Below are 144,179 nucleotides of genomic sequence, written 5' to 3'. Positions count from 1 at the left end.
AACTAAATGTGGCTTGGTTTTATGTGGCATATGATATGCAAATAAGAAGTTTGGGGGTGCACTTTTATTAAGCATTGGAAGTTACCTGGTACAGATCAGATGACAAGGATGGAAAGAGGAATTCATAAAGTTCTGGTTAGGGAATGCAGTGCATATAACACCACCAGGTGGTCTGGTGGCTGTTTCAACCTTTAAAACTACGGTTATAATTAGAGCCTATGTAAAAGGGTCTGGGATCCCTAAAGACAAGGGGTTGTACCAGCTGTAGCTAGGATAGACTTTGTCAGGGTTTCTTGAAGTGTGGTCATGGACTGACTAAATGAGACGTTCAGGGAATGGGGTCCAGGAATCCACTTTTTTAACAAACTCCCCAGGATGTTTTTATATGCACACTGGGAATGTGGCAATTTGGAATTGATATGTTTGTTAAATTGTGTATTCTGTAAACGTCATGATTCTTCTGTATACCCATAATTTATTTACATGTGCAGTTTTACCAGAGATTCTTCCCATTGAAGCATTACTCAAGCCTTCACAACTCCCACCAAATCTCCAATTCAAGGGCCTTAAATTTCTTCTTTTTGGTGTACTAGAAGATCTTCTGAGACACTGCAAGCTCATCTCAGCTGCTTGCAGCTTGGCTCTCGGTCACAGCTGCCTCACTGCAGTCACTGCCCAGAACTACTGAATGGAGCCCCTCAGCAGGAGGCTACTCACCACCCACAGGTTTCCAGCTCAGCCTTGCCTTTCCTACCCCATCCTTTATTCTCAACAACCATTAATAAGATTGCATGTGCAGATCACACTTTACCAAAAGGTTGGGGTAATCAAAGAGGAAAGAACCCCAAAAGTTAAAGCCATCATTGGAGGGGCTTTCATGTTTATGCCCTCTTCATAACCCTGGCTGTCCTGCCCTCATGTTCTTCTGTCTTAGATACTTCCACTTTCATCTTCCTACCCATAGGAATTGGCCTCAGCCTTGTGTCTCTGCCTTCTGCATTATGTTAATGAGTTATCATCACAATAATGCTACATAACAAATTACCTCCCCCACGCCCCCAAACTTATGACTTAGCAATAATTATTAAGTCTATTGTATTCTAAACTGAGGCTTTGCTCAAAATTGAGGTGGATCCAGGTCTTCTCCATGGATCTCTCATCCTCCATGGGGGAAAGAACCACCTAAGCAAGTTCTTCTGATGGCAATAATAGCAATGCAAGAGGGCAAATCCCATCAGATCCACATATTTCAAGTTTCCATTTTCATATATCTGCTAACATCTCTGTGGCCAAAGTCACATGGTCAAATCTAAAGTGAAAAGACAGGGAAGCACACTCCACCCACTAAGAAACCCTAGGGAGAGAAGAATTGTGACCAATCATTTAGTCAGTCTCACCCCTGAGGAGTATTTTTCCCCTAATCTGAGTGATTAAGTCTAAAGCAATGCCTCAGAGGTTTTACCAGGATAATACCTGATAATTATTGGTTCCTGAATTTACACAGTTTGGTCCTGTATGGATATGGATGACCCATTCTGGTCCTCTCAGAGATCTCTCCAAAAGGGGGATTTAAAGGTATGTATGCATAAATACAGAAATAAAAGCCAGCACCCAAGCCACTCTGTGCATATAGACATGTGTGTGTTTGCATGTGTATAGGTCCAATCACATGCCTTTCCTCAAAGAATAAAAGTTTAGTCTCAGAGATGTTCATAGACTAAACTCTTAAGTAGAAAGAGAAGCAGTTTTCCAATTGCTTTATATATTGCAAGGAATCCTGTTGTATAATGATTTCAGCACTTTGCATTGTGCTGAGAAAGAACAGTGCCTTTTCTTCAACCCCTTCCTTTTTCATAATCAAACCTCACTGGGCCTACCAAGAACAAGAAAAGAGTTGGTCCTAAAAGAGGGATGCAAAATGAGACGAAATAGTTTCAGTGGCTGAGAGATTCCAAATGGAGTCGAGAGGTCACTCTGGTGGACATTCTTATGCACTATATAGATAACACCTCTTAGGCTTTAATGTATTGGAATAGCTAGAAGTAAATACCTGAAACTACCAAACTCCAACCCAGCAGTCTGGACTCCTGAAGACAATTATATAATAATGTAGATTACAAGGGGTGACAGTGTGATTGTGAAGACCTTATGGATCACATCCCCTTTCTCTAGTGTATGGATGAGTAGAAAAATGGGGATAAAAACTAAAGGACAAATGGGGTGGGATGGGGGGATGATTTGGGTGTTCTTTTTTCACTTTTATTTTTTATTCTTGTTCTGGTTCTTTCTGATGTAAGGAAAATGTTCAGAGATCGATTGTGGTGATGAACGCATGACTATGTTATCATGCTGTGGACAGTGGATTGTATACCATGGATGATTGTATGGTGTGTGAATGTATTTCAATAAAACTGAATTTAATAAAAAAAAAAAAACAACAAAGTAACTTTATGTCAATTAACTTCAAATTAAATTATTTCCATCTCAAAAAAAAAAAAAAGCCAATCACATAAAAAAAGTATGTTACTAATGTAAGATGTTAATAATAGGGGAAATTGGGTGTGGGATATATGGAAACTCTCTGTATTATCTTCTCAATTTTTTGGTAAATCTCAAACTGTTCTTAAAATAAAAGTCTATTGGCGGACTATTAAAAAAAAAAAAAGAAAAGAGTTGGTCTTACACCTCTAAAATACACTCCCCTAAATACACAAAGACCCTTGCAAAGCTCTGAGAATACCATTGGAATATTCTTATCCAAGGTTTGCATCACTTCCATTTTCTGTTTTGGGGAAACAGAGAGGGTAACTTTATTTTTCCAGTTGTATGAAATTCTTCCAATTCAGGAGGAAGTGGAAGCAAAGGGGAACATAGCCCTAAACTTGGAACTGACATCTAACTTGCGCCGTGCTCCTGGACAATGTGCTCTAAGTCTCAGAGTGCCCTCTGTGGCCATCGGCAGCAGGGGCTCTCCAAGGACACTTATCAGAGCAGCACTGTAGCATCATTGAATTGTCTACTGGACATCTGTATCCAGCTTTGAGATAAATAACTGCATCCAGACCAAATATCCCACTGGAATGACTGTAAATGCCAGATTAAAGGGAAAAAATCTATTTGAAGGTATCAGAAAACAATCAAGAAATCCAGGATTTGAAGGGCTAAGAACCATAAAGAAAGAAAATGCAATGAAATCAGGTAATATTCTCCACCACTTTCCCCCTTGAGACATCTGCTGGATTATAAGCAAGCAGTGCAAGGCTTAGAGCCAAGCAGAGAAGGGCAGCTTAGAGTCTCACAGGGCTGAGGAAAGAAGACGTGGCAGTCAGGGCTAGCAGGGAAGCCAGGACTTGAAGGGCTAAGACACCAGGAAATAGAGAACTGCAGAAAAGTGAGGCAGATATCCACACTACTTTCCCATCAGGGCATTTGTTGATTCCTAAGCCTGTCATGCAAGAGATCAAAAACCCAGTCAGAAAGAGGCAAGGAAGTGTAGCAGCCTCACTGTGCTGGGGACTCCACAACTGGGTGTCAGGGCCCAGCAAGGTGACAGAACCCTAAAGAATACCTCTAGCCTTTCAGGTGAGACACTTGAAGGATTGCAGATAGGAGTAAAGACAAACTAGAAATATATTAGCCTCAAAAAAACTGAAACCCAACCTCAAAGTATCATATCCCCTAACTGGATTAGGGCAATCGGTACCTACCCTGTCAGAAGAAAATTAAATTATCTCTGGAGAAAGAAAACATCATGTAGAGCTGCTACAATTTTTCATGCACAATGTCAAGCATTTGTAGCTGAGCAAAAATATGTAAAGCATGACAATAAGTAGAACCAACTGCTCAAAATCAAGAAAAAAATAAAATAGAAATGGAACAGACCCTCAAGAGATTGAGATAGATTATTTCTAGACACAAGTTGTGGAATAATTATAATTAATATCCTAAAAATAGATGACAAGATGGAAAATTTTGTCAAAGAACTAGAATCTATAAAAAACAACTGAAGTGTTTCAGACCTTAAAAATAAATTAATTAACATACAAATGGCCAATATGCACATGTAAATAGGGTCAACATCATAAAGCAAAACTACAGTAAGATACCACTTCACACCCACTAGGATGGCAGAAATCAAAAAGACAGAAAATAACAAGTTTTGGCTAGGATTTAGAAAAATTGAACCCCTCACACATGGCTGGTGAAATTGTAAAATAGTGGAACTAGTTTGCAAAACAGTTTGGCAGTTCGGCAAACAGTTAAACACAGAGTTTCCATATGACACAACAATTCCACTCCCAGGTATATACCCAAGAGAAATGAAAATGTGTCCACATATGTACATAAACACACCCATACAAATTTTCATAGCAGCTGTATTCATAATAGCCAAAAAGTAGAAACAAACCAAATGTCTATCAGTTGATGAATGGAAAAACAATACATTGTATCTATATAATGGAATGTTATTTGATAATAAAAAGGAATGTAGCACTAATACATGCTATAACATGGAAGAACCTTGAAAACATTACTAAGTGAAAGAAGCCAGTCAAAAAGGAAACAGAGAGACAAAGTAACTTAGTGGTTGTCAGGGCCGGAGAGAGGGTAGAATGGAGAGTGACTGTTGATAGGTATGGGGTTTCTTTTGGAGAGGATGAATGTTCTGAAATTAGATAGAAGTGATGGTTGCAAAATGTTATAATATACTAAAACCCACTTTAAATGGGTATGTGAATTATAACTGATATTTTAAAAGATATTTAAAAATAAATTAATTGAAATAAAGAATTTAGTAGATAAATTTAACAGCAGAGAGAATCCGTGAACTGGAAGACTTGTCAGAAGAAAATATCCAAATTGAATCACAAGGGAAAAAAAGAGTGGGAATTGCAGAAAAGAGCCTAAGATAATTAAGGGCCACTGTGAAAAAGGCCTACATACATGTAACTGGAGTCTTCTAGAGGGAGAGAAATGGCAGAAGCAATATTTGAAAAAATACTGAGTGAAAACTTACAAAACTTGGTGAAAAACATCAAGCCATAGATCCAAGGATTTCTATGAACCTCAAGCAGTTAAATACAAAAAGAAAAGCACAACTAGGCCCATCATGGTACTGCTGAAAATGAAACATAAAAGAGACAATCTTAAAAGAAACCGTAGGAAAAAATTGCCTTCAAAGGAGCCACAGTAAAATTGACAGATAACTTTCCAAAAGATAAAGAAATGACATTTTCAAAGTGTTGAGAGAAATGAACAGTCAACTGCTAATACAATACTCACTGAAAATGTCTTTCAAAAATGAAAGCAGAGGGGAGAACCTAAGATGGTGACTAGGTGAGTCTGGGCAAAACAACACCTCCATGAAAAATACTAGATAAAAACCAGAAAGTGACCCAGAATACCAGTTTCAGTGATGCACCAGCTGGATGAGGTCTGCTAGTACCATGGGGGCTGTATCCTTGCTGAAACCGGGAGTTTGCATTCTGAAACGAGTGAGTAAGCTGGCTGGAAGACCCGCAGCCACGCTGAAGTGTGGAGAAGCCAAGGGGTTGGCGTTTGGAGACCAATTGGTTCTTTTTTTTTTTTAAAAAAAAAGGGAAAAACCCAGGAGTGGCTGCAGTTGTGACAGTGGGAACCACACAGTAAAACATGGCAGGAGAGGACTGAGCCGGCCTCTTGGTGTCTGGCCTGGAGGATAGCCCACTGCAGATACCCTCAGGGCCAGGGGAGCAGAGGGGAGAGCCGGAAGCAGAAAGAAACCCTGTGGCTAGTAGCTGGCTCCCCAGAGGGCTGGATAAACTCCTGCCCGGGGCCGTGCCCACAGCCCAGAGCTCCACCAGTTGTCCTGGAGCTGGGAAGGAGGAACTGTGCGAGGAGGGGGTGTTGAGACACCCCGTTCGGCCATCTTTGCATCATACTGAGAGCACCCCTGCACGGCCCGGTGGCCTGGGGCTTCCCTTGAGTGACGGCATGCACTGGTGATGTAGCACAGCCTTCCCTCAGCAGAGGTCCTGGAAGATCACAGCTGAGAAAGGGGGCCCGCTCAGAAAACCCAGGGATGCTATGCCAAGTCCAGTGGTTTGTGGGTCAGCGAGAGAGAGGGTCTTGGGCTGAAATGAAATGAAGGCTTAGACTCTTCCAGTGGCCTTGAATCTCCGGGAACACCTGAGGGGTTTGAATATTAAAGCTGCCCTTCCTCCCGGCACACGCCCCACATTCAGGGCTGATGTCTCCAGCAACACATCCAAACTGAGTTCACCAGCTGAACCCCACAAGAATCATTTCCCCACACACCACAAGGATGAAGTTGAGGAGAACTGACTTGAGGGGTATAGGTGACTCGCAGATGCCATCTGCTGGTTAGTTAGAGAAAGTGTACATCACCAACTTGTGTTTCTGAAAAATTAGATTGGTATCCTTTTTTACAAATTGAAAGAACCCTATCAAGCAAAACAAATGCCAAGAGGCCAAAAACAACAGAAAATCTTAATGCATATGATAAAACCAGACGATATGGAGAACCCAATTCCAAACACCCAAATCAAAATATCACAAGAGACACAGTACTTGGCAGAATTAATCAAAGAACTACAATCGAGGAACAAAAACATGGCAAAGGATTTAAAGGACATGAAGACCATGGCCCGGGATATAAGTGACATAAAGAAGACCCTAGAAGAGCATAAAGAAGACATTGCAAGAGTAAATAAAAAAATAGAAGATCTTATGGAAATAAAAGAAACTGTTGGCCAAATTAAAAAGGCTCTGGATACTCACAATACAAGATTAGAGGAAGCTGAACAACGTCTCAGTGTCCTAGAAGTCCACAGAACAGAAAATGAAAGAACAAAAGAAAGAATGGAGAAAAAAATTGAAAAAATCAGAATGGATCTCAGGGATATGATAGATAAAATAAAAAGTCCAAACTTAAGACTCATTGGTGTCCCAGAAGGGGAAGAGAAGGGTAAAGGTCTAGAAAGAGTATTCAAAGAAATTGTTGGGGAAAACTTCCCAAACCTTCTACAGAATAGAAATACACAAAGCATAAATGCCCAGCAAACTCCAAATAGAATAAATCCAAATAAACCCACTCCAAGACATATTCTGATCAGACTGTCAAATACTGAAGAGAAGGAGCAACTTCTGAAAGCAGCAAGAGAAAAGCAATTCACCACATACAAAGGAAACAACATAAGACTAAGTAGTGACTACTCAGCAGCCACCATGGAGGCGAGAAGGCAGTGGCATGACATATTTAAAATTCTGAGAGAGAAAAATTTCCAACCAAGAATACTTTATCCAGCAAAACTCTCCTTCAAATTTGAGGGAGAGATTAAATTTTTCACAGACAAACACATACTGAGAGACTTTGCCAATAAAAGACCTGCTCTACTTCAGATACTAAAGGGAGCCCTACTGACAGAGAAACAAAGAAAGGAGAGAGAGAGAGAGAGAATTTTAACAGACATATATAGAACCTTACATCCCAAATCACCAGGACACTCATTTTTCTCTAGTGATCATGGATCTTTCTCCAGAACGGACCATAAGCTGGGACATAAAACAAGCCTCAATAAATTAAAAAAAATTTTGAATATATTCAAAGCACATTCTCTGACCACAATGGAATACAAATAGAAGTCAATAATTTTTGAATTGTAACTCCACTATTTACTTCCTACATGATATAAAATACACAAACTCTAATGACAAATCAGTGGTTTTGAACTCAATGTAAAATATGTAATTTTTGACAACTATATAAAGGTGGGGGAATGGAGGAGTATAGGAACATAGTTTATGTGTCCTATTGAAGTGAAGGTGGTATCAAAGAAAAACAAGAGTGTTATGGATTTAAGAGGTTAATTTTAAGTCCCACAGTAAACACAAAGAAATTAGCAGAGAATAGGACCATAGAGATGAAAAGTAGAGTATAGGTTAAGAGAAATGGGGGAAGGGGCAATGGGGAGTTAAGAAATGAGTGTAGGGTTGCTGTTTGAGGTGAAGGGAAATTTCTAGTAGTGGATGGTGGGAAAGAGCATTACAACATTCTAAATGTGATTAATCCCAGTAATGGATTGCTAGGGAGGGGGTGGAATGGGAAGATTGAGGCTGTATATTTGTTTCCACAAAAAAAATTAAAAAGGCAGTCTAAATAGATGACAATTGAATGCCAAGGATGAAACTAGATGGGATGGGAGGATGGAGGACAGGAGGCTCAAAGGGACACAATTGAGACATAAGGAAAAGGAAATACAGAATGTAAGCTTTGTGTCTTTGTTGAATCTCTTGTACTTCTTGGCTGTGCTTAATGGGATTGCATAAAAGAATGTTCTTGTTCATGGGAATTGTATATGTGAATTATAGTGTTTGTTCAAGGATGTGTGCAGCTAGCTCTCATATGTTCAGAAGACAGAGCAATAGATGATGGATGATAGATAGGGAGGGAGGGAGAGAGGGAAAGAAATAGCAATGTGACAGCATGTTAAAGCTGGTGGATTGGGGTATCGGGGGAGGGGGGTCAGGGAATGCTGGAGTTCTGCGTATGGGATTTGTATTGTTTTTGCAACTGTTCCTATAACTTTGAATTTATTTCAAAATAAAAAAAAAGTGAAAGCAAAACAAGGAAATGTTTAAAAAGGAAAAACTAAGTGAATTTGTTGCCAGCAGCTTTACACTTAAATAAATACTAAATGGAGTTCTTCAGACAGAGGGAAAATGATCCAAGATGGAAATTTGGAAATGGAGGGCAACAAAAGCTTATCAAAAGGGTAAATTTGGGGGTAAATCTAAATGAAAACGTATTATTTTGTAGAACAATACTAATGTCCTTTGAGGTTTTAAATATGTGTAGTATTAAATATATCATATAAAAATGCATAACAATAAATGTGGGAGTAGGTGAATGCAGTTATGTGTTCAGAGATCCTTGTATTGTGTGGAATAGAAAGTGCTAATTTATATTGTACTTTAATAGGGTCAAGGATGCATGTTAAAAGCCTAAGGCAATCATTTTAATAATAATAAAGAATGTGTAATGATCATGCTAATAGAAGGAAGAAATGGAAAAATAAAAATATGTGATTTTTTCAAAGTGGCAAAAGAACAAAGAACAGATGGGTCATGTAGAATAAAAGGATAGTAAGTGGTAGATTTAAATCCTCATATATCAATAATTACATTAAATATATCTGGGAAAATTATTCCTCTTACAGACAAAGTTTGTCGGGGTAAAGAACAAAACACTACTGTTTGTGGTTATAAGACACTATTAAGTGTAAGGTGTACGTGCAGAGAGATGTATGTATGCAAACAATAGCCAAAAGAAAGCTGGTGTAACTATAACAATATCTGGCAAACTTGATTTTAAGGCAAGAAAAACTACCAGAAATAAAGAGGATATTTCATAATGATAAGTGGGTCAATCTACCAGGATGATTTAACAGTGCTAGGACTGAGGAGTTTTCAGGAGTTTTGAGGGGTTTTAAAACAGGGAACATGCCAGGAAGGTTGGGACTGGTTGGTCGACCCATCTGTGGCCAGGAGACCAGGATCCTGTGTATCACAGGTAAGCCACAGGTCTCCTTCTTGCCTCTGACCTGCGGTGTTTCCCACCCTTGCTCCACCCCTGCCTCCACTCTCGCAGTTCTGGCACCTGCGGGGATCTCCTTTCTGTGACTGCATGGGCTGGTGCATCCACTGTCCTGGGAAGCATCCCTCTCTCTCTCTAAGGGATAGTCCTAGGCTTTTCTATTAAGAAGAGAAAGAAAGGGGAAAAAAATACATATATACCTCTAGAAGAAGAAAACAGGTACCAGGGTTGCCTCTGGGAAACGTGGCTGAGATACAAGGGTGGGAGGATAGGAGGCAGGATTTTTCTTTGTTCAGCAGCTTTTTGAGATATAATTCACATACCACACAAGTCACCCATTTAAATGTACACTTCTGTGGCTTTTAATATATTCATAGAGTTATGGAACTAGAGGGAGACTTAAATGCATATCCTTTTGTATCTTTCAATTAGAAATGATGATAATGTATCAACTATTACAGCTTTTTTTTAAGAATAAATAAAATTATCCACAAAATAAGTTTCTTTTGCCCTATGGTCTTTGTCATACAATACAGACTTGTAGACTATATTGTATGATAAAGACTTACAGACATGAGCAATAACTAGTAGACTGACTCAGTGTCTTGTACTTGTTTCATACATTTGTTCAACTCACCCACAAATATTTTAAAGCCCAAGCTGTGCCAGATCATGCCAGGTACTGAGAACTCTCTACTCAGGCAGAAGGTATCCTTGTCTGGGGGTGCTTACAGTGTTCAACATCTTGTATGTTTCTGGAGAAGTTGGTAGCTCTTTGGAGGAAAACCTGATCTATGTTTCCTTTTGCATTCTGCATCCTTCGGATAGTTTGGAACACGTATTTGGTGCTTATGGGATGAAGATGTAATGAAAAATAAATAAAATAGGGCCCAAGGCAAATGCCAAACAGAAGGATCCTCAAGATTTTCACTGGTTGGGTAACTTTTGTCAGCAACAATCATGGGATGGAGTAAGCTCATCTAAGACCACAGCCTGAAGATCCATCTCCCCGTCGTACTTCACCAGAGACCCTGCCACTTTGCAGAGCACAGATTCCAGCACAGTGTGTGCTCTGTCAACATTTTCAAGCATGCCCACCACTAGTCACCAAACATGGTATCCCAGGATAGGACTATGTAAAAGGGAGTGATTACACATTTAGTCTCATAACTCCTTCCAACTTGGCACAAGTCAGGGCATTTGTTTTTTTAAAGGCATTTGCATTTATCTTCAGTGTCCCTTCTTAATTCACTCTAATTTTCTACATTGAACCTGTATCAACTATGTATTTTTTAAGTTAAAAATACAATATAGCTATCATGTTCCCTCCTACAAGAAGCCTTCCTTGACCCCTGTCCTCTCTTCCCCATCATATCTTTGCTTGTTTTCTCTTAGTTACCATAAATTCCATGCTCACCTCTAGCAGTGCTATTACCACATGGAATTTCCTTTTAATTTTTATTATTTAAAAAAATTACTGTCATAATGTACATATAACACAACACTTGCCAATTTAATGATTTTTAAGTGTACAATTCAGCGGCATTAATTATGCTTACAATGTTGTACAACCATCACCACCTTTTTTGGTTTTTTATTAGAGAAGTGTGATGGTTAGGTTCAGTGTCAACTTGGCCAGGCAATGGTATCCAGGTGTCTGGTCAAGCAAGCACTGGCCTGTTACTGCAAGAACATTTGTGTCTGGTTAATGAACCAGAAGGCTGGTTTATCAAATCATCAGTCAATGACTGCACGTGTGATTGATTACATCAACAAAGGGCATGTCTTCAGCGATGAGAGAATTGAATGAGCTGGATTTATACAATCAGTTGAAGACTTTTAAGGGAGAAAGAGAGAGGACCTTCACTTCTTCAGCTAGCCAGTGAGGTGTTTCCTGAGGAGTTCACTGAACACCTTCATTGGAGTTGCCAGTTCCCTGCCTGCCGTATGGAATTTGGACTCATGCTTCCCCATGGTTGCATGAGACACTTTTATAAAATCTTATATTTACATATATCCCTTGTTGGTTCTGTTTCCTTAGAGAACCCTAATTAATACAGAAGGCTGGTTTATTAAATCATTAGTCAATTGACTGCATCTATTACTGATTACATGTCTTCCATGAGAGAATTCAATCAGCTAGATTTAATAAATCAGTTGAGGACTTTTAAAGGAGAAAGAGAGAGGACTTTCACTTCTTCAGCTAGCCAGTGAGGTGTTTCCTGAGGAGTTCATTGAACACCTTCATTGGAGTTGCCAGTTTGCTGCCTGCCCTATGGAATTTGGACTCGTGCATCCCCACAGTTGCATGAGACACTTTTATAAAATCTTATATTTACAGATATCTCTTGTTGGTTCTGTTTCCCTAGAGAACCATAACTAATACAAGAAGGTATAGGTTGACAGAAAAATCATGTAGAAAATACAGTTCCCCATATACTCCTTCCTCTCCCCACCTTTATTAATACCTTGCATCAGTGTAGAAACTTTGTTAACAGTTGATGCAAGTATATTATCACAAATGTACTATTAACTATAGTCCATGGTTTACATTAGGGTTCACTGTGTTGTACAGTTCTATGTTGTTTATTTTTACCTTTTTAATCTAGTAACATAGAAACAACCTAATGTTTTCCCTTTTAACCACATTAAAATACATAATTCAGCACTGTTGATTACATTCTCAATGTTGTGGTTCCATCACCACCATCCATTATCAAAGCTTTTTCACCACCCCAAACAGAAACTCTGTACCCATAAGCTGTTTTAAGCACCCCTTTAACTAACTGGCTCTCCCTTAGACTATGATTCCCTTAATGCAGGTTTTGCGCCTTCATTACTGGCTCCCTAGGGCCAAACAGAGGACCTAGTGCACAGTAGGAGCTTTTATCTTTCCATCTCCCCTATATTTTCTGTCTATTGACACCCAACTCAGTTGGCAACTAACCCCTCAAAATCTCTTCTCTGAGACCCAAAGAAGGCTTCTTCCCTTCAGTCAACCAAGTACTAAACCCCAAGTACCAAACACAGTCAATGAATTATGAGAAAACGATGGCTTCAGAGCCGCTTGATCTGCATATCCATCTCAAGAATACTGGAAGCCAAGGCAGGTCCTCAGGAATATTATTTATGTGGGGCTACATTTTCTGGGATGAAAGGTAAAGTGGGAGGAGGGAAAGATGGTTAGGATTGAAGCTAGATATTGTGACCAAAATATAAACTGGAAGGTGGGAAGGAAGTGAAGGCATGAATCTGCTTTGGAAGAAAATTGATGGAAGAGGGACAGAGCACTGAACTTACTCCAATTCAACTAGATTTACTTGGCAGAATGGAAGTGAGGAAGAGGGAAAGAAACAAAGTGGGAGTGGGGTGGAGAAAGGAGACATAAGAGAAATAATTTAAATAGTACAGGTTTGTACATTTTTAAAACGTACAGGTGACTCTACCAAATATTCCACTCAGTAACACCCCTGATGAGCTTGAGACATGAGAAGTGATGCCTGTTACCCCTCACTGTGGTGGTCTTCAACCTTGGCTGCCCTCGGATGACTCAGGGAGTTTTAGACAAATACTGATGCCTGGACCCCAGCCCCAGATGTGCACCCTGGGCATCAGGATGGTTAAAAACTCCCCAAGTGGGAGAATGGGCAAGACAGCAGCATAGAGAGGTGTGGAATTTGGTTAGTCCCCTGGAACAGGTAATAAACAACCAGGAACAACTAGTAAATAATTTGGAACAACCTCTGGGGGACAACCATGACTGTCCACACATCACGCACCAACCTTGATTGGGTGGAATGGCTGAGATCATAGCATAAAATCTGTAAGCAAAGACTGTGGAACCTGAGCTGGGAGCACCCTATCCCCATGGCAGGCTGAGCTGCAAGACCTTGCTATGGCAGAAAGCAGCAGCCCTGGAGCAACCAAATATAGCTTAGCCTAGCTCCAACTGGGGTTTTAATTAACAAATGTGGACTGCTGAATACAAGCTACAAACATAGACAAACCCTTAAGAAGCAGTGAATTACCCTGAGGTTGCTCCCAATGGAGAGGAGGTGGGACTGATGGAAAATAAAATTAATTTAAAAAAAGAAGGAAAAATACAGAGGCTTTTTAAGACAATTGAATTTAGAGAGCCAGAAAATGCCTCTTCAAAGCAATCTAGGCCTTTTTCTATCAAGATCCTCACAATTCTTCCAGAATCTTCCCCTTATCCATTTAAAAAGCCATTCCAACATGTTTGGTATTTGCAAACTCAGCAGCATCCCCCTTACCTGGTAACAAAATCTGTTCTGGTTTGCTAAAGCTGCTGGAATGCAAAACACCAGAAATGGATTGGCTTTCACAATGGGGGTGAAAAATGGGGTTTATTAGTTCACAAATTTACAGTTTAAGACCGTGAAAATGTCCCAATTAAGGCATCCAGAGGTAGATACCTTCTCTGAGAAAAAGGCTGATAGCATCTGGAATACCTCCGTCAGCTGGGAAGGCAAGTGGCAGACATCTGCTAGTCCTTCACTGCCAGGTTGCATTGCTTTCAGCTTCTGATTCCAGTGGTCTTCTCTTTAAGCATCTGTGATTCTCACTTAGCAAACTCTGGGCTTCACCTCTTAGCTTAGCATCTCCAAATGTCTTTCTGTCTGCATCTCCAAGCATATGGGTCTGTGTTGGCTCTGAGCTGTCTTCAAAATGTCTCTGCCTTTTATCCTCTCATAGAGGATGCCAGTAAGTGAACTAAGACCCACCTCTAATGGGTGGGGTCACATCTCCATGGAAATAATCTAATGAAAGTGTCCCACCCAAAATAGGTCTGCCCCTATAAGAGTGGATTAAAAGAACAAGTCTTTTATGGGGTACATAACAGATTCAAACCCGCACCTTCTAAAGAGTCAGTGAACCTGGGGTGGTCCCGAGGACCTCAGAAACAGCACCTTATTTGGATCTGGATTCAAACAAACAAACAAAAAACCGTGGACAGAAAAGATTATTAGACAATAGGGGAAATTTGAACATTGACTCAATATTAATAATACCAAGGAATTATTGGTAATTGTTTAGGTGTGATAATAGTGTGCCAGTTTGAATGTATTATGTCCACCAAAACTCCATTATCTTTGATGTAATCTTGTGTGGGCAGATTATCAGTGTTGATTAGATTATAATTCTAACACTCTAATTCTTTGAGTGTTTCCATGGAGATGTGACTCACCCAACTGTGGGTGATAACTCTAATTGCACAGTTTCCATGGAGGTGTGGCCTCACCCATTCAGCGTGGGCCCTGATTAGTTTACTGGAGCACTATATAAGCTCATACAGAAGGAGTGAGCTTGCTATAGCCAAGAGGGACACTTTGAAGAATGCACAGAAGCTGAGAGAGGAGCTGCAGATGAGAGACAGTTTGAAGACAGCTGTTGAAAGCAGACTCTTGCTCCAGAGAAGCCAAGAGAGGACAAACACCCCAAAAGCAACTGAGAGTGACATTTTTGAGGAACTGCAGCCTGGAGAGGAACACCCTGGGAAAAAGCCATTTTGAAACCAGAACTCTTGAGCAGAAGCCAGCCACACGCCAACCCAGCTGCCAGAGGTTTTCCAGATGCCATTGGCCATCCTCCAGTGGATGTACCCAATTGTTGATGCATTACCTTGGACACTTTATGGCCTTAAGGCTGTAACCGCATAGCCAAATAAACCCCCTTTTATAAAAGCCAATCCATTTCTGGTGTTTTGCATTCTGGCAGCATTAGCAAACTAGAACAAATAGTATTATGGTTGTATTTAAAATCAAAAGCCTTTATCTTTTAGAGTTACATACACTGAAATAATTGTAAATGGGATTATATGATGTCAAAATAATCTAGAAGGAAGGGGTTGGAGGTGGGTAAGGATATAAGCATTTAGCCATGAGTTAAAAGCTGTTGAGCAGGGAGGTGAGTCTATGGGGCCTCATTGTACTCTTTTGTCTACCTTTGGGTAAGTTTGAAAATTTCCAAAATAAAATGTCTTTTTCTTTTAAAAGAATATATCTTGGAGATTTTTTAATTTCAGCTCATAGAAAGCTTCTTCACGGCTACAGGATATTCCAGTGAATGGGTGATGTGCCAGTCTGGATATATTATGGCCCCCAAAATGCCATTATCTTTGATGCAGTCTTGTGGAGGCAGCTGTATTAGTGTTGATTAAGTTGGACCTTTGGATTAGGTTGTTTCCATGGAGATGTGACCCACCCAACTGTAGGTTATAACTCTGATTGAATATTTCCATGGAGATATGGCCCCACCCATTAAGTGTGGGCCTTGATTAGTTCACTGGAACCCTATAAAAGCTCAGACAGAAGGAGCTCACTGCTTGCTGCAGTTTAGAGATACATTTTGAAGAGGGCCATTGAAAGCTGACATTTTGGAGAATGCCATTTTGAAACAAAACCTGGGAGCAGATGCCAGCCATGTGCCTTCCCAGCTAACAGAGGTTTTCTGGATGCCAATGGCCTTGCACCAGTGAAGGTACCCTGTTGTTGATGTCTTACCTTGAACACTTTATGGCCTTAATACTGTAACTTTGTAACCAAATAAACTCCCTTTATAAAAGCCAGTCCATTTCTGGTGTTTTGCAAAATGGCAACATTAGCAAACCGGAACAGATTTTGGTAAATCCAATGGACGTGTGTCCACGTGGGTTCGAACCCCACTCCTGGTACCAAAGTCTGTTCCAGTCTGCCTCCACAAGATTGTATCAAAGATAATGGCATTTTGGGGGCCATGATAATCCAAACCAGCACAGGTGGTTTCAGTACTGTATGGTTTTGCCTTACACACTGTATTTGGGACCTGACCCTCACAGTCATGTGTAACTCCACTTGAGTTGCTTCTCAGCTGAGCTCCTGGAGCCTTGTTCCAACTTCCCAAAAGAAATAACTATGAAACTAACAGAGCTGTCACATCAGCCAATCTCGTACAGTTGAAAAATGCAGTTATTCCTGGAGGATATCCTATTTGAGGAGAAAAGAATTGAGACATATAGTGGAGTAGAGAGAGTTTGATGTTAGCACAGAGGACCCAGGAGTTACAGCTGTCCAGAAGTATCAGAAGCTGGAGAAAATGAATGTGAGAAAGCAACACTATCCAGCCAGGGTCTCCAGGGTCTGAGAAATTGGAGGAGGTAGACTGCACGGCCAGGGGATGGCAGGTCTGCATTTCCAGAGTCATCCAATTTCACAGCATGTGGTTATTGCACTATCTTAAATAACTGACCCTTTGGTAAGATGTCAGTCAGGATTTTTTTGTGGCAAACCACAAAAACCAGCTCTAAACTTTTTAAGAGAAATAAAAAACATGTATGTTGTTGTCAAAAAGATAAGGGATACCTCACAGAATTAAAAGAAAGTCCTTATGAGTAGAGGAACCAGGGAAGCTCTGGAGAATTCTAGGAAGCAGGACCCAATGGACAGGCTCTTCTGAAAAAAATCACGGAGAGTAAATCATCCCTGTCACTGTCTGTCCTGGAGTCACAATGTCACAGTTCACATTTCCTGACACAGGGTTGGTCAACCTGCCTTGGATTACAGGTCCATCCATAGCTAGGTGAGGGCCAGGCATCTTGATCAACAGTTCCCTTATGACTGCACCATGGTGGGGTGGATGGGGGTGGCTCCTACAGGGAAATCAGTGTTTCACTATCAGCTGAGGAGGGAAGGGATGCTGGAGAGACAAAAACAACAGATGTCCAGTACGGAGCGGAGGACAGAGTCTGGGGCGGGGCCTTAGCATGGCCAGCTGTGCAGCTGGAGTTCCAGGAGGGCTGGGTCAGCCTTAGATAAACCTCCTGGGCTACACCTTCTAGGGCTACACAAGAGAACTAGAGGAACTATCACTGTCCTACCTTTTCCTATTGAACACAGGTTTTGAAACTCCCTGGAGATTAAAATGTATTTTAAACTAATAAAGGAGAAGCAATAACCCATAAGATTTCCAGGTAGGAAGATGCACAGCGACTTACAGTAGTTCCAGGCAGGAGCTCCGCTACCTGCTCATGACAAAAGAGGGACCACGTGTTGGCCTAGCTACAAAGGGGTGTGTTGTTCTGTCCCTCTCAAGTCACCTGCAGCATCACCTCCCATAAATCCTACTGTTTAAGAGGCTCATGTTGCCTATTCAGACATGTTGCACTGTGATGCTGAATTGTGAAAATGTAGAAGAGTGGCATCCCTGATAATAAAAAAGGACATTATATAAATGCAGGAGGGCAAATATAGGTGAGATTTAAGGAAATTATTAAACACTGAAGTGATTTACCCAGGAAGTAATATAATTTCCTTTCCTTCCTTGGCTATATTTAAATACATGAGCGAATATTTTACAGTTAAATAACCAGATGATTTTTCTGCATGCCTCTAATCCTAAGGCTTTTCTATTCTCCCAAGAACTAAGTGGTCAAAATAAAAAATATAATGTGTCCTTCAATTATAACTTTCATGCCACTTTGGGTATATTTCATAATTCCAGGCTTTCACATTCTGAAACTTGATTGCTGTTATTATTACTCATCAATCTTCAGAAAGACCTAAAATCTTTGGCACAGTCATTAAGAGAAGCCCAGGAAACAGCCTTATTAAATTTCAACCTTGCTTTACCCACAAACATACTGAGTCATGCTGCAAGCTCCCGACTTCTTTCTTTAGCTCCATTTCTTTCCCTTTTCTACCTTGCACATTTATTTTGATAAGACCTTGGCACCAATGGTAACAGGGACAGTAGTCTAATTCTCAATTAGCTTTGAATGTGCACACTAGGAAAAATAAACACATTCACCCTTCCACCACCACCACCATTCCATGGTTGAAGATCAATTCCCATTTCGTCATCTAAAAAATGAATGCAGCTGGTCATAGAGAAAGCAGGTGAAGAGTGTGAACCAGTGCTGATCAAGAACTAGAAAAATAATTCAAAGCCTGCACCATACTGATTGTGAGTCAGCAGTGTCATTTTCCTGTGTGTAACAGAAATAATGCTGGACTGGATGTCAGAAAACAAAAATCGAGAGAGAATCTTGAAAGCCTCTTCAACTCAAAGATCAAATGGTTCTCCTTGGTCATCCATTTGTGCTTTGAACCCCTGCACATTGGTTCCTTGCTGTCCAGTGGTGCCGGTTAATATCACCAATATTCTGGAAGCCCGTGGGTCAGGCACTGCACCCGGTTGGGTGATGTTGCGCGTTCTGTTCAAGGAAGATAAAGGACAGCACAACATGGTGATCCTGGGCCACCTCTGTTCAACTGCTGTTTGCTCAGCACCCACGCCTGGCACATGGTAAGCACTTGATAAATATTTGTTAAATGGCAAATGAACAAACGAATGACTAGAATGAGTGGTGTTTGCTTGGACTTGTTCTGGGACTGAGGATACAGGGGCCTCCACCCTTCTCTTGGCACTGTGTTTAGAGGCTCAGGAAAAGTTGGAGGTTAGAAAGGTCGGCGCTGTCCCGCTCGTTAGCTCTGTTCTTTACCAACCACAATCAAAGGAAAGTTGCCCATGTGTTGTGACTTTAGGAACACGGGCCTCCTCTCTTGATGCTGTGCGTCTGTATTTGAGGTAAGAAGATGTTTCCATACTAACCTTTTTGAGCAATCTGCAGCTCCTGAAGTAGTTTCTGAGATCCAACTTTTACTTTGAAAGCAGCCCTTGCAGCTGCTGAATTTCAAAAGCAGGAAGCCTGTGCTCATAATGAGCTCTTCCTGTAGGGGACTGGTAAATATGTTCTCTGCAGGATGACAGTCACCCAACCCTGAGGCCCGGTTTCACTCAGTGATAGCGACTCTGAAACCGGTAGGGCGGAGGTGGCCGTGGCCTGACTCCTCACAGGTGGGGCTGGAAGACCGTTGCTTTTGCTGCTTTGGGAGAGTTGGCAGAAGCTGGAAAAATGAGGTCAGAGAGAGGCTGCGTAGACGACTCCCCCCCACCTCCCTTGCCTCCAAAGACCACCTCCCTGACGGCCACATCCCTCTCTGCTAAACTGGGCAAATACTCTGCTGTTTAATAGGAAAATCTTGATCTTAGCTCTGAAAAGAAGGCAGAAAGAAGGGCAGTTTCTCTATACAGCTCTGGCTTCCCACATTCCTCAGAATTGCTTTTTTTAAGTCCAAAAGTAAAACACATTATCCAATTGAATGTGCCCCGTGTAGTCTTGAGCGCCTCAGCAGAGACAAGCCCCAACCGAGGGTTTCTGGAGGATGGGAGAGAATTCTCTCTGAAAAGAAACTCTGCAGGTGTAGCAGCATAACAGATCCGAATGGAGGAGCACATGGTACGTACAAACAGCTCCTTAGCTGAGCCAGCCCTGGCCACATCAGACATTTCTCAGCATATGGAGATACCAGAGACTTTTTGTTTGTTTGTTTTCTTTGGTGGCTAAAGGAAGAATCTATAATTGGTCCCCTGCCAAAGCATACAACCAAACCACATGAATAACCAAAACCATGAAGAGGGAAGCTTTTGCTTTAGAAAGAGTCCTTTGGCTATAAACCCCAGGTCCCGTGACTAGATATTGGTTCAGATAAAGTTTCTCAGAGCCTGGAAGAGCATTACAAAGTCCTTTAGCTCTACTATTTTCTTTCGCAAATCCAGAGATCCTTTGTGCACATGTGACAGAACAGGACTTTGGATATAAACCATCAAATGTCATAACAAAGCCAATTAAGCCTTCTTCGGTGAACAGAAGATGCGCAAGGACTCACTGGGTTCCAGGAGTGGTGAATTTGGCATGCAGAAGTGCATTGCTGAGCAGAAACTGTGGGAGATACAGCTGTAGAAGAGGGTGTAGGTTTCAAAGGGCCTCCAGTGATAGGCTAAGGGGTTTGTTCTGCAACCAAAAGGAAAAGAAAGGTTTGGAGCTGGGGAGTCAGAGGAAAACGTCTTTAAAGAAATGCTTCTTCAAAAGGGACCCCTTGGACAAATAAGTTTCAGAAACCCAGCCTACTCTAGCCCTGGAATCTCTTGTAGATCATAAGGCTCATTTGTTTTAAAGTCTGTGAGTAGTAGCGACCTTGCTCACACCAGAGAAATAAAAGACGTTCAACGGAAGAAGATTTTAGTTCTTTTTTTTCTAAAATAGATATTAAGCTGCTGTTGTAAGGTTTTAATGTTTGCAGCTCTTTAGACTATCTAAATACTTTTAAAAATTTATGAATATTTATACAAAAAAGAAATTCTGTTAAAGTGATTGCTCTTCATCACTTTAGAAAAGGGCATAATTTAATGAAAGAACAAACAGCATTTTTTGGTAGTGCCTGCCCATATCTGTTGTCAGTTTTTGCCTTGTACATTTTTAAATTCACTTTGGAGTGATGGTTTTGTCTTAGCGCTTGGATGAGAAGCACTTTAAAACAAAGTGGTTTGGTGTTTTTAAGTTAATCAGATGATTAACATATATGTGGTTTCTGCATTCAAACTCATCATGTAATACATTGTATTTTTTTACTTCTGTTTATATTCTGTCTAATCTTTATCAAGTGCTAATAGTATTCTTTATTGCTTTGATTTTGTGTGTATATTTGGGTCTCATGGTAAATACACAAATGAGATATACTTTTGACCTTAGATTGGTGTGATCTATTTTGCTTTAAATTTATCTTGTAGGTTTATGTGGGATTCTTTTTTAGTGTTATTATTTGATGTTTACTTTATTAAAATAAATCTGTTGTTATAGGCTTTGTTAAGTTTAAAAGAGACAAACTAGAAATAGTCTATATGCATTAATATGCATCTGGATGGGGAATAAATCTCCCTGGCAATGTGGAATATGACTCCTGGGGAGGAATCTAGACCAGGCATCATTGGATGCAGAACATCTTCCTGACCAAAAGGGGGATGTGAAAGGAAATGAAATAAGCTTCAGTGGCAGAGAGATTCCAAAAGGAGCCGAGAGGTCACTCTGGTGGGCACTCTTACGCATAATATAGACAACCCTTTTTAGGTTCTAATGAATTGGAGTAGCTAGCAGTGAATACCTGAACCGATCAAACTACAACTCAGAACCCTTGAATCTTGAAGACGATTGTATAAAAATGTAGCTTATGAGGGGTGACAATGTGATTGGGAAAGTCGTATAGACCATCTTCCCCTTTGTTGAGTGTTATGGCTGGATGAGGAGAAAAATGGGGGCAAAAAAACAAGGCACCCAATGTTCTTTTTTACTTTAGTTGTTCTTTTTCACTTTAATTTTTATTCTTATTATTTTTGTGTCTGTGGTAATGAAAATGTTCAAAAATTAATTTTGGTGATGAACGCACTACTATATACTGTGAACAATTGAATGTACGCTTTGTATGACAGCATGGCATGTGAATATATCTCAATAAAATTGAATAAAAAAATATGCATCTGGATAAACTGTATGCTACTTAAAATGTTTATAATTTTAAATAGCACACAGGTCATTAGACTACATTAAGTGGAATCTTTTTCTGCTTATATGTTTATTCATATGTCTAATTTTAAAAAAGTTTGATAATGTAAGTTTTCATGTTGTTACTCAGGTTTTTACTTTCTCTTTATTGTAAGCACTTGCACAGTGATAAGACTATAAAGGTCAAAGTGCTACTGACAGGGAGTTTTCTGGTATTTAGTTGTTTTTAAGTGATAAGCTTATAATGAAAACATTATAACAGGCTTTTTTGAACTCTCAGAAAATAATCAAATCAATTTTCTATTTGTTCATGTACAAATTTCTGTAAATATTTAAAAAAATAAATGCAATCATTTCTGGTTCGTATGTTTTCCCCCTCTTGAAACAGTTGCTTTGAACGGGTTTTCTATATTCCTAAATATGACTTTTTTTGTAACTTGGAGCCACTTTTTTTCTCTTTGTGAACCAAAATCATTTGTGAAATTATTTTTTGATGGAAAATAAATGTATCTTGAATTGCAAAAATAAATAAATAAATAAATAAATAATAATAATAATAAATTAAGTCTGTGAGAAGTCCTGAGAAACTTACCAGGGAGAGAGGAAAAAGGTGAATATATTGCTGAGAACTTGACTCAATTTTTCTAGCCAATCTCACAACACAATAATTACCCCTCTTCAATAATATAGGTACCTTTGAAGTGAATTTATAGGTAGCTTCTTTACCTGCGCAATTACCCCTCTTCAATAATATAGGCACCTTTAAAATGAATTTATAGGTAGCTTCTTTACCTGCGCCAGCATATTGTCCAATCAATTTAACATCAGGCAAATATAACTAGCACATCCCAACCCCACTAGCATGTGACTTCAAAATAAAGTCCCATGTATAGTAATATTGCAACACTCAAATATCAGAGCTTCCAAACTTCTAAGCCTTGTGTTTTTAAGGGTTCTCCTCTGCAAATATTCCTGGGATGCTCCCAGGTATAGTACCAACACCCCCAGGCTTGGCCAGCTCACCCTTCTAGTTAAGTTCCCTTTTCTCTCTTCTTTGCGTAAGAGAGTGTCAGTTCTTTCCCACGCTCAGACCTGCACCCCAGCTCACACATCCAGCTCCAAAGGTTTCCTCTGCGCCTCACTCCTCACTGCCCACTCCCTGCAGGTCCTCACTCAAGTCTCCCGTGCTTTTCTCTTCTCTGGCCACCAGGGAAACTCATCTCATAGCCATCACTCGCGGTACAGCTGCAGGGCCACTGGGTCACGTCTTTCCCTTCTAGGCCAGAACAGAAAACAGACTGGCAAGCCAGGTGTGGGTGATGAGGGAGAGCTGGATCTGGGGCTGGGAGGTCACCTCCCCAGATGTGGGGTGGAGTTGGGCCCACTAGCCAGGCTTCCAGGTGACTTCCCTGTGAGGCTGCTTGTCCCTCTCTGCAATCTGACTTCCACGGAGCACAGGCCCTAACTAAATCCTCAACTAGGCATGGCCAAGGCAGTGGGTAATGTGGATGGAGCCCTTCCCTTAAACCCAACAAAAGAGCCTCATCTGCATGAAATTGTGCAGTTCGGTCCCTAAAGCCCCATCTCCAAAGAGTTTCTTCATTTTTCAAAGACTACAAGCTTGAAGTTGAATTGTGAAAAACTAAATAGAAATGCCAACACAGCAGTGGCAGTGTCTGCCAGTCAGTAGCAGAACAGCAACCGCACAAAGACTGAATTCCAAGCCCACGTATAATAGGAAAAGGTGGGGGGTGCAAAAGACAAGGGTAACCTGGTCTAGGGATCTGGATGGGCACAAGGAGCATTTCTAACCATCAGTGATTTCATTAGCCCTACTTAGGCTCTCAAACTCAGATTTGTGGACTATTTTTTTTTCTTTTTTTGGTCTTTTAAGGTTCATTTACTAAATATTCTCCAAATTTCACTTCTTTCTCTTCTTTCCTATTCTGAAATCCTACTCTTTCCCCCTTTTTTTTTTTTTCTTCAGTCTTTCTTCTTCAGAGTTGCCAATGCTAGATCCCATTTGAAGCCAGGCTTTTGCAACAAAACAGTACCTGGTGACCAGTCACTCAAATTGATTTTTTTTTAAATGTAATTTTATTGAGATATATTCATATACCATACAGTCTATCCAAAGTATACAATCAATGGTTCATAGTACCATCACATAGTTGTACATTCATCAAACTGATTTTGATACTGCTTTTTCATTTTACAGCATAACAGAGCTCAGGCATCTTAGCCCATTGTGAAATGTTAACTTTTCCATTCTAATTTTGGCTACTAACAATGCATATAGAGGGGATTAGAGAAGTGGGGCCACTTAAATCTTAAACCACTTGATCAAAAATGGTGTCATTACACAGAGTGATGTAAATGGCAGAAAGGAGGATGGGACGTGCACTTTGGGAATGGAACAACACTGTTCTCCTGTGTGGTTGCTCCTTCCAGGCTTTGTGGAACCAACTGTACTCAAAGCCAGCAAATATTTTTTGAGCATCTACCTGGGACAAGATACTGTATTAAGATACATATCCTATAACAGATAACCAATTCAACAAACATTTCTTGAATACTATTATGTTTAAAAAAATTTTTTTGTTATTAGTAGGCCTTAGAAGGCAATGGCCATACTGTCACAGGGTCCCATGACATGGAGCCCAAGAGTGTTATCATAACAAAAATTTGTTCTGATCCAAAATGTCTTAATTGTGCAGTGCATGTTCTCATGAGTGTGACCAGTCTGAAAGCATTGACTGACTATGAAACACAGAACATTCTTAATATCAAATTCATTTCTGTGGATCTTTAATAGACATATGTAACATGCTAAGTATTAAGCTAAATATCCAAGGGAAAGGGCAGCCTATTTGCAACTCCTTGTCCTGGAATTTATTTCTCACGATAATTGGGAAATTTTAATTTTCAGCAATTTCCTTTCTGATTTTCACATCTGTCCAACTAAATAGCAAACACTTGCAACAGCTAACATGAGTCTGGGAATGCTCGTGGCTCTTAGCAGGCTAAGGAAGGGAGTGCTGGCATCCAATCTCAGTGAGGTGAGACCAGTGCAAATGCTTAGCACAAAGCCCAAGAGTTTCTGGGAACTGGTTTCCTAGGTAAGTAGTTCTCTAATTTTGCTGCATATTAGGTTTAAAATGTCCTGGTGACCAGATGATACCCCAGATTAATTATAGCAGAATCTGGAGATTGGAAGTAGGCACTGTTAGTGTTTAAATCTCTACAGGCAAAAAGAAAGAAAAAGACAAAAATAACAAAAATAATAAAAAAATAAATCTCCATAGGCAACTCCAATGTGAAGCCAAGTTTGAGAACCAGTGCATATGGATCACCTGAGGATTTTATTAAACTCCAGCTTCAAATTAAGTAGGTCTGCCTTTCTAACGAACTCCCAGGTTGTTTCATAGATGACACTTGAGTAGCAAGTCTAGAGACTCTGGGTAGGATAATATTTTGGTTTGCTAAAGCTGACAAAATGCAATATACCAGAAATGGGTTGGCTTTTACAATGGATATTTATTAACTTAAAAGTTTACAATTCGGAGGCTGTGAAAATGTCCAAATTAAGGCATCAACAGGACAATACCCTCTACCCGAAGACCAGCTACTGGCAATCCTCAAGGCACATGGCAACGCCTGCTTGTCTTTCCTTCTCTCCCAGGTTTCGTTGTTTCCAGCTTATGGTTTCAGTGGGCTCCTTTCTGAACCTCTGCTTGTTCCTTGTCTCTCAGCATCTCTAGGGGCTTTCTTCTGTGTTTTATCCCTTATAAAGTACTCCAATAAGAGGATTAAGACGCACTGTGAATAAGGTGGGCCACATCTCAACTCAAATAACCTATTCAAAAGGTCCCACCTACAATAGGTCTACACCCACAGCAATGGATTAAAAGAACATGATTTTTTCTGAGATACATAGAGCTTCAAACTATCACAGACAACAAGACCTCAAATGGAGGTAAAATCAAAATGAAGTGTTGCATCTTCTTGACCAAAAAGGGGATGTGAAATGAAATGAAATAAGTTTCAGTTGCTGCGAGATTCCAAAAGGAGCTGAGAGGTCACTCTGGTGGGCACTCTTATGCACTATATAGATGACTGTTTTTAGGTTTTAATGAATTGGAATACCTGAAACTATCAAACTACAACCCAGAACCCTTGAATCTTGAAGACGATTGTATAACAATGTACCTTATGAGGGGTGACAATGTGATTGGGAAAGCCACATGGACCACACTCCCCTTTGTCCAGTGTTTGGATGGATGAGTACAAAAATGGGGGCAAAACAAACAAAGAAACAAAAAACTAAAGGAAGAATGGGGGGAGCAATTTGTTCTGTTTTACTCTTGATTTTTTTTATTCTTGCTTTCACTTCTTCTGGTAGAAGGAAAATGTTAAAAAAAAAGTTGATTGGGGTGATGAATGAACAACTATATGATAGTAATGTGATCAATGGATTATACACTTTGGATGATTGTACGGTATGTGAATAAATCTTAATAAAAAAATGAAGTATTGCAGGGTCAGAGTCCCATGTGCAGCAGATGCTGCGGTTTGGCTTCTTCTATATCTGTTCCAGCCTCTTTCTAGTGTGCCTTTCTATATTATAGAGGTGAGAAAATGAAAAACTATGTTCCCTTTGCATCTAGGGTTCTGAATCTGATAAACCGTTTCCCCAATCGTAAGCATTCAGGTGGCATCTGAATTCAGGACTGACTTAGTGGGGAGGGCGGCGGGATAAGAGGCACCCATCTTGCCTTGTGGATTGTAGCAAAAGTCCTAGAGCAGGCGACCGGGTGGCAGCCTTCCGCTGCTGCAGAGCCACTGGTGGCTCCTTTCCTCAGTATGGATTTGGGAGTGGCTTCCGAATGCTCAATCTTCTAGACTCTGTCTTTAAGCTTTCCAACAATGGTTTAAGCTTTCACCCACTCTGAGTTAAATCATTTCTGCATGAACTAGCTAGGTTGGATTCTGTTCTTTGCAACTAAACCTTGCCCAATAGACCAGACGTATTAGTTTCCCAAGGCTGCTGTAACAAATTAGCACAAACTGGGTGACTTAAAACAACAGAAATTTCTCACAGTTCTGGAGGCTAGAAGTTCAAAAACGTTAACAGGGCCATGCTGAAGGCTCTAGGGAAGAAAACTTCCTTGCCTATTCCCAGCCTCTGGTGATTGCTGGAAGTCCTTTGTGTTCCTTGGCTTGCACTTAAATCACCCCAATCTCTGCCTCTCTCTTCACATGGCTATGGTGGTCTGTATGTCTCCAAATCTTTCTCTCCTTATAACATCATCAGTCATTATTGGATTTAGAGCCCACTCTAATCCACTATGACCTCATCTTAACTTGATGACATCTGCAAAGGTTCTTTTCAAATCGGGTCACAGCCACAGTTACCAGGGGTTAGGACTTCAATATCCCGGCCCACAGCACCAGGTGTCATAATAAGAGATAGCAAACTAACAAAATTGAATGGTTCAAGGGTAACATCTGGAGCACAGGCAAGGCTGAGGTCAAAACAGATGTGGCTTATGGGGACATAAATAGTAAGTGGTAGAGCCAGAGAATTCTCATGGACATGCCTGGTGGCATCCCGGGTTCATTTAAGGATGTGGAACTCTCCTATAAGTGAAAGTCTTCCACCTTTTCTTATTTTCTTTTGTTGTTGTTTTACTAGTCAAAATCAAAGCTCTCTGAGCTGGCATCTAACTCCTAAAAACTACTGGAATTATTAAATGCTTCTTTGGTGATATTGAGGGAACATCCTCCTGGAAGGGTGGGGAGACCCAGTGCTGATACTGAAGAAGGAGGGGTTGAGGGATTATGAAAGGGAAGGCTCCTGAGCAAAATTATCTCCTAGAATTCTGTATAAAAAGGAACCTTCTGAGTTTGGAATCAGGCCATATTTTGTAGGTAAGGTACCTTCTTTTTCTGAGCATGTTGCATCCCAATCTGTGGGTCATAGACTCCAGGGGGAACTAAAGAGTGATTGTAAGGACTCTGCAAACCAGTATGATCACCAAGCCTTGACTGTAGGCTGAATAAACAATACATACATATGACACACACATACATATGTCACACACATACATATGACAATCTATCCACTGAATATAGAAATGGCATAAGTAATAAAATTCAAATGTATTTTAAATCATTGGAGAATGCACAGTACAGTCTTCATTATGAGTTTAATTAGTTGACAAATACTAGAAAAGCAGCTATTAACAAGTAGAGATTTGCAAGCTGTTAAAAAAGAGTCCTCATATGCTAAGTGTTGGAAATCATTGCCCAGCCCTTCTTAAAGATAGGTTTGCATTTTCCAGCCTTGTTTCAGCTGTGATACAGGGTATCCTAGGAAGAGTTTGTTCATAGCTGGGTAAGCAGAATAAACACTCTGAACAAAGTTGCACCTCACAAAGGTGCCCTCCCACATAGAGATTGTTGGCCTTGTGTCCAGGTTGGAGGTTCTGGGTTTTATTTTTCTTACGAAGGCTTCATCCTGGCTCTGCACTGGAATCAAGGTAGGAGAAATCCCTGCTTGGCAGCAGCCTGCCGTAGCAGCATAAAGGTAAAAAAAGTAAAGCGTAGGGCCTGAGAGAAAATTCCAGAACAGGATACAGTCATTCATTCACTCATCAAACAATCAGTGAGTATCAACTATATATTATTTTCCAGGTACATTGCCAGGTTCTGAGGTTGTGTGACACCATCCTTGCCCTCAGGTTCACAGTTGAGTGAGGGAGACAGACAAATACATCAGTGACCAAAATACAGTGTGAAAAGTGTCATGTTGACATGGATCAATTAGGACTCTATGTCGAAAGTGACAGTGGCTTCTAAAGAGAAAGACTAAAGCATTTATCCTCCATTTCTTATACAAACTGTACCTCAGGGTCACCAAAGAGTAGACAGGGGATACTTATCTTGATAGACATCTAAATTGGTTCCCTCAGGGCCTAAGAATTACACACAAAATGACTCTATCCCACTGAGGCTGGAGAGAGAACAAAGCCGGCCTACGATGTGGAGTGGTTGGATGGTGGCTCACCCACCCTCCCCAGCTGCGGCTGTTCTCAGGTGCTGCGGATGACAGAGCCATGAGTCATTATCATGGGTTGCCTGTGTCTTTTCCCACCCTGGTCTCTGCCAGATCAAACAGCCTGGCCGTGGAGGCAGTTGGCCCTGATCCCTGAGCCTGGTGTACCTTGGAAACTTGGCACAACTCCTGCAGCATTTCCACTATTGATTTACAGGTGTGCATGGACACACCTTGCTGAGCACCATGCTGGGGCCCGGTTGCTTCCTCGTCTACCCCAGCATTGCTAGAGGAATCATGCAGGAGACAGCCTTCCGGGGCCAGGGGATTCACCATCGTTCAATCCCCTTACCTCATTCCAAGCATTTATCTGGTGGCTGCTCTTAGCCATGCTTAACTGAGTGCTCTTCTTAGTAGAAGACAGAGCTGTGTGATTCACACCCTCCTGTGCCTTGAGGAAGATGGGTATTGCTGAAGGTTGACACTGTGTGCTGAGTGTTGACCAGTCACACCAATTCTTCTCCTCCCCTATTTCCACCCCAAGCTTCATTCCAGAATCACTATCCATATGTCTATCCCCAGTACAACAGTGAAATGGGATATCCTGGAGAGCAGGTGGCATGGTCATTTGGGGTACCTGCTAAAGCTCTCTTGCCTTTGCTATTGGAATTCACACCACTGCCCTCTATCTGGGGATGCCTGGATCACAAGGTTCTACTCCTTTCTAGACCCCAATGGCCTGGCACATTGGAGATGTGCCCACATGGCTGGTGAATGCTGTCTGGTCCTGCTTTCATGTTCCCATTTATTTCAAGAACTATAGCAGTTGCATCCTGAGATTCCATAAGAAACTTCCAATGGTTTTATGCTCAGCTCCAGCATTAGACTAGACAGCGAAGCTGGTGGGGTTGGGCATTTCAGGATGAAGAGCATTAAAAAGTATTCATTCTTTTCCCATTGTTCTCATTTTTCTACCACGTGTCCCCACGCTCTCATTTCTTCTCTTATTCTGCACTCTTTTGGGGTATGGTAATATGGACAGTAGTGTTGTCCCTTGGTCCCCACCACAGACTCTTTGTGAGACCTTAGGCTAAGTGGCTGAGCTGCTTCTTAGCTATAAAGTAGAGCTTGAAAAACATGAGTGAGATTCTGGTTGAGGACCTGGCCTTGGGGGTGGCTCTTTCCTTTTTCATGTCATGCGGGTGTGAGGCACAACATGCCTCAGATCAGGACATGGTGACTCTATGACACTCCTTGAACAGTGGAAGGCTCCTGGGTAGTTTCTCGGCTTCCGTTCCAGCTCCCTTTCAGCCCATTCCCCCACAACAGCCAGCGTGATCTTTTTACAGTACAAACTGGATTGTACCACTCTCCCTCTTAATAGTCTCCAATGGCTTCTTTTCGCTGTGAACAAAATCCAAACTCTTTACCAAGGTCCACAAGACCTTACACAGACTGGCCCTGGCCTATGCTGCAACTCATCTCCTACCCTTCTTCCCCTTTCCAACTTTGCTCCAGCCACACTGATTATTTTTTGGTTCCACCAACACCTTAAATTTCCTCCTCTCTCAAGGCTTTGGCATTTGCTATTCCCTTGGTCTATAAAGCATTTCCCCCAGAATGCTGGATAGTTGCCTCCTTCTTTGCATTCAGGTCTCAGCTCAAATGCCACTTCCTCAGAGTAGTCTTTCTCTGAAAACCAAACCAAAGTCATCCCCAAGTTTCTCTCTATCTCATTACTGTGTTTTTCCAGGCTTCACTGACTTGGACAAGCTTATTGTCAACTGTCCAGAATGCATGGGCAGCTTTGGGCCCATGAAGAGCTAGATGTGGGGTCCTGGTTGGCAGGCCCCGTGACAAGACAGGCTTGGTGGCCTGGAGAAGGTCATTCCAAAGCCCCTCTCATTTCCCACAATGAAATCCCTCTTGACTGGGAGGAAGAGAAGACTACTCCCAGTTAGGATAACCAACCATTCCAGTTTGCCCAAGATAGAGGGGTTTTATACAATGCGGGGTTTTCAGTGCTAAAACTTGGAGAGTCTTAGGAAAACTGGGACAGACTGATCATCCTATGACCCCCAAGAGTCTTAGAGAAATGCAGTAGCTAGTTTGAAATCCAACTGAATCTTCTTTGGCTACTCAAACTTATTCTTTTTTAACTTTGCCCAGGTCATAGAAGTTAGATAACAAAGAAAAACAAATACTTTATGCAACACCAGATATGACTTTTGTGTAGGAGGATTTGATGGGCAAAACACCTTGCAACAAACACACACACATCCTAAAAGCAAACATGCCACATGGCCTATGCATTAAAAATGGCTCTGGGCTCCAGCCCTTTGTACATAGCATGAACTTGATAAATATTTGATAAACCGTTGAATTGAGCTTAACTAAGTATTTTATTGCATCACTTCCTAAACCTCAGGGTCATAAAAAAAAAAAAACAAAAAAAACTTCAGGGTCCAGAAATTCTTCACAGCAGGAAACAGAAACACTTCATAATCTAAATATAGCTGGTTACCATTACTTCAATGACTAAATTTGTCAGTCAATAGAGAGAATAGTCTGCCACCTGGTGGCCATTCTTAGTATTGCTCCCTGGTAATACACAATTATTAATTCCTGGGCTGAATAAATTTGATGGGCTTAGAATCACAGAAGGCAAGGGCTGGTAAAGTCCTTATTTGAAGACTATAACCAACAAAATAGAGTCCCCTGAAAAATAATATTTTAAATTTATTTTTGAATTCTTTTAAATGAGAAATTTCACCATGGGGTAAGGGAAAGAGAAAACGAACTAAAACCTGTGGAACTCTTCTGTGAACTAAACGTTCCACATAGGTTATTTCTCCTTATAACAACTTTTAATGTGGATGATATTATCTGTCTTTTACAGATGGGGAAATGGTTACTCAGAAATGTTAAGCTATTCCTCTGAGATTAAACAAAAAATAAGGGGCACTGCAAGGATTTGACCTTAGTTCTTTCTGGCTCCAAATCTTAAGCATTTTTTCATTCATATATGGTCCCTGCAAAAAGCATGCTCAGGTCTCTTCCCCTGGACCTGCAGGTGTGAACCTGTTTGTAAGTAGGACCTCTGAAAATGTTATCAGATACAGTGAAGCCAAATTGCATGAGGGTGGGCCTTAACCCAATATGGCTGATGTCCCCATAGGCAAAGGAAATTGGACACAGCGAGGAAGAGAAAGAAGACACTGCCAAGTGCATTGACAGGTGATGGAAAAGCCAAGGAATGCCAAAGATTGCTGGCCAGCCAGAAGATATGCATCCCAGGAGGAAGCAAACCTTCTAGCTTCTGAAACCATGAACCAATAAATTCCTGTTGTTAAGCCAATACATTGTATGGCATTTGCTGAGCAGCTAGGAAATTAAGACAATATAACAGGCCACTTTTAAAAACATTGATTTTATTGAAGTTTAGTTTTCATGTAATATTTGTATATTTTACATTTTTTTATGTGGAAATAATTATACACCCATAGAAAGTTGCAAAGATAGTTACATGTTACATAACTATAGAATAATATCAAAACCAGGAAATTGCTATTAGCACAATATGTGCATAATTCTATGCTATTTTATCATCATGTGCAGACTTATGTAACCACTATTGAAATCAACGTACAGAACTCTTCCATCACCAGAAAATCTCCCTCGTGTTACTCCTTTTAGTCTCACCAACCCTTTCCCCTCCACCATTCCTAAACCCTGTCAACCACTAACCTGTTCTTCATCTCTGTAATGTCATTTTGACAATGTTATGTAAATGGAATCACACAGTACGTAAACTTAGATTGGCTTAATGCCTTGCAATCCACCCCAATACTTTGTTCCTTTTTATTGATACATAGAATTCTATGGAATGGATGTACAACAGGTTAACATTTACCCATTGAAGGCCATTTTGTTGCTTCCAGTTTTTGGCTATTACAAATAAAGTTTCTATGATCATTTGTGTAAAGGTTTTTGTGTGGACATGTTTGTTTCTTAACTTTTAATTTTGAAATTATTTCAAACTTACAAGACAATTGCAAAAATAATACAGAACCAATACAGAAAACACCAAAATATCTTCTGTGCAGATGCCTAGATTTACCAACTTTCTTTTTTATACATTTGGTAACCTATACGCTACTTTCTGTCTCTATGAATTTGCATATTCTAATTATTTAATATATGTGGAATCATGCAATATCTGTCTTTCTGTGTCTGACTTATTTCACTCAACATAATATCTTCAAGGTTCATCCATGTTGTGGCATGTATCCAGACTTCATTCCTTTAAAAAAATTTATTAGAGAAGTTGTGGGTTTATAGAACAATCATGCATAAAATACAGGATGCCCATACAGCGCACCACCACCAGCATGTTGCATTGATGTGGAACATTTGTTACAATTTGCTATAAAGGTGATGATAGCACCTTTTTATAATTATATTATTAATTAAAGTCCATGGTTTAACTTAGTGTAGTTCCATGGATTTTTAAAAAGATTTTATTCTGTTACCATATATACAATCTAACATTTCCTCTTTTAACCACATTCAGATATACATTTCGGTGCTGTTAATTATGTTTACAATGTTGTGCTATCATTACCACCATTCATTACTCAAACATTTCCATCATTCCAAATAGGAATCCTTTATTTTTTAGGCCTTATCTTCCCATTCCCTATCCTTACCCCATCCCCTGGTAATCTATATTCTATATTCTGACTCTATAAATTTACTTATTCTAATTGTTTCAAAACAGTGAAATAATGCAATATTTGTCCTTTTGTGTCTGGCTTATTTTACTCAACATGATGTCTTCCAGGTTCATCCATGTTGTCACTTGTATCAGGTCTTCATTCCTCCTGACAGCTGAATAATATTCCATTGCATGTGTGTGTGTGTGTGTGTGTGTGTGTGTGTGTGTGTTTATCACATTTTATTTAACCATTCTTTAGTCGATAGACACTTGGGTTGTTTTCATCCTGTGGCAATTGTGAATAATGTTGCTATGAACATGGATGTGCAAATATGTTTGAATCTCTGCTTTCAATACTTTTGGGTATACATCTAGTAGTGGGGTTGCTGGGTCATATGGTAGTTCCATACTTAGCTTTCTGAAGAACAGCCAAACTGTCTTCCACAAAGGCTGCACCATTTTACACGGCCATTAGCAATGAATGAGTGTTACTATTTCTCTGCATTCTCTCCAACACTTATTTTCTGTTTTGAATAACAGCCATTCTAATGGGTATGAAATGGTATCTCAGTGTGGTTTTGATTTGTATTTCCCTGATGGCTAATGATGTTGATTATCTTTTCACATACTTTCTGTCCATTTATATATCTCTCTTGGAGAAATTTATGTTAAAGTCTTTCAGCAATTTTTTAAATTGAAGGATTGTTGTTGTTAAGTGAAGGATTTCTTTATATATCCTGGATATTAAACTTTTATTGGATGTGTGGTTTCCAAATATTTTCACTTATTGTGTAGGTTGTTGTTTTACTTTCATGATAAAGTCTTTTGAGGAACAAAAGTTTTTAATTTTGATGAGGTCCCTGTGAGAACCCAGGGCCCAGGGCTCCACCAGCTGCCTATATGACCAGGCAACAGGTCTTTCCCCACCAGGGTGGAAAGTATTAAAACTTCCCTCACCTAATCACTGTTAGTAACCAAATCTCAGGAGATCTTGTTGTAACCAAATCTCGGGAGATCCTGTTATAACCAAATCCCACGAGAAACTCCATTGTCACAAACCTTTGTAAGCAGCCCCCCCCACCACCACTTGGCACTTCTCTCTCTCTGTGGAATGGTGGAATGCTGACTTCATTCTCCTGATCCACCACCATCAGGAAAACCATCTCCTGTGTTGTAAGTCCCTAATTAAACTCATGGGTAACTCTGTGCTAGGCATGTTCTTTGGTCTTGGGGCTCATCTGGGTTGGGACACTTGGTGAGCCAGCCAGGAGAACAAGGAACTGCTGGCTGTAACAGGCATGATGAGTTTGGGAGGAATCCCGGGATGGCCTGAAACATCTATATGGGGAGGGGTGGCAGCCCTCCTGGACAAGTCGGGGCTGCTGAAGGAGTACGGCAATGCCCAGAACTCCACAGGTGGACTGCTGGTTCTTCTGCAACAGGCTGCAGGACAGTTGTGATTTCATAAGAAAATGGAGAGCCATCAGGCCACCACAGCTGCTGCATGGTCTCTATTAGGAGCTGTGTGCTCAGCCCTGGAAGAGGCTCTCTTAGTCAAAGCTGAGGTTCACCACCTAGAAGGGGAACTCAAGTTAGAAAGAGATATGCAGATAGCCCAAGTAGATTTGAATGATGCATTAAATGAGAGGCTGTGCTATGTAGACAAAAAGTTTAGAGACATTAGCATGTCAGTGTGCCAGTTTGAATGTATTATGTCCCTCAAAATGCCATTATCTTTGATGTAATCTTGTGTGGGCAGATGTATTACTATTTATTAGATTGTAATTCTTTGGGTGTTTCCATGGAGATGTGACCCACCCATTGTGGGTGATAACTCTGATTGGATAATTTCCATGGAGGTTTGGCCCTGCCCATCCAGTGTGGACCTTGATTAGTTTACTGGAGCCCTATAAAAGCTCAGACAGAAGGAGCAAGCTTGCTACAGCCAAGAGGGACACTTTGAAGAATGCACAGAAGCTGAGAGGAGCTACAGAAGAGAGACAGTTTGAAGACAGCCATTGAAAGCAGACTTTTGCTCCAGAGAAGCTAAGAGGGGAAAAAAAAAGTCATAAGAGCAAATAAGAGTGACATTTTTGAGGAACTGCAGTCTAGAGAGGAATGTCCTGGGAGAAAGCGCTTTTGAAACCAGAACTCTGGAGCAGATGCCAGCCATGTGCCTTCCCAGCTAACAGAGGTTTTCTGGACACCATTGGCCATCCTCCAGTGAAGGTACCTGGTTATTCATTACTTACCTTGGACACTTTATGGCCTTAAGACTGTAACTGTGTAAACAGATAAACCCTCTTTATAAAAGCTGATCCATTTCTGGTGTTTTGCAAAAAGACAGCATTAGCAAACTAGAACAGCTGATATGCTAGAGTGAGGGCACAAATTGCCCAAAGGGCAAGTCAGGCATATCATGACTTCCATTGACTGGGATCCCAAAGTGTGGGGCCCTGTTAATATTTCTTCAGGTGAGGATGAGCCCGCATCTAACTGGGAACCTGAAATTGAGGAAAGTAAGCATGTTTGTCCTCTGGTCCAACAAAATATCAAAATGGATCAAATACAACACCCTGGCAGTGGGGGGATGGGGATAGCACTGCACTGCTACTGCCCTAGCAGCACCTCGTGATCAAAAGGTGCCAGTTACCAGGTGGGATTATACGGCCACTGAGTTATTGGAAATTGGGAATCAGTATAGACAAAAATCTAAAGAAACTTCACCAAATTGGCTGCTGCACCTGTGGGACACTGGCACAGAGGGAATACTGCTTTCAGGACATGAAAGAAGCAGATTGGCCTCAATTACCATTCACCCTTCCCTACACCAAATTACATATTCCTTAGCCACCCAACCTGAGTCCAGCTCACTATTAAATTGGCTAGTGACTCAGTATAAAGAAACTCGGCCCAATGTGAGGGACATGACCCAGAGGTCGCCCCCCATTGGAGCACACTTGATGAATTACAAGATATACAAAGGGGGCTAGGAATGAAACACGCAGTTTATGTTGCTAACTTCATGGGATCAGATAACAGAACTTTCACCAGGGGCATAAAAAAAATGCAATCTTACAAACTGCGCTGAATCAAAGGTATGGGATACTGGTACCAATTGTTAGCATACTGGTGGGGCGACACATCTCCAGAGCTGCCCAAATAGTAGCAGATCTAGGAGAAGCTGAATGCCTGAAGTAAAAAGGGGCTGGAATCAGGGCTATGGGCCATGCCCCAAAAAGACATGATGGTACAAACCATGTGTCGCGCAGACAGTTGGGGGCTCACCTAATAGCTGCCTGCTTTAAAACTGAAGATATTGAGAGAGAGCCAAACCTTGTGCTAGTAAGTTTATGAGTAAGTTACCAGTATGAAGAGCCTCCTGCTCCCACTGCCAAGGAAGCATGGCAAGCCCCTTTCCCCTTGTGGAGGGATGGGTCAAGATCCCCAAATAAAAGCTATATATGGGGACACTGAGGATCAGAGGCTGAATATAGAGTTAACTATTTTCAGGTCCCCCACTAATGAGCATAAAATTTCAGCACTAGTGAATAGTAAAGCAAAATGCACCCCAATATATAGAAAATGGCCATGGCCTGGAGGGCCTATGTTAGTCATCGCTGGGTGTTCCAGTGTGCTAATGCTGCTGTTATGCAAAGTACCAGAAATGGATTGGCTTTTATAAAGGGGGTTTATATGGTTAAAAATTTACAGTCCTGATGGGAGAAAACAGATGGCGGCATAGAGAGAAGTGGAAGCTAATCAGTCCCCCTGGAACAACTAATAAACAGCTAGGAACAACTAGAAAATAATCTGGAATAACTGTGGGGGGACAAACATGACTGTCCACTCATCATACACCAACCTGAGTTGGAAGGAATGCCAAGATCGCAGCATGAAATCTGTAAGTAAAAACTGCAGACCCGAGCTGGGTGCCCCCTCCCCACCATGGCCTGAACTGCAAAGCCTCATGGTGCTAGAGAGCAGCACTCTCTCAAACTGCAAAGACTCACTGTGCTAGAGAGCAGCACTCTCTAAGCAAGTGGATATAGCTCAGCTGACCTCCAACTGGGGTTTTAATTAGCACATGTGGACTGCTCAATACAAACTGCAAATCCCCAAAAAGCAGACAGAGGCTTTTGGTGACAACTGAACTTGGAGAGCTGGAGGACTTCTCTGAGAGGGAGGGAGAGCCCAGAGGACCAGGTGCTGTCTCTGGCCAATGAGTGAAACTGAGGGGGGCCACAGACTGATACTGAAGGGGATCTTTCTATTCCTTTTTCAGCTCAGTGGAGAAAGCCTCAGCCATTTTCAATTCCCAGTGCTCAGACCCAGACAAGGGTGGAGATAGCAGAGTCAAAGACAATTCAAATGTAAATGACCTCTCCCTAGGGAATATATCTTCCCTAAGAGGAAAGAGGCAGTGCCAAGCTCTACTACTTGCCTTCCATTCAGAACCAGACCCCAGAGTCTAGGGGAAAACAGCCATGGGCCACAGTTCTTTATACCAGTCTGGAGCTACAGGCTGATAGGCACCACCTGCTGGACAGAAAAGCACAGTGACTCAAGTCCTCACAAGGTGCATCAATCTTCTAAGACACACTCAGAGAAACCTGAAACTATTGCCTCCTTCCAAGACCTGAGCCCATTCTGGTCTAGAAAAACCTGATTGGGGTAACCAAGGAGGCCAGATGCCTAGACAACAGAAAACTACACCCACACTAGGAGGGGTGAAGTTATGTCCCAGTCAAAGGAATAAACTTACACTTCAACTGAGATACAGGAATTCAAATAACTAGTGCTGGATCAATTCAGAAACTTTAGGGAAGATATGGCAAAAGAGATGAAGCATATAATGAAAACACTGGGTGTACATAATATAGAAATTGAAAGTTCAAAAAAACAACTGACAGAACCTATGGAAATGAAAGGCACAACACACGAGATGAAGGACACAACGGAGACATACAATAGCAGATCTCGAGAGGCAGAGGAAAAACACTCAGGAACTGGAAAACAAGGCACTTGAAAGCCTACACACAAAAGAACAGATAGAGGAAAGAATGGAAAAATATGAGCAATGTCTCCGGGAACTTAAGGACAAAATGAAATGCAGGAATATATGTGTCATTGGTGTCCCAGAAGGTGAAGAGAAGGGAAAAGGGGCAGAAGCAATAATAGAGGAAATAATCAATGAAAATTTCCCATCTGTTATGAAAGACATAAAATTATGGATCCAAGAAGCACAGCGTACCCTAAACAGAATAGATCCAAATAGGCCTATGCCAAGACACTTAATAATCAGATTATCAAATGTCACAGATAAAAAGAAAATCCCAAAGGCAGCAAGAGAAAAGTGATCCATCACATCCAAAGGAAGCTTAATAGGACTAGGTGCAGATTTCTCAATAGAAACCATGAAGGCAAGAAGAAAGTGGGGTGATATATTTAAGATTCTTAAAGAGAAAAACCACCAGCCAAGAATCCTTTATCTTGCAAAATTGTCCTTCAAATATGAGGGAGAGCTTAAAATATTCTCAGACAGACAATGAGAGAGTTTGTGAACAAGATACCTGCTCTACAGGAAACACTAAAGGGAGCACTACAGACAGAAAGGAAAACACAGAAGTGAGAGGTTTGGAACATAATTTTGGGTGATGGTAGCACAATAATGTAAGTAAGCTAAATAAAGATGACTGTGAGTATGGTTGAAAGAGGAAGGTTAGGAGCATGTGGGACACCAAAAGGAAAGAGGAAAGGTAAAGACTGGGACTGTATAACACAGTGAAACCTAGGGTGCTCAACAATTGTGATAAAAGGTACAAATATGTTTTTACATGAGGTAGAACAAATGAATGTCAACATTGCAAGTGTTAAAAATGGGGTGGGATTGGGGGAAAATACAATCAATGCAAACTAGAGACTACAGTTAACAGAAACATTGTATTATGCTTCGTTTAATATAACATAGGCAATATACCAAAGCTAAATGCATATGGGGTGGGGGGGGGGACATAGGAGAAAGGTATGGGACTCTTGGCATTGGTGATGTTGTCTGACTTTTTATTCTACTTCAGTTTAATACTATCTTTCCTTTTGTTGCTTCCTAGGTATTTTTTTTTTCTTTTTTCCTCTCTTTCTTTCTTTTTCTCATGTCTTTCTACCTTCTTTGACACTTCCTCCTCCTTTGTGGAAAAAAGGGAGATGTCCTTATACAGATAGTGGCAATGGCAGTGAATACATAAATACATGACTATACAAGGAACCATCAATTGTTTACTTAGGACGGGATGTATGGTGTGTGAACAAAACCATCTTTAAAAAAATGGTTTGATGGAGAAACCTTGAGAGCACTATATTGAGTGAAATAAGACAGACACATAAGGACAAATATTGCAGGGTGTCACTGATATGAAATAATTATAATATGTAAACTCATAGACATGAAATGTAAGTTACCAGGATATAGAATGAGGCTAAAGAATGGGGAGTGGTTGCTTATTATGAGCAGAATGTTCAGCTAGGGTGAACTTAAACGTTTGCAAATGGACAGAGGTGATGATAGCACATTGTGAGAATAACTACCAGCGCCGAATGGTGTGTGAAGGTGGTAGAAAGAGGAAGCTCAGAGTCATGTATGTCACCAGAAGGAAAGTTGGGGGTTAAAAGATGGGAATGCATAAAAGTGAATCTTGTGGTGGACAATGTCCGTGATTAACTGTACAAATATTAGAAATCTCTCTCATCAACTAGAACACATGTATGACACTATAACTAGAAGTTAATAATAGAGGAGCATATAGGAAAAAAATATATACCTACTGCAATCTATATACTACAGTTAGTAGTATTTTAACATTCTTTCATCAACAGTAACAAATATACTATACCAATAATATGAATCAATAATGGGGGGATGGTTAGGGGTATGGGAGGATTTGAGTTTCCTTGTTTTGTGTGTCTTTATTTCTTTTCTGGAGTAATGAAAATGTTCTAAAAATTGAAAAAAAATTAACTGTGGTGATGGATGCACAGCTGGATGTACCGTGGGCAAGTGAGTGTACCACTTTGGATCTTTGGATAATTGTATGGTATGTGAACAATCTCAAAAAAAAAAGAAATGGAAAAAAACTTACAGTCCTAAGGCCATAGAAGTGTCCAAACTAATGCACCAGCAAGAAGATACCTTCAGTGAAGAATGACTGATGGCATCCAGAACACCTCTGTCAGCTAGGAAGGCACATGGTTGGCATCTGCTGTTCCTTTGCTCCCAGGTTGTGCTTCAAAAATGGGTTTCTCCAAAATGTCTCTGAGTTTCTCCTAGCTTAGCATCTCCAAACATCCTTCTGTCTGCATCTCTAAGCATCTGCAAGCATCTCGATCTCTCCAAAAGTCTCTCTCAGCTGGTCTGAGCTATGTGAACTCTCTTATAGGACTCCAGTGATCTAATTTAGACCCACCTTGAATGGGTGGGTTAATACCCCCATGGAAATAATTTAATCAAAAGTATCACCCGCAGTTGGGTGTGTCACATCTCCTTGGAAATGCTCAATCAAAATGTTTCACCCAAGATTGGATTAAAAGGTTATCAACATGGTCATGTAAACAGCTACTGAAAACTCCTCTCCAAAGATTCAATGAAAAAAAGGACAATTCTGAATTATTTGAAACTCTGGAGGAGGATATAGATTGAAGAAGGACCCTGCAGATGCTGAATTGAAGAAAGAGAAGAAACATTAGGGAGGAATCTTCCACCCCAGACCAGCTGGTCCTCTCCCTTCCCCTTTACTCCGTCTCATGTGGGAAAGGCACAGAATCAGCAGATGGGAACCTTCCCACCAGGGACACTGATTTAAAATCTCTCACAGCAGTGAGACATACCCCCACTATTTGAAGACCTGGGGGACAGGGGAGGATAATTCAAGGCCCAGGTCAGTGAGGGACAAAGAGACCAAGAAAATGTGGACCAAGACTGCATTTCCAGCCCTGCGTCTGAAAACCCTTGCTCCACCCTTGAGCAAAGTAGCAGCTGGTGACCCTTTCCTTGCTTTGGGAATGGCTGGAATAGTGGGTCAGCTGAGGGCGTACTTGGCCACAGGTGTAGCCCCACATTGAGCCAGATTTTGGCCAGTGAAGTGAAGGCATAGGAATCCTGCAGTTTCAGCTCACCTGGGTAGATGCAGCCTCTAAGGATGCTTAAGTTACCAAACAACACCATCTGCTGGAATGTCCCGGAAGTGCAAGGGAATAGAAGCCCTTTTAAAAAGATGCTTCAGACCCTTCACTAGGACCACAGGAGCTGGAATACATGCCCTGCACAGAAACCCAGCCCAGTTTTGACTGAGAAATATGGACAACCCAACTGTCAAAGCAGAGCTCTAAAACAAACCCAGGTCTGCTGACTGGTAGAAAACAGAGCATCACTAGAAGCCAGCAGATTTGTATTATCATACACAGTGAACTTGCTGGGGTGCACAGTGCCTATCTCCCATCCCTGTGGCAGGCCACAGTGGCTGCCTGATTTGGGGAGAAGACTGAGAAGAGAGCCAATCTGACAACTGGCCAGTGAGAGAAACAAAGAAATATAGAGATCAAAGAAAACCCAAGGCAAAAGAGAGAAAACAACCTGCAGAATAAACTAGTCAAGAAAATTAGATGCCTAGACAGTAAAAAACCTGAGCCACACCAGGAAACAAGAAGATATGGCCCAGTCAAAGGAACAAACAAACACCTCAACTGAGATTCAAGAGTTGATACAACTAATTAAAGCTGTTCACACAAATCTTCTAAATCAAATCAATGAGTTGAAAGGAAATGTAACAAGAGGTGAAGGATATAAAGAAGACACTGGGTGACCATAAGGAAGTATTCAAAACTTTAAAAAACAAATGGCAAAACTTATGGAAATGAAAGGCATAATACAAGAGATGAAAAACACAATGGGGAAATATAACAGCTGACTTAGAGAAGCAGAAGAAAAGGTTACTGAACTAGAGGTCAGTATATCTGAAATCCTAAACACAAAAGAACAGATATGGAAAAGAATGGAAAAATATGAGCAGGGTTTCAGGGAACTGAATAACAACATGAAGAACACAAATATACATGTTATAGGTGTCCCAGAAGGAGGAGAGAAGAGAAAAGGGGCAGAAAGAATAATAGAGGAAATAAGCAATGAAAATTTCCCGACTCTTACGAAAGACATAAAATTACAGGTCCAAGAAGCACAGCATACCCTAAACAGAATTGATCCAAATAGACCTATGCCAAGACAGTTACTAATCAGGTTGGAAAATGTCAAAGACAAAGAGAGAATTCTGAAAGTAGCAAGAGAAAAGCAATCCATAACATACAAGGGAAGCTCAATAAGACTAAATGTGGATTTCTCAGTAGAAACCATGGAGGTGAGAAGGCAGTGGTATGATATATTCCAGATGCTGAAAGAGAAAAACTGCTAACCAAGAACCCTATATCTTGCAAAATTGTCCTTCAAAAATGAGGGAGAGTTTAAAATATTTACAGATAAACAGATACTGAGAGCGTTTGTGAACAGGAGACCTCCTCTACAAGAAGACCTCCTCTACAAGAAATACTAAAGGGTGTGCTCTTGATAGGAAAAGACAGGAGAGAGATTTGGAGAAGAGTGTACAAATGAAGATACCAGGAGGTAGAAAGAGGTAAAGATCACACATTTGATGCTGAAGGAGTACAGAGTATTCAACAGGACTGATTGAATAGATCCAGATCAAGAAAGGGAGCTGTATTTTGCCAAATGCCTTTTCTGCCTCAATTGAAATGATCACTTGGTTTTTCTGTTTCAATTAGTTAATGTGGTGTATTACATTAATTGGTTTCCTTGTCTTGAACCCACCTTGCATAACAGGGATAAATCCCACATTATCATGATGTATAATTCTTTTAATTTGCTGTTCAGGTTTCCTAGTATTTTTTTTTTTTTTTTTGAGGATTTTGTGTCTATCTCTATGTCTATGTTCATTTTTTTTTTCTTGTGTTATACTTATCCAGCTTTGGTATGAAGGTGATGATGGCCTCATAGACTGAGTGAGGGAGTGTTCCATCTTCAGTTTTTTAGAAGCGTCTGAGCAGGATTGGAGTTAAGTCTTGGAATGTTTGGTAGAATTCCCTAGTGAAGTCATTTGGTCATGGACTTTTTCTTTGTTGTAAAGTTTTTGATAACTGATTCTTTAATAGTAATTTGTTTGTTGAGATCTTCTATTTCTTCTTGAGTCAATGGAGGTAGTTTATGTGTTTATAAGAATTTGTACATTTCATCTAGGTTATCTAATTTATTCACATACCGTTGTTCATGGTGTTCTCTCATAGTCCTTTTTATTTCAGTGGGGTTGGTAGTGAGACCCCTATTTTCATTTCTGATTGTCATTATTTGTATCCTCTCTTTTTTCTTTGCTGTATAGCTAAAGGTTTGACAATTTTATTTATCTTTGCATAGAACCAAATTTTGGTTTTTGTTGATGACTTCTATTGTTTTTGTTTTCCATTTCATTTATCTCCCCTCTAATTTTTGTCATTTCCTTCCTTCTGTTCACTTTGGGTTTAGTTTGTTTGTTTGTTTTTCCTAGTTCTTCCAGTTTTGAGGTTAGGTCTCTGATTTGAAGTCTCCTTTATTAACGTAAGCATTTAGAGCTATAATTTTCATTCTCAGCCTGCCTTTGCTGCATCTCATAAGTTTTGGTATGTTCTATTTTCATTTTCATTTGCCTTATTTCTTAATTTTGCTTCTGATTTCCTCTTTGACCCATGGTTGTTTAAAAGCATGTTTAATTTCCACATATTTGGGGATTTTCCACTTCTCCCTTTGTTATTGATTCCTAGCTTCATTCCATTGAAGTCAAATATATATTTTATGACTTGAATATATTTTAATTTATTGATACTTGTTTTATGACCCAACTTATGGGCTATCCTGGAGAATGATCCATGTGCACTCAAGAAGAATGTGTATTGTTTTCATTGAGAAAAATGTTCTATATATTTCTGTTAGGTCTAACTAGTTTCATGCATCATTCAAGTCTTGTACTTCCTTACTGATCTTCTGAGTCAATTCTCTATTCATTATTGAAAGTGGTATATATTAAAGTCTCCTACTATTAATGGAGAACCATCAAATTGCCCCTTCAAATCAGTCAGTATTTTCTTTGTATATTTTGGGACCCTGCTGTTAGGTATGTGTATACTTATATTTGTTACATCTTCTTGTTTAATTGTCCCCTTTTATCAGTATATAATGACCTACTTTATCCTCATAACTTTTTAATGCAATTTTATTGAGATACATTCACACATCATATAATCCATTCAAAGTATAAAATCAATGGCTCACAGTATCATCATATAGTTGTGCATTCATTGCCACAATGAATTTAAGAACATTGCCATTACTTCAAAATAAAGAAAAAGATAAAAATAAAAAAGAACACCCAACACATCCCATAATCCTTCTCCTCCTTATTAATTTTATATTTTTGTATTTTATTACTCATCTGCCATTACACTGGATAAAAGGAGTGCCAGACACAAGGTTTTCACAATCATGTGGTCACACCATAAAAGCTATATAGTTATACAATCATCATCAAGAATCAAGTCTACTGGATTACCTTTCAACATATTCAAGTATTTCCTTCTAGTTATTCTAATACACTAGAAACTAAAAAGGAATAGCTATATAATGCATAAGAATAACCTCCAGAATGACCTCTTGACTCTAATTAGAATCTCTTAGACACTGAAACTTAATTTTGTTTCATTTCTATTCTCACTTTTTGTCAAGAAGACATTCTCAATCCCATGATGTCAGGGCCAGGCTCATCCCTGGGATTTGTCCCACATTGCCATGGAGACTTACAGGCCTGGAAGTCATGTCTCGTGTAGGGGGGAAGGCAGTAAGTTTACCAGTCACTGGGCTTAGAGAGAGACAGGCCAAATAAATATCTCTGAAAAAAAATTCATGACTGCTGTAAGAGCTTACAATCTAGGAATTTTTACAATAAGCCTTACTGAACATTCTGTACTCTTGTATTGTTGATTCTCCAATCTCTGCCCTTGTTCTATCCCGATAACCTACGCTCTCAAGTTTAATTCTTAGAATTTGCTCATTATAGTTAGTTTATATTAGTGAGGCCTTACAATATTTGTCCTTTTGTTTCTGCCTTATTTCACTCAACATAATGCCCTCAAGGTTCATGCACCTAGTTGCATGCATCAAAACTTCATTCCTTCTTGTAGCTGCTCAATATTCCATTGTATGTATACACTACAGTTCACCCTTCCATTCACCCATCAGTGTACCCTTAGGCCACTTCTATCCATTGCAAATCTTGAATATTGCTATCATAAACACCAGTGTGCAAATGCCTATTTAGGTCCCTGCTTTTAGTTCTTCCAAGTGTATACCAAATAATGGGGTTGCAAGATCATATGGCAACCCTTATATACTATACTTAGCTTCCCGTGGAACCACCACACTGCCTCCAGAGGGATTGCACCATTCTATTTCCCTACCAACAGTGAATAGGTATATCTCTCACTCCATATCTTCTCCAGCACTTGTATCTTTCCGTTCATTTTTTTTTTAAACATTTTATTTTGGAATAAATTCAAAGTTGTAGGAAGAGTTGCAAAAACCATACAAACCCCATACACAGAACTCCAGCATTCCCTGATCCTCCAATACCCCCCGATCCACAAACTTTAACATGTTGTCCCACCGCTATTTCTTTCCCTCCCTCCCTTCCTCCCTTCCTCTCTCCCTCCCTTCCTCTCTCCCTATCATTCATCATCTATTGCTCTGTCTTCTGAACATAAGAGAGCTAGCTGCAGATATCCTTGAACAAACACTATAATTCTCATATACAATTCCCATGAACAAGAACATTCTTTTATGCAATCCCATTAAACACAGCTAAGAAGTGCAAGAGATGCAACAGTGATACAAAGCTTACATTCTATATTTCCTTTTCCTTATGTCTCAACTCTGTCCCTTTGAGCCTCCTGTCCTCCATCGTCCGATCCTATCCAGGGTCATCCTTGGCATTCAGTTGTCTATTTAGACTGTTTTTTTTTTTTTTTCTCAACTGTGGAAACATATATACAGCCTAAATCTTCCCATTCCATTCCCTCCCTAGCATTCCATTAGTGGGATTATTCACATTTAGAATGTTGTAATGCAATCACCTTCCCACCCTCCATTGCTAGAAATTTCCCTTCACCTCAAACAGCAACCCTACACTCATTTCTTAACTCCCCATTGCCCCTTCCCCCATTTCTCTTTGATACCAGCTTAACTTCTATAGGACACATAAACTATGTTCCTATACTCCTCCATTCCCCCACCTTTATATAGTTCTTGTCAAAAATTACATATTTTACATTGAGTTGAAAACCACTGATTTGTCCTTAGAGTTTGTGTATTTTATATCATGGAGGAAGTAAATAGTGGAATTACAATTCAAAAAATTACTGACTTCTATTTGTATTCCATTGTGGTTACAGTATTGCTTTGAATACATTCAATTTTCTTTTTCCTTCTTAAATTTATTGAGGCTTATTTTATGTCCCAGCTTATGGTCCCTTCTGGAGAAAGATCCATGATCACTAGAGAAAAATGAGTGTCCTAATGATTTGGGATGTAAGGTTCTATATATGTCTGTTAAAATTCTCTATATCTCTTTCTACTTGCTTTGTTTCTCTGTCGGTAGGGCTCTCTTTAGTATCTGCAGTAGCGCAGGTCTTTTATTGGCAAACTCTCTCAGCATTTGTTTGTCTGTGAAAAATTTAAGCTCTCCCTCAAATTTGAAGGAGAGTTTTGTGAGATAAAGTATTCTTGGTTGGAAATTTTTCTCTCTCAGAATTTTAAATATGTCATGCCACTGCCTTCTCGCCTCCATGGTGGCCGCTGACTAGTCACTACTTAGTCTTATGTTGTTTCCTTTGTATGTGGTGAATTGCTTCTCTCTTGCTGCTTTCAGAACTTGTTCCTTCTCTTCAGTATTTGAGAGTCTGATCAGAATATGTCTCAGAGTGGGTTTATTTGGATTTATTCTATTTGGAGTTCGCTGGGCATTTATGCTTTGTGTATTTATATTGTGCAGAAGGTTTGGGAAGTTTTCCCCAACAATTTCTTTGAATACACTTTTTTTTTTTTGCCCTGTAAGATTTTCCTTTTTTTTTTTTTTTTAGTTTCTTTCTTTTTTTTCTTCATTTTATTGAGATATATTCACATACCACGCAGTCATACAAAACAAATCGTACATTCGATTGTTCACAGTACCATTACATAGTTGTACATTCCTCACCTAAACCAATCCCTGACTCCTTCATTAGCACACACACAAAAATAACAAGAATAATAATTAAAGTGAAAAACAGCAATTAAAGTAAAAAAGAACACTGGGTGCCTTTGTCTGTTTGTTTCATTCCCCTATTTTTCTACTCATCCATCCATAAACTAGACAAAGGTGAGTGTGGTCCTTACGGCTTTCCCAATCCCATTGTCACCCCTCATAAGCTACATTTTATACAATTGTCTTCGAGATTCATGGGTTCTGGGTTGTAGTTTGATAGTTTCAGGTATCCACCACCAGCTACCCCAATTCATTAGAACCTAAAAAGGGTTGTCTGTATTGTGTGTAAGAGTGCCCACCAGAGTGACCTCTCAGCTCCTTTTGGAATCTCTCTGCCGCTGAAGCTTATTTCATTTCCTTTCATATCCCCCTTTTGGTCAGGAAGATGTTCTCCATCCCGTGATGCCGGGTCTACATCTTTGAATACACTTTCTAGAGCTTTACCCTTCTCTTCCCCTTCTGGGACACCAACAAGTCTTAAGTTTGGATGTTTTATTTTATCTATCATATCCCTGAGATCCATTTCAATTTTTTCAATTTTTTTCTCCATTCTTTCTTTTTTCATTTTCTGTTCTATGGACTTCTAGGACTTTGAGTCTTTGTTCAACTTCCTCTAATCTTGTATTGTGAATATCCAGAATCTTTTTAATTTGGCCAACAGTTTCTTTTATTTCCATAAGATCTTCTATTTTTTTATTTACTCTTGCAATGTCTTCTTTATGCTCTTCTAGGGTCTTCTTTATGTTGCTTATATCCTGGGCCATGGTCTTCTTCATGTCCTTTAAATCCTTTGCCACATTTTCATTCCTCGATTGTAGTTCTTTGATTAATTGAGCCAAGTACTGTGTGTCTTCTGATATTTTGATATGGGTGTTTGGACTGGGTTCCCCATATCGTCTGGTTTTATCATATGCATTGAGATTTTCAGTTGTTTTTGGCCTCTTGGCTTTTGCTTTGCTTGATAGGGTTCTTTCAAGTTGTAAAAAAAAAAATAAATGCCAATCTAATTTTTCAGAAACACAAGTTGGTAGCATACACTTTCTCTAACTAACCAGCAGGTGTTGCCTGTGAGTCACCTATACCCCTCAAGTCAGTTCTCCCCAACCTTGTCCCCACAGTGTGTGGGGAAATGATTCTTGTGGGGTTCAGTTGGTGAACTCAGTTTGGGTGTGTTGCTAGAGATGTCCGCCTTGAATGTGGGGCGTGTGTCTGGGTGGCCAGGGAGGAAGGACAGCTTTAATATTCAAATCCCCCAGGTTCCCAGAGATTCAAGGCCGCCGCAAGAGTCTAAGCCTTCATTTTGGATCTGTCCCAGACACTCTCTCTCGCTGACCCACAAGCCACCGGACTTGGCGCAGCGTCCCTGGGTTTTCTGAGCTGGCCCTCTTTCTCAGCTGTGATCTTCCAGGACCTCTGCTGAGGGAATGCTGTGCTACATCACAACTGTGCGCTGTCCCTCAAGGGAAGCCCCAGGCTGCCATGCCGGGCAGGGGCGCTGTCAGCCCAACGCAAAAATGGTTGAACGGGGCATCTCAGCCCCCCTCTCTTCAGTTCCTCCTTCCCAGCTCCAGGACAACTGGTGGGGCTCTGGGCTGTGGGCACGGCTCTGGGCAGGAGTGTATCCAGCCCTCCGGGGAGCCAGCTACGAGCCGCGGGGCTTCTCCCTCCCTCCGGCTCTCCCCTGCACTCCCCTGGTCCCGAGGGTATCTGCCGCGAGCTATCCTCCACGGCCGACACGGAGAGGCCAGCTCAGCTTGCTCCTGTTGTGTTTCGCTGTGTGGTTTCCACCATCGCAACTGCAGCTGCTCCTGGGTTTTTCCCTTTTATTTTTTTTCTTTTTAAAATAACCAGTCTGCCTCCAACCGTCACCCCCCGGCTTCCCCACACCTCAGTGTGGCTGCGGGTCTTCCAGCCGGCATACTCACTCCTTTCAGAATGCAGACTCCTGGTTTCACCAAGTATACAGCCCCTATGGAACTAGGAGACCTCATCCAACTGGCACATCGCTGAAACCAGTACTCTGGGTCACCTTCTGGTTTTTATCTAGTATTTTTCACAGAGATGTTTTTTTGTCCTGTCTCACCTAGCCGCCATCTTAGGTTCTCCTCTGTTCATTTTTTAAACAGTTTTATTCACACACCATACAATCAATCCTAAATGAACAATCAGTTGCTCCTGGTATAATCACATAGTTATGCATTCACCACCACAAACTATATGAGAATATTTACATTTCTTCTGCAAGTAAAGAAGAGAAAAATATAAAAGATAAAGAATATATAAAAAAAGGAGAAACAACACAACAAAAATCCCATACCCCTCCCTTATCTCCCTCTCTATTGCATTTAGCTTTGGTATAATGCCTTTTAAAAATTAATGAAAGAGTACTTACAATACTGTGCTACCATCACACAGTATTATGCTATCTATTTCTGGATCTATCAACACATGCTTGGTTGAATTGTGTCAGGTTTAGTTTTTCTTTTAATTTTTATTGTTTGAAAACTACTTTAGCAATAATTAATTCCATGATTAATTACAACATTCTGCCATTAAGGGGTGTATTAGTACTGTAATACTGAAGAAACCTTGAGTATGAACTTTTGGGTTAGGCAGCTTCTTTGTTTCTTTTCTATTTACCCTTGTCAGTTAAGGTATTTGTTTCTTGACTAATAAACCCTTGGATACTTTTAACCAGAAAAAAAAAATTTAATGGAAGAATATTAAAATGTTACTAATAGATCCCAGTTTGCATTGATTGTATTTTTTCTCATATAACATCCCATTTTCAACACTTTGCAATGTTGACATTCACCTGTCCTCCATCATGTAAAAACTTTCTTATATTTCTACATTTCGTCAACATCATTGCCCACTCTAGATTTTCCTAAGTTAAACAGTCTCAGGTTTTGTTCTCTATCTTTGATTCTGGTGTCATAGATGCCCTAGCCTTTCTTTTTTAACCATACTCACACTCAGTTTTATTCATTATACCTACAATATTGTACTACCATCAGATAGTTTTGTGCTATCCATTTTTGGATCTTTACACTCAATCCTGTGAAATATTCTGTACTCCTTCTGCATCAAATGCCCAGTCTACCTCCTGATAACCTGTGTTCTTAACTGTATCTCAGAGTTTGCTCATTATAGTCAGTTTATATTAGTGGGACCACACAGTATTTGTCTTTTTGTTTCTGGCTAATTTCGCTCAAATTAATGTCCTCACTGTTTACCCATGATGTTGCATATATCATGAGTTTATTCTGTCTTACAGCTGTGTAATATTCCATCTTATGTATATAACACAGTTTGTTTATCCACTTACCCATTAATGGACGATTTCAACTGTTTCCATCTCTTGGCAATTGTGAATAATGTTGCTATAAACATTGGTATACAAATGTCTGTGCCCTAGCCTTCAGTTTCTCTGAGTATATAACTAGTAATGGGGTTGCTGGATCATATGGCAATTCTATACTTAGCTTCTTGAGGAACTGCCAAACTGTCTTCCAGAGCAGTTGCATCATTCTACATTCCCACCAACAGTGAATAAGTTTACCTCTTTCTCCACATCCTCTCCAGCACTTGTACTTTTTTTTTTTTTTTAATATAATGGCCATTCTAGTGGGTGTGAGATGATATCTCATTGTGGTTTTGATTTGCATTTCCCTAATAGCCAGTGAAATTGAGCATATTTTCATATGTTTTATTTGTATTTCCTCTTCAGAAAAGTGTCTGTCCATGTGTTTTGCATATTTTTAAACTGGGTTTTTTTTGTTGTTGTTGTTGAGTTGGATCTCTTTATATATTCTGAATATTAAACCCTTATCTGATATGTGGTTTCCAAATATTGTCTCCCATTGCTAGGCTCCCTTTTTACTTTAATGACAAAGTTCTTTGAGGCATGAAAGTATTCAATTTTGAGGAGATCCCATTTATCTATTTCTTCTTTCATTGCTCATGCTTTGGGTGTAAAGTCTAGGAAACCTCCTCCTACCACAAGATCTTTAAGGTATTTCCCTACATTTTCTTTAAGAGTTTTATGGCTTTAGCTCTAATGTTTAGGTCTTTGATCAATTTTGAGTTAATTTTTGTATAAGGTGTGAGATACTGGTCCTCTTTCATTCTTCTGGATATGGGTATTCAGTTCTCCAAGCATCATTTGTTGAAGAGGCTGCTCTGTCCCAGTTCAGTCAACTTGACCCCCTTATCAAAGATTAATTGTACATAGATGAGAGGGGTCTATTGCTGAACTCTCAAATTGATTCCTTTGGTATATATACCTATCTTTATGCCAGTACCATGCAGCTTTGACCATTGCAGCTTTGTAATATGCTTTAACATCAGGTAGTGTGAGACCTCCCACTTCATTTTTCTTTCTCAAGATATTTTTAGCTATTTGGAAATCACATTTCCAATAAAGATTTAATATCCAGAATATATAAAGCAATCCTTCAAAATAACAACCAAAAGACATACAATCCAATAAAAAATGGGCAAAATACTTGAATAGACGTCTCTATAAAGAAGATACACAGCCAGAAAGCACATGAAAAGATGCTCAACATCATTAGCTACCATGGAAATGCAAACCAGTTAATCTGATTATAGAAATAAAGTCAAATTTCTACCATTCACACAATTAAAATCCAGATGGATTAAAAACTTTAACAATATATACATAAAAGTGTTGGAAGAAAATATGGGGAAATGTGTTCATAACTTTGGAGAAGGGAAGAAATAGTGTTTACAGTATTAAAATATAAAACATTTGTATGTAGAAGACACCATAAACAAAGTCAAAAGACAAGCAAAAAATATTTGTAACATATATGCAAAGTATTGTTTAATTAAAGAAAAAATGTCTCCAGGGTCTGCCAAATCACTCCCAGTTGACAATCCTATTGTAAAGATTTCGAAAGGTAGTGTATTAGTTTTCCTAGCAGCTAAAACAAATACCATACAATAGGTTGGCTTAAACAAAGAACATTACTTTTGAGGCTAGAGGTCCAAAATCAAGGTGTCAGCAAGGCAATGCCTTCTTCCCAAAGACTGGCATTCTGAAGCTGGCTGTCCCAATCCTTGGTCGTTGGCTTTTCTGTCACATGGCCATGCATTCTCCTTTTTTGGGGGGGCTCATGGGTCCTAGCCATGACTTTCTCTATGTCTGAATTTTATTTTGCTTATAAGGGACTTCAGTAATGCAGATTAAAGCCCAAATAGACTGCACTATGCTGCTTTCCAGGGATAAGTGCAGCGGCTGTAACACTAATATATTAACCATGACCCATTCTGATGGCTAAAGTCACCAGAAATAAGGGCCCATCCTCTCCAAGGCCCTAATGATTAGTCAAAATTATCAGCAGACAATAAACCAGCCCTCATGAAAAGAAAGGGCACAAGCTGAGGCTCCAAAGGACTGTTCTAAGGATATGAGAGTGGAGGGGGGATTTTTAGCTTGAGTCCTGTTTCTAAATTAGTCTAGCTGCTGAATAAAAGGGTAATCCAGACTCTACCATGAGGTTTATTTGAGCCAGCACCATTCCAATCTCTCCCAAGATACTCAAATCCATCCCAACATCTACCTGCTTTGCAGCTTTCCAGTGTCTTACCTGGGAATCACCTTCAAAATGAACACACTTCGAAAGAAAGAAAGGGGGAAGGGAAACAGAAGGAAGGTGGGGAAGCAGGAAAGGAGAGACTGGGAGAGAGTGAGACTAAGCAATTTGGTCTGTAGCGTAACACTGTAAACAGTACTCCTCAAATCCTCTTCCAAAGGTGGTGCGAACTTCTGATCTTCTGACAGACAAGCTGACGAGGGGGCAAGAAGGATTAAAAGGGTGCAGGGATGAAGAAGTGAATGTGGACAGAGAGAAGAGACAAGACAGAATGAGGAAACAGAGGCCCAGGCAGGTGGACCTTTGTAGGACACTGCTCACTTGTGAAGTATTAAGCCATGCACTGTGTGTGCTATGGGGAACAGACAGTCTCTGCAAGGCACTGCAGTCCTTTGAGTGAGACAGTCAAGTGAATAGAGCAAGACAACGATGGGAGAGGGTACAAGGTGCCTGGGAGAACACAGGAGTAACCAACCCACCTAGGGGTAGGCTTCAGGGTTGCAGTGTAATAAGTAACTGAAACTCTGAAAGCAAGAAAGGTATACAGTGTGTGCAAAGACAGGGAAGTAAAAGCATGTGTGTAGAGACTGACATTCTGTATGGCTGAAGGCGGAGTGTGGGATTGAGCCATGAAATCTATTCATTATTGGATCATGCCTTAGACATTTGTTGAGTGCCATCAAGGGGAATGAAGGATGCTGTAGGGAAAAAAACAAAGCCCATCCCCTCAGAAATACTTTCTAGAGAGGGGTATAGATGACAAGCAAGTACAAAACCAAATAAATGAATAAGGGGAGTTCTATGATGGGTAAAGTGGTAGAGGCTGGGTGGGAGCCCTAATTTAGATGGGGTGGTTAGGAAGATTTCTCTGAGGAGGTGGCATTTTAGCTGAGCCTGAAGGACAGGAAGAAGCTGGCAGTGCAGAGATGGTCAAGGAGATAGAGCATTTTAAGTGGTGGCAAGCCCCAGTGCAAAGGCTCCGAGGCTAGAGGGAAAGTAGAGACTGGTCAGTAACACTTGCTCCACTAACCTTTTGATAGCGGTTTCTGAGGATCCAGGGAGGCTTAATGGGGGAAAGACTGCCCCCAAGGGTTTGCAGAAGGTTCAAATTCACTAAGGCTCTACTTCAACTGTGCAGTGACCCACAGACGTGGAGTCCAGATTACTTTAGCCTGCAAACTGTTGAATTCCGCCTAAAACCAAGGATTTAAACATCATCTCAAAGAATTTTTTCTTCTGCAGACCAACGTGGATGACCAGGGACTGAGAGTGGTCCATACTGGGGGCATTGTACACAGAAGAGGAAGGCACGGAGTGAGTAGGAAGATGAGTTCATGGCCAGACAGGAGGGATTCCATTAACATGGACGAGTAGCACAGAGTCACCTGCTCTCAAGGACCTCCAGGTGGTCGGTATGGATGGGGAAGTGTCCATTTCTTTTCCTGTAAAATGGAGACAGTAAGAATTCCCTCCTCGTCACTATTTCCTAGGCATCTTAAAGGTAGAGAAAAGAGAAAGCTGTTAAATTCCGTTAGTCCTCGAGTTTCCAAGGATTGCAGGGTCAAGCTCCATTAGAATGAAGCACACCATCCAATACCGCCAAGTGCAGAACGATGTCCAAGGTAGGGGCTTCCAAACTTGTGGTCCTGGGCCTACTGGGTCTCAGGACGGACTTAAGCGGGCGCCGGGGTGCCAGCGCGTCTCCAGAAGAGCCACTGTCCTGAGGTCTCGTCCACGACCAAATCCTCACTGCTGGGGATGCAAATGTGTCCAAACCAACACGCCTTTCGCTGATCCATCCGACCACTAACCACAGAGGGGGATCGCCACTCCGCCGCCGCGCGGCGAGACACAGCAGCCGGTCGCCGGCAATTGCACACCGGCCGCGGAGCACTGTGGGGCTGGTAGTTCAGGTCAGAGCGCAGCTCGGGGTGCAGGGGCTGCGGAACTACATTTCCCAGGGAGCCCCGCGCGGCAGCGGGCGCAGCCCGTGCGCATGGGCGGCTACAGAGCAAGCTGGGGGTGCGAGCGCGGCGGAGGAGGGAGCGCGGCGGCGGGATGCAGCGCCCCGGGCCCTTCAGCACCCTCTATGGGCGGGTCCTGGCCCCGCTGCCCGGGCGGGCCGGGGGCGCGGCCTCGGGCGGAGGCGGGAGCAGCTGGGGCTCCCCGGGCTCCCACGTGCAGCCGCCGGGAAGGGCGCACTCCGGGCCTCACGGCGGCGCAGGCAGTCTGGGCGTTAGCGGCGGGGGCGGCGGTCGCGTCTGCCCGGCCCCCTCCACGATGTCCAAGGCAGAGGAGGCCAAGAGGCTGGCGGGCCGCGCGGCGGTGGAGAACCACGTGAGGGTGAGCCGCGCGGGGCGCGGTGGGCTCGTGGTGCGCGCCCTGGGCACGGTCGTTCGTGTCTGTTTCCTGGCGGGATGGCAGTGCGTGCGCGGGGAGGGGGCGCGCGCTTCTCCCGGGTTCCGGCTCCCTTCTCCCCGCGCCCAGTAAAGACCTTTTGGGTGTAGAATAGGTTGGGGACGAGCCCCCCAAAAGTTGAGCTTTCTGAAGACTCCGTGTCCGCGTCGGGTAACAGTTTGTAAAGTGGAGCCTGGTGGGGTCCGATCTTTGGGGCGCGGACTAGAAGGGACTGGCCGTGTGGATCAGCAAATGGAAAATGGTCGAATTCGGGGGCTGCCGGGAAGCCGGAGGAGAGCTGGTCGGCGGAGTGCTTTGAAATTTAGCTCCTAGTTGTTTCCCAGCTTGGCGCTTGCCCGCCGGGCAGAGCAGGTGGGAGACCGGGCACACAGGCACTCAGACCTCCCTCCTTTGGCCCGGCACCGAGGCTTGAGGAGCGGATGCTGTGTGTAAGATGGGGTTGTTATGAGGCGAGGTCGTGGCCCCAGTTGTTTGTTCAGCCGCGGGCGTGGTGGTGGATTTATCTCCAATTAAGTTAATTGTAGTACCTCGACAGCAGCCAAGTGGAGTATCTTTGCCCTGTAGTGGCGTTTCCCTGGCCATGCTGGCTTTTTCTCGCCCCTTCTCCTTCTTACAAAGCGGTGTTAGAGTCCCTTTTCCCCCCTAATGATGGTTCTTTACACTTGTCAACGCTTTGCTGTATAAAGTGGTTTTAAATAGGTGAAGTCTGAGCCTCGCTCCAGCTAGGTGGGAAGAGCCCGCGTGGTAACCTGTGGTGCAGTGTCTTCCGGAGTGGCCGAAGGTCCCTGAGAACCCAAACGGAGTGACTCCTGTTCTGACGCTCATCTACCTGATCCTTTGCCGTTCTGGTTTAGCTTGTGGCACACCTGGTTAGTGATAGCATTTTCTATGAGAGATAATGTAAAATTTGTAATTCACCCTCTGTTTGGCTTCAGGGCCTCAGGTGATAAACTGAAGTTTCAAATGGGTCTGGATACCTTGATAGGTAGCAGATGGATAAATGAAATCTATTGGAAGAGACAAGCCCCAAGTCTTTGCTTTCCCAATAACCTGTTTAAATTAATATTTGGTGGTATATGTCTCCCAGATCTTTTCTTACAGGTATTTATCTCATTAAATAAAAAAAATGCAAATCCCCTCCCCAGACTAGACTCTGGAAACACTTGGTTCCAGCCACATTTGTTCATGGTGTGTCTCACCCCACCCCAGTTGTATCCACTTTCCTTGCCACCTTCTTCCCTGAGATGCCAATGTTTTACTTGAGTTTTGTATTTTCTGCTCTTTAATCCTTAGAGAGTTGTAAAACAGACTAATCAAAGACAAAGGCACAGACCCCTATAGGATCAGTTAATGATAGGGGAGCCTTCAGCATTCCACTGAAAGGATATCCGATAATCTCTTTTGCTTTCGTCAGTCTTCAGTTTTTCCTAACAGTGTTGCATTCCTCTCCAAAATGAGGATAGTAATTCTGTAGGTTTTAAGGGGTCATTGTGAGATGTAACATATCAACATTTATAAAGCTTCCTGGTAGGTGCTTAATAAATGGTAGCAGCTGTTTTGCCTTTTAGCTATTTTGTCTTAGACTGGCAGGAGTTGTCCCCAGGAAGTTGTTTTGGAACTAAACTCAATAGTACTTCCTGACCGTTGGGGCCCTGACCTTGTCTTGCTGCTTGTGGTCTAACTGACCTCGGCTGAGCTGGTCCTCTGCCCCTTGTCTGCTCTCGGGTTCTGTTCTTCTTAGATGGCTGGGTTTTGTGAGGCCTTTCACTTTCCCTTTCTATTTAGGCAGTGCTCTGTCTCTATTACACATCCTTCCTATTGAACACGAAGCCCATTTCTCATGTCCCTAACTAAGCTTTCGCCTTCCTGTATGCTCTGAGGTGGGCTCTTGCAAAATGGGGCCCCCTTGGTCTCATCTGGGTGGATGCTGGTGTGCCTGGCTGTTTTGAGGTTACTTCTGTCAACCTAGAAATAACAAACTAAGCTGCAAGGCAATAAAGGCATTTCTTTAGGGTCTCAGAACTGCAATTCAGGGAGCACAGATTCAGGTAGAAACCGAAATCATATCCCACGTTGGCATTTACAGGCAAGGGTTTTTAAAGGCAAAGAAGATTACACAGGTTCTTTATGGTTATTGGAGACTGGGGATTGTCTTTCAAATTAGATAGTTAACAGAATTCTTTATCTTGTTATTTGTTTATGGTGTGTGGATATCCTTGGTTTGCAGGAACATTGTTGCTTGAGGCTTTGAATACTGTGGCAGTGTGATATCTGCTGAGATTTGCATAAGAGACACCTCTAAGATGACCTCCCAACTCCATTTGAAATCTCTTAAGCCATAGAAACTATTTTGTTTTATTTCTTTTTAACACTTTAGTTCCTCCTAGCTCCCCCTGCTGGCTTTGAGGGACCTCTTGATGGTGGACCTGATGTCCCTGAAGTTCCCTGTGATGCCACCAACGTGAGCGGGTGGTCATTCCCCTGCCTTCTAGTGGTTAAGCTTGTATGTTGAGGCTCCAAAGCCAGAAACCCCAGCTTTCTGCTGTTAGGACTCACCCAGGATCCACTGTCTTTTTCCTTGCCTTTCTGATTCCCTGCCTAGGGCTGGCCAAGAACCTTTCTGTGTTCGTCTCCAGGCCATGTCTGTCAGGCATACATACCTTGTATGCTGTGTGATATCAGCGGTTAAGCCAACAATTTTGTCTGGTGGAAAGTAGGGAGGAAGTGGTGATGTTGGCAGTGTAAGAGATGGAGAGGAGGGCTCTGTTGATAAGTTGCTCGCTGGACGCGAGGATAAAGTGAGCATTGAGGCTCAACACTTAGGTTTCTGTAAAATGGGCACCAGTACCTTCCTTGCATCTGTGTTGACGGATTGCTGTCCGTGGAATAATTTCATAGGTCTCGGAAGTAGGCTGAAGAAGAAGTAAAATATGGTATTAATGGTATTAAGTGTTGGTTTCTTCTCTTTTTGGCAGAATAACCAAGTCCTGGGAATCGGAAGTGGTTCTACAATTGTCCATGCTGTGCAGCGAATAGGTATGTTCTGGGTTGGGTCTCCTGTATGTGGGGTGATGTGAGCCGGGAGGTATAGCAGGGGGGAGGAAGGGAGTATAGGCTTGGTACCTGCTCACCTTGGCTCCAGCAGTGTAGAGCAAGGGAGTGGGGGCTGCCTTCTGTGAGAACAGTTGTGTTTCTCTTCTTCTCTGGAGAGAGGCCTTCCTGGGCCTCTTCATCCAACTCTGAGTGATGCCCTTGGCTTTGTGGACTTCGCTCAGCTGGAGGGGAGAACTGATTTAGGGTGAGGTCCCAACAGAATTTTAATCATCATGATGTCACACAGCTATCAATGGTTCTCTGTGGTCCCAGGGGCCTGAGCTGGGCCTGCTGAAGCTTGCAGGTTCTTCAGGCAGTCTCGGCTGACAGATTGAGGACAGAGTGGGCGTTTGTCCTGTCCATAACCCTGGGATGGATATGAGACTCCTATTATTGGTGAATGGTTCTTTCAGGTGCTGACTTCATTCTGATTGGGGCGTCCCTGTGCTTATGAAAGGCTCAGGAATTATCGCCCCTGTGGCTGCTCAACAGGTTTTACTGCCCTGCTTTTGTTTGTAACAACAAAGAACAGGAGAGCCTGATCCAAATCCTGACCTCATCTTCTAGATACCAAGGGAGCAGTTTCCAGGAACACTTTGTCCTTCAGGAGCCTCTGTGGTGCTGGTGTGATGGATCCTGGAAGCTTCTTATTGTCCAAGAGGGCGCATTAGTGTTGTATACCTTTTTACCTTAGCATGCGGAAGCTTTTAGATCACAGGAGTTACTGTGGATTTCTTAATAGTGTTATCTAAATCTAACCAAGATATAGGTCAACAAAAGACTTAAAATGTTAATGAAATAGTTTTTTAATTTTTTTTTTTAAATCAAACTTTCCTGAGAGGTAGAAATCCATAAAGAATAAATAAACCCTCTTTAACTACCACTCTGGGGCCTACAAATGATTATACTATATTTTTTCTCTAACACAGAAGTAAAGCCTTAGTTCCTAGAAAAGGCTGTAGAGGATATTAGTTAAGATTGGAGCTTTGGGTTGCTTGGGAATCATAGCCCAGCTCTGCCACTTACCAGCTGTGTAACTAGCAAGTTACTTCACCTTTCCCTTCCTCAGTTTCTTCATCTCTTAAATGGGGATAGTAATTATGAATTACCTTTTGGGTTGTTAGGATTAGAAGAGTTCATATGTACAAAGTTCTTAGAATACTACCAGGCTGTAATAGTAGCAAACACTTATATTGCTCTTTCTGTGGTTAATATTGTCTTTCTGTGATTAGTATTGACCTCCACAGGTGTTTAGAGTTCCTGTCTTGGGAGTGAAGGGTGGTCATCAGCTTTATACCATGGGTGGGGACACAGAATAGAAGGCATCTGTTAGTGGGAGCTAGACCTTTCCCTCACTGTTGGGTTTGAACAGACCTTACGATGTGGTAATCAAAAAAGTGAGAAGAGTGAAAACCCACCAACATGGCTTTTGTCTCTACAGCTGAAAGAGTCAAGCAGGAGAATCTGAACCTCGTCTGTATTCCCACTTCCTTCCAGGTATGTCCTGCTTTCTGTTCTGCACCTTGGTTCAGCTGATGCTGACTCTTGCAGTTCTCTGAGGAAGTGGACATGTGGCTTTGGGTTGTGTACAGGGCTGTGATGAGAGCCAAGAGCAGGAGAATAGAATATTGACTAAGGATTGCTCACTGAAAATTTAGTTTTGGATTTGTTCATTCATTCACTCAGTGAACTTTTTTAGTGTATCTTGCCTTAGGCTTCATGGAGTATTTAGAAGTCACCAAATGGTATCTATCTTCAGAAATATTATCCCCATTTGTAGAGAAAAAACTGAGGCTAAAAAGAATTAAGTGGTCTGTTAGTAATGCAATGCATGTACAATATTTTGAATCCATGTCTAAAGCTTTTTCACCATAAAAAGGTAGAAGCTGCGGGGGGAAAACAGTAGAGCCAGTTAAATATAGGGAAAGATAAGGAAAGAGTTGACTTAGGGAAGTGGAAGAAACAGAGTCATTCCCCCTTGCCTCACCTGGCCATTGCTGGGAGAGGTATGTGTCCAGCCTTTCCTTAGATTAGTCAAGATGATATGAACTGGGAGAGCAGGTTCAACTTGTAGGTAGTCGGTACTCCTGGGGCTCTGTGAACTTAGTTTTGGATGGCCAGGACTACTACTTTGGCACCCTTCCTAGTCCTGGAGGCTGGAGGAGCTGAGCACAGCCCTGCCGCCAGCTCTGATGAATGGAGAATGCCGTTAAGGAGCCATGAGATGCCTTCTACCCAGGTGTGTAGAGGTCTAGCCCATCAGAGTAGAGAGTGGAGGCAGGGATTCCAGGTAGACAGGAGAGGGGCTTAGGACAGTACATGTGCAGAACTCCTTGATGTTAAACTTCCTGGGGACTCTGAGCAAGATGGGTAGGCACCCAGGGGGCTGAAGACAACCATAGATCCTGCCTTTGTGTGGTAGAAAACGAGTAGCCTTTGCGTCACTCTCTTGCATTTGCAGTCCTGCTGTCCTGAGGAGACTCTTAAAGTCAGAGTGACTTGTAGTGAGTTTTCTTCGTCTTTTGGAAAGCCAGGTGTCTAATCTTTCCAAGTGACTTGATCATCCAGTATTTTTATTTTTAATCTAACTCATTTGATACTGATTTTTATTTTTTATTTTTTTAAAGCAGTTTAGTTGAGATAAATTCACATACCATACAGTCAATCAAAGTATACATTCATTGTCTTCTAGTATATACACAGAGTTGTTCATTCATCACCATAATCAATTCTGCAACATTTTCAGCCTGAAGAGGATTCACTATGTTATATGGTCAGATGTTTCATCCTCTAGCTTTCCTTCTGGTGACATACAGGACCCTAAACTCCCCGTTTCAACCACAAGTACACCCACAATTCAGTGCTGTTAGTTACACTCACTATGATGTGCTACCGTCATCTCCATCCATTTCCAATTGTTTACAATCAACCTTATTACATATTCTGCACAATTTAAGCTTCGGCTCCCCATTCTCTGCCCTCTTTCTATCTTCTGGTGACCCATGTTCTAGATATTAACACTATGGAGTTTGTTAGTTATATTGATTTCATATTAGTGAGGTCATACAATATTTGACCTTTTGTGTCTGACTTATTTCACTCAAAATAATGTCCTTAAGGTTCTTTGATGTAGCCACATGCATCATTGCTTCATTTCTTTTTTTTTTTTTTTTGAAAGTATCAAGTCCTACTTTATTCAGTTTTCGAAATAAAAATCATGCATTGGATTTTGTCAAAAGTCTTTTCAGCATTAACAGACATTAATTTACCCTTAGCAGATACACTCTGGGACTGTCATAGGCAAGCCAGGAAGTGTGGGCATCTTTGTCATGTTTTTTTTCTTTTTCCTTCTCTCTTTTTTTTTTTTTTTTTTTTATCATCATTTTATTGAGATATATTCACATACCACGCAGTCATACGAAACAAATTGTACTTTCGATTGTTTACAGTACCATTACATAGTTGTACATTCATCACCTAAGTCAATCCCTGACACCTTCATTAGCACACACACAAAAATAACAAGAATAATAATTAGAGTGAAAAAGAGCAATTGAAGTAAAAAAGAACACTGGGTACCTTTGTCTGTTTGTTTCCTTCCCCTACTTTTCTACACATCCATCCATAAACTAGACAAAGTGGAGTTTGGTCCTTATGGCATTCCCAATCCCACTGTCACCCCTCATAAGCTACATTTTTATACAACTGTCTTCGAGATTCATGGGTTCTGGGTTGTAGTTTAATAGTTTCAGGTATCCACCACCAGCTACCCCAATTCTTTAGAACCTAAAAAAGGTTGTCTAAAGTGTGCGTAAGAGTGCCCACCAGAGTGATCTCTCGGCTCGTTTTGGAATCTCTCTGCCACTGAAGCTTATTTCATTTCCTTTCACATCCCCCTTTTGGTCAAGAAGATGTTCTCCATCCCACGATGCCGGGTCTACATTCCTCCCCGGGAGTCATATTCCACGTTGCCAGGGAGATTCACTTCCCTGGGTGTCTGATCCCACGTAGGGGGGAGGGCAGTGATTTCACCTTTCAAGTTGGCTTAGCCAGAGAGAGAGGGCCACATCTGAGCAACAAAGAGGCATTCAGGAGGAGACTCTTAGGCACAAATACAGGGAGGCCTAGCCTCTCCTTTGCAGCAACCGTCTTCCCAAGGGTAAAACTTATGGTAGAGGGCTCAACCCATCAAACCACCAGTCCCCTATGTCTGTGGTCATGTTAGCAACCATGGAGGTGGGGTAGGCGAATACCCCTGCATTCTCCACAGGCTCCTCAAGGGGGCACTACATCTTTTTTTTTTTTTTCCTTGTTTGTCTTTTTTCTTTTTCTTTTTTTTTTTTTTTAACTTTCCCTTCTTTTTAAATCACCTGTATGAAAAAAAAAGTTAAAAAGAAAACAAACATACAATAAAAGAACATTTCAAAGAGACCATAACAAGGGAGTAAGAAAAAGACAACTAACCTAAGATAACTGCTTAACTTCCAACATGTTCCTACTTTACCCCAAGAAAGTTACATAATATAGCAACATTTCAGTGAACTTGTTCCTACTACATCCATCAGAAATTAACAGACCATAGTCATTTCTGGGCATCCCCAGAACGTTAAATAGCTTATCTGTTCTTCTTGGATTATTGTTCCCCCTTCCTTAATTGCTCTCTACTGCTAGTTCCCCTACATTCTACATTATAAACCATTTGTTTTACATTTTTCAAAGTTCACATTAGTGGTAGCATATAATATTTCTCTTTTTGTGCCTGGCTTATTTCGCTCAGCATTATGTCTTCAAGGTTCATCCATGTTGTCATATGTTTCACCAGATCGTTCCTTCTTACTGCCGTGTAGTATTCCATCGTGTGTATATACCACATTTTATTTATCCACTCATCTGTTGAAGGACATTTGGGTTGTTTCCATCTCTTGGCAATTGTGAATAATGCTGCTATGAACATTGGCGTGCAGATATCCGTTCGTGTCACTGCTTTCCGATCTTCCGGGTATATACCGAGAAGTGCAATCGCTGGATCGAATGGTAGCTCTATATCTAGTTTTCTAAGGAACTGCCAGACTGACTTCCAGAGTGGCTGAACCATTATACAGTCCCACCAACAGTGAATAAGAGTCCCAGTTTCTCCACATCCCCTCCAGCATTTGTAGTTTCCTGTTTGTTTAATGGCAGCCATTCTAACCGGTGTTAGATGGTATCTCATTGTGGTCTTAATTTGCATCTCTCTAATAGCTAGTGAAGCTGAACATTTTTTCAAGTGTTTCTTGGCCATTTGTATTTCCTCTTCAGAGAACTGTCTTTTCATATCTTTTGCCCATTTTATAATTGGGCTGTCTGTACTATTGTCATTGAGTTGTAGGATTTCTTTGTATATGCAAGATATCAGTCTTTTGTCAGATACATGGTTTCCAAAAATTTTTTCCCATTGAGTTGGCTGCCTCTTTACCTTTTTGAGAAATTCCTTTGAGGTGCAGAAACTTCTAAGCTTGAGGAGTTCCCATTTATCTATTTTCTCTTTTGTTGCTTGTGCTTTGGGTGTAAAGTCTAGGAAGTGGCCTCCTAATACAAGGTCTTGAAGATGTTTTCCTACATTATCTTCTAGGAGTTTAATGGTACTTTCTTTTATATTGAGATCTTTGGTCCATTTTGAGTTAATTTTTGTGTAGGGGGTGAGGTAGGGGTCCTCTTTCATTCTTTTGGATATGGATATCCAACTCTCCCAGCCCCATTTGTTGAAAAGACCATTATGGCTCAGTTCGGTGACTTTGGGGGCCTTATCAAAGATCAGTCGGCCATAGATCTGAGGGTCTATCTCTGAATTCTCAATTCGATTCCATTGATCTATATGTCTATCTTTGTGCCAGTACCATGCTGTTTTGGCAACTGTGGCTTTATAATAAGCTTCAAAGTCAGGGAGTGTAAGTCCTCCCACTTCGTTTTTCTTTTTTAGAGTGTCTTTAGCAATTCGAGGCATCTTCCCTTTCCAAATAAATTTGATAACTAGCTTTTCCAAGTCTGCAAAGTAGGTTGTTGGGATTTTGATTGGGATTGCATTGAATCTGTAGATGAGTTTGGGTAGAATTGACATCTTAATGACATTTAGCCTTCCTATCCATGAACATGGAATATTTTTCCATCTTTTAAGGTCCCCTTCTATTTCTTTTAGTAGAGTTATGTAGTTTTCTTTGTATAGGTCTTTTACATCTTTGGTTAAGTTTATTCCTAGGTACTTGATTTTTTTAGTTGCTATTGAAAATGGTATCTTTTTCTTGAGTGTCTCTTCAGTTTGTTCATTTCTAGCATATAGAAACATTACTGACTTATGTGCATTAATCTTGTATCCCGCTACTTTGCTAAATTTGTTTATTAGCTCTAGTAGGTGTATCGTTGATTTCTCAGGGTTTTCTAGATATAAGATCATATCATCTGCAAACAATGACAGTTTTACTTCTTCTTTTCCAATTTGGATGCCTTTTATTTCTTTGTCTTGCCGGATTGCCCTGGCTAGCACTTCCAGCACAATGTTGAATAACAGTGGTGACAGCGGGCATCCTTGTCTTGTTCCTGATCTTAGAGGGAAGGCTTTCAGTCTCTCACCATTGAATACTATGCTGGCTGTGGGTTTTTCATATATGCTCTTTATCATGTTGAGGAAGTTTCCTTCAATTCCTACCTTTTGAAGTGTTTTTATCAAAAAGGGATGTTGGATTTTGTCAAATGCTTTTTCAGCATCTATTGAGATGATCAATTGATTTTTCCCTTTCGAGTTTTTAATGTGTTGTAATACATTGATTGTTTTTCTTATGTTGAACCATCCTTGCATGCCTGGAATGAACCCCACTTGGTCATGGTGTATGATTTTTTTAATGTGTCTTTGGATTCGATTTGCAAGTATTTTGTTGAGGATTTTTGCATCTATATTCATTAGGGAGATTGGCCGGTAGTTTTCCTTTTTTGTAGCATCTTTGCCTGGTTTTGGTATTAGATTGATGTTAGCTTCATAAAATGAGTTAGGTAGTGTTCCATTTTTTTCAATGTTTTGAAAGAGTTGAGTAAGATTGGTGTCAGTTCTTTCTGGAAAGTTTGGTAGAATTCCCCTGTGAAGCCATCTGGCCCTGGGCATTTATTTGTGGGAAGATTTTTGATGACTGATTGGATCTCTTTGCTTGTGATGGGTTGGTTGAGGTCTTCTATTTCTTCTCTGGTCAGTGTAGGTTGTTCATATGTTTCCAGGAAATTGTCCATTTCTTCTACATTATCCAGTTTGTTGCCATACAGTTGTTCATAATATCCTCTTACAATTTTTTTAATTTCTTCAGGATCTGCAGTTATGTCACCTTTTTCATTCATTATTTTGTTTATATGGGTCTTCTCTCTTTTTGATTTTGTCAGTCTAGCTAGGGGCTTGTCAATCTTGTTGATCTTCTCAAAGAACCAACTTTTGGTGATATTTATCCTCTCTATTGTTTTTTTTGTTCTCTATGTCATTTATTTCTGCTTTAATCCTTGTTATTTCTTTTCTTGTACTTGGTTTAGGATTGGTTTGCTGTTCATTTTCTAGCTTCTTCAGTTGATCCATTAGTTCTTTGATTTTGGCTCTTTCTTCCTTTTTAATATATGCGTTTAGTGCTATAAATTTCCCCCTTAGCACTGCTTTTGCTGCATCCCATAGGTTTTGGTATGTTGTGTTCTCATTTTCATTCATCTCTATATATTTAGCAATTTCTCTTGCTATTTCTTCTTTAACCCACTGATTGTTTAGGAGTGTGTTGTTTAACCTCCAGGTATTTGTGAATTTTCTAAGTCTCTGATGTTTATTGACTTCTAATTGTATTCCATTGTGGTCAGAGAATGTGCTTTGAATAATTTCAATCTTTTTAAATTTATTGAGGCTTGTTTTATGTCCCAGCATATGATCTATTCTGGAGAAAGTTCCGTGAGCACTAGAAAAGTATGTGTATCCTGGTGATTTGGGATGTAATGTCCTGTAGATGTCTGTTAAATCTAATTCATTTATCAGATTATTTAGGTTTTCAATTTCCTTATTGGTCTTCTGTCTGGTTGATCTGTCTATAGGAGAGAGTGATGTGTTGAAGTCTCCCACAATTATTGTGGAAACATCAATTGCTTCCTTTAGTTTTGCCAGTGTTTCTCTCATGTATTTTGTGGCACCTTGATTGGGTGCATAGACATTTACGATTGTTATTTCTTCTTGCTGAATTGCCCCTTTTATTAGTATGTAGTGGCCTTCTTTGTCTCTCAAAACATCCCTGCATTTGAAGTCTATTTTATCTGAGATTAATATTGCTACACCTGCTTTCTTTTGGCTGTAGCTTGCATGAAATATTTTTTTCCATCCTTTCACTTTCAGTTTCTTTGTGTCCCTGTGTCTAAGATGAGTCTCTTGTATGCAACATATTGATGGTTCATTTTTTTTGATCCATTCTGCGAATCTATATCTTTTAATTGGGGAGTTTAATCCATTTACATTCAACGTTAAAACCGTGAAGGCATTTCTTGAATCGGCCATCTTATCCTTTGGATTATGTTTGCCATATTTTTCCCTCTCTCTATTAATATCCTTTATTGTACCCATACCGAATCTCTTTAGTACTGAACCTTTCTCCAAGTCTCTCTGTCCTGTCTTTGTTTCTCTGTCTGTAGGGCTCCCTTTAGTATCTCCAGTAGGGCAGGTCTCTTGTTAGCAAATTCTCTCAGCATTTGTTTGTCTGTGAAAAATTTAAGCTCTCCCTCAAATTTGAAGGAGAGCTTTGCTGGATAAAGTATTCTTGGCTGGAAATTCCTCTCACTCAGAATTTTAAATATATCGTGCCACTGCCTTCTTGCCTCCATGGTGGCTGCTGAGTAGTCACTAGTTAGTCTTATGCTGTTTCCTTTGTATGTGGTGAATTGCTTTTCTCTTGCTGCTTTCAGAACTTCCTCCTTCTCTTCTATGTTTGACAGTGTGATCAGTATATGTCTCGGAGTGGGTTTTTTTTGGATTTATTCTATTTGGAGTTCGCTGAGCATTTATGATTTGTGTATTTATGTTGTTTAGAAGATTTGGGAAGTTTTCCCCAACAATTTCTTTGAATACTCTTCCTAGACCTTTACCCTTTTCTTCCCCTTCTGGGACACCAATGAGTCTTATATTCGGACGTTTCATATTATCTATCATATCCCTGAGGTCCATTTCGAGTTTTTCAATTTTTTTCCCCATTCTTTCTTTTATGCTTTCATTTTCCATTCTGTCATCTTCCAGGTCACTGATTCGTTGTTCAACTTCCTCTAGTCTTGTACTATGAGTGTCCAGAATCTTTTTAATTTGGTCAACAGTTTCTTTAATTTCCATAAGATCATCCATTTTTTTATTTAGTCTTGTAATGTCTTCTTTATGCTCTTCTAGGGTCTTCTTGATTTCCTTCATATCCTGTACTATGGTCTCATTGTTCATCTTTAGTTCTTTGAGTAGCTGCTCTAGGTGCTGTGTCTCTTCTGGTCTTTTGATTTGGGTGCTTGGGCTTGGGTTATCCATATCGTCTGGTTTTTTCATATGCTTTATAATTTTCTGTTGTTTTTGGCCTCGTGGCATTTGCTGAACTTGATAGGGTTCTTTTAGGGTTTGTAGACCTATTGAAGTCCTTATCTCTAATTTATCAGATCTACAGCTTCGTGGAGTACACTTTCTCTAACTAACCAGCAGGTGGCGTCCACGAGCCACCTGTTCTCCACAAGCCAGATCTCCCCTGCTTAGCCTTTTTGGTGAGTGGGGGAGTGAGTCTTGTGGGGCCCAATTGGTGTACCAAGCTTGCGTGTGTAGTTGGTGTTGCCTGCCCTGTATGTGGGGCGTGTTTCTGGGCAGTCGGGGAGGGGGGGTGGCCCTAACAATCAAATCTCCCTGATGATCCTAGAGTTTTAAAGCTGCTGCAATAGTCTAATCCTTCAGTTCAGTCCTGCCACAGTTTGTCTCTGCCACTGACCCACAAGTCTTTGGTATTGGCGTATGGCTCCTGAGACTTGCAAGTGGGCCCCTCTTCCAGGCTGTGCACCCCGGGTCCTCTGTTGAGGGATGACTGTGCTATGTCACAGGTGAGTGCCGTCCCCCCAGGGCAGTTCTGGGCTGCTGGGCTGTGTAGGGAGGCTCCCAGTCTGCTCAAATGATGGCTGAATGGGGCTTTGTTAATTCACACTGCTCCACCTTCCCAGCTCTGTGACATTCAGCTGAGGTTGCAGGGAAGGCTAATGTCCACGCCCAGTTTTGTGGTGTGTGCCTGTTATTTGAAGCACTTCCGTCACACTGGGTTGTCTGGGGCAGCTCTGGGCTATGGGGCTGGCGATGGGCAGGAGTGTTTCCTGTCCACCAGGATGGTGGCTGTGAGCGGACACCCCCCTTTTCTTGGGAAGTTGTGTTGTTTAGTGAATTTTCTCAGCCACTGGATTATTGCCTTTTGTCTCAGAGCTCTCTTAGTTCTGCTCTTGACTTGACGTGCCCAAACTGCAATTCTTTGAAGCTTTCTGTATTGAGCTTCTTAGAGTAATTGTTTTAGAAAAAGCAAAAAGGATTTTAAAAAAAAAAAAAAAAAAAAAAAAACGGCCCTCCTCAGAGATCTAATGGGTTATTGAAATGCTAATAGACAAAGCAACCAGGGCCATTAAGGAAAGGTGCACAGGGCAGAGAGATCAGCTTTGCTTCGGGATTTGCATATGCGCCTCAAGGCCTGAGCTCCGCCCTTCCCCTTTCTGTGTTCACCAGAACTCCAAAAATCCTCTGCTTTTATTTTGGAGTTTTTCGTGTTGTTTTTTTTTCTATGCCTGTCTCCTCTCTGCTGGGCTGGCTGGTCTCAGAGTCTCTGGTGTCTGGTCTCAGTCTATCTATGGTTGGAGTTTGAATCAGTAGAATGAGTTTTCGATAAGAGCAGCCACTGCAGTTCTCCCTTCTCCTTCCCGGAGCTGACAGCCCCTCCTCCCAGGGGACTGAGCCTGGCAGGGAGGGGCGCGGGTCCCCTGTCTGCAAAAACTTACAGATTTCGCTGATCCCAGCAGTTCCACGTTTTCATGAGTGTTGTATGAAGTATGCCCAAAGACAGATTGCTCTGTGGTGTCCAGTCCACGCAGTTCCTGGCTTTTTACCTACTTTCCTGGAGGAGTAACTAAAACTTACAGCTCACCAGTCTGCCATCTTGCCCCGCCCTCTCCATTGCTTCATTTCTTAATACAGCTGAATAATATTCCATCATATGTATATGGCACGATTTGTTTATCTGTTCATTGGTTGACGGACACCTGTGTTGTTTCCACCTTTTGGCAATTGTAAATAATGCTGCTATGAACATCAGTGTGCAAATGTATGTTCGCGTCCCTGCTTTCAGCTCTTCTGGTAGCGGGACTGTCAGATTTTATGACGGTTCTATACTTAGCTTCTAGAGGATCCAGCAAACTTGTCTTCCACAGTGGCTGCACCATTCTACATTCCCACCAACAGTGAATAAGTGTTCCTGTTTTCCACATCCTCTCCAGCACTTGTAGTTTTCTGTTTTGTTTTTTTTTTAAAGTGGCCTCTCTACTAATAAACAAATTTAGCAAAGTAGCGGGATACAAGGTTAATGCACATAAGTCAGTACTGTTCCTATACACTAGAAATGACCTAACTGAAGAGACACTCAAGAAAAAGATACCATTCTCAATAACAACTAAAAAAATCAAGTACCTAGGAATAAACCTAACCAAAGATGTAAAAGACCTAGAAAACTACATAACTTTACTAAAAGAAATAGCAGGAGACCTAAAAAGATGGAAAAGTATTCCTTGTTCATGGATGGGAAGTCTAAATGTCATTAAGATGTCAATTCATCTACAGATTCAATTTATCTCATCTACAGATTCAATGCAGTTCCTATCAAAATTCCAACAACGTACTTCGCAGACTTGGAAAAGCTAGTTATCAAATTTATATGGAAAAGAAGATGTCTCAAATTGCTAAAAACATTCTAAAAAAGAAAAATGAAGTGGGAGGACCTACACTCCCTGACTTTGAAGCTTAGAGTCACAGTAGTCAAATCAGCTTGGTACTGGCACAAAGATAGACATATTGGTCAATGGAATCGAATTGAGAATTCAGAGATAGACCCACAAATCTATGGTTGACTGATCTTTGATAAGACCCTCAAAACCACTGAACTGGTACATAAAAGTCTATTCAACAAATGGGGCTGGGAGAGTTGGATATCCATATCCAAAGGAATAAAAGAGGACCCCTACCTCACACCCTACACAAAAATTAACTCAAAATGGATTAAAGACCTCAATATAAGAGACAGTACCATAAAATTCCTTGAAGATAAATGTAGGGAAACCTCTTCAAAACCTTGTATTAGGAGGTCAGTTCATGGACTTCAGACCCAAAGCACAAGCAACAAAAGAAAAAATAGATAAATGGGAACTCCTCAAACTTAAAAGCTTCTGTACCTCAAAGAAATTTGTCAAAAAGGTGAAGAGGCAACCAACTCAATGGGAAAAAAATATTTGGAAACTATATATCTGACAAAAGACTGATATCTTGCACATGTAAAGAAATTCTAGAACTCAATGACAGTAGTACTAACAGCCCAATTATAAAATGGGCAAAAGAAATGAAAAGACAGTTCTCTGAAGAGGAAATACAAATGGCCAAAAAACACATGAAAAAATGTTCAGCTACACTAGCTATTAGGGGGATGGAAATTAAGACCAAAATGAGATATCATCTCACACCAATTAGATTGGCTGCCATTAAACAAACAGGAAACTACAAATGCTGGAGAGGATATGGAGAAATTGGAACTCTTATTCATTGTTGGTGGGACTGTATAATGGTATAGCCACTCTGGAAGACAGTCTGGTGGTCCCTTAGAAAACCAGATATAGAGTTACCCTTTGATCTAGCAATTGCACTTCTCAGTATATACCCGAAGATCTGAAAGCAGTGATGTGAATAGACATTTGCAGGCCAGTGTTCATAGCAGCAGTATTCACAATTGCCAAGAGATGAAACAACCCAAATGTCCTTCAACAGATGAGTGGATAAACAAAATGTGGTATATACACATGATGGAATACTATGTGGCAGTAGGAAGGAACAATGTGAAACGTGACAGCATGGATGAACCTTGAAGACATAATGCTCAGTGAAATAAGCCAGGCACAAAAAGAGAAATATTGTATGTTACCACCAATGTGAACATTGTGAAAAATGTAAAATAAGTGGTTTATACTGTAGAATGTAGGGACCTAACGATAGACAGCAAATATTGAATGTGGAACGATAATCTAATAGGAACAGATAAGTTATGGAGGGTAAACTTAATGCTCTGGGAGTGCTCAGGAACGACTATGGTTTGTTAATTTCTGGGGGTATGGTAGGAAAAAGTTCACAGAATTGTAGTATTTTAGGTTGTTTTTCTTATTCCTTTGTTGGGTTATAGTTTGTCTATTTTCTTGGGGTAGGGTTGGAACATATTGGAAGCAATGTAGCTATTTTAGGTTATTTTTTCTTATTCCTTTGTTTGGTTTTGTTTATTTTTTATTTGTTTTTTTAGTTTTTGATAAAGTTAAAAAAAAAGGGATCAAACTATACATATTGTTTTGCGACCTGCCTTATTCATGTGCCATGTGATGGGCATATTTCCATGGTCTGATTGGTTTTGAATGTCACTATTTACTTTAAATTGCATTTTTCCTTTAAAAAAAAAAGTGGCCTTTCTAGTAGGTGTGAAATGATAATCTCATTGTAGTTTTGATTTGCATTTCCCTGATAGCTAGTGATGTTGAACATCTTTTCATATGCTTTTTAGCCATTTGTATATCCTCTTTGGAAAAATATCTATTCATGTCTTTTGCTCATTTTTAAATTGGGTTGTCTTTTTATTGTTGAATTGTATAATCTCTGTATATCCTAGATTAAACCTTTATTGGTTACTTGGTATATTAGTTAGGGTTCTCTAGGGAAAAAAACCAACAAGAGGTATCTTAAACATAAGATTTTTTAAAAGTGTCTCATGCAGTTGTGGGGATGCATGAGTCGAAATTCCATAGGGCAGGATGCACGAGTCCAAATTCTATAGGGCAGGCAGTGAACTGGCAATTCCAATGAAGGTGTTCGATGAACTGCTCAGGAACGCTTCGCTGGCTAGCTGAAGAAGAAGTGAATGTTCTCTCTCTCTTAGAGGTCTTCAACTGATTGGATTAATTCCAGCTGATTGAATTCTCTCATTGCAGAAGACATGTCTTTTGTTGATGCAGTCAGTCACAGGTGCAGTCAATTGACGATTGAATAAACCAGCCTTCTGGTTTATTAACCAGCCACAAATGTCCTTGTAGTAAAGGTTAGGCCAGTGCTTGCTTGACCAGACACCTGGACATCATCACCTTGCCAAGTTGACACGTGAACCTAACCATCACACTTGGTTTCCAAATATTATCTCACATTGAGTAGGCTGCCTTTTCACCTTCTTAACAAAGTTCTTTGAAGCACAGAAGTGTTCAGTTTTGAGGAGTTTCCATTTATCTATTTTTTCTTTGCTTGTGCTTTGAGTGTGAAGTCTAATAAACTACAGCCTATCACTAGATCTTGAATGTTTCCCTACCTTGTCTTTTAGGAGTTTTATGGTTCTGGTTTTTATGTTTCGGACTTTGATCTATTTTGAGTTCATTTTTTTATAAGGTGTGAGATAGGGGTCCTCTGTCATTCTCTTGGATATGGATATCCTGTTCTCCCAGCACCGTTTGTTGAAGAGACAGTTCTGTCCCAGCTGAGTAGACTTGGCAGCCTTGTTAAAACTCATTGACCATTGATGTGAGGGTCTATTTCTTTTTTTTTTTTCTTTTGAAATAAATTCGTAGTTATAGGAACAGTTGCAAAAACAATGCAAACCCCATACACAGAACTCCAGCATCTCCTGACCCCCCTCCCCCGATACCCCAATCCACCAACTTTAACATGCTGTCACATTGCTATTTCTTTCCCTCCATCCCTCCCTCCCTATCTATCATCCATCATCTATTGCTGTCTTCTGAACATATGAGAGCAAGCTGCACGCATCCTTAAACAAACGCTATAATTCACATATACACTTCCCATGAACAAGAACATTCTTTTATGCAATCCCATTAAGTGCAGCTAAGAAGTACAAGAGATTCAAGAATGGTACAAAGCTTGCATTCTATTTTTCCTTTTCCTTATGTCTCAACTGTGTCCCTTTGAGCCTACTGTCCTCCATCCTCTGATCCCATCGAGGTTCATCCTTGGCATTCAATTGTCATCTATTTAGACTGTCTTTTTAATTTAATTTAATTTTTTTCAATTGTGGAAACAAATATACAGCCTAAATCTTCCCATTCCACCCCCTCCCTAGCCTTCCATTAGTGGGATTAATCACATTTAGAATGTTGTAATGCTCTTTCCCACCATCCGTTACTAGAAATTTCCCTTCACCTCAGACAGCAACCTTACACTCATTTCTTAACTCCCCATTGCCTCTTCCCCCATTTCTCTTAACCCATACTCTACTTTTCATCTCTATGGTCATATTCTCTGATAATTTCTTTGGGTTTACTGTGGGACTTAAAATTAACCTCTTAAATCCATAACGATCTTGTTTTTCTTTGATACCACCTTCACTTCAATAGGACACATAAACTATGTTCCTATACTCCTCCATTCCCCCACCTTTATATAGTTGACTAAAATTACATGTTTTACGTTGAGTTCAAAACCACTAATTTGTCATTAGAATTTGTGTATTTTATATCATGTAGGAAGTAAATAGTGGAGTTACAATTCAAAAATTATTGACTTCTATTTGTATTCCATTGTGGTTGGAGAATGTGCTTTGAGTATATTAAAATTTTTTTTTTTTTTTAAATTTCTTGAGGCTTGTTTTATGTTCCAGCTTATGGTCCCTTCTGGAGAAAGATCTGTGATCACAAGAGAAAAATGAGTGTTCTTGTGATTTGGGATGTAAGGTTCTATATATGTCTGTTAAAATTCTCTATATCTCTTTCTCCTTTCTTTGTTTCTCTGTTGGTAGGGCTCCCTTTAGAATCTGGAGTAGGGCAGGTCTTTTATTGGCAAACTCTCTCAGCATTTGTTTGTGAAAAATTTAAGCTCTCCCTCAAATTTGAAGGACAATTTTGCTGGATGAAGTATTCTTCGTTGGAAATTTTTCTCTCTCAGAATTTTAAATGTCATGCCACTGCCTTCTCACCTCCATGGTGGCGGCTGAGTAGTCGCAACTTAGTCTTATGTTGTTTCCTTTGTATGTGGTGAATTGCTTTTCTCTTGCTGCTTTCAGAACTTGCTCCTTCTCTTCTGTATTTGAGAGTCTGATCAGAATATGTCTCAGAGTGGGTTTATTTGGATTTATTCTATTTGGAGTTCACTGGGCATTTATGCTTTGTGTATTTATATTGTGTAGAAGGTTTGGGAAGTTTTCCCCAACAATTTCTTTGAATACTCTTTCTAGACCTTTACCCTTCTCTTCCCCTTCTGGGACACCAATGAGTCTTAAGTTTGAATGTTTTATCTTATCTATCATATCCCTGAGATCCATTTCGATTTTTTTTATTTTTTTCTCCCATTCTTTCTTTTGTTCTTTCATTTTCTGTTCTGTGGACTTCTAGGGCACTGAGACGTTGTTCATCTTCCTCTAATCTTGTATTGTGAGTATCCAGAGTCTTTTTAATTTGGCCAACAGTTTCTTTTATTTTCATAAGATCTTTTATTTTTTTATTTGCTCTTGTAATGTCTTCTTTATGGTCTTCTAGGGTCTTCTTTATGTCGCTTATATCCTGGGCCATGGTCTTCTTCATGTCCTTTAAATCCTTTGCCATGTTTTCATTCCTCGATTGTAGTTCTTTGATTAATTGTGCCAAGTGCTGTGTCCCTTCTGATATTTTGATTTGGGAGTCTGGAATTGGGTTCTCCATATCGTCTGGTTTTATCATATGCATTAAAATTTTCTGTCGTTTTTGGCCTCTTGGCATTTGCTTTGCTTGATAGGGTTCTTTCAAGTTGTAAAAAAAAGATACCAATGTAATTTTTCAGAACTACAAGTTGGTGGCGTACACTTTCTCTAACTAACCAGCAGATGGCATCTGCAAGTCACCTATACCCCTCAAGTCAGTTCTCGACCCCCCCCTCCTTGCACAGTTCCTCCTTCCCAGCTCCGGGACAACTGGCGGGGCTCTAGGCTGTGGGGAGCCAGCTGCAAGCCACGGGATTTCTTTCTGCTTCCGCTTCTCCCCTCCACTCCCCTGTCCCCGAGGGTACCTGCAACGGGCTATCCTCCAGGCCAGACACTGAGAGGCTGGCTCCGCCCTCTCATGCTGTTTTACTGCGTGGTTCCCACTGTCACAATTGCAGCCGCTCCTGGGTTTTCCCCCTTTTTTTTTTTTTTTTTAAAGAACCAGTCGGTCTCCAAACGCTAACCCCTGGCTTCCCCACACCGCAGCATGGCTGCGGGTCTTCCAGCCAGCTTACTCACTCGTTTCAGAATGCAGACTCCCGGTTTCACCAAGTGTATGGCCCCTGTGGTACTAGCAGACCTCGTCCAGCTGGCGCATCGCTGATACCAGTATTCTGGGTTACTTTCTGGTTTTCATCTAGTATTTTTCACGGAGGTGTTTTTTTGCCCTGTCTCACCTAGCCGCCATCTTAGGTTCTCGAGGGTCTATTTCTGAACTCTAAATCCAGTTCCATTGGTCATGATGTCTACCTTTTTGCCACTACTATGCTGTTTTAACAACAGTAGCTTTGTAATATGCTTTAAAGTCAGGAAGTGAGAATCCTCCAACTTCACTTTTTCTTTTGCAATATTTTTTGGCTATTTGAGGCCCCTTAATCATCCAAATAAATTTGGTAATTGGCTTTTCCACTTCTGCAGTGTTGGCTTTTGGAATTTTGATTGGGATTTCATTGAATCTGTAAATCAATTTGGGTAGAATTGACATGTTTACAATATTTAGTCTTCCAGTCCATTAATATGGAATGTCTTAACATTTGTTTAGGTCTTTTTTGATGTCTTCTAGCAATGCTTTGTAGTTTTCTGAATACAGATCCTTTATATCCTTGGTTAAGTTTATTCCTAGACATTTTATCCTTTTGTCAAAGGAATTTTTTTCCTGATTTTGTCCTCAGATTGCTCATCACCAGTGTATAGAAACTACCTATTTTTGCATGTTAATCTTATATCCTATCACTTTGCTGATTAGGTCTAGTAGCTTTGTTGTAGATTTCCTGGGTTTTCTAGGTTTAGGATCATAAAATCTGCAAATAAAGTTTTACTTTTTTCTGGTTTGGATGCCATTTCTTTTCCTTGCATAATTTCTCTAGCTACGACTTCTGGCACAGTGTTGAATAAGAGTGGTGACAGTGGGCATCCTTGTCTTGTTCCTAATCTCGGCTGGAAACCTTTCAGTCTCTCACCATTGAGTAGGATGTTATCTGGGAGCTTTTCATATATGCCTGTTACTGTGTTGAAAAAGATCCCATCTATTCCTGTCTTTCAAAGTGTTTTTATCAAGAAAGGATCCTGGATTCTCTCAAATGCCTTTTCTGTGTCAATCAAGATGATCATGTGGTTCTTCTCCTTCAATATGTTGATATGATATGTTACATTAATTGATTTTCTGTTGTTGAACCGCCCTTGCATATCTGCGATAAAACCCGGTTGGTTGTGGTATAAATCTTTTAATGTACTGTTGGATTGGATTTGCAAGTATTTTGTTGAGAATTTCTGCTGCTGTATTCAATAGAGAGATTGGCCTGTGATTTTCCTTTCTTGTAGTACTTTATCTGGTTTTGGTGTTAGGGTGATGTTGGCTTCATAGATTGAGTTAGGTAGCATTACCTCCTCTTGAACTTCTTGGAAGAGTTTGAGCAGGATTAGTATTAATTCTTCTTGGAGTGGGTGGTAGAATTCACCTGTGTAACTCTGGTCCTGGGATTTTCTTTGTTGGGAGGTTTTTGGAGACTGATTAAATCTCTGTGATTTGTTTGTTGCGATCTTCTGTTTCTTCTGGAGTCAGTGTGGGTTGTTCATGTGTTTCTAGAAAATTATCCGTTTCATCTAAGTTTTCTGTTTGTTGGCATACAGTTATTCATGGTATCCTCTTATGATCTTTTTTATTTCTGTGGGATCAGTAGTAATGTCCCCATGCTCATTTCTGATTTTATTTATTTGCATCTTCTCCCTTTTTTTCTTTGTCAGTCTAGCTAAGAGCTTGTCATTTTTGTCAGTCTTCTCAAAGAACCAATTTTTGGTTTTATTGATTCTCTGTATTGTTTTTTTTTTTTTGTTCCCAATGTCATTTATTTCTGCTCTAATCTTTGTTATTTCTTTCTTTTTGCTTGCTTTGGGATAGTTTGCTGTTCTTTTTTCTAGTTTCTCCAGGTGTGTAGTTAGGTATTTGATTTTAGCTCTTTCTTTTTAATGTAGGCATTTAGGACTATAAATTTCCCTCTTAGCATTGCCTTTGCTGCAGCCTGTAAGTTTTTTTTTTAATGCAATTTTATTGAGATATATTCACACACCGTATAATCCATCCAAAGTATACAATCAGGAGCTCACAGTATCATCATATAGTTGTGCGTTCATCACCACAATCAATTTTTGAACATTTTCATTACTCCCCCCCAAAAATAATAAAAAATGAAATAAAAAGAACACCTAAAACATCCCATATTATCCCCCCCCATTATCTTTATTTTTTTTTGTCTTTATTTTATTACTTATCTGTCCATATGCTGGATTCAGGGAGTGTCAGTTACAAGGTTTTCACAATCACATAGTCACTGGATAAAAGCTCAATAGTTATACAGTCATCATTAAGAATCAAGTCTACTGGATTACAGTTCAACAGATTCAGGTATTTCCTTCTAGCTATTCTAATACATTAGAAACTAAAAAGGAATGGTTATATGACGCATAAGAATACCCTCCAGAATGACCTCTTGACTCTAAGATCCCTCAGTCTCTGAAACTTTATTTTGTTTCATTTCTCTTCCCCCTTTTGGTCAAGAAGGCATTCTTAATCCCATGGTGGCAGGGCCAGGCTCATTCCTGAGAGTCATGTCCCACTTAGGGAGGAGGGTAGTAAGTTAATTTGCAGCATTGGCTTAGAGATACAGGCCGCATCTGAGCAACAAAATAAGTTCTGTGTGAGTGACTCTTAGGCATAGTTGTAAGTAGGCTTCCCTTCGCCATTGGAGAGAGAAGTTTCATAAGGGCAAGCCTTTAGATCAAGGGCTTGACTTACTAAATTGGGAATCCCTATTGCATAAGAGAATAGCAGAAATTCCCCAGGTGGGGAAGTTTAGTAGTTCCACATTTCCCCTCAGTCCTTGAAAGGGACATTGCAAATGCTTTTTTATTTTCTGCCCAAGATATTCTGGGATGTATGGGGGTATTACAATAACCAGTACAGAACAAAAACTCATTCTCTATTCTAGAGTCCATGTGATTACATTATTTAAATAAACTGACCAGACAGGTTAAATTAGATAGTGTGCTATAGAAAATATAAATTTTGTACCAAATAAACTTCTTTTCCTTTGGTCTCACACAGAAATTGGGGTTTTGAAATACAGTCAGTATCATCCTTTACCATGTATTCTGATTGACCTTAGTCCTAACCCAGTCTGTTTCATTCATATCTCTAATTGTAGTCTGATCTCTTTTTCAGCTTCTTTAACAGTTGCTGTGTGGAGTAATACTGTTTTTCAGAGCTGCAGAACTGTAACTAAATCTCAGGTGTCACAGATACCCAAATTTCCAGGGAACTACTCATTTATACACAAATAGCTCAGCTTCACAGAATTTAGAAATAACAGTTAAAACTCAGGAATAGATGTGACTGCTGTAGCTTACAGTCTAGGAACCTTTACAGTAAGCCTTACTGAACATTCTGCACTCCTTAATAATTGATTGCCCAATCTCTGTCTTCATTGTATCCCCGGATAACCTGTGCTCTTGAAAACAATCCTCAGGTTTTGCTCATGGCAGTTGTGTTTTCCTAGAGTTTAGCAAGTTGGAGCTACTAAAATTTAGGAAAATGTGTTAAAGTTTCATGATGCTTTGAAGTAATTTTGTGCTCTGAATGCTTAAATTTTCTTATCAGTTTCTTGGTGTATGGTGACTTACACAACCTGCCTAAAGATGAATATTTTTCTACTGGCATTTCAAATTGTGAGCTAAATGTCTGAGCATTCAGAATGAGGTAACTATCCAGATTTGAGAAATAATGTTGAATGTATAGTGATTTTCAGTGACTTATAAAACTAACATTAGGGAATGCCAAAGTTTTGTTAAGTTTTCCAGTCAAAGATCAAAGGCTGTCCACAGCAGAAACAGTTTTGAAAATTAATGAACTATCCCATTTTTAGTTAAGTTATGAAAGCTATTTAAGTGGATTCTTATACCTTGGTCCAAATTAATAACTATATGAGGGACTTGCTTATTTTGGCTTTCAAGTCTGACTTAAAATCTACTTATATAAATGGAGTTTTTTTTTTTTTTTTTTTTTTTTTTTTTTTTTTTTTTTAATTCTTTGCAAATCCTAGCTCATTTAAGCCTCAGAACAGCCTTAAGAGGTAGTGTACTATTATCTCACTTTAAATAAGAAGAACCAAGATGCAGGAAGATGTTGTAATTTGCCCAAGTCACATAGCCAGAAAGTGGCAGAGCCAGGATGAAAATTCAGACAGTTTGGCTCCAGAACCTGTGCTTGAAATCATCCATGGGTTTTAATAATCATTAACATTGGCACTTTATAGTTTACAACACTCTTTCAGATTCGTCATCTGTTTCTGTCATGGCAACAGCAGTTCCCATTTTACAGATGAAGGAATGGTACATAAGGTTTTGTGGCTTACGAAGGTCACAGAGAAATTAACTTCTGAGGCTGGGACTCGAGCCCTGTCCTCTTGCCCTTAGACCAGAGATGCTGCAGCAAGGAGCCTGCAAAGCCATCCCCTTCCTCCTCCTTGCTCTGCATCCAAGGGGAGGCATTACAAGGAGCTGCTGAGAGAATGTCCTCAGGCTATGAATTCAGCCTTATACACAAATTCACTGCAGATCCAGGAGAAGGCCAGGAATAAATGGATGGGAGAATGTCCTTGATTCCAAACAGAAATCGAGCTGATCAAGCATAGCCTGAGCATAGAGGCTGCAGGTGGGAAACCAGATTTGTCTTAGTCACAGTGTGCTCAGAAGCTTTCCCCAGAACCCAGGTCCCACTGGTCAGGAAATTCACATCCCTGGGAGTTATGTCCCACATAGTGGGGAGGGGAGCAAGTCCACCTGCTGAGTGGGCTTAGAGAGAGACCACATCTGAGCAACAAAAGAGGTTCTCTGGGGTGACTCTTAAGTACAATTATAAGTAGGCTTAGCTTCTCCTTTGCAGTAACAGGCTTCACAAGGGCAAGCTCCGAGATTAAGGGCTCAGCCTGCTAAACTGGTAATCCCCAATGCTGGTGAGAATATCAGTAATTCCCCAGGTGGGGAAGTTTAGTATTTCCACATTTTCCCCCAGTCTCTCAAGGGGCCTTTGCAAATAATTTTTATTCTCTGCCCACATACTCTGGGATGTATAGGAGCTTCACGCTAACCTGTACAGACCAACTAGATCTCACCCCCTATTTAAGGTTCTATGTAATTATGGTGTTTGAATAAACTGACCTTACAAGTTAATTTATATAGTGAGCTACAGAATGTATAGATAATTTTCCACCAAATAAACATCTCTTTCTCTGGTCTCACAGAGAAGTTGTAGTTTTAAAACTGTCAATGTCATCCTTTTCCCTTTAGTCTGGTTTACCTTTTCTAATCAAGTCCATTTAGTTCATATCTCTAATTAAAGTCTGATCTCTTTTTTAGCTTCTTTAGCATTTGCTGACATTTGTAGATGCTGAACTCTGGCTCTGAGTTTCAGGTGTCACATAGATACCTGAAGTTCCAGGGACTGACCAGGTTATACACAAACAGCTCATCATCTCAGAATTTAGTACTATTACAACTCATGAATAGATGTGACTGCTGTAAGAACTTACAATCTAGGAACCTTTACCATAAGCCTTCCTCTGATAACCTATGCGCTTAGATTCGATTCTCAGAGTTTGAACTTTATAGTTAGTCCATATTAGTGAGGTGTTACAGCATTTATCTTTTCAATTCTGGCTTCTTTCACTCCACATATTGTCCTCAAGGTCCATTCACCTAGTGACATACCTCACAACTTCATTCCTTCTTGCCGCTCCTCAGTATCCCATTGTATGTATATGCCATAGTTCACCATTCCTTTTATCAGTCAGTATACCCTTTGGCCACCTCCACCCATTGTGAATTGTGAATATTGCACCATGAACACCAGTGTGCAGTGTTTATTCATGTCCCTGCTCTCAGTTCTTCCAAGTATAAAACACCAGTGTACAATGTTTATTCGTGTCCCTGCTCTCAGTTCTTCCAAGTATATACCCAGTAATAGGGTTGCAGGACCATATGGCAACCCCACACTTAGCTTCCTGTGGAAACACCGCGCTGCCCTCCAGATGGACTGCACCATTCTACTTCCCTACCAACAGTGAATAGGTACATCCCTCTCTCCACATTTTCTCTAGCATTTGTATCCCTCTGTTTATTTTTTAAAGTTTTATTCACACACCATACAATCCATCCTAAATAAATGATCAGTGATTCTCGGTATAATCACATAATTATGGATTCACCACCACAATCTATATGAGACCATTTCCATTTCTTTCACAAAGAGAGAGGAAGAGGAGAAAGAAAAACAAGAATAAAAATATAAAAATAGAAGAAAAACCCAGAATATGGACAAATAAGTCAAAAAATGGGGACAAAAGGTAAATGAATAATATGGAGGAGGGGATTATGTGACATTTTGGCTGTTCTTTTTACTTGTATTTTTATTTTTTGGAGTAATGAAAATGTTCAAAAATTGATTGTGGTGATGAATGCACAGCTATATGATGATACTATAAACAATTGTTTTATACTTTGGATGATTGTATGATATGTGAATATATTTCAATTAAAAAAATTAAAGAAGTAAGTAAGGGGGGAGGGGGTATAGGATGCTTTGAGTATTCTCTTTTACTTTTATTTTTATTCTTATTTTCATTTTTATTTTTTGGAATAATGAAAATGTTCAAAAATTGTGTTGAGTGCACAACTATATGATGAAGCTGTACAGTTGTACACTTTGGATGATTGTATGGTATGTGAATATATTTCAATAAAATTATATTAAAAAATAAATTAAAATACAATGAAATGGTCAGACAACAATAGCAACACCAAAAATCCCATATCTCTCCCTTATCTACCCGTTATAGACATTTAGCTTTGGTAAATTGCCTGTTACAATTAATGGAGGCATATTACAATGTTACTGTTAACTATAGACTATAGTTTGCATTGATTGTATTTTTCGCCTATACCATTCAATTTTCTACACCTCGCAGCATTTATTTATATTTGTTCTCCCTCATGTAGAAACATTCTTAGATTTGTACATTTAATCACCATCATTGAACAGTCTATGTTTTACTAAGTTATACAATCCCAGTCTCCTGTACTTCCTTCTGGTGTCATACATGCCACTAGCCTTCCTCTTTCAACCTTACTCACACTCTTCTCATCTTTTTTTTGGAGTACTTACAATATTGTGCTACCATCACACAGTATAATGCTATCCATTTCTGAATCTATACAATTGTTCCTGTTGAACATTCTGTATTCCTTCAGCATCAAATGCCTAATCTCTATCCTCTTTCTGTCTCCTGATAACCTGTATTCTCAACTTTAACTCTCCAAGTTTGCTCATCAATGGTAGTTCATATTAGTAGGTCCTTACAATATCTGTCCTTCTGTTTCTGGCTAATTCCACTCAATGTAATGTTTACTATCTACCATTTTGTCTTATATCATATTTTATTTCTATTTCTGTCTTTTTTTTTCCCCGTTACTGATAGTCTTCATTTTTACACTCTTCTCCAAACCTCTCTCTCCTCTCTTTTCCTATCTGCCTGTAGTGCTCCCTTTAGTATTGCTTGTAGAGCAGGTCTCCTCTTCACAAATTCTCTGTGTCTGTTTGTCTGAAAATATTTCAAACTCTCCCACATTTTTGAAGGACTGTGTTGCTGAATATAGAATTCTTGGTTGGCAGTTTTTTCTCTTTCAGTATTTTAAATATATTGCACCATTGCCTTCTCGCCTCCATGGTTCCTACTGAGAAATCCACACATAGTCTTATCTAGCTTCCCTTGTATGTGATGGATCATTTTCCTCTAGCTGCTTTCAGATTTCTCTTTGTCTTTGATGTTTGATAATCTGATTAGTGTCTTGGAGTAGGTCTGTTCGGATCTCTTCTGTTCGGGGGTATGCTGCACTTCTTGGATCTGTAATTTTATGTCTTTCATAAGAGATGGGAAATTTTCAGTGATTATTTCCTCCATTATTGTTTCAGCACTTTTCCCCTTCTCTTCTCCTTCTGGGACATCCATGGCGTGTATATTTGTGTGCTTCGTGTTGTCCTTCATTTCCCTGAGACCCTGCTCATATTTTTCCATTTTTTCCCTATATGTTGTTTTGCATGTAAGATTTCAGATATCCTATCCTCTAGTCCCTGAATGCTTTCTTCTGCCTCTTTAAATCTGCTGTTATGTGTCTCCATTGTGTTTTTCATCTCTTCTCTTGTGCCTTTCATTCTCATAAGTTCTGCCAATTGTTTTTTCAAACTTTTGAGCTCTTCCTTAATGTTTGTCCAGTGTCCTCTTTATATCCTCTATCTCTTTTGCCATGTCTTCCCTCAACTCATTGATTTGATTTTTGAATTGATTTAGCATATTTGTTTGAAGATCTTTAGTTGTTTCAACTCCTGTGTCTCTTTTGAAGTGTAATTTTTTTCCTATGCATGGGCCATAACTTCATTTTTCCTGGTGTGACTCGTAATTTTTTGTTGTCTAGGCATCTTGTTTCCTTGATTACACCAATCAGGTTTTCCCAGACCAGAAGGGCCCATCAGTTGTATAATTAGAGAGTGTAGTCAGTATTAAGTTTCCTTGAGGTTGAGACCCAGAGGGTTTTCAGACTTTCCTGTAAGGCCTCTGGACTCTCTGCTTTTCCTATCCTGTCCAACAGGTGGTGATTGTCAGCCCACAGCTCCCCACTGGTGTAAAATGGTGCAGTCCCTTTAATTCTCAGCAGATCCTGTCTGCCAGGGGCCGAGGGTTTCAGAAGCCAGGCTTAAGCTCCTCCTGGTTTTTTGGTTTTTTTTTCCCCCAGCAGGAACCCCTCGGTTCCTTCCTGCTTGCTCCAGGTTCATTTGTGCTTTGTAGCTTGTATTCAGTAGTCCGGATTTGTTAATTAAAACCACAATTGGAGCTTGGTTGCGCTACCTTCCCTTGTTCCTATTAGACTGCCTCTTTTTTCCTGCAGGGAAGTGTTCCAGCTCAGCCTGCACGCCAGTGGGAGAGGGGCGCCAGCTCCATGTTTGGGGAGCTTTACTTACAGTTCTGTGCTGAGATCTCAGCTGGTCCACCTATTCCTGACTGGTGTAGACGTGTGTTTGGTCATGGATGTCCTCCCGGCAGTAGTTCCAGATTATTTACTAGTTGTTCCCCGCTATTTACTGGTTTCTTTTGGGGACTAACTAAATTCCACACCTCCCTGTGCCCAGTCTTGCCCAGTGCTCTCTTTGATACTTGTTGGTTCATCAGTATTGCCCATCCAGGCCTGGACCTGGGACCCACGAAGCGGGTGCACTCCAGTTCCACAGGGCCCTGGGGAGGGGACCAGGTAAAGGTGCCCCAGAAGCCTTTAATTCTGCTCCTGAAGGGACACTTTCCTGACCTGCCAGCAGTTGGCCTCCTTCACCTGCAAGCCTCTCTGTCGTCTTCCCCGAGGTGCACTTTCCTCGCTTGCCAGCAGATGGCACCCTCCGGCACCCTTTTCCCCTGGGCCCTCAGCAGCTGGGCTCTTCTTAGCTGTCCTCCAGACAGTGGCGTAGCCCTGCAGGGCTGTGCAGGTTGAAACCTCTGGCACCCACAGTCCGGATTCACTGGTCAGAAACTGGAACAGGGCTAGACCATGTCCCACCGTCTTCTTTTTCAATCTGTAGCTGCCCACCTGACAAGGATCGGAGACTACAAAGGTTTCTGGCCCAAGAGTGGGGGATGGGTGCCTGGACTGGGGCCAGGGTGAGTCACTCAGTTCCCTCCCAGCAGCTTCTCTTCACCCCGTACTTCCCTGGGTGTTGTAGAGGACTCCCCTTGACCTCCAGAGCCAACATGCATTGTTCTGGACAGTTTCCGCCTGACCCCTCATAGTTTTGCAGGGAGAGAAGTGGGCCCAGCCTCTCCCCAGTTAGCCGTTTTGCATCCTTGATTTTTATTTTTAATAAAAGTTACACATACACAGGATTTGAGGTATCAAATAATTTGTCTTTTATTAAAAAAAAAAAGCATAACCCTCCCCCTGCCCATTTCTTGATCTTCAGAGGGAAATACTTTTAGCTTTTTTAGCTGGTTGGGTATTTGCTCTGATATCCCAATATCCCTAAATTATGTGCTTTTCTAGCTGTTTCTTACATCTTCCCCCTTTAAGTAATAATTCTAGCTCTGAGCTATGGAAAATGGGTGTTTGGTTGTCTTTTGCCTCTTTGCTCTCATAGCTCACACAGACCTTCCTATCAGTCTTTCTAGAACAGTTACATTTTGCTTAAGCCTTTATTCAGGGTTTATAGAACTGTTTGCAGCTGACTCACACAGTGTTCTAGCATTATTCTTCCTTACATGCCCAATATTTTGTTTTTTCGAAAGGTAAGTGAATGTAGTCTTTGATTTTTTTTTCTCTGCTTGGTTGGCTATGTACTCTTTGCCATTGCACCTCCAAACTCTACCCAGTTGGAACTATCAGTTTTTTCAGACACAACGTTCAATTTCATCGTCCTGGAGCTGTCTTCCTGGGCTGGTGGGGTTGGTAATGCTGTAGGCCACGGCACCCAGGTGTCCTCTTGGTGTCTCCCTTCTCCAATCCAGAGATCCATCTCCTCCTCTCTCTGTTTGGATTCCCGTTCCTTGATCCTTGTCCTCCGTGCCCCACCCTTTTATTTTGTTTCCTTTTTACTTTTATTGAAGCACATTCTCTCTGTAGCTTCACAAATGCAAGTTGTTGACATCTTGGGTATCTGAAAATGTCTTTATGTTACTGTCTCTCACAGACAGTCATTTGCTAGGTAGAGAATTCTTTGTTAAATCATTGTTTTAGAATTTTGAAGGCTTTTTTCTACTGTCTTTTGGTTTTCAGTTTTGCTGCCGAGAAGCTTGATGCCGTTCTGATTCATGAGCCTTTGTATGAAACCTGTTGTTTCTCAACCCTTCTTTTCTTTGTCCCCAGTGTTCTGAAATTTCGCCATGATGTGTCTTGATGTGGGTCTGTTTTCATCCACTGCTGGCTACTTTATGGAGCCATTCATTCTGCAAGTTCAGGTTTTTTAGTCTTGGGAACTTAAAAAATTATTTGTATTATTTTTATCCCCTCTGTTTTCTCTTTTCTGTCTTTCTAGGACCCTTATTTTGGCTTTGGTGCTTGTGGACTAACCTGTTTTGTCCACTTGCTCTAATTTCTGGTAGATCATCAGCTTTGTCTTTTTCTAATCCATTTACTGAGCTTTTTTTGCTTTCATATGTTTAGTTTCTAAGAGTTTTTTTTCCCCTCAGAGTTTTTTCAAGTGATACCTTGTTCTTGTTTTTATGGGCTCAATTTTTAAAATTTCTTATGTCTCTGATTATATTAATGATTGATATACAAGGAAATCTTTTTTTGAAAAAAGCAACTTTTAAAAAGATTTCCTCAAAGTGGCTTTATTTCAGGTTGTTGGAGGTGTAATATACATACAGTAAAATTCACTGTTTTAGTATATTGTTTTGAGTTTTGACAAACACATAGTTAACAACCAACAGTCAAAATATTGTTACATTATTATGATCTTTTAAAAAAATTTATATTCTTGCTTTCCTCATTCTGACACTCCTTAGCTGTTTGCTCATTGTGAAGAGTGGTCCAGGCTGATTGGAAGTTAGTCCTCAGGATGAAGGGTGGTCTTTACTTTGAAGGGTGATCTTTACTGCAGGATCGTCTGCTGAGCCATTCCCTAGGGGACCTCCTGATGTCAGATCGTTTGTCTTTCCTCCGGTGGGTCAGAGTTGCAGAGAATACCACCAAGCTCCTTTTTTGGGAGGGGTATGCCTGGCGGTCTGTATCTGGACATGCAAGTGGGACAAGAGGGCTAGAAGGTATTTCTCAACATTCTGGATGTAAACTTGCACTTAATCCCTGTTTCCATATAGTACCTGCATTAGATGGGAGAAAAGTGCCTGCAGTATCTCTTTGAATCTGTGCTTGGCTGGGTGACTTGCCTTGCCAATGGGACATTACTAAGCAGGATGCAAATAGAGTCTTGAAAAGTACTTTTGCATGGAGGCATGGCCTTTCTTTCTGCTGAGAACCATTCTGCCACCATGTGAACAAGCCTGCACTAGCCTCCTGGAGGATGAGAGCCCATGGGGAAGGCTGCTGTGGATGTGTGAAGCCATCCTAGAGCAGCCAGCCCAGGCCAGAAGACTTCCCGTTCAGTCCACAGAATCACGAGAAATATTATTTGCTGTTTGAGGCCAAACTGAGTTGTGGGATAGATGCGAGGCAAAAAGCTCACTGTTAGGGTACCCCTGTCCTCAACTATTCCTGGCAACCCAGTCAGAGACCTGCTGTTTGACCCTCTCCAGAGAATAAACATGCTGCTTTTGAAGGAGGGGGGGATATGGAGGGAGAACTTTCTTAAATAGCCTATGACCCAGTCTTTCCCTTTTTTACTCCCACCATCACATCCACTTCCAGAAATTTACTGTGCTACTGATTCTTGAATCTTTGGGGAATGTTCTGTGATGCTAATTAGGTTGCTTATTAGCCTTTTCCGGTACCAGCACAGGATTTTACTTTCTCAGTACTGCCATTTACTACTTGTTCATTAGCTGTCTGGCTTTTAAAAGTTTGTTGTTTTCTCTTCTGTTCCCTGTAGTGTCTACGCCTTGAAGAAAAATTCCTTTATTGACGTTTTGGAGGGAGCTGAGCTAAAAACAGGTGTTCAGCTTGTCATCCTTGGAAGTTTAATCCTGTGTTTTTTTTCTTTGTTAGAGAAATTGAGGGTTTACAGAACAATCATACATAAACTACAGATTTCCCACGTGCCACCCTATTGTTAACAGCTTACATTGGTGCGGGAAATTTGTTACAATTGTTGAAAGCACATTTCTAGTTGTACTATTAACTATAGTGCATGGTTTAACTTAAGGTTCACTGTTTCTATAGTGCTGTTCCATGGACTTTTTGTTTCTAATTTTTATTCTGTTACCATATATATACAACCTAAAATTTCCCCTTTTAACCGTTCAGATATATATTTCATTGCTGTTAATTGCATTCACAATGTTGTGCTACCGTCACCACCATTCATTACTAAAACATTTCCATCATTCTAAATAGGGACCCTGTACATTTTAAGCCTTAACTTCCCATTCTCTATCCCCTCCCTGTCCCCTGGTAATCAGTATTCTAGATTCTGACTCTACGAGTTTGCTTATTCTAATTATTTCAAATCAGTGAGATCATATAATATTTGTCCTTTTGTGTCTGGCTTCCTTCTTTTTCTGTTAAAAACTATGAAAAAATTAAAAAAAAATTTTCAGACAAAACAAAGGAATAAGAAAACAAATATCCTAAAATAACTACATTGTTTCCAATATGCTCCTAACGTACCCCAAGAAAATCAACGAACCTTAGCCATTCCTGAGCATTCCCGTATCAAGAGTACCCTCAGTATCTTACCGTTTTTATTAGATTATTGTTCCCCCTTCACTAGTTGCTGTCTATCTCTGTGTTTCCAACTCTTGTTATTTTCTGGGGTTTTTGTTTTTTTTTTTGTATTTTTTTTTAATAGCAGCCGTTCAAATGGGTGTGAAATGATTTCTTTGTGGTTTTGACTTGCATTTCCTTGATGACTAATGGTGTTGAGCATTTTTTCATGTGCTTTCTGGCTATTTGTATATCTTCTTTTGAGAGATATTTATTCAAGTCTTTGCCCATATTTTAATTCAGTTTGTCTTTTTGTTTTAAGTTGAAGGATTTCTTTATATATTTTGGATATTAAACCTTTATTGGTTATGTGGTTTCCAAATATTTTCTTCCATTGTGTAAGTTGTCGTTTTACTTTTATGATGAAGTCCCTTGGGGGAACAAAAATTTTTAATTATGAGGAAGTCACATTTATCTTTTGTGCTTTCGGTGTGAAGTCTTAAAAACCATTGTTGAATGCAAGATCCTGAAGATGCTTCCCTATGTTTTCATCTACAAATTTGATAGTTCTTGCTTTTATATTTAGGCCTTTGAACCACTTTGAGTGGATTTTTGTATAAGACATGAGGTAGAGGTTCTCCTTTTATTTTTTTGCAAATGGAGATCCAGTTTTCCCATTTGTTGAAGAGGCTATTCTTTCCCAGTTAAGTGGTCTTGTCCCCCATGTCAAAAATCAGCTGGTCATAAATGTAAGGGTTGATTTCTGAGCTCTGAATTCTATTCCTTTGGTCTTTGTGTCTGTCCTTGTGCCAGTACCATGCTGATTTTTTTTTTTTTTTTTTTTTTTTTTGTCCTCAGAGTATATTCACCTGATTGCATGCCTCACAACTTCATTCCTGCAGCCACTCGGTATTCCACTGTATGCATACACCACAGTTTGCCCTTCTGTTCATCAGTTCATTAGACCACTTCCATCCACTGAAAATTGTGAATCCTGCCACCATGAGCACCAGTGTGCACATGTCAACATGTGTCCCTAATTTCAGTTCTTCCAAGTATATACCTAATAACGAGGCCTCAGGATCTTGTACCATGCTGCTTTGATTATGTGGGTTTGTAATAAGCTTTAAGATCAGGAAGTGAGAATCCTTCAACTTCATTCTTCTTTATGAAGATGGCTTTACCTATTTGAAGCCCCTTACCTTTCCATATAAATTTGAGGATTGGCTTTTCCATCTCTGCAAAGGAAGTTGTTGGAATTTTGATTGGGATTGCATGGAATCTATAAATTTCTTTGGATAAGATTGACATCTTTTTTTTTTTTTAATTGAGATTGTTCAGATACCATACAACTATCCAGAGATCCAAAGTGTACAATCAAGTGCCCACGGCACCACCATACAGCTGTGCATCCATCAATACGATTATTATTTTTTTTTTCAATTTTTAGAACATTTTCACTTCTCCATGAAAGAAACAAAGACAAAAAAAAGGAAACTCACATCCTCCCATACCCCTAACCATGGCTGCCCCTCCATTATTGAGTCATAGTTTTGGTATAGTACATTTATTACTGTTGATGAAATAATGTTAAAATACTACTAACTGTAGTATATAAGTTTGCAATAGGTATATATTTTTTTCCTTATATGCCTCTCTATTATTAACCTCTAGTTATAGCGACATACATTTGTTCTAGTTCATGAGAGAGATTTCTAATATTTCTATAGTTAATCACGGACAGTGTCCACCACGAGATTCACTGTTTTATACATTCCCATCTTTTAACCTCCGACTTTCCTTCTGGTGACATGCGTGACTCTGAGCTTACCCTTTCCACCACCTTCACACACCTTTTAGCACTGTTAGTTATTCTCATAACATGCTACCATCACCACTGTCCATTTCCAAATATTTAAGTTCACCCTAGTTGAGCATTCTGCTCATAATAAGCAACCACTCCCCATTCTTTAGCCTCATTCTGTATCCTGGTAACTTATATTTCATGTCTATGAGTTTACATATTATTATTAGTTCATATCAGTGAGACCCTGCAATATTTGCCTTTATGTGTCTGTCACTCAATATAGTGCCCTCAGGTTTTCTTCATCAACCCATTTCTTTTAAGGTGGTTTTGTTCAAACACTGTACATTCCGTCCTAAGTAAACAATTGTTGGTTCCCCGTATAGTCACGTATTTATGTATTGAGCACCATCGCTACTCTCTATATAAGGACATTTCTTCCACAAAGGCGGAGGAAGAGTCGAAGAAGGCAGAGAGGCAAAAGAAAAAGGCAAGAGAAAGGAAAACAAACAAACAAGAAAACTTGATAGCTAGAAGGTGACAAAAGGAAAGAGCATTAACCTAAAGTATAATAAAGAGTCAGACAACATCACCAATGCCTGGAGTCCCATACCCTTCCCCTATTCCCCACCCCCCCATATGCATTTAGCTTTGGTATATTGCTTTTGTTAACATTAAAGGAAGCATAATACAATGTTTCTGTTAATTCTAGCCTCTAGTTTGCGTTGATTGTATTTTCCCCCCAGTCCCACCCTATTTTTAACATCTTGCAATGTTGACATTCATTTGTTCTACCTCGTGTAAAATCATATTTGTACCTTTTATTACAATCGTTGAGCACCCTAGGTTTCCCTGAGTTACACAGTCCCAGTCTTTGTCATTCCTATTTTGTTCTGGTGTCCCACATGATCCCAGCCTTCCTCTTTCAACCATATTCACAGTCATCTTTGTTCAGTGTACTTACATTGCTGTGCTACTATCTCCCAAAATTGTTTTCCAAACCTGTCACTCCTGTCTTTTCCTTTCTGTTTGCAGTGCTTCCTTTAGTGTTTCCTGTACAGCAGGTATCTTGTTCACAAACTCGGTCATTGTCTGTTTGTCTGAGAATATTTTAAGCTCTCCCTCATATCTGAAGGATAGTTTTGCCGGATATAGGATTCTTGGTTGGTGGTTTTTCTCTTTCGGTATCTTAAATATATCACCCCAGTTCCTTCTTGCCTCCATGGTTTCTATTAAATCCACATATAGTCTTATCAAGCTTCCTTTTTATGTGATAGATCGTTTCTCTCTTGCTGCTTTCAGAATTCTCTCTTTACCTTTGATGTTTGATAATCTGATTATTAAGTGTCTTGACGTAGGCCTGTTCAGATCTATTTCTGTTTGTGGTATGCTGCTCTTCTTGGATCCATAATTTTATGTCTTTCATAAGAGATGGGAAATTTTCATTGATTATTTCCTCTATTATTGCTTCTGCCTCTTTCCCCTTCTATTCTCTTTCTGGGACATCAGTGACACGTAAATTCTTGCTTTTCATTTTGTCTTTAAGTTCCCGGAGATGTTGCTTGTATTTTTCCATTCTTTTCTCTATCTGTTCTTTTGTGTGTAGGCTTCCAGGTGCCTTGTTCTCCAGTTCCTGAGTGTTTTCTTCTGCCTCTTGAGATCTGCTGTTGTATGTTTCCAGTGTGTTTTCATCTCTTGTGTTGTGCCTTTCATTTCCATAGATTCCACCAGTTGGTTTTTTGAACTTTCAATTTCTACCTTATGTACGTCCTATGTTTTCATTATACAGTTCATCTCTTTTGCCATATCTTCCCTAAATTTTTTGAATTCAGTTATTATTAGTTGTTTCAACTCCTGCATCACAGTTGAAGTGCAAGTTTGTTCCCCTGACCAGGCCATAACCTCATTTTTCTTGGTGTAGGTTGTAGTTTTCTGTTGTCTAGGCATGGTTTCCTTGGTTACCCCAATCAGGCCTCCTCAGACCAGAATGGCCTAAGGTCCCAGAAGGAAGAAATATTCAGTATCCGGTTTCCCTGAGGGTGTGTCTTAGAAAATTGGTACACCCTGTGATGCCTCAGGTCACTGTGCTTTTCTGCCCAGCAGGTGGCACCTGTTAGCCTATAATTCTTGACTGGTGTAAGGGGGTGTGGCTGTTTTCCCCCAAGTTCTGAATGAAAGGCAGGTAGTAGAGCTGGGCCCCACCCCTCTCCTCTTAGAGAAGATAGACCCCCTAGGGGGAGGTCATTAGCATTTCAGTGGTCTCTCTCTGCCTGTGCTATACCCTTGTCTGGGTCACAGAACTGGGAACTGAAAATGGCTGAGGCTTTCTCCACTGAGTCGAAAAAGGAGCAGAGCTAGTCCGAGGCGACCCTCCAGCTCTCCAAGGTCAGTCGTCACCGAAAGCCTCTGTCTGCTTGTTGGGGATTCGTACCTCGTAGTGAGCAGTTCACACTCGCTAATTAAAACCCCAGTTGGAGCTCAGCTGAGCTGTATTCGCTTGCTGGGAGAAAGCTTCTCTCTGGCACCACGAGGCTTTGTAGCTCGGGCAGTGGGAGAGGGGTCTCCTGATTTGGATCCGCAGTTTTTACTTACAGATTTTATGCTGTGATTGTGGACATTCGTCCCAATTCAGGTTGGTGTATGATGAGTGGATGGTCACGTTTGTCCCCCTGCAGTTATTCCGGATTATTTACTAGTTGTTTCTGATTCTTTTTAGTTGTTCCAGGGGGACTGCTTAGCTTCCACTCCTCTCTATGCCGCCATCTTAGATCCTCTCCTAAGATTGACATCTTAACAATATTTAGTCTTCCAGTGATTAAACATGGAATGTCCTTCCATTTATTTAGGTCTTCTTTGGTTTCTTTTAGCCATGTTTTGTAGTTTTCTGTGTAAAAATTCTTTACATCCTTGGTTAGATTTATTCCTAGATACTTGGTTTTTTTAGCTGCTATTTTAAATGGAATTTTTTTTCTTGATTTCTTTTGAAATACAAAAGTAATGACTTTTGTATTGAAACACTACTGATTTTTGGATGTTGATCTTGTACCTTGCCACTTGGCTGAATTCATTTATTAGCTCTGGGAGCTTTGTTGTATATTTTTCAGGATTTTCTTCATATAGGATCATGCCATCTGGAAATAGGGCAAGTTTTACTTCCTTCTTTCCAATTTGGATGCCCTTTATTTCTTTTTCTTCCCGTATTACTCTGGGAAGAATTTAAAGACAGTGTTGAATAACAGTAGTGACAGTGGGCATCCTTATCTCATTCCTGATCTTAGAGGGAACTAAGTTCATTATAGCATGCCAGCTGTGGGTTTTCATATATGCTCTATATCACGTTGAGGAAGTTTCCTTCCATTTCTAGTGTTGTAAGCTTCTTTTTCAAGAGGGGGTGCTGGAATTTGCCGAATGCCTTTTCTTCATCGAGATGATCATGTGTTTTTTCTCATTTTGTTAATGTGGTGTATCGCATTGATTTTCTTAGTCAAATCACCCTGGCATACCAGGGATAAATCCCACTTGTTCACAGTGTATAATTCTTTTACTATGCAGTTGGATTCAGTTTGCTGGTGTTTTTTGAGGATTTTCACATGTTTATTCAAAAATGATATTGGTCTGTAATTTTCTTTTCTTGTAGTATCTGTCGGTCTTGGTATGAGGGTAATCATGTTTGCCTTATGGAATAAATCAGGGAATGTTCCCTCCTCTTCAGATTTTTGGATTAGTTTGAGCAGAATTGGAATTAAGTCTTCTTGGAATATTTGGTGAAAAGCCATCTATTCCTGGGCTGTTCTTTGTTGGGAGGTATGCCGGTTTGAATATATTCTCTCCCCCCAAATGCCATTATCTTTGATGTAATCTTGTGTGGGCAGACCTATCAGTGTTAATTAGATTGTAATTCTTTGAGTGTTTCCATAGAGATGTGTCCCTCCCAACTGTGGGTGATGACTCTGATTGCATAGTCTCCATGGAAGTATGGCCCCACCCATTCAGCATGGGCCTTGATGAGTTTACTGGAGCACTATATAAGCTCAGACAGAAGGAGCGAGCTTGCTACAGCCAAGAGGGACACTTTGAAGAACCCACAGATGCTGAGAGAGTAGCTGCAGATGAGAGTTTAAGACGGCCCTTGAAAGCAGACTCTTGCTCTGGAGAAGCTAAGAGAGGACAAACACCCCAAGAGCAACTAAGATGACATTTTTGAGGAACTGCAGACTAGAGAGGAACGTCCTGGGAGAAAGCCATTTGGAACCCAGAACTTTGGAGCAGACGCCAGCCATGTGTCTTCCCAGCTAACAGTTGTTTTCCGGAAACCATTGGCCATCCTCTAGTGAAGGTACCCGATTGTTGATGACTTACCTTGGACACTTTATGGCCTTAAGACTGTAACTTTGTAACCGAATAAACCCCCTTTATGAAAGCCGATCAGTTTCTGGTGTTTTGCATTCTGACAACATTGGCAAACTAGAACAGGAGGTGTTTTTTTTGTTTGTTTGTTTTTTTAATTGCTCATTCAATCTCATTATTATTAATTGGTTTGTTGAGATCTTCTATTTCTTCTTGAGTCAGTGTAGGTAGGTTGTGTGTTTCTAAGAATTTACCCATTTCGTCTAGGGTTATCTAATTTATTGGCATAAAGTCGTTCATAGTTTCCTCTTATAGGCCTTTTTACTGAAGTGGGGTCAGTAGTAATGTCCCCCTTTTCATTTGCAACAGTGACCACCCTCGGAGCTAGGTCCCCAGCAGTCTGAATTTGTTGATCAAAAGCTGAGATCATTGACCACCCATGCCCACTCCTGTTCTTGGGGAAGAGGATTTTTATGTCCCTTTCTGTTACCAGCAAGCTTGCCAGGCACTTTACCCCACAGTGGTGTGGGATGAGAGTGAGGGATTTGTGCTATCAGCTGCCTCATGGAGAGAACAGTTTACTGTTCTTGACCCTAATTTATCAGCCTCTTCCTCCCACACTTCCCTGGATGCTTACAGTGTTCTTCTTACCTGCAGAGTTTCAGAACAGTTGTTTCAGACAGTGCCTGCTGTTTAGTCATTGTTCTGGTGGAAGGACTGAGTCCTGGAGCTCCCTGCTCTGCCATCTTCCCTAATCCTGTGTCGTTAGCATCCTCCTCACCCACCTGGTTAGCTGACGGCAGTGTACCCAGATTGGGAGATGGTGGCTGGTTCCAGCTCACTGTGTGGATGAGCAGTCATTCAGATTTCACAGGGCTTTTTAAAATTTACTCGTTCAGAGTTATTTTTTTTCTCAAACCCAAACTTGCTTTGTGTTAACTTTAGCCAGATGCGGCCTCCTTAAATGACCAAAAAGAAATCTGAATTTCTTGCCCTACCTGTTAAACAAGTAAACCCATAGGGATTCGAATGATTTTTGTAGCTTTTCACTTTAACACTGAAGGCTTTTGGAAGAGGAAAAGAAAACGCTTGAATGCCAGAACTGGTTTGAGCCAAAAACAGTGTGTTTAGCTTACTCCGGCTCTCATTCCCACCTCCATTAGGTGCTAGAAGGGAAAATGTGAAGAGTTTCCAGGTTATTGTGAAATTTATGGAAAGCCTTAGGTTTTGGGCTCTCACTAGGAAGTGTGTGTGTGTGTGTGTGTGTGTGTGTGTGTGTGTGTCGGGGGGGGGAGCCGTCCTGATCATAGAGTAGGGTTTCTGCCCCCCCCATGCCTCGTCTTCTCTCCTGCCAAAGTTAAATTAACCAAGGTCACTAGCTGCATACAAGTCACCCTTGAATCCCCCGCAGTTCTCAGCAAAAACTTCTGAGTATATTCAGTGCTTAATAACCACGTAGCATTTAGGCAGATGGCGACCGTGGAGAGGAGCGTCGTGTTGGTGCTGGTGAGGGGTGACGCGGAGGAGTCCAGTCAAAGGCGGGAAGAGGGACAGTGGGGACCTCTGCCCAGCAAGCTTAAAGAGCCCACGTAATGGGCCGTTGGGTCATCGTCCAGGGCCCAGCCTTTAGCTGTGTGTCCCCAGTGGTGGGTGGGCTTCCTGAGCTCCCGCGCTGTGAAGGAGGCTACAGGGCCCTTTTCATGTTGTTGTGACGTGTTTGGGGAGACGAGAGGCCAGGGCTTGCAGGAGTTGCGGGTGGGGGGTGCAGCAGGCCTCTCCCAGCTGCATGGGCATCTTTACCTGCCAGGCCTCTCCTGGGCAGGCGCCGGGGCGGGCGGCTCGTGTGGTGATGAGGAGGGAGTTCATCCAGGCACAGTGCTCAGTGCTTGTCCAAGACGGGTCTGTTCTCATAGGGATGTGAGGCTCCCCGTGCATGGGAGTACAAGGGGTGTGACTCAACCATCTCCAGTGTTGGGCCCGGGGCCTGGCTCTCAGTAAGCCCCTGCACATGTTCATCGAATGAGGTGATGCTGCAGAACGTTGCATTTTCCCTCCTGCCACCTCACTGCGGTGGGAAAGGGCTGGAGTGGACAGTAGGTCCTGTTTGAGGTTTCCACCGTTTACAGATACGTGGTGAAGAAGAAGTAGAGATAACGTGCCTTTTAGAGGGAGGAGAGCCCACTTCTTGCCCTGGGATCAGGAAGGGCACCTGAAGATGACATTTGAGGTGGGCGTGGGGGCTGGCATTTGGGAGAAGCCGGAGTATTTCAGCAAGGAGGGGATACCAACACCTCAGAGAATGTCTTTAAAAATTATTAATAGCATTATCACTTAGAGATGACTTCAGTTCCCCTTATAAGCAGGGGCTGTCCTCTCTCCTTTTCCTTTTCTTCCACCCTTCCCTCTGCTTTCCTTTTCTCCCAATTCTATTCCTGCTCCCTAGATGGGACAGGAAAGTGGGAGGGTGTTTCCGATCCCTGCTCTGCCCCCAGCTCATTGCTGTGTGAACTCCCTGGCATCCATCTTTCCAGATGGAACTCACAGCAATTGGTTATTTATCCAACTGTTGGCTCAATATAACGCTAACTGCTGTATGTGAGAGTGTAAACGTGCTCTCACGTTCCAGTTACACTCCAGATCCTCACAAAACAGTAATGACATCGAGTGGTACAGGCAGGCTTTGAACTTAAGAAATGTTACCATAGATTAAAACAATTTATTTGTAAAGGATTTATTTCATGGGAATCATATCGAACAGTTTCCTGACATCCAGGTTTTATATACTTATGTATACACAGTTCAGTATTGTTTCTAAAGTGTAGATAATTAATAGGAAATCATGGTGCACACAGTTTTATCTGCCATGATAGAGTATCACACTGAACTGTAAGCAGTTCACATTGTTTTTCTAACAACATCTGTATTAGATATCTGTTGCTACGGAACAACTTGCTCCCAAACTTAGCAGTTTAAAAACAAACATTTATTACGTCACGTGATTTCTGAGAGGGATCTGGAGTGGTTTGCTGGGCAGTTCTGGTTTTGGGGCTCCCATGAGGTTACAGCTAAGCTGTTGGCTGGGGCTGTGGCTGTGGCTGGAGGACCCGCCTCCAAGCTCAGACTCGTCGCAGGCTCTGTCCTTTTCTGTCATCACGTGGACCTCTGCCCAGGGCTGCCTCAGGGTTCCCAGGACGGGGCAGCTGGTTTCCTGGAGTGTGTGATATGTGTGTGTGAGAGGGAGGGTGCAGTGTGTGGGGAGCCCTGCCTGCAAGCTGCGATCTTTATAAACTGGTCTCAGGAGTGCTGCGCCATCTCCTCTGCTGGCTGCCCCTGTGCCACCGGCCACCGAGACCAGCCTGGGACAGTGCGGAAGGCACGATCCTTGGAGCCCTCTTGGAGGCTGCCGGTCAGACCTGCCCAGTGCTTTTCCAGTCTCGGGGTCTGGAATTAGGATGGTTTCCTCAGGACTGCTGGGACTGAGAAATAACCCAGCAATTCCATTTTTATTATTGCTTTCCACCTTGACTGTGTTCTTCTCTTTAATCAAAATCTTGCATTTTTTTTTAAACTTGCTGTTTTCAATCATTTTATTTTAGCTTTTCATTATTGATAATTTAATGCTTAAAAAAGGATAAAGAACAATATAATGAACTTCCATGTACTCATCACCCAGCTTCAACAGCTACCAATTCATGGTCAATCTTGTTTTCATTTGTACTCCACTCCCCTCCACCTCCATTATTTTGAAACAAATCTCAGGCTTAATATCATTTCACTGAAATGTTTCATTCTGTCTCTGAAAAATAGGGGGGCCTTTTAAACATCACAACAATAACTAAAAAAGCCAACAGTCATCTTTAATAGCATCAAGCACCTGGTATTCAAATTTTCTTTATTGTCTTACCCTTTTAAAATATTTTTTACAGTTTGTTTGACTCCAGATCCAAACGAGGCCCACGCCTTGCAAATTTCAGGGTGTCTGTGCTCTGTTGGAGTCTTAGGGTTTTGGGCTGGGAAGCCTGGCACTTTCTGTTTCCTCCACCCCCATCTTCCCATGGACGAGGGAACTTGCCCACAGCCAGGTTGCCAGTCACTCGAGGTTAGAACCGGGACCTCTGGTTCTCAGTCTCTGCTGCTTTTCACTTTGAGCAGAGAATGTTCCCAGGGCCTTTGAAGAAAGGGTTTCATCCGTCGGTTTCTCTGCATGTTGGAAGCAGGGACGAGAATGTGAGCCTTGTTGCTATGACTTGGGGTCCAATGTGCAGGTTCCAGGGCCTTTATCCTCTCCGAGGCCGGCTTTCCCAGGTTTAAGGTTAAGCAGGAGGCACGTCTCAGTAACTGTGCTGACTTTTTCACAAACCTGAGTCTTTCCTCGTTGCCTTATCCTTGGTCCAAACTTCTGTTCCTTTTTATCATTGCCATCTGGGAGTCCCACCTCTAAACTCTTGTGAGCGTATCCATGCTTTGCTTATTTTTCCTCACCAGGAGAGCCTGGACATCACTCCCTGTCAGTCCATACAGAGCTTCCTCCATCTTTTTTTTTTACATACTGTTTTTTTTTTTTTTTTTTTTAACTTTCCTAATGTTTTGTGGATTTGGTTCTTATTTTAGGAAGTTTTTTGTGGCACTTTGTCAGACGCTTTAGGGGGGCACGGCGCTGGCTTTTTAGCAGGCCACTGAGTAGGAGCTCGTCCACGAGCACTGGGAGCGGAGTTTTCCCTGTGTGGTGTCAGCTGCCTTCCAGGATGAGTTAGCAGTTAGTTTTGCTATTTGTGGGGTGAGATTGGGTGGGCTGGGTTGGGACTTGGGAGCAAGCCTGGGTCTGGACTCAGTATTTGAAACTTGAACCCAAAAGAATTCTGAGAATTCTCGCCATGTGCTCAGGTGAAATGATCATGGGTGCTTTTTCCTGCCCCGTCCAGGCCCGTCAGCTCATCCTGCAGCATGGCTTAACCCTCAGTGACCTGGACCGACACCCAGAGGTAAGAGCCAGGCTGCTGTGTCTTCTGACTTGCTCTGTGTACTGTATGTCACTTGTTAATGGCTCTGGGGAGAAGGTCAGTTAGTCCTAGTAGCTTTTCTCCTGGGACGCTGAGTGCTGGTTCTGGCTGACGTCCCAAGTGGAGAGAGGTGGCTGGTTCCCAGAGCGTTCCCTGTGGTTTAAGCCTATGGGCTCCTTGGAGGGGAATTGAATGAGTTCAGGGCTGGACCCAGGACTCCCCTGAGGTCCTCACACTGAGGAGTAAAGTGAGCCGGCCCACAGAGCTTACCAGCAATTGGAGGTAAGACGTAATTGTCCAAGGCAGCCATGGGCATTTGAAAACGGATTAAAATGTGGTCCAGAGTGGTGCCACATGTGCCAGCGTCCCTGAGCCCTTATGGAGTCCTGCTCTTGAGCCAAGTGCTAGATCTGCATCATACTGTTTAATTTCCAATTGTTTGGAGGTGGGTACCATTATTATCCCATTTTTACAGATTTGAAAAAGGCCCAAGGTGACGAGTCATTTGCCGAAGGTCATGCAGCTTGTAAATGGCAGAACTGGAATTTGAACTTGGTGGTTTTGGCTCTAGAGCGATGCTCTTTCGAAGGGTTTTGTGAAGCTGTGAAGGGCCCACGGGCATATGTGGTCAGTACCCAGACTGACTGGAGCGATTAGGACAGAGCGAGCAGAATGTGTCAGCACCTGGTGGGAGCTAGGTTGTGGCAGTTTGAAAACCAAGCTTGGGGTGGGGACTTGAAGGTGAAGAGTTTGCCCTGGTACAGACAGGCCTGAGAGGGGTTAATGAAAACCCTGGAAAGGCCGGTTGGGGGATTTCTGTGGGCAGCGCCAGGGGCATAGGCTGCTTCTACTCCACAGCTAGGAGGAGAGTCTCTGGGCTGAAGGTGAGCCCTTGCAGGCCCAGGGGAGCTGGTGTAGGTGGCGGAGGAGCAGTGCCAGCTGAAACCTGAAATAAAGTGCAGAGGCTGTAAAAGGAGAGACATAGGGGTGCTGGGTGGAACTTCCTAGGCTGTACGCCAGCCACACTCACCAACTGCTGAGGAGCTGCAACTTCATGGAATTTGCACCCTGAGGTTTCTTATGCCACTGTTTTAAAAAGCTGTACTTGAGTTTCCCATGTATCCCGGGCAGAGTTCCATGAGCGATGAGAAACACAAAAGTTACTTGATTTTGATATTTGAAGGATAAGCGAACCCATTTCCCCCTTGACCACATTTGGGCCTGGTGGTGGAGCTTCCTGTTGGAGGGAATGGACGAGCCCAGCAGTGGGGCTTTGGTGGGGTCACAGTGGGATGCCTCACAATTCGGGATTACATCATACACGTGTCAGCTTTCTTATACAGCCCATCCCTGGGTCTTCTCTGTCCACTCACAATTGCCTGCTTCTGTATCAGTGTTTCCCATTCTTCTTTTCATTATTGTCCTCACTCCCCCCAACCCCGAGGAATTCCAGTCCCACAGATAGGCTGCATCTCTGTTTCTGTACTCGCGAGGCCTGCAAACCAGTGTACTGTCTCCAGTTAAGGTCCACCTGGTCGTTTATGTCTTTCCTTCCCCCAATGCAGATTGACCTTGCCATCGACGGTGCTGACGAAGTAGACGCTGACCTCAATCTCATCAAGGGTGGCGGGTGAGTGCTGTGGGGACTTCCTCCCAAAGAGTGTTTGCCCATGTAGCCTTAGCAAAGCAAAGTGGAACGCAGGATAAACAAATCGCCACGGTGACATATGTGAGCTTGTTTTCTTACTAAGACAGGGATGGCATCTAGCCTTTCTGGTGCTGGAAACCTGCTCTGCAGTGAGAGCTTTGTCCTGATGGGCTTTCTTTGTATCTCCGTGGTCTTGCTCAGTCAGGGGGCAGAAGGCTCTTCCTGAAAACCACTGTGGGTCTGTCTGGCGCCCTAGGGGCAGAACGGGGGGCCATGCCGATTACCCTGTGCTGTCAGGCTTGTTGGGGAGCCCCTTCCATTAGAGCAGGGTGCTGGGAGCAGGCCAGGACATCCGGCAGTAGGGAGGGCGGGGACTGTGGTGGGCTTCCTCCCTGCCTAAGTTCCACTCTAGTTGATTCAGACTTGAAAAGCTGCAGGTTAAACCAGCCCCGCCACTGGGCTCCTTTGCCTTGGAACTGCTCTTACCTCTGCAGTTAGGAGTAGGTCCTTTCATGTGGGAAGTGGTTGTTGGGTATTTCTTCAGTGTTGGATTGGGGGCTAGGGAAAGGTGACTTGGAAAACCTAAAGTCCTATTTTGTTGATTCTTGTCGTCAGACAGGCTATTGAGTGATTCAGATTTTTAAAATCACACTTTATTTTTTACAGGATATTTTCAAACGAATTATTTTCTTCCGGATTGTAGATCTGTGGTGTCTTAGCCAATAGGCAGTAGAGTTAGGCCAGATCTTCTGATCCAGAACCTTGGGTTCTCCACATCCTCACCCTGACTGTCACATAGCTTCAGGGCGGGCTACCCAAGGCTATTTCTTCTCTGGCTGCAGTCTCTGCTTTCATGCCACGTCTGGATAACATCTCCCTAAATATGGCGGCTTCCTCTCAGATGCAGCTGGATGGGGTTGCAGCTGCCTGGGTGGGAACGGCGGTCTAGTTTCTAGGTCTCCTAGACGCAGGCTAATGTTTCTGTAGTCCATTTGATAGAAGCAGCACAGCAGGGATGGAGGTTCCCTTTAAAAGTTGGATTTCTCTTTAGCTGACAGGATTGAGCTGATGTGGGTCTCCCATATCTGACCTTAGTTCCAAGTCAAGTTCTTATCTTAATTCTTTGTCTATTTGCTGCTTCTCATCCTTAGAGGCTGCCTGACCCAGGAGAAGATTGTGGCTGGCTATGCCAGTCGCTTCATCGTGATTGCCGACTTCAGGTACGGAGTCCGGGGCTCGGGACTGCCCACCGCGGGGCTAGATTGGACCCCAGTCCCCGTCAGCTTTTATGGAGGGGAAGTAAAGCAGTGGAGGAGCTCTGGCCTTCAGAGAGCTGGAAGACTGGCTAGCACTGAGGGCAGAATTGAGGAGGATTTACATCCTGCTTCTGTGCTGACCTTCCATGGAGCCAGGATCTCTGACTCAGTTTGTCCCTTCTCCCGCTCACTCATTTGATCCTCACAGGGAGCCGTGGGGACACAGGGCATGTGTTGTGGACAGTTCAACCAGGCTCTCAGATTCTCTGTCAAAGAGCCTGGTAGAAGACGCTTGTGCTGAGCATACAACCATAGATGGATCTGTAGTTGCTTATTATGAAATGTTATAGCTCCAGGATAAGCTTAATAGATACCTGTGTCCCCAGAAGCCAGCCATAACAAATTTTAACATTTATGTCACATTTACTTCAACTGTCTCTTTTCTTAAGTAGTTAAACACCTGTCAAATTTGAAGCCCCCTGTGTACTTCTCCCCGATCGCATTCCTTGCTCCCGTGCCTGAACTGTGTGTTTTTTCTGTCCCATTGAGCATATTTATTTCCATTGTGCTTTTCGACTCTCTCTTTCCAGGAAGGATTCAAAGAACCTGGGGGAGCAGTGGCACAAGGGGGTCCCCATCGAGGTCATTCCGATGGCCTACGTCCCTGTCAGCCGAGCTGTGACCCGCAGGTTCGGGGGTGCAGCTGAACTGCGAATGGCCGTCAACAAGGCGGTGAGTCTACGGGGGGTTCTGGAGGGCGTTTCCGGTCTCGGTGTGGTTCCAGATAGGGCAGGTGGCTTCTTAAAATTTTAAATGTATCTCTTTGTTGATTTTTGGAGAGCTGGCTCTGCTAGCTTCCACATTCAAGCTCATGCAGATAAACCTTTCTTTCTGTTCTGTGGTGGGTGATCTGGCCCTGGGTCCTGAGCTCTTGGGTGTCTGGGACCACCCTGGGTGACAGCTGCTAAACACGGGCTTTGGAAGGCCTCCTTGGGGCAGAAATTTTTCGGGTTCTATGATGTAATTAGTTTTTCCCTCCTTTCTTCCATCATTCTGTGGTTAAAAATGACAAGAAGTCGAATTTCTTGGGGGATGTGAACCCCTCCCTAAGGAAACACTCCAGATAGATGCTTCCCTTCAACTTCTGAAGTGGGTTGCACAGAATTAATTTCCTTACAGTTAAATAAACCAACAAGCAAGAGTAATAATCCAAAAACTATAGAAATATCTAATATATAAAGCTTTGAAGATATAAAAGGGGAAACAACTATATAATTCTACCCTGATGTTTTTTAATTTTGGTGTGTTTTCTTCCCAAGTATTTTTGCAACTCTTAAAAAAATCATAGTCCTAACCCTGGTGGTTGTACAGGGTCTGACTGATGTTTGGCTCTCTCTGTGCTAAAAGGCACGGAGGAGCCTGTTGGATGCTGTCTCTCTCGTGAACCCCGCATCCTGAGCTCCCGCTCCTTCTCCTCCCATCTGCAGGGCCGTTGTGTCCTTGTCTTTGACTGGTGTTTCGTCAGCGTTTGTGTTCCTCAGCCCTCAGTCTGCTTTTCTAGAGTCCAGAGCTGTTACGGAATTCTGGATTAATTAACTAAAACTGCTCCCTGCCTCGAGTACCCCCATCACTGCTCCCGTCTTTTTGATGGGATGGAGGATGTTATAACGGGTGAACTGAAGTTGTCTTGTTCCGCATTTGGTGGTACTCACTCCAAAGTTGGAGGATGTTGGGTGATGTTGGTAATCTGCCCTGTGGCTGTAGGTTTCCACTGCGATAATAGCCGAGGATTCTTGATGCTTTACTGTGAGCTCTCAGGGTAGATGCTTACCCAAATGATCTCGTTAAACCATTGCAGCCGTCTTATGATGTATACACCACTTTTACACCTGAGGGACCTGAGGCTCTAAGAGGTTCACGGTTCAGCTCCTCTGAGGTCTGTACCTCTGTGGCGTCAGGACTCAAATCCACGTCTTCTGCTGCTTGGTGCTGCTTCACAGCCCTGCCTTCTAGAATGCACCTGGGACGAGTACTGGCTGGAGTGGGGTTACTGAGCACACTCCACCTCCTTGTCCCTCTAACTGCCTGCCTGTAATAGCATCCTTCTTCAATGTGGAAAATTACCTCCTAGGGTCCCGTGGTGACAGATAATGGGAATTTTATCCTGGACTGGAAGTTTGACCAGGTGCACAAATGGAGTGAAGTGAACACAGCTATCAAAATGATCCCAGGTAACACAAGTGTCGTTTGTGGGCAGGCACCCCTGCCCTCCATAACCTCCCCTTGCCTTGGCTGCAGGAGGGCGTGATGGAAGTGGGCTGTGTAGGACTTGGTTGGAGAGAAGAACCTCCTTTATGCCATGTTTGTGATTTGTAATTTAATGGTGCTCAAACTTTTTGCCTGTTAACTTTTCCTTTTTTCCCCCAGGAATAGTGGTCGCTTACCTGGCAGCTGTGTTGGTTGTGCATTTATGGCTCCTCTCAGTTGGGGCAGGCCGGGAGCTGATGGAGAATCAGAGGGGCTTGTTCTGAAATAAAGACACTGTCTCTGGGTGTAAAGCCTTTCCTCCTAGGAGCTTGACTGCAGCCTCTTTGATTTTTGTGGGCTGTCTTCTTACCAGTGGGGACAAATAACTCCAGTCACCCGTATCCACTGGGCAAGATGCCAGCAACATCATCTTTTGGAATCTGTCCTCAAGGAATAGTTGCCAACCTGGGGAAAGTGTTGTGTGTCTGTGCAGAAGCCATGCCTACAAATAAGACAGAATGTGGTGGATTCTGCTAGAGAAATACCAAGCGCCTAGAGTGCACCAAGAGTGGTTCTTTTGGGGAGTTTAGGAAAGTGTCATGGAGGAGAGGTGGCTTTTGACCCATGCCTTCAGAGTTATCTTGTCATAATTGAGGCACTGTGCTAAGTGTTTAAATATCTCATTGGATTCTCTACGTTCACAGGTTATTGTGGTGGAGGAAGGAGGCTGAGGGTCCAAGGACGGTGCTGGATGAGGCCTCGGTTGTCTGTGTCCAGATCATGATTTTGTTTTTTGTTTCAAACAGAAGAAAGAGCTTTAATTGTGGTTTGCAGCACAAGAGCAGGTGGTAAAGAAAACCTCTGATGCATCTCTCTAAACTGCAGAAACTAGGCTAGTTTTATAGTATTCAAACAAAGGCAGGCAGGCTTAGGGAAATGAGCAGGGTAGTTAATTCTGGGCTGACACATGTCGCTTCAATAATTATTAGGGGGTTACATGCCGGGGTACCAGGCTTCAGGGTTGTAAACTAAGATAGGAGGGTCTTGCTACTGTCTGGTTGTAAATTGAGATGGGGAGTCTTGGCAGCATGAATTACAACATCCAAACATTCAGTCTTGGCAGAGCTAGTTATGAGTTACAATGTAAGATATCACTATCCACACATTCAGGCATCTGGGTTGCTAATATTTACTATCTTAAATTTAACGGACACTAAAACAAGATAAAGAGTTTGTTGAGTTTTCTGGCAGAACCAATTACAAGTTTTTAAGAAGTGTTCCAATTTTCAAGAAACTTAGGTTTACAGATAAGGTCTGTCTGTCTACTGAGTAGGGCATTATCTCTGAAACATCCAGGCATCTGGCTTGCAGTCCAGTGCCTTATGGTAGTTACAGGCGTTTACTTCTTGCCACGTCAGAAGTTGCAGATATAGTTCAGCAAGGGTTTTCATATTTTTTAGTGCAATTTTATTGAGATATATTCACACACCATACAATCCATCTGAAGTATACAATCACTGGCTCACAGTATCATCACATAGTTGTGCATACATCTCCACAATCAGTTTTAGAGCATTTTCATTACTCCAGAAGAAGAAATAAAAAATAGAACTCCAAAGCATTCCATACTCCTTATCCCCCTTATTGTTGATGCATAATATTTGTGTGGTACATTTGTTACTGTTGATGAAAGAATATTAAGATATTACTCTTAACTATTATTCTTAGTTTGCAGTAGGTAACATTTTTTCCCATATACCATGCTATTACTAACTCCTGGTAATACTGTCATACATTTGTTCTAGTTCATAAAAGAGCTATTTTTATATTTGTACAGTTAATCATAGACCTTGTCCAGCACACAATTATATACCTCTCATGTTTTAACTTTCGACTTTCCTTCTGGTGACATATACATGACTCTAAACTTCCCCTTTCTACCATATTCACTCACCATTCAGTACTGTTAATTATACACACAATAGTGTGCTACTGTCACCTCTGTCCATTTCCAGAAGTTTAAGTTCAACCTAGTTAAAAATTCTGTACGTATTAAGCAACCGCTCCCCATTCTTTAGCCTCATTCTATCTCCTGGTAAACTATATTCTAGATTTTATGTCTGTGAGTTTATGTATTATAATAATTACTTCATATCAGATTATGCAGTATTTGTCCTTGTGCGTTTGACTTATTTCACTTAATATAATGTCCTCAAAGTTAATCTGTGTTGTCGCTTGCTTCAGAACTTCATTCCTTCTTACTTCTGAGTAATATTCCATCATATGTATAACATTTTGTTTATCCATTCACCTGTAAATGGACACTTGAGTTGGCTTTTATCCTATGAAAATTGTCAGTAATGCTGCTGTGAATGTCATTGTGCAAATGTTTTCTCATGTCCCTGCTTTCAGAGCTTCTGGGTGTATACTGAGTGGTGGGATTGCCGGATCATAAGGCAACTCTATACATAGCTTCCTGAAGAACCACCAAACTGTCTTCCACAGTGGCTACACCATTTTACATTCCCACCAGAAGTGAATAAGTGTTCCAGTTTCTCCACATGCCCTCCAACACTTACAGTTGCCTGCTTGTTTAAGAGCAGCCATTCTCATATCTCATTGTGGTTTTGATTTGCATTTCTCTAATAGCTGGGGAAGGTGAGTATCTTTCCATGTGCTTTTTAGTTATCTGTATTTCCTCTTTGGAAAAATGTCTATTCATATCTTTTGCCCATTTTTTAAATTGGGTTGTTTGTCTTTTTATTGTTGAGTTGTAGGATTTTTTTTTTATATATCCTGGATATCAAACCCTTATCAGATATGTGGTTTCCAAATATTCTCTCCCATTGGGTAGGCTGCCTTTTCACCCTTTTGACCAAGTCCTTTGAAGCACAGAAGTGTTCAATTTTGAGGAAGTCCCATTTATCTATTTTTGTTGTTGTTGTTACGTGTGCTTTAGGTGTCAACTCTAAGAAACTACCACCTATCACTAGATCTAGAAGGTGTTTTGCTACATTTTCTTTTAGGAGTTTTATGGCACTGGCTCTTATATTTAGGTCTTTGATCCATTTTGAATTACTTTTTGTATAGGGTGTGAAATAGGGGTCCTCTTTCATTTTTTTGGATAGGATATCTGCTTCTCTGAACAACATTTGTTAAAGAATGCTCTGTTCCAGTTTAGTGGACTTGGAAGCCTTGTAAAAAAATCAATTGACCATGTATGTAAGGGTCTATTTCTGAACTTTCAACTCAATTCCATTGATTCATATGTCTGTCTTTATGCCAGTACCACGCTGTTTTGACCACTGTGGCTTTTGTTATATGCTTTAAAGTCAGGAAGCATGAATCGTCTCACTTCATTCTTCTTTTTCAAGACGTTTTTGGCTACTCGAGGCCCCTTACCCTTCCAAATAAATTTGATAGTCAGCTTTACCATTTCTGCAAAGTAGGCTTTTGGAATTTTCATTGGTATTGCATTGAAACTAGATCAATTTGGGTAGAATTGACATTTCTGACATTTAGTCTTCCAATCCATGAACATAGAATGTCTTTCCACTTATTTAGGTTGTCTTTGATTTCTTTTAGCAATGTTTTGTCATTTTCTGTGTACATGTCCTTTACATCCTTAGTTAAGTTTATTCTTTTAGTTTCTATCATAAATGGAATTTTTTGCTTGATTGCCTCCTCGAATAGCTCATTACTAGCTTATAGAAACACCACTGATTTTTTTGTATGTTGATCTTGTATCTGGTCACTTTGCTGAACTATTTCATTTATTTTTTTTTTTTTTTAGGATTTTCTAAATAAGATCATGTCTGCAAATACTGAAAGTTTTACTCCTTCCTTTCTGATTTGTATGCCTCTTGCCTAATCGCTCTAGCCAGCACTTCTAGCACAGTATTGAATAACAGTGGTGCACATCCTGATTTTTAATCCATGCTTCACGTAACAGGCCAGGGAGGGGTGTGTGACTTGAATTTTTGGAGCAATGGAGAGCCTGTATTGCAGCCTGTGTCAGTGAACGATGGAGCAGGAGCCAGGATTTGGGGCCCTGAGTGGGCAGTGTAGAGATGAGTTACGAGGCTGTAGCCTGAGTCCCAGCTGGAAGAGGTGTCCAGTGATTGCCCAAGGGGATTGAAAGGAGGAGGCAGATTTGAAGGTTGTCAGTCCATTAAGATATAGAGAGACCAAGAGTCTAACAGGTAAGAAATACTTCATGTCAGAGAACATTCTTTGGCCAGACTGGCTAATGAGGCAGACTAAGTCATTTTAGCAGAGTGCAGTGGCTAAGAGCAGATTCTGGGGCAGCCTGCATGGCTTTAGCAGTGTAACCTCTGAGCCCTTAGTTAATATTTCTGTGCCTCATTTTTTCCCTCTGTAACAAAGGGGCTAATACTAGTACCTACCTCATAGGGTTGCTGGGAGGATTAAATGAGTTAAAACAGTGCCCAGCATATAATGAAGTGTTTGCTGAATAAAGACATCCCCAGGAAGGAAGGGTATTGTCTTCACTGTTAATTAAATAGTCTCAATTCTAAGTTATCCAAGCTAGATGGGAATGAAAATGGTGTGAACATATGCCATGTTATAAGGAACTAGTTCTTCCAACCCTACTTTAGTCTGCTGTTTAGTCTTCTATTGATAACCTTTTACCAGGTTTATTAAGTCAAAAAGATGGGTTGAATTATGCTTCTTTGATTATCTTTTTAATGGAAGAACCAAAGACCTAGGAAGGCAGGAGGAAGAGAAGGAAGACATAGAGGTCACTGTTAGTGAAACTGGAGAATTTTCCCTAGTGAGCGCACGCAGAGCCGGGGGCCTGGTGGAAACGGCTCACTGGAGTTGGAGCAGCAACTCCTAAGGGATTTCTTGCATTGCCCACCAGGTAGCTCTGTGCTGTGCCTCCCTCTCAGGCTTTTCTTGGCTTAAGACATTGGGATGTCCTTGATAAGGAAATTTTGCCCATACTTTGCTTTCCACCTGAGTTAGTAGAAGCTAGATCCCAGACAAGTTCAGAGTTTATTAGGAACTCAAAGTGGGGAAAATGAAAAGAGAGAGGCTGGGCGTTAAATCTGTACTGAGTCTACCAGGATCATCAGAGGGGTTGATTCTCTTTTCTCACTCTCCTTTTCTCTTGATTTGGTCCATTAGACTCACTGCTGAGGCAAGATGAAGGGAGGAGAAGCAGGGCAGATTTCCCTTCCCTGTTGCCCTCGTCCCTTGCACACTCACATGTGAGGACACTGAGAGGATGACTGGACTGGCGCATGGCTGGCTGTTTTTTTGGCTGTTTTCTTGGGTTAGACCCAGAGCACAGCATCTCTATAGAAGGGCCAAGACTGTTGGGGATCTTGACCCCACTTTCAGTATCCTCTTACCTTTCCTCTGAATTTAGGGTGGGGGGCATGCAGGGGGAAAGGGGAGTCAGTTATCCTGGCACCTCAGTAATCTGAAGGGAGGTTGCTCTATGCGGAAACCTCAGGTGGCTGCCCATTCATCTCCACTTCTTCATTGAGCCTTTGCTGAATTGCTGTGACTTGTTTTGGATTAGGTAGAAGATGTCACTTGTATTACAGATTTTTTTAAAACAATGGGTCTGGATGGATGAGCTCCAGTTGTGTAGGCACACTTTGTGCCAGGACCTGTATGTTTCAGTGGCTTTTCTCTGTACCTGATGGTTTTCTGTCCATAATAGACAAATCACTGCTCCTTCCACCATCCCTCCCATCCATCCATCCATCCACCCATCCACCCACCCACCCATCCACCCATCCACCCATCCATCTACCCACCCATCCTTCCACCCATCCACATGCCCATCATCCATCTACCCACCCACATGCCCACCCATCCATCCACCCATCCACCCACCCATCCATCCATCCACCCACCCACACATCCATCCACCCATCCACATACCCATTCATCCGTCCATCTATCCGTCCATCCATTTACCCACCCTTCATTTCTCTGGGGCTATATTTGGAAGTTTTAATTTTATTTTTCCACTTGAATTTATGTAGTTCAAAATTACAAAAGTAAATAGTGAAAAGCTACCCTGCCCGCCCCCACCCCACACCACCTCCCCTGCATTTTTGGGAGGCAGTCACTATTACCAAATTGTGTGTTCTTCTTGAGATGGATCTTTCATAAATATATAAATCAACCCCCTCCTACACTCTCTGCAAGCTCTGCTCCTTTGTACACAAGTGGTAGTGTGCTATACACTTGCTCTGCTTCTTGTTTTTTCACATCTTGGAGATTATATTAGTATACAAAAAGCTTCCTCACTCTTGTTTACTTTCGTTTTTTTAAATTACTACATGGTATTCCATTTTATGGCTGTAGTACAATTTATTTAACCAGATACCCACTAGTGAACACTTCTCTTTCCAATTTACCGTTCTACCAGAAATGTATGCGGGTACTGGTTTCTCTACAATTCGGGTCCTTGCCCACCATACTTTTTCTGTGATAGTTTTTTCTCTTTTCTGATAACTTTCTCTGATAGTTGAACAGGGTTATCCCATTGTGTGTGATATGTGTGTATATGTAAACATTTTCATTAAGGTTGAGTGTATTTGTAGTTGGTTCTCAGTGCGTTCATAGTATTCCGTTATTAGTATGTGCATGAAAAAAAAATACATATATACACACACACATACATCCATTCTATCTTGATGGGCATTTGGGCATTACAGTTTTCAACTTTTCAATTAGGAAAAGTGCCCTATTCTGGTTTGCTAACGCTGCCAGAGTGCAAAACACCAGAGATGTATTGGCTTTTATAAAAGGGGGGTTTATTTGGTTACAAAGTTACAGTCTTCAGGCCATAAAGTGTCCAAGGTAACACATCAGCAATTGGGAACCTTCACTGGAGGATGGCCAGTGGTGTCCAGAAAACCTCTGTTACCTGGGAAGACATGTGGCTGGTGTCTGCTCCAAAGTTCTGGGTTCAAAATGGCTTTCTCCCAGGATGTTCCTCTCTAGGCTACAGTTCCTCAGAAATGTCACTCTTAGTTCTCTTGGGGCATTTGTCCTCTCTTAGCTTCTCTGGAGCAAAAGTCTGCTTTAAACAGCTGTCTTCAAACTGTCTCTCATCTGCAGCTCCTCTCTCAGCTCCTGTGCATTCTTCGAAATGTCCCTCTTGGCTGTAGCAAGCTCTCTCCTTCTGTCTGAGCTTATATAGTGCTCTAGGAATTTAATTCAGACCCACCCTGATTGGGCGGGGCAACACCTCCATGGAAATTATCACCCACAGTTGGGTGGGGCATATCTCCATGGAAACACTCAAGGAATTACAATCTAATCAACACTGATGCGCCTGCCCACACAAGATTACATCAAAGATAATGGTGTTTTGGGGGCCGTAATACATTCAAACTGGCACATGCCCCGTGAACATTCCTATACCTGTCTTTGGGTGAACGTATGTGTGACTAAACAATTGCATGTGTTCCTGGTATAATTAATTGCTTGTCTTTAGGTATGAATATGTTCAGCTTTTAGAAGACAGACTCAAAAACGGTTTTCAAGATGGTTATACCAGTTTACACTCCCACCATCTGTGTGGGGGTGGTTTTGTATCCTAGCCAGATTTCACTGCATTCATTCTCGTGGGTGTCCGTTGGTACCCCTTAGTTTTAATTTGCATTCCCTTTTGACTAAGGAATTTGAGTACCTTTAAAAATATTTATTGAGCATTTTGGGTAGCCTCTTTCGTGAAGTGCCTGATAGGTCTTTTGCCCATTTTTCTATTGGGTTGTCTTTTTATTTTTGCTCTGAGGAGTTGCTTTTATATATTGGTGGGTCCTCTGTTGAGTATTGCAAGTATCTGCTCCCACTCTGAAGATTTCAAGTCTGTGGTGTGACTGAAAATAACGGATTGGGGTCTGCTTAGCAGAGTTGTGGAGGGCCTCTCTTACCATCTGATACTAAAAGGTGGAAAAGAGCTGGCCGGTGAAGCGCTTGATGGTGACTGGTCCAGGGAGACGCAAAGGCCCCAAGGCGGGAAAGAGCTCGGCATGTTTGGGCACGGAAAGAAAGCCAGGGTGGGAGGGGAGAAAGGAGTTGCAAGAAGAAATAAAGAGAGTTGTTGTCTTTTCACTGCCGTACAGGAGGGGACGGCATTCAATTCCTCTTGCCTGGGCCGCTTACAGTAATTGCTTCCACTGACCTTGTGATCTCTGCTTCTCACCCCGGGAAGCCGAAACGTCATGCGTCTCCTGTCCTTCGTCCTGCAGGCGTGGTGGACACAGGGCTGTTCATCGACATGGCCGAGAGAGTCTACTTCGGGATGCAGGATGGCTCGGTGAGCATGAGGGAGAAGCCGTCCCACTGACCACTGACCTGCGGGAGCCGAGCGTGCCCACCCTCCGTGCCAGCCCCAGCCGAGGAAGACGTGCCTCTGCAGGAGCCTTTGCCTTAACTTACGCGTCTGCGCCAGCGTGGACAGCTGGCGGGTGGGGTGGGGGCTGAATCCAGTCTTCTGATGTATTGTTATTCAATGTCTTTTTAAAAGAGAAATATGAACATATATATTTTTACTATTAAAAATACTCAGTCTTTTTTTTTTTTTTTAAATAAAGTAGAACTTGATCTCTTGTTTTATATGAAACATTTACCAAAAAAAGCAGAGGGAAGGACAGTCTTTAAAACCTTTGACTTGAGCCTACTGGTTCTGGTTCAGCCTCTGAATATTGGGTTTGCTGAGAAATAAAAATCAAAACTTTTCCTCTAAGCTGGTGAAATGAAGGGCTCAACCAGCAGTGATTTCCTGATGCCTTACTGGAAACTTGGTTTGTTTACTTTTCTGCCACTCTCTGTTTTTAGTTTCTTTTGTGATCCTGCACAATACCTAGTTACATTCTAAGATCAGGTTTACAAAAGTTGGCCAGTGGAGCACTTGGAGTGTAAATTCTCAGAGAAAACGTGGCTTGTACTTTGCTAGGATCAGGGCGTTAATTCAGATCACTGCTGTTGGAAGCAGTTAGCCAGAAACTATTGCCAATGCTGCCGAAGCACTGCTGTGAAATGTGAAATATTTTTTTTTTAAATGATCTTTGGTTGTTAATATTTTTTCTGTTTCTTTCTTATTACTTGTGTGGTTCAGCATCAGAAATTGTCACCTCCTTGTACTGTTTGAAGGTTGAAATAAAACAAGTTTGGTGCCATTTTGACTCCTGTCTTCATTTTAGAATTTGTAGTGGTTTTACTGTAAAATGGGAATCAGTTTTGGTCACCAAGATTACACAAGGGATAGGAGTCACCCAAGACATCTTGAGCCAAAAAATAGTAAAATATTTCCTTTATCTCTGGGAGAGTTTGACGTCAGCTTTCCAAGGAAATATTTATTCCACAGACCTTTGTCAAGCAAAGTTTTAATTTTCTTTGCTAATGGAGAATTGCTTACACAGCTAAACCAAAGTTACAACTTTTCCCCAAGTTTTATTATTAGACCTTTAGACCTGGAAGCTGAAAAGCAGAAAAGTGGGTCATCTTAATTTCCTCTTTATTTCCCCCACTCTGTAAATCTCACACAGTTTGCCCAGAGACCTGTCCAGAAAATAGCCCCATAGACAGAGAAAGGAAAGGCTGAGCAAATCATGCTATCGTGAAAGGTGTTTGTGGTGAGAGCCCTGTCTCTCCTCTGCCAGCTTTGCATATTAATCGAGCAGTCTTTTCTCTCCCCTTCCCCTCTGTTTGGAAGCTCAGATTATAGCTACCAAACTTGTTGGTAATCTAAATTCCTATTAAATAAAGTTGCAGAATAAAAGTTAATCAGGACAGCATTGAAGCTTTTGCTTCTCACTAAATTCCTTCTGTTTCTTCAAGGTGCTCTTTTAAAAACAATTGCCCCCCAGCCCCCATTATTAGGAAACCTATTGTTAGGAGTGCTTTGTTTTTCTTCAAAACTGTTTTGATCTTGAAAAAGTATAGACTTTTTGCACAAGACAGGCACTAGATCTTAGCTGAGAAAACTTGATAAAACTAGTTTTTGAAATGATCCTTCAGAGCTCTTGTGGCATGGATTTTTAGTGGTACAACTGCTTGGAGTGGATTTAGCATTGTATGTATGAAATTTAGAGATAAGGATAAACAAAGCTAAACTTGGTTTCTGAAAAACACCTGCATATTCCACATTACATGTTAATTTTCACTGGCCCTCAGGCATTCGCATCTGTGACCAAAGTGCAATTCCTTCATTACTGTGAAGTTTTTCTTTACATAACTTGCAGAAAAGAAAACATCTACTGCTTTAGGTACACATACAACAGTTTCTTGTAGGGATAAATTTGGATTAAAAATTCAGTAAAGTTATTAAATGTGATTTTGCTGGAAAGAAACTGAGTGGAAAAAGCAATTTGCAGGTACATGTGATAAGTCTGGGAGGACCTTGAAGTTTGGTGTTTGGGTGAACTTTATAACCGAGTCAAAACAACCGGATTACACAAGATTACACAAGGGCAATCTTCTGGGAGGTGTCAGAGGAGAAAAACACTTGGACTTGAGTAAAACCCGTTCCATTTTTTTTTTTTCAGCCTGAGCTCATAAAGCTTTGGTACTCTGTTCATCAAACCTTATGCATTCCCATGTGCCAATCCTTGTCAGGCGCCAGTGGAAGGAGAGGGTGGGACACAGATGAGTAAGGCTACTGCTTCTGGATGCTTCCAGCCTGGTGGGTGAGAGATGGCTAGGTGGAGGAGCGACGTGCTTGGAGTACGGAAGTGTATGTGAGCACGGTTGAGGAGAGATGGCAGATGAGGTGGAGTTGTCAGGGTGGCTCTGGCGACAGCTTTCTTCCTGTTGTCACTGCTGGCTTTGATTTCTCTCTAAAGTGCTTCAACTGATTTGTGTGTGTGTGTGTGTGTGTGTGTGTGTGTGTGTGTGTCTTTTTCTTTTTTTTTCTCAACTTTATTGAGATATATTCACATACCATACAGTCATCCATGGTGTATAATCAACTGTTCACAGGACCATCATATGGTTGTGCATTCATCACCCCAATCTATTTTTGAACATTTTTGTTGTACCAGAAAAAGTGAAAATAAGAATAAAAAATTAAAGAACACCCAAAACACCCCTCACCCTATTTTTCATTTAGTTTTTCGTCCCTATATGGACTGTGATCCATAATGCTTTCACAATCACACTGTCACCCCTTGTAAGCTACATTGCTATACAGTTGTCTTCAAGAGTCAAGGCTACTGGGTTGCAGTTTGATAGTTTCAGGTATTTACTTCTAGCTGTTCCAATACATTAAAATCTAAAAAGGGTTATCTATATAGTGCATAAGAATGTCCACCAGAGTGACCTCTCGACTCTATTTGGAATCGCTCAGCCACTGGAACTTTTTTTTGTTTCATTTCACATCCCCCTTTTGGTCAAGAAGGTGTTTTTAATCCTGTGATGTCACGTCCAGATTCATCCCCTGGAGTCATACCCTGTATTGCCAGGGAGATTTACACCCCTGGGAGTCAGATTCCATGTAGGGGGGAGGACAGTGATTTCACCTGCCAATTTGGCTTAGAGAGAGAGGGCCACATCTGAGCAACAAAGAGGTACTCGGGGAGACTCTTAGTCACAATTATGAGCAGGTTTAGCCTCTCCTTTGCAGTTATGAGCTTCACAAGGGCAAATCTGATAGCAGGGCTCGGCACCTCAAACTGCCAGTCCTCAATGTGAGAATATCAGCAACAATCTACCTGAGGAAGCCCAATGCCTCTGCATTTCCCCCCAGCTCCTCAGTGAGGCCTTGCATATATATTTTTATTCTCTGTTCATATTACTTTGGAATGTGTCGCTATTTCACACTAGCTTATGCAAACCTACCAGGTCTCACCTCCTGTTAAAAGTTCCATGCAATTATGGTATTTGAACAAACTGTGCAAGTTAAATTGTTTAGGAAATATAGGTCTTGCAACCAACTAAATATCTCTTCCCTTGGTCTCACATGGAATTTGAAGTTTTAAAACGCAGTCAGTATTGTCCTTTACCCTTTGACCTGATTTGCCCTGGTCCTAACCACATCTGCTTCATTCATATCTCTAGTTGAAGTCTGGATTCTTTTTCAGCTTTTTAAACAGTTGCTGTATGTGCTAATACTGACATTCATATCTGCCAACTTCTAGCTCTGAGTTTCAGGTGTCATACAGATACCCAAAGTTCCAAGGGATCAATCAGGTTATACACAAAGGGAGCAGCATCTCGGAATCTGGAGACAGCTGTTACAATTCATGAATAGATGTGACTGCTGTAAGAGCTTACAATCTAGGGACCGTTACAATAAGCGTTCCCCTGATAAGCTGTGCTCTAAGGCTCAATTCTGAGTTTACACATTGTAGTTAGTCCATATTGGTGAGGCATTATAGTGTTTGCCTTTGTTTCTGTCCTAGTTCACTCAAAATACTGTCTACAGGTTCCATTTACCTTGTCGCGTGTCTCACAGCTTCACTCCTTCTCGCAGTAGCTCAATATTTCATTGTATGCACACAACAGTTCACCATCCTGTTCCTCAGTTGATGTACCCTTAGGTGACCTCCATCTACTGCAAATCATGTATACTGAATCCATAAACACCAGTGTGCAAATGTCCATTCATGTCCCTGCTTTCAGCTCCTCCAAGTAAATGCCCCCTAATGAGGGTGGAGGACCTTAAGGCACCCATATGCTTAGCTTCGTGTGGAGCCACCTGACTGTCCTCCAGAAAGGCTACACCATTCTGCCTCCTAACTGACAGTAAATACGTACATCCCTCTCTCCATGTTTACTCCAGCACTTTTATCCCTTTTTATATTTTTCCATACAATTTCATAGAGCTATATTCACATACCATATAATTATCCACAGTATACAATCAGTTGTTTACAGTATCATCATACAGTTGTGCATTTATCACCACAGTCAGCACTTGAGCATATTAATTACTATGAAAAAAAAGTTTTTTTTTAACAAATAATAAAGATAATAAAAAGAAAAATAAAATATCATACAATACAATATAATAGTAAGGTCAGACAACACCACCACTACCAAGAATCCCACATCCCTCCCTTATATCCCCCTCTTTGGTATGTTGTCTTTGTTACATTTAATGGAAGCATATTACAATGTTACTGTTGACCACAGACTCCAGTTTGCTTTGATTATATATTTTCCCCACTACCATCCCCTTTCTAACACTGCATGGTTAACATTCATTTTTTCTCCCACATGCAAGAACAGTTTTATATTTGTACATTTAGTCACAATCATTGACCACTCCAGTTTTTGCCAAGTTAAATAGTCCCAGTCTTTATCTTCTATCTTTACCTAAGGTGTCATTCATCCCCTAGCCCACCTCTTTCAGCTTTACTCATGGACATCTTTGTTCAGTGTAGTTACAATATTGTGCTACCATCACACGGTATTATGCTATCAATTTCTGGATCTGTACAATCAAGCCTGCTGAACATTCTGCTGTCCTTCAGCATCAAACGCCTGATCTCTACCCTCTTTCTATCTCCTGGTAACCTGTGTTAATCAGCTTTTAACTCTCAAAGTTTGCTTATTAATGTTAGTTCATATTAGTGAGACCATATAGTATTTGTCCTTTTGTTTCTGGCTAACTTCACTCAACATAATGTCCTCAAGATTCATCCACATTATTATATGTTCCATGTCTTTGTTCTGTCTTACAAGCTGCATAATATTCCGTCATGTATATGTACCACAGTTTGTTTATCCACTTGTCTGTTGATGGACATTTGGGCTGTTTCTAACTCTTGGCTATTATGAATAATACTGCGATAAGCAAATGTCTGTTTGTGTCTTAACTTTCAGTTCCTCTGAGTATATACCTAGCAATGGAATAGCTGGGTCATATGGCAAATCTATATTTAGCTCCCTGAGGAACTGCCACACTGTTTTCCAGAGTGGTACACCTTTCTACATTCCCACCAACAGTGAATAAGTGTGCCTCTTTCTCCACATCCTCTCCAACACTTATAATTTTCTGTTTTTTGGATAATGGCCATTCTGGTAGGTGTGAGATGATATCTCATTGTGGTTTTGATTTGCATTTCCCTAATAGCCAGTGAAGTTGAGCATTTTTCCATATGTTTTTGAGTCATTTTTATTTCCTCTTCAGAAAAGTGACTGTCTATGTCTTTTGCCCATTTTTTAATTGGGTGTTTGTCTTTCTTTTGTTGAATTGTAAGATCACTTTATATATTCAGGATATTAAACCCTTACCTGATATGTGGTTTCCAAATATTGTCTCCCATTGTGTACTTTTCTGACAAAGTACTTTGATGTACAAAAGTGTTTGATTTTGAGGAGATCCCATTTGTCTATTTGTTCTTTGGTTGCTCGTCCTTTGGATGTAAGGTCTAGGAAACCAACTCCTATCACAAGATCTTCAAGAAATTTCCCTACGTTTTCTTCTAAGAGTCTTATGGTCTTAGTGCTAATGTTTAGGTCTCTGATCCATTTCAAGTTATTTTTTGTATAAGGTGTGAGATAGGGATCCTCTTTCATTCTTTTGGGAAAGGATATCCAGTTCTCCAAACACCATTTATTGAAGAGGCTGCTCTGTCCCTGTTGCTTTGGCTTGACTGCCTTATCAAAGATCAATTGTCTGTAGATGTAAGAGTCTAGTTCTGAATACTCAATTAGATTCCATTGGTTGGTATCTTTGTTCTTATGCCAGTACGATGCTGTTTTGAGCACTGTAGCTTTGTAATATGCTTCAAAGTCAGGTATTGTGAGACCTCCCACTTTGTTCCTCTTTCTCAAGATATTTTTGGCTATTCAGGGCACCTTGCCCTTCCAAATAAATTTGGTTATTCATTTTTTTATTTCTGCAAAGTAAGTTGTTGGGATTTTAATTGGTATTGCATTGAATCTATACATCAGTTTAGGTAGAGTTGACATCTTAATTACATTTAGTCTTCCAATCCATGAACATGGTATGTTCTTCCACGTTTTTAGGTCCTGTTCAATTTCTTTTAGCAGTTTCTTGTAGTTTTCTTTGTATAGGTCTTTTGTGGCCTTCGTTAAGTTTATTCCTAAGTACTTGATTCTTTTGGTTGCTATTGTAAATGGAATTTTTTTATTGATTTCTTCCTCTTGTTGCACATTACTTGTGTATAAGGACGCTACAGATTTTTGCTGTATTCATTGATAAGTTCTATTAGCTTTGCTGTAGATTTTTTCTGGATTTTCTACATATAGAATCATGTCATCTGCAAAGAGTGAAAATTTTACTTCTTCCTCTTCAATTTGGATGCCTTTAATTTCTTTTTCTTGCTTAATTGCTCCACCTGGAACTTCCAGCACAATGTTGAATAACAATGGTGACAGTGGGCATCTCTGTTTTGTTCCTGATCTTAGAGGGAAGGCTTTCAGTTTCTCCCAACTGAGTAAGATGTTAGCTATAGTTTTTTCATACATTGCCTTTATGATATTGAGAAAATTCCCTTCCATTCCATTAAGTGTTTTCATCAAGAAAGGATGTTGAATTTTGTCAAATACCTTTTCTGCATCAATCGAGATGACCATGTGGTTCTTTTGCTTTGATTTATTGATGTGGTGTATTACATTCATTGATTTTCTTGTGTTGAACCAGCCTTCCATACCTGGAATAAACCCGACTTGGTCATGGTGTATAATTTTTTTAATGTGATGCTGGATTCAATTTGTGAGTATTTTGTTGAGGATTTTTGCATGCATATTCATTAAAGAGATTAGTCTATAATTTTCTTTTTTTTGTAGTATATTTGTCTGATTTTGGTATTAGGGTGATGTTTGCTTCATAGAATGAGTTAGGTAGCTTTCCCCCCTCCTCAATTTTTTTGAAGAGTTTGAGCAGGATTTATATTAATTCTTTCTTGATTGCTTGGTAGAATTCACATGTGAAGCCATCTGGTTCTGGGATTTTCTTTTTTGGGAGTTTTTTGATGACTGACTCAATCTCTTTACTTGTGATCAGTTTGTTGAGGTTGTCTGTTTCTTCCTGGGATGATATTGGTTGTTCATGCTTTTCTAGGAAGTCCATTTCATGTAAGTTTTCTAGTTTATTAGCATATAGTTGCTCCTAGTATCTTCTCATTATCCCCTTTATTTCTGCAGGGTCAGTAGTTACATTTCCTTTCCCATTTCTGATTGCATTTATTTGCATCTGCTTTTTTTTTGTTTTTGTTTTTGTTTTTGTTTTTGTTTTTGTTTAGCCTAGCTAGGAGTCCATCAATTTTGTTGATTGTATTTAAGAACCAACTTCTGGTTTTATTGTCTCTCTATTGTTTTCCTGTTCTCTGTTTTCATTTATTTCTGCTCCTATCTTTGTTATTTCTTCCCTTCTGTTTGCTTTGGGGTTAGTTTGCTGTTCTTTCTCTAGTTCCTCCAGGTGGACAGTTAATTCATCAATTTTTGCTCTCTCTTCCCTTTTAATATAGTCATTTAGGGCTATAAATTTCCCTCTCAGCATTGCCTTTGCTGCATCCCATAAGTTTTTATATGTTGTGTTTTCATTGTCATTTGCCTCAAGGTATTTATTAATTTCTCTTGTAATTTCTTCCTTGACCCACTGGTTTTCTAAGAGTGTGTTGTTTAGTTTTCATATATTTGTGAATTTTACCATTTTCTGCATGTTATTTATTTCCAACTTCATTCTATTATGATCTGAGAAAGTGTTTTTTTATGATATCAATATTTTAAAATTTATTGGGACTTGCTTTGTGACCCAACATGTGGTCTATCCTAGAGAATTTTCCATGAGCACTTGAGAAAAATGTGTATCCTGCTGTTTGGGGTGTAGTGTTCTATAAATGTCTGTCAAGTCTAGTTCATTTATCGTACATTTCAACATCTCCATTTCCTTATTGATACTCTGTCTATGTATGCTATCCATTGATTAGAGAGGTGTATTGAAGTCTCCAACTATTATTGTAGAGGTATCTACTGCTCCTTTCAGTATTCTCAGTGTTTGCCTCATGAATTTTCGGGCACTCTGGCTTGGTGCATAAATATTTATGATTGTTATGTTTCCTTGATGAATTGACCCTTTTATTAATATATAGTGTCCTTCATTGTCTCTTTTAATTGTTTTACTTTTGAAGTCTAATTTGTCTGATATTAATGTAGCTACTCCTGCTTTTTTCTGGTTGCTGTTTGCATGAAATATATTTTTCCAACCTTTCACTTTCAGCATATTTTTGTCCTTGTGTCTATAGTGAGTTTCTTGTAGACAGCATATAGATGCATCCTGTTTTTTAATCCATTCTGCCAGTCTGTGTCTTTTTATTGGGGAGTTTAATCCATTAACGTTTAGTGTTATTACTGTAAGGGCAGTACTTTCTTCTACCATTTTGTCTTTTGGATTTTATATGTCATGTCTTATTTTTCCCTCTCTCTCCTTTTACTCTGATAATCTTCATTTCTGCACTCTTCTCCACTCCTCTCTCTCCTGTCTTTTCCTATCAGCCTATAGCCCTCCCTTTAGTATTTCTTGTAGTGCCGTTCTCTTATTTACAAACTCTCTCAGTGTCTGCTTGTCTGAAAATACTTTAATCTCTCCCTCATTTTTGAAGGACAGTTTTGCCGGATACAGAATTCTTGTTTGGCAGTTCTTGTCCTTCAGTATCTTAAATGTATTATACCACTGTCTTCCTGCCTCCATGGTTTCTGTGGAGAAATCTGCACATAGTCTTATTGAGCTTCCCTTGTATGTGATGGATTGCTTTTCTCTTGCTGCTTTCAGAATTCTCTCTTTGTCTTTGACATTGGACAATCTGATCAGTAAGTGTTTTGGTGTAGGTCTATTGGGATCTATTCTGTTTGGGATGTGCTACACTTCTTGAATCTCTAATTTACTGTCTTTCATAACAGTTGGGAAATTTTCAGTGAGTATTTCTTCTATTATTCTTTCTGCCCCTTTTCCCTTCTCTTCTCACTCTGTGACACTCATAACATGTATGTTCATGCCCTGCATGTTGTCACTCAACTCCCTAAGACCCTGCTTGTATTTTTCCATTCTTTTCACCATCTGTTCTATTGTGTGTATGAGTTCAAATGTCTGGTCTTCCAATTCACTGGTACTTTGTTCTTGTTCAGATCTACTGTTGTATCCCTCCATTGGTTTTTTCATCTCCTCCATTATGCCCTTCATTCCGATAAGTTCTGCCATTTGTTTCTGCAAGTTTATGAATTCTTCTTTATGGTCACCTAGTGTCTTCCTTAAATCCTTCATCTCTTTTGCTATATCTTCCCTCAATTCATTGACTTGATTTTTGAATTGATTTAGGAGATTTGTTTAAACATCTTTAATTAGTTCTTCCTTCAGTTCATTGAATTGATTCAGCATTAGTTGCCTCAACTCCTGTATCTCAGTTGAACTATTAGTTTGTTCCTTTGGCTGGTCCATATTTTCATGTTTCCTAGTGTGGCTTGTTATCTTGAGCTGTCTAGGCATCTGACTTTCTTGATTAGTTTATTCTGGAGCCCATTTTTACTTTTTTACAAGGGTTTTCTTGTTGGTTGTCTTTGTTCTCTAACATTTTTTGTATTTAGTTCAGCTTTTTCTAGGCCTCTTAGGTTCTATTTAGTTGATCCGAGTTTTTCACCTCTTGTTTTCTGTTTCTTGCCCTGCCTCTGTAGCCTTTTTGTGTGAGGGTCTCCTCAGATATGGTCAACCCCAGTCGGGTTTTCCCAGTCCAGAGAGGCCCAGGTCTCAGGAGGAGGATGTGGAGTTTCCTTGAGAATGAGACCCTCCTGTGAAGCCTTTAGAGTCTGTGCTTCTCCTGCGCTGTCCAGCAGGTGGCGCTTGCCAGCCCGCAGCTCCCCCTCCAGTGTAATGAGGTGCGGAGCCTTTAGTTCTCCAGGTTACCCTGATCCTGTCAGGAGTGTGGCTGCCTGAAGCTGGTTTCTGAATTCCAGCCCCTGGGGTCTGAGTTCCCCAAAGGAGGGCTGCCTCTGAAGCTGGACCACACTGTTTTAATTATTATTATTATTATTTTTCTGTGTTTGCTTGCCCTATCTCCTCTCTGCTGGGCTGACTGCTCCCAGATTCACCAGTGTTTGGTCTCAGTTTATCTATGGTTGGAATTTTTGTTCAGCAGCCAGAGTTTGTTAATCAGTTCTGTAACTGCAGCTCTCCCTCCTGGTTCCCAGCACTGGCGGCTCCTCCTCTCTCAGGAGTCTGCCTGGCAGGGAGGAGCACAGGCCCCCTGGCCATGAGAACTTACAGATTTCACTGATTTCAGCTGCCCCACATGCTTGTGAATGTTGTATGACATGTGTCCAAACTCAGATTCCTCTGTGGTGTCTGGTCTACACAGTTCCTGGCTATCTACCAGCTGCCCCAGAGGAGTAACTTAAACCCACGCCTCACCACTCCACCATCTTTCAACTGATTTTAAATAATGTGCCCATTTTGAGTGGAGAAACAGGCCTGAATAGGACGAGTCTCTTGGTCGCAATCATGAAGCTGTGGAGTGATCTGCCAGCTTGGAACCCCTGGTTTTCAGGTTGGGAGTTTTTGGTTACTGGGAGGACGTGTTGGCCATGACAAGTGCTGGGAATGCCATGTTGTGACTTCTTATGGGAAAATACCAGTGGATACAGGCACATTTTAAAGAAAATTTTAGAGTAATATTTTCAAGAGCTTCATGACTTTAATTTGAACTGGGGGGCTTTGCTTTATATACCATTTTAAATGTTCTATTTCAGCAGTTCCATCCTTTTCCTCTGAGAGATGAGGAGGAGATCGCAGGGATTATCATAGCTTGAACACTTACTATGTACTAGGCACAACTGGTGGCCTTTCCTGTTTTCTCACAGCAGTTTTATGGTATTAGTTCTCTTAACTTGCAGAGTGAGAAACTGAGGCTCAGTGTAAGTGACTTTCTCAGGTTGCACACTGGAAAGCAGACTTCCCTGGCTCTAGATCTTGTTCCCACTTCAGGCTGATTGTAGTCTGAATAGTTTGTGGGTCTTAATTGTCATCTCCATCAGTTGTAACTTGAGTCACAAGTAATGAAAAGTACTGAAGTTTGTGAATGATTTATGAGTGTGTGTGTGTGTGTGTGTGTGTGTGTGTGTGTGTGTGTAGGCTCCTGGTTAATCCTGTAATATAAATTTCTGCATTCTGATTAGTTTTCTTCAGAGAAAGAAAGGAGTAGAACATCACATACAGCATCAGGTAGGCTATGGGAAAGCCTGTGTTAAGATAGCCCTTATCTGGAATGAAACTTGACCACCACTGATTTTTCTTCTCTCTCTCCCTGCTGTGCTTGTTTCCTTTTTCCCCTCCTTTCTCCCTGTGATGGAGGCACAATGACAACCACAGGAATTGAAAGCCAGGAAAAGGGTGTCTGTGGCTAAGGATTGTCAATTCCCCTTCCCCAAAGACAGTTCAGGAACACACTATAATTGAACACAGCTGGGTGCATTCATCTGTTAAATGAAGGAAATTGCACACCAAGGGGACCTGTGGGGTATCTCAGTCTGAGGGTGTTAGGATTAGAGGATTTAGACTCAAGGAAGCAGGGCTTTGCTTTGGACTGGATGCTGTTGGGAAGCAGGAGAAAATTCTATGATCTGGTATCTTAATAATTCTTAACAGACAATGAGATGAATGGAGTGACCTTAAACTTGTAACTGGAAAAGAAGCAGCAGTCACGCATCAGCCAGTATAGGGGCATGTTTGGTCATTTTTTCTTGTGCCCTGGACAATGTTCACATTTTGTCTGTGTTCATACCTGGTTGCAGAGTGGTCTAATGTTGGTATTCTGTGAGATTGTGTATGTTCAATGGGAGAATTCCAGAGACTAGCTGTGAGCACCACAAAGCTGATAGCAACACGAAGGCCTCACCGACAGAGCCAGGCCAGCTCCCGGCTGTCAGGGCTGCTTTTCTCTTTTTAGGGCATGACTGACTCCAGGACCAAGAGGACCTGAGCATTTTACAGTCACCCCCTCCCCACCCTCCAATGAATAGGTATCAAGCATTTGCTGTGTACCAGGCACTGGCTGGGGCAGTTGGGCCACATGTCTCTCCATTGTGGCTCCCGTCCTCAAAAACTTCACTGACATCATGACAACCACTTCTTGTGACTTTCTTCTCAAATGCCTGACCCTGCTCACTTCCTGTCACATCTAGCAGCTGATGCAGCCAAATTTAGGATTGTTTCTACCTTCACTCTCCACTAACTAACCTGCTAATCAGGTGATGTTTTGACATAGGTTCAGTGCCTTTACTATTTTAGTAACTGGGTGGTGTTGCAAGGCAGCAAACACTTCAATATAGTCTAACATTCAAATAATCTCAGCAAATAAGTGTTCATATGGTGCTTTGAGAGATGAAAGGGCAGCGTTTTATGGGGGGCAGTGGGGAAAGCAGAGTACAGGGTGAAGGAGAAACCTTCCTTGGAAAGGCAGTTCCAGTGTTCTGGGAAAGTGCAATATGCAGACTGATGAACACAATCGATACAGTGTTGCAACCCCGTCCTGTCGTCCCACATCAGGTCACTGAGACCCATCTCTGCTCAGACACAGGTTGGGGAGGAAGCAGCTCTGCATCAGATGGCTGTCATCTGTCCCTGCCTCAATCCAGTGGAAATAAGTCCCCTGAATGTCTCCCTGATTGCAAACCACATTTCAAGGGAGTTCCCAGGTTCAGGGGTATCTCACCCTGAGTTTTAGTCAGAAGAGTTGTGCTCATCCTCATTTTGTTTCAGAAGCTGTTCTTAATCTCTGGCCCACTGATGAGTTCCAGAGTTTCCAGAGCTCTCATCTCTTGAGTTTAGCTCACTTGGCCCACGTACGCTGTACCAACGATGTTGTCTCTTGTTTCTTTGTGAACCTGTGAGAAGCCTTCACAAGTTGAGAGCCTGCAGGGAGCTGGCGCCCAGGGTAACACAGGTCAAAGAACGGTGCTGTCTCTTTGAAATAGGAGCTGCATCTATGATTTTAAGTGTTCTTATGGCCACACTAAAAAAGGTAAAAAGAGGTGGAATTAATTTTAATAAAATATTTTATTTAACCCCACATATCTAAAATATTACCATTTCAACATGTAATTAATATTTTACATTCTTTTTTTTTGTGGTTAGTCTGAAATATGGTGCGTGTTTTACTTTAGTGCATCTCGATTTGGATTGGCCACGTTTCCAGAGCTCAGCCACGTGCTAACTGGCTACTGTATTGGAGGTCACAGAGGCAGAATTCAGGGACAGCTCTGGCATTGTCCTCTCTGGCTTAAGGCTTACGGCTGCTCCGATTTCTGGGAGCAAGCTAGGGGCTCTCATGTGGTCATCCGATTGTTTCCTACAACCCATGGAGTTTTGAGTCAAGTTGGGCTACCCCAGGGGGTCCACCCAGACTCCCCCAGTTTGGACTGAGATTTTCGTCGATGCTTCAAGCAGATGACCTTCTTCTAACCTATAAGTAACCTTAACTCCAAGAAAGAAATCCCATTCTTTCAGCTTCTAAGTTAAGTGATTATTTTAGTTAAGAGATGGTCTTTTTTTCTGAAAGAGTTCAGTGTGATTAAGATGGTAACCTCAGTTTGAAATCCCATTTCTAGCCCTTGGGCAAATTACTTCACCTCTAAGCCTTCATGAACTAGGTTAGATAATAAAACTACTTACCTTTTGGGGTTGTTCTGAGGATTAAATGAGTTAGTTCATGCAAAGGGCTTAAAACAGTTGCTGGCACATAAAGCACTTAATAAATATGAAATTGCTGTTAGACTGTTGTGGGTGTATATTTCTTGGTTCCATGAGCCTTAGGATTAAGAACATTGGGAAGCCCAAAATGGCTTTATGCGGAGAGGGGGATACATAGAAGGGTCAGTTCACCACCGTTAATCAGGAGACTTAGTCCTGATGGTGCGGGAGGTGCGCTGATGGGCTTCTAGGGAGTGGAGACCTTGTGTCATTCGTGGCTGCAGAGTGAGGAAGGGCTGGAAGGGGCAGAGCCTGTGGCCGGGAAACCAGTTATAAATCTACACAGATGGTTCGGAGGCTTCCACTTGTTTTAAGGTCTTTCTCTGCTGGTAGAATGCGTTCCCTCCAGTTCCGGGGCACAGTGAGTCTGCATGGTGAGATGCTTCTGCTGCCAGGAAAATTCTCTCTTGTGGATATTTTTTCTGAGAAGTTATGGGGTGTCATTTGTTGCCCCGAGTGGAGAAACTTTGAAATTTTCCAAATCCAGTTAACTTCAAGGTGTTTCCGTTAAAATGACACATTGTTTCGGAAGGCCTGACAAACACAATAAAATCTAAAATGGAAATAGAAGTATAACTTTTGTGAAAAAGGCACACTCATCAATATTTGTCATTAAGATCACACATACAGCAAACTTCATACAGGCATAGCTCGCTTTATCATGCTTCGCAGATACTGTGTGTTTTTTTTTTACAAGCTGTAGATTTGTGGCAACCCTGCAGCAAGCAACTCTGTTGGCACCATTTTTCCAACAGCATGTGCTCATTTCGTGTCTCTGTCACATTTTGATTAAGGTATGTACATTGTTTTTTTAGACATAAAGCTATTGCACACTTAATAGACTACAGTATAGTGTAAACTTAGCTTTTATATGTACTGGGAAACCAAAAAAAGTCATGCAACTCACTTGACTGTAATATTTGTTTTGTTACCATGGTGTGGACCTGAACCCCCAATATCTCCGAGGGGTGCCTGTATATAAAAAACAGATACTAAGTTAGATTTTTTCTTTTTTTGGTCTGCCCCAGTGTCTGAACCCCATCATCACATCTGGGGGATCCCTCACTGGGAGCTCGCTGGGGTCAAGGCCTCCCTGCCCTGCTGGCGCTGAAACTTTCCTTCTCCCTGCTGTCCCGTTTCCTTGCTGTCCTGGCAGCCACCAGGCGGAACTCAGCTTGACCACTCGGCTGTTCCTGCCCAGGATTTGCACCCAAAGGCCGTTTTCCAGCTATCTTTTGTTGCATAGCAAATCACTCCCAAACCTCATGGCTTAAAACAGCCCCATTATTTATTTGCTCACAGCCCTGCAAGTAGAGCAGGGCTTGGTGTGGAGGGCTCGTCTCTCTGCTGGACGTGACCGGCTGGAGTGTCTGGGAGCGGCCAGGCCCTTTGCTCTCCAAGGCTTCCTCACGGCCCAGCAGCTGGATCGCGAGGGATCATTCTTGCGCAAGGGCAAGGCGTGCAATATCACTCCCACTTCCTTCAGCTGCTCACAGGAAGTCAGAATGCAAGCCCAGATTCAAGGAGGTAGAGAAATAGACTCCACCTCTCCAGGGAAGGATGGGGGGATCAATGGCATCGTTTGCAAGCTGCCAAGGGAATGACAAAGACATAAGACGAGTTTAATGTTGGTTCTTGGTAGCCTCCGGAATTCAGTGGTGTGTGGCAGCATGCGAGGAGCAATGCAACGAGTAGCAGCACCTACAGTGGCTTCTTGGAGCGTTTTAGGACGGGACTTTGGCAGTATTTCCAGCAGACCACATTCCCTTGTGTTTTAGTTTCCCTGATTGCTTAAAGCAGATACCATGACATGGTTCAGCTTGCACAATGGGAATTTATTCGCTTATGGTTACAGTCTGAGGAAATGTCTAAATCTAGGCATCAAGGTGATGCTTTCTACCCAGAGACTGGCTGCCTGCGATCCTTGGCTCCTCTGCTGCCTGGTATCTGCAGGTCTCTCCCTTCTCTTCCAGGTTTCATTGCTTTCAGTTTCTTGCTTCTGTGGCTTCTTTTTCTCTATCTGAATTTCATTCTATTATAAAGGACTCTGGTAATAGGATTAAGACTCATCCTAATTGGGCTGGGCCACACCTTAACTGAAGTGACCTCATCAAAATGTCCTACTTACAATGGGTTCACACCCACAGGAATGGATTAACTTTAAGAACATGTTTTTCTGGGCACATACAGCTCCAAAGCACCACACCTGCTTCCACCTTTTTTGAAACTAATTTTCCAGCCAGGAACCAACGTTAAATTCTTCTTATGCATGATCTTCTTTTAATAAATACCCTTTCTGCTTAATTTTGCCAGTCAGCTTCTGTTGTTTGTGTCCAATAACCCTGACTGACACTTTGATCAATAAGAGAATTGCTAGGACTTAAAAGTAAATGGACAGATTATTTACCAAAGAGGAAATGCAGATGACTAATAAACACCTGAAAAATGTTCCACTTCACTAACAATAAAAACAAAACAAATTTAAATTAAAAGAGTAACAAACATGCCTTTTATCTTTTGCCTAAAAGATTAGCTAATTAATGTTGTAATGACAGCTGCTGAGGGCATGGTGATACAAACTCTCTTAGGCTGCTGGTGGGATTGTAAACTGGTCTAACCTTTCTTCCTGGAGATTTTTTGCCATTATATACTGAGCATCTTAAAATGGTTCATTTCTTCTTAGTCACTTTCAGCAATCTCTCCTAAGCAAATACTTGGAAATGTGGATAGAAATTTATGCACAAAGATATTCATACCAATGTCATTTTAGCAAAAATTGGAAACTTGATTGATGTGAGTCAATTAGGATGTGATGGATAAGATATTATGCAGCCGTTAAGAATGATTCATAAAGAACTAAAGGTATAGGAAAACTTTCCTTGTATAACATTAAGTAAAAAATTATTAAGCAATGAATTAACCAAAAGTTATACATATGGCATACATCAGTCATAATCTAGTTGGGAAAATAAACCAATCCAGGTATTTCAAAGAAAAGGAATTTATTATGAGAAGTGTTTCACAGGTAATGGAACAGTGGAGAAGCCAGTCATTCTGTTGCAACAACCCAGAGGCGAGTACAGCAGGAAGCCATTCCAGCTGTGGGGCTAGAGAAGATGGCATCACCAGATTCCAGAAGTCAAACATCTGGCAGGAGCTAGAACCATGGAACATATACAGCCACTGCTGGAAAATTCCTCCCTGGAGCAGAGGGAGCGACAAATACCCTGGCGTATCTCTTCTTTCCCCTTCCCAATCTCTTGCCAGCCAGGACCTACCCTTGGACAGGGCAAGAAACGGACCTGAGAATAATGACCGACATGCAGCATGATCTCAACAAATTAGAAGTTATGCATATTAAATGAAGTTAAAAGTGGTAACCTTTGCAGATGGGATTGCATATCGTCTTTATTTTCATACATTTTTCTGTATTTTCTAAAGAACCTGGGCAATATTATTAAAATAAAATATGGCAGTGTAGAGGCGATGACAAATAGTGTTTTTAAGAAGATGATATGTCTGCATGCATGTATGTAGTGAGGCAGTCAGGGAGCCGGCCATCACGCTGTGCAGCCCAGAGGGATGGACGCTGTGTTAGGGTCCTGTCCCCTGAGTCAGTGCCGGCCAGCAGCTCCTAGAGGACCGGCTGTCCTCCCTCCATGCGCCAGCAGGGGGAGCTCCAGTCCAGCACACCAAGGCTTCCCCTGGCTGGAGGCTGCCCTAGGCTGGGATTTCCAGCCCTGACAGAGTGGGATCCTGTGGGAACTGTCTCCCTCTCAGCTAATCCCTGCTCCCTAATGGGTTGGCTCTGTCAGCCTCCATCTCAGAACTGCCTCTTCTTTCCATTTTAGACCAGAAGAAGAGATGTCCATCTTCCCTTCTCCTGCCATTGCCAGGACTCATGAGAAAGCCCAGCCAAGAGTCCCTGGACCTCGAGGGTCCTTCCTTGTCCCTTTGAGGGGCTTGGCATATGTTTCCACTGAGCCCTGAGCCCCACTGTACTGTGCTTGGCCTTATGGGACCCTCGCCGAGGCACCAGAGCTTCCCCAGAGCTTGGGGCTCTCAACCCCAGATGCTGTGTAACAGCAAATGCCCATAAGATCCATCTGGATATTTCCCCAAATAAGCACCTCAAAATGCTGTGTGCAAGGGTCCATGTTTTTACATTTCTGCTGTTTCCTCAAGCCTTTCGTCCAAAGTCACTGACTCTGGGAGAATAGCTGGGGCCACTTAACCAGCAAAGCACCAGGAGTCGTTAGTGGGCCATTTTCAAATGACCAGAGGACATTTCTTGGCAGTGAAGATGTGTGTCCTAAATGCTTGGTACCTCTGCCTGCCTAATCCTTACCTTTACCTTCCCACTTGGGTACCCAAAGCCTTCCCGATGCCGCACGGGCTGGCTGGGCCGGGCTGGAATTCCTGCTTCTTGAAGCTCCTCCATGGCCCCTTCAGGCAGATGGTTTTCCCCAGGTGTCTATGTACAGGTTCTCAGGGGTCCACGGCCATTGCTCTAGGGAGTGGGGAAACTTTGCTGGGGACACAGGGGTCAGGCTCTAAATAGTGGACACTGCACACATGCAGCTGGGCTCTGTGGCTGAAGGCAGCTGCAGCCCCCTGAGTTGCAGCCCCGGTTCCTCCTGGGTTCCCACAGTGAGTGCTGCCAACCTGCTGCCTGTACAGAAACTGGTAAGAACTGGGTCTTGGAGTCCCTCCCGGGCTTTGGTCCACCACAGTTAGCTGTGTGTGTGTGTGTGTGTGTGTGTGTGTGTGTGTGTGTGTGTGTGTCTAGGGAGTATTGTTGGGAAATCCAAGGGAGAGCCATGGAGGTCAAAGAATAGTTTCATATAATTCTGGAGAGTTTCACTTTTCCAACTGCCTCCCTCTGCAACTAAGAGAGTGTGCTTTGACTTGTGTGAGCTAAAACTGCATAAAGGAAAAGATTACTTTGGTGAAATGTAAATAAATAAATTGTGGAGGCCAAACACAACTCTTAAGGGTAAAGAGGGGGCCATGGATGCAATTTTAATTGTGAAAAATAAGCATGGTTTCATCAAAGAGAACCATTTCAGGCATTAAAAATGGAGTCTTTGAATGAGCATTAGCTCAGACAGATATGCTTGGGAATATTGATCTTGAAAATTCTTGGGGTACTTTGCAGAGCTGAAAGCTGGATTTTCTGGACTGTTGCTTTAGATCGGCTCCTTTCTATTAAGTGCAGTTTACTTGCATTTTATTTAATGCATTCTTATTTTTTATTGAGATTTAATTCATACTGTGAAATTCACCATAATGCATTCCTATGCCTAAAATAGATTGTTGCATTATAAGGCAGGTGTACATATGGAATTTTATATTTCTGCTTAAAGATTTTGAGGAGAAAAGAGGAATCCTTTCTCAAAAGGCCTTCATAGATTTTGTTTATACTTTTAGGCACATGGCAAGCACTCACTAAGTTCATTCCGGGGTAAAATATATTTTCTGTGTGTCCCTTTCTACGGGAAGTTTGTATCAGAGTATAAATAATGGCAATGAGAAAATGCTCCAAAATTTTTACCCAAATAAAAGACTAAATGCTAGGACCTATTTTTCTGAGTAATTTTACATAATTAAAATAATCAACACTCTCATAACCTGAATTTTATAGCATGGATAATTCTAAATGGATTACAAAAGTTTTGCTTTCAGAAGTAGTTCAAGAACTATTTTGCTTTGCAAGGAGAGCTTCTACAACCCATCTCACTTCTTCCACAAGTCTCACTTACTATGCCTTTTCCAACAGACCAGTTTTTTGTTTCGGTCCACATTAAGAAAATCTGTTTTAGAACTAAAATATTTTATTAAGTTATCTTAGTCTGGGGATATGGAGTGGTAGACAGAATTTCTTTCACTGTTATTTCTTTGTACTGTTGGAATGTTTTACCGTGTGTGTCTACTTTCCAAAAATTAAGTGTAAAAATGTAAATAGTCAAGTAAAATATTTGATGACTATGGCTTTTTTTTCGTTAATGTATTTTTTGCTTTTTAAATAGTCTCAAGAACTGAACTAGACAAATGGATGTGAGAAATTGGAGAGAGTGATTTAATTAACTAAAACATATTTGTCTCCCAACATATACTTGTTATTTTAGATAATTGTATTTGCAATTCCTAATCCAGGAGGGCTAAATTTATTTTTATGATTCACATGTCATTTGACAATGAAAGATAATTTATGTTTCTATAACTAGTGACATTAAATCTTTCAGATAATTTAGTTCAAACAGTTAGGAAGCAGTTGGCTCTTGTGTTACCTGGTTAGGTAATGGGCTTTGCCTTGTATGCTGGGGCAGTGTGTTCTGGCTTTGGAATGACTCACCTGATTCCAACTGAATCTGAAAATAAGACAAAGGTTTATTTCTTACTTCTACCATGCAATGCTGGTAACTTGTTCCTCTTCTGTCCCTGCCACCGGATATTTCTTATTGTAAAAAATGATAGTATAACAATAAAATTTCAAAGGAAGAAACATCACAACTTTGCCCTTTAACACATGAGTGGTAGCATTTTTGTCTATGTTCTCTTCACAGTCTTTGTTCATAAGCACCTATATTTTTACATAGAGATAATTGTATGGGTGTAGAGAATCCCACATTTTACTTTATAAATGCCTTGTAATTTACAGTTTCCTATGTTGCCACATAGCTTTGAGAAGCCTCCTCTTGGTTGACTGCATATTATTCCATTGAGTTGGTTTTCCATGATTTCCTCAGCTATTTATCCTTTTGTTGGGATTTAGGATTTTTTCTTATGTTTGGTTCTTAGACTTTTTGAAATTACTGAGTTAGAGGAAAAGGAATTTTAATGACTTTTGTTATGTCTTACTAAATAGCTTTTCAAAAGGATATACCAATTTACAATGCCAACAACCTCTTTCATGATTATTATGTTCAAGCTAGGTGCAGACTATTTTGCAGTTTATTTCCACATGTCTATGTCTCTGTCTCCAAACTGCAAAAAAAATCCTGCATGGGCATGATGCAGGACACACATTCACATGTTTACTGTGAGTGTGTAAGCTCCAGACACGAATTCTCCAGCTCTCTTCTCTGAGAAACACCGAACTAAACCATTTGGCTCCAGGGCCCATGTCTGACTTTTGTTACGGTTTGAAAGATGAGTTCTGCAGGTTTTTTTTTTTTTTTTTTTTTTATCTTCATTTTATTGAGATATATTCACATACCACGCAGTCATACAAAACAAATCGTACTTTCGATTGTTCACAGTACCATTACATAGTTGTACATTCATCACCTAAATCAATCCCTGACACCTTCATTACCACACACCCAAAAATAACAAGAATAATAATTAGAGTGCAAAAGAGCAATTGAAGTAAAAAAGAACACTGGGTACCTTTGTCTGTTTGTTTCCTTCCCCTATTTTTCTACTCATCCATCCATAAACTAGACAAAGTGGAGTGTGGTCCTTATGGCTTTCCCAATCCCATTGTCACCCCTCATAAGCTACATTTTTATACAACTGTCTTCGAGATTCATGGGTTCTGGGTTGTAGTTTGATAGTTTCAGGTATCCACCACCAGCTACCCCAATTCTTTGGAACCTAAAAAGGGTTGTCTAAAGTGTGCGTAAGAGTGCCCACCAGAGTGACCTCTCGGCTCCTTTGGAATCTCTCTGCCACTGAAGCTTATTTCATTTCCTTTCACATCCCCCTTTTGGTCAAGAAGATGTTCTCCGTCCCACGATGCCGGGTCTACATTCCTCCCCGGGAGTCATATTCTACGTTGCCAGGGAGATTCACTCCCCTGGGTGTCTGATCCCACGTAGGGGGGAGGGCAGTGATTTCACCTTTCAAGTTGGCTTAGCCAGAGAGAGAGGGCCACATCTGAGCAACAAAGAGGCATTCGGGAGGAGGCTCTTAGGCACAACCATAGGGAGGCCTAGCCTCTCCTTTGCAGCAACCGTCTTCCCAAGGGTAAAACCTATGGTAGAGGGCTCAACCCATCAAACCACCAGTCCCCTATGTCTGTGGTCATGTTATCTGCAGGTTTTTTTTAATCACCAACCTTGAACAGTAAAGTGGACTGTAAAGGAATGTTCCGTGTCTGACTATGATTGCAAGTGTTTATCCTGAAAGAGGGGCTTGAGGGAAATTGCTTCTGCCAGCCTCATTGCCCAGGATCAGTAAATACTCCATGTGAGGTCAGCGAGAGGGGTAGGCTGTGAGGAATGGGTTTGAGTCACCCCAGGGAAGTTCCCCCAGTTCCTTTCATGAAATGAAGTCTGCCACCATCCCCGGGCGCTGTTGTTTAAGGGATGCACACAATGAACATTGTGGGGCCATTACTCAGCATTCATGGAACGTAGGCAGGTGTTCTTATCCCCGACTTTATACTGTGTTTTATTTCAGATGGGTTAAACGACTCACTGGGTATCACATAGGGGCAGAACCAGTGCAGTGTCCTGGAGCATGCTGGCTTTTAGTCCATTTTAAGCCACTTAACTAGTTTAAATCCTGCCATTTGGGAGTAGAAGCCTCTCAATCAGCACCCATGGCACAGGTGAAGGGAAAATTCGATCTGTTACCCCAGCAATTTGGCCCAACACTGACCTCAAATCAGGATACTCAGGGATTTCTAGTTTTAATTTATGTGTGTTCACCCATCTACATTGATTAAGTAATAGGAGAGTCTTCTGTGACATTTTTGAACACTGCAGGTGTGTTCTCAGTCTCCATGTGGTGAGCACATGTTTTAGGAGGTGAGCTCCTAAAGGCCTACAGAAACCTGGCACAAGGCCACACACACACACACACACACACACACACACACACAGTGGCTTCATCGGTCAATCTGGACAATGGCCAGTCTATCCCTGGCAGAGCCATTACTTTAGTTTCTCTTTGGCTAGTTAACTTCCTTAGAGCAGTGCTTCTTTAGATGCTTTTTCATTTGGAGAAACTTTAAAAATCTCTAAAATGAATGCTGCAAGGTTGCTTTTCCTATTACAGTTGTTATTTCCACACTATAGATAGTAAATCATATCAAAGTTAGCCCCTTAATTCTCTATACACCATGTAGGAATCATGGCATTTTTGATGTGGAAGGAACCTTCACAATTACCTGGCCCAACCCCTTCAGTTGCAGACAGGGAAACTAAGGCCTCAGGCTTGCCCACGACGGTTGATGAGGTGGTGGCTGAGGGGATCTCAGAGAGCCTTTGGACCCCAGCCTGCTGTTTTTTCAGCTCCACATTGAGCATCTGTTGTTTGTTCTTCCACAAAATGGGAGATGACAAAAGAAAAAATATCTAGTTCGGTAATCAGAGGCAAAAAATAATCATAATTGCAGGACCCCCTTACAATTGCAAAGTCCTATTTATAGTTTATCGAACTCTTATACTCAGAAGTAGGAATATATAAAGTGAAGTTTATTTGGTATTTTATGGATTAGATTCTTAATTTGCCAACATTTCTACCTTTTTACAGTAGCACAGTAATTTATTGTGAGACTCCGAAGTCACTTCTAAATAATCAAAGAAAGAAAATTATTAAAGAGAGGAAACTAGATCTATGGGTTTTATTTAACTTCAGTAATGATCATTTTAAATCTATTCAATTGATTTTGACTGCAATAACTCATTCTTTAGGTTAGGCAGCTAACAGAGAATTTTCTGAGGTTACTTAAGTTTTGACAATTTCCTTAACCATGCATTGAATAATTGTATTTCATCTTTTGCCAAAGACATAGCGTTTGTGGATTTTGATAATTTTGCACACAACAGATTTTAAATCATCAGGTTTTGATAGAGGGAGGAGGTCTAATGACATGACTTAACCTAAAGTGTACAGAATTAGAATCTGAGTGGCCAGTCCTTGGAAGGAGGATGTTTCTTTGGCGTGGCCTCTGTATCGTTAGTGGAGGCCAGAGGATAGGACTTATTGCTTATGTTCTGATATGAAGAAAGAGCATCTCGTCTAACTAAGCTTTGAAAATTGTAAAGCAGTGTTCACATATAGGTTGATAAAATTAACAAGAGTAGTTACCTTTACTTAGGCTCTGCACTTTCTGCTTTGTGTTGTAACTATCCTTACAACAATCTTCAAAGAAGTGCTCTGCTCTTAAAATTACAGATGAGGACACCGAGGTTTGGATGGTGTCACTAACATGCTCAAGGCCAATTCAACCAAGTTAGTGTCAGAGCTGGATTCACATCAGGTCTGCCTGGCTCCAGAGCCAATAATCTTTCCTCTGCACTTTGATTATTATACCAAAGAAACTATTATTAAAATGTTTTTATGCTTTCCTTGACAGTTTATTTTGAGCTTTAACAATTCCCTTTTTCCAGACATGCTAAATAGGTTCCTTGAGTCCATGGCTCGTCTGGACTTTCTCTTACTTCCCATCCCTCCTGCTTCACCCCTCGGTGGGACTACACATGGCCCCTGCCTCTGACTTTGCCTTACTATTCCCCTTGGTGTTATGGGAACAAGCTCTATGGTAACTGGATTGGGAATCAGCAACCTTTGGCTCCTCCATTGTGGCTTGAGCAGCCTGTGATGTGGACCCTCAAGCCAGCCTCATAGTGAGAAAAGCTTGTTTTCATTTCTTCTTTTGCCAAGCCCATCTGGCTAGAGCAGGTGCAGGGCCGGGCTCTTAAAATAGAACACTGTTCCGTGCGACGTGGCACAGTGGAAACCCCCTTACTGCTTCACCTGTTGTTCGATTAATGAAACAGTGGCGATTTGTGCCCTCCTTGTGGCATTTTCCTGACTCCTGTGAAACCTTCTAGTTGTCAGTTGACCTCTCTAGTTTCTTCACCTGTAAAATGTAGGACTTCTTAACCTCAAGCATTACCAATAGCTTTGATATTTTATGTCTATGTTGATTGGAGCTCAGATTTTGGAATTCACCATCTTTACCTGTTTAATTCTCCCAGCAATATTATCCTAGCAGGAATGGCTGGAGCTAAAAATTATTCTTAATGGTTAAAAATGACCACCCACTGTGACAGTGTGATTGTGAAAACCTTGTGGATCGCACTCCATTTATCCAGTGTATGGAAGGATGAGTAGAAAAATGGGGACAAAACCCAAATGAAAAATAGGGTGGGATGGGGGGGTGATTTGGGTGTTTTTTTTTTTTTATTTTTTATTCTGATTCTGATTCTTTCTGGTGTAAGGAAAATGTTCAAAAATAGATTGGGTGATGAATGTACAACTATAAGATGATACTATGAACAGCTGATTGTACATCATGGATGATAGTATGGTATGTGAATATATCTCAATAAAACTGAATTAAAACTAAAAAATGACCACCCACCACCTTGGCATCATGCTTAGTCTATACTAGCAGCCATCTCTAAAGCAGGTGGTAAGCACTATTTAAAAGCTTTTATAAATCCTAATGAATGTGCCTAGGATCACAGATAACAGTAGATGATTTAATTTAACATTGAGGGAGAGGTATTTCCATGGCAACTGGTCTTCATTTCTGGCTTAATAATGAAAGATTCCTCTTACAATTTCTAAATCTTGAGGGATTGGGCTTTAAGAGATTGATGTTTATAAAACGTCTTTGGCTTTTTATCTGGTGGTCAAACTGACCCTAAGTTCAGAGCCTGAGTCTCCTCTTTTATAAATTGGGAATAAAAATCTCTCTCTTGCAGGGTTGTTGTGGGGATTAGATGAGAGAAAGAATGTGGAACTAGTTAGCTGGTGCCTGATACATATTAGGCCCTAACATGTTTGTTCATTCAGGGTCAAAGTATAAGTTCCCTTTTATCTGCTCTTAAGTGCTAGCTGTTGATTAGCTCTGTGACTAAAAATAAGTTTAAGAAGGGCTATTGTTGCAAGAAACTAGCAGTACTTTAGATGGACAAGAAGAATACATGTGAAACTATTGGAGAACGGTTAAACTCAGGATATCACCAAAATCTCACAATCATAGTGTCTGAGTCAAATTTTCAGGGGTAGTGGAGTGCTCAGCTTAACTGATCATCCTAAGAAAGAGCCAAAACCACTGGGTATGAGGTCCAACAGTGGGGAAAAATCTAAGTAAATTATGAGCTCTCAGGAAGAACAAATGGTGTATATCCTTAAAAATGGGCAACATATTGCCTGAGAAGTAAAAAGAAGCACTATGAAATAACAGCAGGTAAAAGAAGTTAAACATAAAATGTAGTAATGGTGCGATTACCCCTGTGGCTATGTATGAAGATATATGGGTAAATATTAGAAAATAATATGATGCAAGATATTAAAATAATAGACGTGTTAGGGTCATGGATTTATGGGTGAATTTCAAAAATATTTCTTTTATTAGACTTTCACTTGGAATAACTGACATAGACTAATAGATTTCCAATAATCTTTTTACTTTGAATAATACACATGGACAGCCGGAAGTTGATCCAGCAGTCCCTGGGTGAAGGCTCCATCCTCTTCTGAGGTAGGGTTTCCTCTCTGGTACTAATTGTGATCTCTGCCTTGAATGACTCTATTTTTTTTTTGTTTTAAAGAGAAAAAGGTGCAACAAATCCAGTAGGTGATGGAGTCTTCTCTCTTCCAGTTACATCTCTTTGGATCTTCTTTCTTAAATTTCCTGCCAGCTGATACTAAAGCCAAGGGGAGGGAGATTCCCCAGGAACTCTGCTCTTAGGCCTCAGGATTCAGCCTGCTGGTTCTCTGGAAAAATCCTGGTCCTCCCAAGAATCAATTAACCCCAACACAGACACATATCCCTTGAGGAAGAAGGAGTATATGAATGGTCAACCCAGCAAATGGATAATTCACGAGGTGATTTAGGTTTTATTTTGGCACATGGGCCCTTCACTTTCAAAAGGATTCCCCAAAAGCTACCCTTGAAAATATCTTGACTTTTCAGAAACACATTGATTCTGCTATCTACATGATAGTAACGTCTACTTAAGTTTGGTTTTTCCACAAATTGAGTAGGTGGGTTCTTGTTAAGGAAGAGTCCCCTCAGAGGCTTTCTAGCTTTCAATTCAACTCAAGTCAAACCAATCCAACCCTATTCAAGCCAATCCATTGCAAACTAGTCCACTGTCACCAGTCCAACAAATGCTTGAGTGTTGAACCTAAATCATTCCCAGCTGAATCAGAAGTTATCAAGGCACATGGCTCACCTCATCCTCTAGTCTTTCCTGCTACCACAGGGAAGCCTCGGGTCCCCTCTCACTCCATATGCCAACTTTTCTAGGCCTCTTTGTTTAAATTTGAGAATGTGGAGGAGAGTAAGGAGAATTGGACAGAGAGCTTTGAGATCTGGTTTTGGGTCTTGGTTCAACTTCAACTACCAACATGGTTGTGTAAGTCAGTCACACGTGTTAGGCCTCAGTCTCCTTATTTGTTGAAACAAAGAGTGTAGTCTAATATTTCTGGCTACTTCTCTCCAGTTCTACTATTCTATGAATTCACCCTCAGCTCTTTTATCCAAACTTTTTGGATTAATTCTAACTAGCTCTCACCAGTCTGTTACTTTTAATTGGTTCCTGTCAGAGCCTTAGTGCCCAAATTTGTGCTGTTCTAATTTGCTCTTGTTTGTACCCATTTTTGTTGCAAGGATGGTGCTTTTTTCTCACAGACACCTTCAGGTGTCTCCTAGTAGTTTTGATATTCTTGTCCTTGTATCTCCTCATTATTCCTTGCACTCCAGGGCCCCTGTGAAAACACCATTTTTATCAGTAGTTCTATTCCTTCAGTAATTCAATCTCTTCTTTAGTTTCTTTCTCATATCAGTAAAACATTCTTAACACAAAATTTTAAATAAATCCCAGAATTTTTATAGATCCAATATTTCTTTTTAAAGTAGATGTTGGAAATAACTTCAGAAAATTGTTTACAGATTTATTCTTACAACTAAATGAGGTGGTTTCACAAATTTGTCTGGAGACACACACACGAATCCTTTCCAGTTGTGAAGGAGCAGTAATCCTAAATCATTCAGGGCAACTATGGTCTTCTTTCCTGGTGAACTCAAAAGCATCTCTCTGGTCAAACCACTGTGACCAAAAGCAGACCTGCCCTCTGGACTCTAAGTGAAAGTGTGCGTTCCCGAGTGTCACGGAGGTGGTGACAGCAGTGGTGGGGCTGGATTGGGCTGGGCTGGGAGTGGTGCTGGTGGAGTTGGACTAGACTACCTGGAGTTCTGAGAAGTGTAAGATTCATTTCCAACAGCTGGCTCCAGGAGGGGCAATCCCCTGTCCTTACATGACACATGCATTGGTGTGCAAGGCAATGTAGAGCTGGCATGCTGTGCAAGGATAGCAGAGGAATAAGCAGACAGTCCCCGAAGGCATGGTTGGAAAGTGGATTACAGTGCAGCAGGACTCTTCAGGGAAGCCTGGGCTATCAGAGATGGCTTTTGTACTTGGGCAAGTCTCAGTCTTCCTGGTCCTGCATTGTCATCTGTAAATTGGGGCAGTAATAGTACACTCTATGAGTTGATATATCTCCAAAACAAGTAACAACCACACACACAGGAAAACAAGCCATATACAGGTGTACAAACATGTATCAATGATCAACAATCCATGACTAAATTCACTCAATTGTTTATTTATTCAGCACATGCTTTTACGACCAAGACACTGTGTTTTGTGCTAATAGGCCCAGCAATATGCATTGTATGAAGGTCACCAGCTCTTGCTTTGATGCACAATTTCTGGGTGAAACAGTGCCCTGTTCACTATAATGGACCTAGGGTCTGCTTTTAGTAGCTTAGAATTTGATAGAAATTAAAGGCAGAGATTCTTAGCATTTAAATAAATCAAATACAGATGGGGTGGACAGTATGTGGTGAACTTGGTGATGTGATTAATCAAGAGAGGGAACTCTGGGTGAATCAGCAGAGCTCATTATGCACAGTCTCTTCAGGGAGGTGGAATTTTTTTAGGTCAGCTGGAAATAGAACCAATTTTTTTTGTGGATTTTCAAATATACCTGCAAGTAAATAGCTAA

At 41.2% G+C, this 144,179-nt stretch overlaps 1 protein-coding gene across 1 annotated transcript; it reads left to right on the top strand.

The window, feature by feature from the left end:
• Positions 1-55,805: 55,805 nt before the first annotated feature.
• RPIA (ribose 5-phosphate isomerase A) lies at positions 55,806-115,671 on the top strand. The gene is made up of 9 exons (XM_037806964.1): positions 55,806-56,114; positions 59,165-59,225; positions 60,724-60,779; positions 101,270-101,329; positions 102,913-102,977; positions 104,147-104,215; positions 104,842-104,983; positions 106,383-106,482; positions 114,742-115,671. The coding sequence occupies exons 1-9, from the start codon at positions 55,830-55,832 to the stop codon at positions 114,837-114,839; spliced, it is 936 nt and encodes a 311-aa protein (XP_037662892.1). The 5' UTR covers positions 55,806-55,829; the 3' UTR covers positions 114,840-115,671.
• The last annotated feature ends 28,508 nt before the right edge of the window (positions 115,672-144,179 follow it).

This window comes from Choloepus didactylus, chromosome 17, assembly GCF_015220235.1.
Source record: "Choloepus didactylus isolate mChoDid1 chromosome 17, mChoDid1.pri, whole genome shotgun sequence".
Lineage (NCBI taxonomy): Eukaryota > Metazoa > Chordata > Mammalia > Pilosa > Megalonychidae > Choloepus > Choloepus didactylus.
The sequence above is the reverse complement of the archived record's forward strand: the minus strand, read 5'-3'. Positions and strand labels throughout refer to the sequence as shown.

What these genes read in the sequence shown, in the direction of transcription:
- RPIA (XM_037806964.1), top strand. Translation starts at nt 55,830, where the DNA reads ATGCAGCGCCCCGGGCCCTTCAGCACCCTCTATGGGCGGGTCCTGGCC. An exon ending in GTATTCCCACTTCCTTCCAG is followed by an intron (nt 60,780 to 101,269) that starts GTATGTCCTGCT and finishes TGCCCCGTCCAG; the next exon opens with GCCCGTCAGCTCATCCTGCA. An exon ending in ATCGTGATTGCCGACTTCAG is followed by an intron (nt 104,216 to 104,841) that starts GTACGGAGTCCG and finishes CTCTCTTTCCAG; the next exon opens with GAAGGATTCAAAGAACCTGG.